A 144,179-nucleotide genomic window follows, 5' to 3' on the forward strand; every position below is an offset into this window, starting at 1 on the left:
TTAAGGGGAAGTACACCCAAGACGGAACTAAGTACAAGGCTAAAGACATACAGAGGGACATGTTTGACAACTACGGTATCGGTATGAGTTATGTGAAGGCGTGGAGGTGCGGGGAGATGGGACTTACGTATGCTAGGGGTACGCCCGAGTTTTCATACATGAAGCTTCCCGGGTACTTGTACATGCCGGAACGAAGAATCCGGAGTACCATTACTGACTTTTACTTAGAGGATGAGCGGTTCAAGTACTGTTTTATATCACTCGGTGCATGTAGAAGAGGCTTTTCTTTTTGTCGTCCTGTTTTGAGTATCGATGGCACCTTCTTGAAGACGAAGTACGGCGGTATAATGTTAGTTGCTGTGGCATACGATGCGAACAACCAATTGTTGCCGGTTGCTTATGGTATCGTTGACAGTGAGAATAACGACTCCTGGACGTATTTCTTACAGAAGTTGAGGGTAGCAATTGGCGTGGTTGAGAACTTAGTGTTTGTGTCAGATAGGCATCAAAGCATTGATCATGCTGTTGAACTCGTTTTTCCCGGCGATCCACTGTGCATGCTATCACCACATTGTTATGAACGTTAACGCCAAATTCAAGACTGATGCTTTTCACAACCAAATATATAATGTTGCTTACGCATGGTCGAAGACTGAATGCGATAGAGAGTTCGAGAAGCTTAGAAAGATGAATCCGGCCATCGCTGCATATGTGGAGAGTATAGGGTTTGAGAAGTGGGCTCACCCTTATTGTTTGGGCGATAGATACAACATCATGACGAGCAACGCCGCCGAAAGCTTCAATAGTGTCACGGAAGAGTTCGTGAAATATCCAATAACTACTTTGGTTGAATTTATCAGGTTCACACTCCAATCGTGGTTCGCTGATCGCCTCGAAAATGCTGACAAATGTGCTACCCCTTTGGCCACGCTCTTCGAAAAAAACTTGGCAAAAATTCATGAAAATGCAAGGTATAGGCGCGTCCAACGAAATGGAGCCAATTTGTATAACGTTGGTAGGGGACCTAACGGTGAAAGAGGTGGTGATGTGAATCTAGTTGAAAAAACATGCACCTGCGGCGTGTTCACGTTATTGAAACTCCCTTGCCTTCATGCATGTGCCGCGGCATTGAAAACGAACACAAGTGTGTACACGCTTTGCTCACCTTATTATTCAAAAGAAACGTGGAGGAAGATTTACGATGATACCATCAATCTCGCTGGTGACGAGGATGATTGGGTTCTCCCTAACACATCAAGAATATGAAAGTTGGGGTACCTGTGGAAAAGAAGCACGTAGGTCGTCCAAGAAAAAGCAACGGCCGGAAGAAGACGGAGAACCGTTTCCCGTCCGAGTGATAAAAAGGTTCTCGTACCACGAAACCGCTCGCCGTGGTGCTTCGAGCCACAACAGAGCAACATGCAAAGCCCGCATCTGAGGCGTCTTGTACGTATTCGTTGGGAAATTTGATATATTGTAATGATGCATATTTTGTCATAGTTATTTTTGTTGAGGTTGAATATTTTTCAAATATTTTAATTATTTTTAGGTTTAATAGTTATTTTTGTTGAATAATGTTGATATTTTATATTTGAAACCACGTATAATTATCAAAATTTGAACGAAAAGAAAATCTATATATACATAACTGTAATGTTAATTACACAAAATATACAATGTCCCAATAATTACACATATAATCGGCGACATTTTGGTAAAATAAATCGACACACCACCGTTGACGAAACATGGCTATCCTGCAGCGTCACATCGGTCAATCCACGCTGCATCATGAGATGCTCCACATACTCAATGCTATACACGCCACAATCACCACTAAATGCAAAATAAAATGTAAAGTCAGTCTAACGTAAAACATATTTTAATACTATAGTACTTTTTTATCGCTATGTACACAGTTGCCGACTTCGGAACTAAGTCGTGAGTGGCTCGAGTCGCGTGCATTTTTGGAAGCACCGTGATGTCACCGTTAGCTAACGCCATGATCCGGTTGTTATGTGGAAATTCCCCGGTTGCAAGGATTAGCGAGGGCGGCGGTTCGACCAAACCTTCAAGATGGGTTCCATGGCGGTCCAATGACGTACGCCGGAATCACGGTCGTAGACATTAATTTTCCACGGCTCTATGTCGACTTCAATCGTGACCCGGTGTCTTGCCGTGGGAAGGTGCGTAACGAAGTAAATAAACTCGTTACCCCTCCATCTCTCAAAGACTTGGGACTGTAATTACAGAGAACAACGAAACAATTAACAAACCATAATAATCTTCCCAAACAATTAACATTTAAAATCTTACTAAAACAATACCTTATGAAACCCTGTGCAGTAGTCCAGGATATATTCCTCCCATTTAAAGTTTTTCCTCGGACCCTTGTGGCTCGTCCATGCACTGCTGATCATGGCGGTCACGAATGTGGAGAGAATGATACCCTTCTGAGGAAATGTCAGTGGATAGTCGGTGCGTCGCCTCCTCAGCATATGCATTGCTGCATCTATATGCTGCATATAAACGGAAATGTCAGTTACACAAAAAAATATATTAATTGCACATAAAGTTGTAAAGTGAAGTAATATTATAAAATACTTTACTTACGTCATCTGTAAGCCATTCCTTTGGTGTGAGCATTATCCAAAAGAATCCTGGACCGTAATCACCACTTCTCAAATCCCGAAGTCGGTGGTTCGGAATGAGTCCAACACACCACTTTCGGAAAGTGGTTAACAATTTCTCATCCGGTGGCTCCAGGGGATCAAAAGTCGAAGATGGCCTATGTCTCCTCTTCATCTCCGTATAGTCACCGAACCATACAGGAGGCTTTCTCTTCCTCTTCCGACTCTTAACCACTACAGGTTGTGCCTCTATGGACAGAATCTCACCCTGCGACTCGGTGTCATGTACATGGATAAGAGGTTGTGCCTCGATCGGAGTCGCTGGAGCTCCCTCATAAGGATCGTAATCGTCGGGGAAGACCTCATCCTCTTCTACCGGGGGTGAAGCACGGTGGTGGTGGGGTAGATGGATCCGCTGGGGCCTCCGTCTTGAAGGCCGTCGTTGGCGGACGATTCAACATGGCCAATATGTGTCTGAGCTGCTCCATAATTACGTTCTGACCACCCTTCAGCTCTACATGGCTGGTCTCGTATGCCTTCTTCAGCTCGACATGAGCAGCATACAGACCCTGAGTGTCACCCTCGATCCTATCCAACCGAGCCACTAAATCAGTGTACTCGGCACCCCGAACGCCTGATGAAGATGGTGCACTGGGCTGAGGTTCTGAACCAGTGGCCTGAAAATATATATATCAAAAAAATACGGTAAGCATACGATATCTAAGTATGTGAGGCGTGATCAGCGCGTTGGCCTTCTGAAAATATATACATCCGAACTCAGCTTCTTCTCGTAGTTGGCCTTCTGTTTCACCATGTCTTTCTGAAGCGAGTGCATGAGTCTGGCGAATGAGTGCTTCCCCCAAGGAATCCGGAAGAAGAACTCGAGGTCTTCCACATATCTAAGTATGTGAGGCGTGATCAGCGCGTTGGCCTCGCGGCCCAGAAGCACTGACTCCACAAACAAGCACAAGCCGAGCTTGTACAAGTCTTCCGGGTTCTGGCAGTTTGTGAACTGAAGTTGGAGTGCTTCTGTCTTCACACTATCAGACCGGTTGAAATATTTGTTGATCAATCGGTCTGACCCCGAGCGCGCGACCTGCGCAGCCTTCTCCTCTTCTGTTGGCCCCGAGGAGAAGTCCAAACCCGTAATGAGTGCAAACTCCAGCACCCCGAATCGGACCTCCTTTCGACCAACATAAAACCTCATCCTCAACTCCTCCTGAGCATCCACTTTCATTTTGTGGAGCATCAGCTGGTGAAATAACACCGAGGAGAATGTCAGTGGTACGGCATTCCAGAAGCTCCCGAAACGGCTTTCCTTCGCCGTGTTGTTAAGGTTGAACTCCTCAAACCGAGCTTTAATTTTTGCAAAAATTCCAGTGCCCCTATATGTGACGCGACCAGTGAAATGCTCGGGTGCTGGAATAATGAGTCTGGGAGCCATCTGAAAAAACAAAAAACAAATCAATATAACTGCCACAAAAATTAAAAAAATAGTCGACATAACATCGACATCATGTCGATATTCTGTCGACATTATCAAACAGTAAGTATGCAAAATTTGGTCGACAAACAGTCGACATACTGTCGACATGTTGTCGACATTATCACAGAAACAGTATAAAATAACATTGTGGACAACATACATAACAATAGTCGACAAGATATCGACATAAGGTAGATATCCTATCGATATTATAGACCTCCACTATTATTCCAAATAAGGTCGACATCCTATCGACATACCAATGATATCCTATCGACATACACTAACATATATCAACTACGTAACAATAGTCGACAAGATATCGACATAAGGTAGATATCCTATCGATATTATAGACCTCCACTTTTATTCCAAATAAGGTCGACATCTTATCGACATACCAATGATATCCTATCGACATACACTAACATATATCAACTACATAACAATAGTCGACAAGATATCGACATAAGGTAGATATCCTATCGATATTATAGACCTCCACTTTTATTCCAAATAAGGTCGACATCCTATCGACATACCAATGATATCCTATCGACATACACTAACAACACAGACTCAAACACTTTCAATCTTGTCGACATTATATCGATAACCTATTGACAAGTCATCGACAACTTGTTTGAACAATAAAACACTACTGATTAACATGCAGAAAAACAAGCACAAGTTCGTATACACATCCTAAAACAATCTAATCAGAATAACATACACAAATTCCCATCCAATTCTATGAAAATTTTATTTTTTAATAAGAAAAAAACTTACCTTTGACTGTTCGTGGTTTTGGGGACGACCTCTGTTCTGGTTCGTGGCTACGACCTCTGAAAATTGGTTGGGTTCCAATGTCGGCCGTGGGTGTGGGTGGGTTGGGTTCCAATGTCGAGAGCAATAGGCAGAGAAAGAGAGAAAGAGAGAACGAGAATAGTGTGAACTGCGTGAGGGTTGGGTCAGGGTCAGGGTCGTGGGTGGCCGGACTGGGGTCGTGGTCGTGGACTGCGTTGTTGGGTCGTTGGGTCGTTGGGTCGTCGTCGTGGAGTAACGTTCGAAAGATGTAAACGACAGAGAGGGAAAGAGAGGGAATAGCAAACGACAGAGAGAGAAAGAGAGAGTGAGAGGGAAAGACGGAAAGAGAGAGAAAGAATAGGAAAATTAAATTTGAGGGGTATTTTGGGTACAAATGAGTAATAGTGGAATTAATTTGTATAAATTAGTGGAGGGTATATATTTTGAAATGGGGTATTTTATTAGGGTCAATTAATGAAATTTCCCTTTTAAAAAGATAAAATAAAGCATAGGTGAGGATAAGAATAATATTTTGGAAAAGAAAAACGGACTAACCAAGGTTCTTAGAAAAAAAAATTATTAAAAATAAATATATATTTTTAGGTGATTTTATAATGCAATCTTTAAAAGTATTAATGCACTATCTACTTGTTTCAACACTTAGAAAAAAAATTTAGTCTAATATCTTTTTCATATTCATATAATGTTGTTTAAGATATTACAAAATTTTGAAAAATTCGGAAAAATTTAAAATATACGAAACAATATTCAAACAGTCTATTTTCACACTGTATAAAATAAAATAATCACGAGTGCAACACACTGCTTGAACGTAATTTTCAGCGTGTTAAATTTTTTCGAATTTCTTAAAATTTTGCAGGATGTCTTAAATAACTATAATTTACATGAAAATGAGGAAAAATTTGACTAAAAAATTATTTCAAATACTAAAAAAGAGTTGTATTAGTGTATCTCTTTTAAAGAGTGCACTATAAAATTCTATAAAATTAAAAATAAATATTAAATTCTTACAGGAAAAAGAATAAAAATAATAAAAAAACAAAAAAGAAGTGGCTGACTTTGTAAAGAAAGGGTAGCAAGGTCGTCTGTGGGTGACCCCACATTAAAGAGAGAGAGACAGAGAGAGAAGACCAAACCCAAAGGCCCAATTCATTTGATCAAATCTATGAAACCTCAAAAACATAAACAGCTGTAAGTAATAATCAAACAAGCAGTGTCAGTAAAACTAATAATTTATATATATTGCTTTTAAAAATAATAATAATAATAATAATAATAATAATAATATATAGTTTTATTTTTAATTATTAATTAATAAAATAATAACATAAAATATAAAAACAAACAAACAAAAAATAAAAAGTAAAAATAGAACTGCAAAGTCAATAAGGGCAAGCTCTGCCTTTTGGCAGCCATTCTAAGACTTCACCCCCAAAAACAAAAACTAGAACGGTTACATCTTCAACCATTCCATATTACACATCTCTACATATTATTTTGTTTTAGAAAAAAAAATATAATAAAGAAATATATTTTATATCTATTTTTTTAACTTTCTTATTTGGTTTTTTTTTTATATATATATATATATAATTAATAAATTGTTATGTGTCTTAGTGGTTGTTGTATATAATTATCTCTATAGTAGTTTTCTCTCAAGAGAAAGAGTCAAAAATCGATAATTCAAGTCTTCTGCAGCTTTGTTTCTGGAAAAAATAGTAGATTGGTGGATCGGTAAGTAAATTTCTTGACTACCCATTTGTTAATTAAATCTTCTTTGATGTTTTTGTTTATTATTTTTTCTAAAATATTACTTTTTGATGATGGGTTTTGTTTCTATTTTATGATCAGATTTTTTTTTTTCGTTGATGTTTGTTATTTGTGGATATGCAGAAGAGTTATCTTTTTTTTTTTTCATTTTTTTTTTTTTTCATATGATTTTATTTTATTAAGTTTTGTTGTTTTTAATTTGCAGAAGTGGTCGATGTTGAATAATACAGGGAGAGCTTGAGGTGGGTTGGATTTTATGGATAATCTATGTTGCTTCAATTCTGTCTATTCTCAGGTGAGACTTTTGTGTTCTTACTTTTACTTTGTATATATTCATAAATCTATATATATATATATATATATAATTCCTTGAATATATGGGGGTGTTAATATATTTAAGGAGATTTTGATTATTGTATCATGCTATTTTGTGTTTCTCTTTATAATATTCAATCCTAATTTTAGGCAAGTTCCAATTTGTGCATTCTATGCATATGTATACCACTTTTGACTTGTCTTGCCTTTTGTGTTATTTTACTACATAGAGGGCTCCTATTTCGGGAATTTTTTTCTTAATGTATTCAAGAGTGAAACTAGCATGATATCTATGGAACATCATCTATAACATGCTCCTATTTTTACAGCAGTTTTGAAAATTCCAAGTGAAATGAATGCTTTATGTAAAATATGTTGGAAATTTTAGAAGGTAATGATGGTCTTTGTCTTGATGGTCCTTGTTCATCATATGTTATGGAATGTTTCAAGTGATTGCTGAAATCTTTTCAATCGATTTGGCAAACAAACCCGCCAGATTTAGGAACATGTCTTCAACTCAATTGTGTTTCTGCCTGTAGAGTTCATGTTATCTTTTTTAGCTTGTTTCTTTTGTTCCAACTTCTCTTTTTGATGTTTACAACTTCTGCAATTTCTTATGCACTTTGTTTTCATTTCCCTAACTTTACTATCCATGCCAGGTTGTTGGGGGACGGTCTTCATGTAGCTCCGGGAAGGGCAGGAGCCATCAGGCCTCGGTCAAGTATGGGTTCAGCCTGGTTAAAGGAAAAGCAAATCATCCCATGGAAGACTATCATGTAGCCAAATTTGTTCAAATGCAAGGACATGAACTTGGACTATTTGCTATATATGATGGGCATTTGGGAGATAGTGTACCTGCTTATCTACAAAAGAACTTATTTTCTAATATCTTAAAGGATGTGAGTCATTGGCTTCATATTGTTGAAGGGTTTTTTTTTTTTTTTTTCTAAGGTTATTTATACGATTTTGGAAGTGTACAAGTCAAATAAGGGATGCTTATACATAGGTTTTCTAATGAATTGCAGGAAGAGTTCTGGACCGATCCCAGCAGGTCCATTTCTAAGGCCTATGAGAGAACAGACCAGGCTATTCTTTCTCACAGCCCAGACTTGGGACGAGGAGGATCCACGGCAGTTACTGCCATTTTGATAGACAACCGAAAGTTATGGATTGCCAACGTCGGAGACTCACGAGCAGTTCTCTCAAAGAAAGGACAGGCAGTTCAGATGACAATTGATCATGAACCTAACACTGAGCGTGGTAGCATTGAGAACCGAGGTGGCTTCGTCTCAAACATGCCAGGTTGTTTGACTAATCCAGAGGTCTATGGCATATGTTCATGTTAGTATGTTCCTTGCATTTCACGGGGAGGAGTAAAGTATTCATTTGCAAAACTATATCAGCCCTTGGCCCATGCATTCATTCAAATTATCAAAATTTTTATAGTGGTGCAGTGGTCTATCTAGCCTTGATCTATATTTTAGATTGAGACTAGCTTAGTTTGGATTGAATTATAACGTCACTTAGGATTACTGAAGGCCTAAAATGAATATGTTTTCCGAGTTTCATTCTATCATTTTGAGGGAATAAGTTTAATCTAGGAAAATCTACTGGGATAGTTCCATGATTAACTTTCAAAAAGTCGGTTTTGTTTATGCAAAACAAAATAATTGAATATTTCAGACTAAGAGAATATAACAAAGGGTGACTGCTATACTCTAGTATGATTAAATTTACACTAGATAAGTCTAACAAAAAGATAATGAAGGTTATTGCTATATGTGATAAAAATTTGCGAGTACATTTTAACGTGCGTACCTTGTTATTATCTGCTGTTGTGGTAAGAAAATTGCAATCCATGAACTGTTTTTTTGATTATTAAATTTATTTGGAAGTATCTTCTCTTACATGCATGTTTGGCAAGTACTGCGTCTATATTGGATATATGTGTTTTTTTTTTGGCAACAAGAGCTTGTTCGGTCTGTTTTCTGTTAACTTTTGCAGTGAAGTTTTCAACTACATCTAAATTTCAGGTTATTTCACTGAATCAACCAAGGGTTTGTTTTCCTATCTGTGGTGGATTATATTGAGATGCATCTGTTTCTTTTATGTTTTAAACAAGTTCTTGTCTGTGTGTGTTTTATACTAAATATTTTAGAAACAACTAAGATCTATACAAATTATATTTTGAGCCACAGTTGTCATTTTTGTTTCCTGTTTTGACATATTTGTTCCATTTATCCAGTTTTGCGTTTTGTTGCATTAACTTCAAGTGAAATTCATTTTGTGTTCTGATTTATTTCAAAATCTTGATTTGTTTTTTTTTACAAAAGAGTTAGTAGTTACCTATTTGTTAAATTGGCTCAGCTGAGGTTTGAATCTCATACCTTAAACTTTCAGCATGTTTTAATTGAGTTATGCTCGAGTATTTCAAACTCTTAGGTGGTGTTTGGTTGGAGGTACTGAAATAGAATGGAATGGAAAGGAAACAATTTTCATCTCATTCCTTTGTTTGGTTGCATTTAAACTTTTCAGCATGTAATTTAAATTTTATTCCATTTCTATTTCTATTCCTATTCCCATTTCCACTCTCATTCATTTTCCTATGTTTTCATTCCTCCCAACCAAACGCCACCTTAGTCTTTATTGACTTTGACTTATTTTCTTTTTTAATTTTTGAGCCACACTCTAGTATTTCAATCTCTTCATTTGACCTAGTAACATTGATATCTCAATGATGTATTTTGGTTAGTATGCCTTAGCAAGAACTATGTTTAATATTTTTTTTTCCAGAGAACTGACACTGTGCCTTTTGCTTAGATATATGGTCAATTAAATACTTTACCAAAATGAAAAGTTTCACATGATGGCATTTTCGGATATTTTATACTCATTTCTGCAAATAAGTTTTTCTTCCAAGTGTTTCACATTTTTGTTATTGATGATATCAACTCCATGGTTCTGTACTTTGATTCATGTCTTTAAATTCCAAGAACATTTTACTAGTTATGTGAAAGTGAAAACGACAGTGCCCGTGTGTGGGATAATATTGGTTAGAGTGAATCCAAAGGAGTACTTGCATGAAATCTTAGTTTGATTTAGCTCATCATCTGTTTTGGTCCTTCATTTTTTTTTTAAAAATTTTGCCTACATTATCAGGAGATGTTGCACGGGTTAATGGGCAGCTGGCAGTTTCTCGAGCATTCGGAGACAAGAATCTTAAGTCACACTTGCGCTCTGATCCCGACATAAAATCTGAAGATATTAACTCAGACGCCGACTTTCTCATCCTTGCAAGTGATGGTTTATGGAAGGTAATTAATCATCCTTTTCCTCCTCAACTTTTCTTTCACAAACAATTACCTTAAAGTTCATGCTCGCCTTCATTTGCCCGAAACTCAGGTTATGTCTAACCAAGAAGCAGTTGATGTTGCAAAAAAGACTAAAGATCCACAGAGGGCAGCGAAACAATTAGCAGCGGAGGCACTAAACAAAGACAGCAAAGATGACATATCAATCGTTGTAGTTCGTTTCAAGGGGTGAAAGACGAAGAAAAATATACTATTTACTAAAGCTTCTGAAATTTGTTTTTCTGGGGTGGTTTTTGCGTCGAACGCAACATTACGTGCCAACCTCAGACTGGAAACTCTCTTAAAGAAAATCAAAGCATAAGTTTGGAATTTGTTTCCAAAGAAGTAGGCTATATATATAATATATATTTGTTTGTAATCTTTTTTCTTTTCTTTTCTTTGCCTTGTAAAATTTAACTTGTTGCTTATAGTTTGTGCGGTTTATATTTACTTTTATTTATTGGTCGTGTAGATACACATACCATCATTTGTCTTCTGTAATTTGCTATGTGACTTCAGTTCAGAGTACTTGGGGAGTTAGTCAGCCCTGCAACTTATATAATTTATGCTTGTAGTGGAGACATGTTTTTTTTTTTTTTATATATAATATACCAAAACAATTCCCTTTATATGAAGGTGACTACAATTGTATATAACTGGTATATGTTTATATATGTATATGAAGCCACTTTTGGAAGAATAACAGTGTTATCTTAGTAACTTCCACGAAAACAACCACAACCAGGGTCATGACTCATGAAAACAGGTGATCACAAGGTCAAGTAAAGGTTGGCTCTCATTAGTTGCTCCAAACATTGATGGGTTATTAGGATCATCATTTGAGGACCCCATATTATGCTTGGGAATTGTGTAACCCGCACAATGACCTTTTGGTGGTAATGGTACAAATCATCAACATGAAGGTCCAAAAAAGTCTTGGTCAACCGAGAAAATGGGTTAGATAACCCATAACCTTGGTGGTAGGAACTAGGAGGATGCTTTTCGAGCCACACTACTAAGATGAATGTATGTCATAGTTGATTGCTTGTTTGTTTACAATGACATCCTCAGCTGACTTGAATCAATTAAGTTCAAGATGATCAAAACATTTTCCTGTCAAATTTCTCACATAAGAGCATCTCGAATAGAGTTATTTAATAGAGTGGTCTTGCTACATATGTAATGTTGTTCAATTTTCAAGATTAATTTTATGTAAAGTGGTGTTTAATATGAACAATGGCTACATGCCATTTTTTTTTTTAATTTTTTCTATTAAAAATACTTCTCTTTTTACTTAAAAAAAAATTATTAATTTAATGTGATGTGGGATCATGGTGGACAACTTTTAGAGTATTTTGTTAAAAAAAGTGACAGATGTTATGTGGCTGAAAAAAAAATAAAAATACAATATCTTAAGATGATGTGTATATTTTGACAACTATAAATATTATCTTCTATTAAAGATGCTCTAAGTGGAAGCCAATTGTGTTTGAGGTGACCAATAGGAAGCTCAGTTCTCTTGATTGGGCCAAGAAACCATGACATGGAGTTCATGGCATCCTTGAGAAGATAACAAATGACTCTATGCTTGGGGTCAAGAGCTCTGAGGAGACTAATCCCAACTTTGGAGAGGAAAGAGCATACCTAGGCCTCATAGAGAAGATTGAAGAGGTTTTTCTTGATGTTTTTGATCCTTCATGAGTTGTTAAGATTATTCTTTCAAGAGTAGTTAAGACTCAAGTAAAAATCAAATTTATAGATCACTTAAAAGAAAACTAAGACGTTTTCCATGGTGCAAACTAGTATGCTAGGACAAACTTAGAAATTTTGTTCAGCGGGACAAAAAAAAAATTAGATGGGAAGTAAATGTAAAAATTAAGACATAATGAAAATTAATTTACAAAAAAAAAGCGTAATGTAGCAAAAAAAGAATATAAAAATACCTAAAAAAAGACTAAATTGTAAATAAAAATTAAAGGAAAGATGGAGAAGAGAAAAGATGGAGAGGAAATTGAAAATTCTTTATGTTGCTTGGTATGTTAGGAAGAGGAAAGATGAATGGGTTAGTTAAAAAAGATGGAGAAGAGGAAAGAGGGAGAGGAAATTGAAAATTCTTTATGTTGCTTGGTATGTTAGGAAGGAGAGAAGATAACTCCACATTCTTTTTGTTTGGTATTGGAGTGATAATAGAAAGGATGGAGAGAGTTTTAATTCTAATATTACTATATTGCCACTTTTTAATATTTTATATTTATATTTAATTTTTAATTTATTATGTTATTGTATTAATATATATTATTTATATTCCATAATCATTATAAAATAGTAATAGTATTAATTAATAATGATTTTTTTATAAATATTATTTCATATCAAGATTATTTATGATAAAATATATAATTTAAAATTAATATGTTTTTTTTTATTATTAAATAATTGTAATGATCTTTTAAAACAATTCCAATAAGAAATGATCAAGAATAAGTAAATGATTCTCAAAATTTAAAAAATATACATATTTTTTTAAAAAAGTAATTGATAAAATATATTTTTTTTCCATATTTTATGAAGGGATAATTATAGAAGGCATATTTTTTATAAAAAAATTACATTTTTTACGTTTAAAGAATTTTTTTTTTACATTTTTACGGTTTCCCATAAAAACAACAAGAAAACTGCATAAAAGTAATATGAAAATAACATCTAAATAATATCAAAACAACAACAAAAAATAACATACAAATAACAAAAATCAACAAGATTACAACATAAAAAAAAATCGTATTTTCTATAAATAAAATAAAAAAATGTAAAAATATTTAAAATTCCGTAAAACTGTATTTTTGTAATTTTTTTTTATTGTTTTTGTGTATTTGTGAAATAATCTCTTTTGTAAAAGGTAAATATGTAATTTTATGAAAAAAGTTGTCTCACCTCCTCCAATGCTTTTTTTTTTTTTTGAGGGGAGGGATGCCCTTAAAGAAAGTAGGGCTGTACAAAAAAATTTGTAAACCGCCCAAATCGAATAATCCGCCCAAACCGAACCGAAAAAACCGATAAAAATTACAAACCGAAATAACCAGAAAAAATTACAAACCGCCCAATCTATTAATTGGGCGGGTTGAAAATAGGTCCAACCCGCCCAATTAAACCGACCAACCCGACCAACCCGATTTTGCACCTTTAATTTTTTTTTTAAACTTTTTAGTTTTTATTATATATAACATAAATAATTAAATATATAATAATATAAAGTTATATACTTAATTATTCGTTTTAAAGTCATATATATGGTGTTGTACTTTGGTGGAATATGATTTTTTTAATTTATCTTTTTAATTTTTATTGATTTTGACTTTAAAACTTTAAAAAAAAAAAAAAAAGTTTGGCCGGTTTGGGCGGGTTAACCCGACCAAACCGCCCAAACCGTTGGTCGGTTTATAAATTTTTTTTTTACATTGGGCGGGTTGTACTTAAATTTTAGCACCCGAACTCTAGATTGGGTTAGAAAATATATAGGATAAACCGCCCAAACCGACCGATGTACAGCCCTAAAAGAAAGAGAAGAGAAACAAAATTACAAGGGTCATCGCCAATCCAAATAGCAACTTCATCTAATCCCAAAGCTAATTTTGACAAATTGTGTGCAAAAATGTTAGCCGTACGTTTGACGTGGGTGATTGAGGCGTTGGGGAGCTAAGATAAAGTTAAACGAATCTTATATATGAGGTCCCCAAAAAGGGAGAGGTCTTCTTTGGTTGTTTTTAGAGCGTCAGTGATTGATTTACAGTCTGTTTCAATTTGATGAATGGGAAAACATTCTTGATAGCACAATCGTAGCGATGTGATTAGAGCTTTTGCTTTAAAAATTGCTGCATCTCCTCCGCCTATATGAGGCGTTGCAAAAGCTGCCACCACTTCACTATCACTGTTTCGAATCACTCCACCGAACCCTGCAAGGTAATTATTTTAGTCACATGTCGCATTTGTGTTGAGCTTGAGGAGGCCCTTTATTGGAAGATTGAAATTTGTGGAATTGGAGGGATTTTCAAACCCCCTCCCCCTTCCACTTCCTTCTACCAAATATTGCCTATCCTTCCGTTACTCTCCTTCCTTCCCTTTCCATCCCTCCCAAATCCAAGCTACCAAACATACACTAAACACCTATTTGAGGTTGGTTAGCAAAATGTTCATCCAAACACATCGACAATAACATAAGTTTTACTCAGGGAATATACTCGTAAAGGTGAGAAGAGTACATACATCTACAAAGATTAATCAGCCAAAGTGGTCAATAACTTTAGAGAAATTTCTCAATACAAGAGAGGCCAAGTAATTCTTTAGGATTATATGTTGGTTAATAACAATGGAGAAAGCATCCAAGGAAGCCTCTTTGGAAGAGTCGCACCTTTGACGCTAAAACACACAAGTCACAAGTCACAACTCAAGTCACCACGCACGCACGCACGCACGCACAACACATTTACTCGCGCGCCTACAACCTTCTTTTCTTCTTCTCTCTCTTCTGTTAACTGACGCCCCCAGCGCAAGATAGCAAATTTCCATTAGTCAAAACACAACTATAAAGTTAATTTTAATTGTATATGGTTTTGGTTGGTCCTAAAACCCTTGCAAAACCCTTTGATTAATTTTTACGTTCATCGACGACCTCGCACGATCGATCATGTTGAAGCCACTCCAGCTGGTGAAGGAGAATGCGTCTGCGCACCCGAAAACCTGGATCGCCGTTGGACTCGGGGTCGCCGGAGTCTTGATTTTGGTTGAGACTAGCCGCCGCCGGAGGAGGAGAATCGCCATGGTTGGTAATAAAGAGGATTTCGGTGCTTTCTTGGAGCGATTTGAACTTCTTCCTTTCCTTCAGCCTCCTCCCCCTGCCGCTAGACTTTCTCTTTCTGAACTCACCTTCGCCATTTCCGACATGTATGTATTCCAATATTTATCCTTTATGATGATATCATGTATGTATGCGTGTATTTTGTGTTTAGATATATTGTTTTTGGATTGTGGATTGTGTAGATTTGAAGTGAAAGACTATTTGACGGGGTTTGGGAATCCGGATTGGCGGAGAACTCATGAGGCAGCTGAGAAGACGGCGTTGGTAGTGACTTCTTTGCTGAAGAATGGGGCTAAATGTGTTGGTAGGACTGTCATGGACGAGCTTGGTTTTGGGTAAGACTCGGAAACCTGTCTTTCTACCTCCTATACACTTAGTTCGGAGGGAATAAGATCACGGTTCTTTCTATATTTGCTTTTGACCTTTATTTTTTTTGGGATGTTTACTTTTAGGATAACTGGGGAGAATGTTCATTATGGTACTCCCGTTAATCCACATGTACCCTCCTGCATTCCTGGAGGTTCATGTAGTGGTTCGGCTGTGGCCGTTGCAGCTAGACTTGTCGACTTTGCTATTGGTAAGCTTGTTTGCCGATTTTTTCTTAATTATTGAATACCGACTCAGCTATGGTGATCAAACATATTGGCCCTGCTTCTTTTTCTCTTGGAGATTTACGTTCAGTTTTATTGCATTTCATTTATTGTCTTCAGGGTAGGCTTTATCTGATTTGTCTAACTGTTGCAATGAAAGTCATGATTTCTAGAAATTTTATACTGATGACACAACATCATGATTGGGATTTGATTTTGTGTTGTATCAGCCATTTCCATTCCCGTGGATCATTTGTGCTCCTAATAGCCACTTTTCTTCTCTCTCTCTTTGTTCTTTCTAATGCGCCAAACAAGACAGGCACACAGTTCTTACAGAGTAAACCAAAACATACAAATATCTGTATCTTCTATACTAATCAGATCCCATATTTCCTTTCGTTTTCCTCACAAAAGCTTTTGGTTAACTTCCATTATTTGTGCGTATACGTACATTTGTTTTCACTAAGCCATTTGATTTACAATTTTATGTACTTTTTAACCTTTACAGGTACTGATACAACTGGATGTGTAAGAATACCGGCATCATTTTGTGGTTTAATAGGGTTCCGCCCCTCTCATGGAGCTGTATCTACAATTGGAGTGTTGCCAAATTCTCAAAGTTTGGATGCTGTTGGTATGCCAGAAGCTGTTTCTCTCTCTCTCTCTCTCTCTCTCTCTCTCTCTCTCTCTCTCTCTCTCTCTCTCTCTCTCTCGTTTTTTTTCTTCATTTGCTTCTGATTTTATTTATTTGATCAATAACTTGTTTCTGACAATATCGTTCTGTATTATATTTAGGAATCTTTTCCAGCGACCCATCTGTTCTACATCGTGTTGGACATGTCTTGCTTCGACTGAATTCAGTGGAACCTAAGAGGCCCAGACGTCTTATTTTTGCTGATGATCTTTTTCAGCTGTCTAAGATTCCTACACAGAGGACAGTACACGTTGTCAGCAAAGCTATTGAAAATCTATCTGGGTGTAAGTTGCAGCGCTTTTCGAACTAAGTTATTTCTCAACTATCAATCGTGGTTTAAATTTGTATTTTTTTATACTGTTTAACTTTGCCATTTAGAAAAGGGTTAGGTGGGGATTCTAGTTTAAAGAAAAATAGTAGCAGTACTTGTAATAAATAGACGGAACTTGTGGTATTGTGGTTGCCAATGATTTATCCATCTTCCTAGTGTGATTGATGTCATATATTGTTGTGATAAAAGTAAAAGTGATGATAACTGTGTGGTGGTTATTTTCTTGTTGGTTTTGCAGACCAGCCACCAAAGCATATGAATTTTGGAAAGCATATTGCTTCAAATGTGCCCAGTCTGAAAGGCTTTTGTGAAGTTTCTTCAAACGTTCAAAGTGGAGCATTTGCTTTGAAAGCTCTGTCATCTGCGATGGTTACATTGCAAAGGTATTCAAGATAGGGTTTTATCTATTTAACTTTTAATTTGTGTTTATTGAACCAAACCAACCAAATAAACTGTTAACTGCTGGAGTATATATCTTCAAGCTAAATGTTTAAAGCCGTGTGGAAAACTCGCTGCTTTTGTGCAATAGTTTAACATTTTTGAAGTACTGGCATTAAATAAATTATTGCCTGAAAGATGAATTAGTATTTGCCAAAATAAACTTGGTTTGGTACTTTGTTCGTAAAAATGGCTACTCGTTCCCATGCATGTTGCAGATTATGGAACAGCCTGGTCTTGTAGATAATTGTAGACTGGTGATGTCTTAAAAAGTTAATAGTAAATGTGCTAATTCTTTAGGACTGATTAGTATTATGGAACTTTCAAATAATGTTTTTCTTCTCAAGACTTAATCCTGGGTTATTTACCCAAATTTTATAGGGTTTTCTAGTATTAGATTTGGTTGTGATCTCTCCCTCTCTCTCTTTGTATTAAGTTGTTGCCATTGCAGCTTCAGTCATTGGAGCCACCTTTGCTGACTTTTGACTGATTAATCTTTATAAATTGAATAGTACTCTTGTTTATTTTTTCGTTGAGGATCTTTAGGATTTGGTGCTCTGTTTTTCTAAGTTCTGTAACCATGCAATTTTCTTCTCAGATATGAATTTAAATCAAACCATGAAGAGTGGGTTAAATCAGTTAAACCGAAGTTAGGACCTGGTGTATCAGATTGTGTATATGCAGCAATTAAGACAACATATGACAATATTAAAACCTTGTATAAAGTTAGGACTGAGATGCGAGCTACCCTTCAAAGTTTACTAAAGGTATTATCCTTTTCTTCTTTGAATTCCTTCTGTAAGTTATTGATATTTGTATCACTGCCCCTTTTTTTTTGAAATATTTGCACCAATAACTATTATTATTAAATTATTTAAGAATTTACCCTTACCTATTTTAATACTCACAATTTAGGCATTTCTTTTTTATAGGTATACCAATGTATATTTATTGCTTCTCTCTCTTAAACTCTGCCTACATGCTAGCTTTTTTTCTTTTTTTTCTTTTTCTAGACAGTAGCTTTTTTTTTTTTTCTAATAAAAATCTTATTTTTTCAAAATAACAGTAAACTAGGTTGATCAAATATTTTTTTTTTACATTCTATTCTTTTTTTTTTATTATTATTTTACATTCTTTTTTGTTTTTTAATCTAATTAGTAGTTTTAGAAAAAAAATAATTATATGTATCAACGTGAATTGTATTTATGAAATTTTCTTAGACCATTTTATTGTTTTCAATACCGCTACACGCCTACTAAAATTAAAAATTAACCATATGTTTTTCTTTTACATTTTATTGACTCTCCTAGTTGATATACAATCAGATTTTTTTAAAAAAAAAAAATTATGTGAATAAACGACACAAATTGTTATTATTCTCACTTTCTTTATTTTTTTTTATTTCAAAAGTTTTTTCAGCCACGCAATTTATTATTTGGACACAAAAATTACACTATTATAATCTATTTTTTAAAGTGATCATTTTGACATGTTAGAAGCATATATTTTTCTGCTACAAAAAAAAAAAGACTAAAATTAAAAGTTAGACTAAGGTTTCTTAAACAACAAAATAACACACTATAATTTAAAATCTAAACAAGAAATTATAAGTCTCCTCCAATATTTATCTTTTTACTTTTTTTTTCCTTTTTGTTTACTTCTTCTTTTTCTGACATTATTATCTTCTTCATTTATTTATTAATTTGTTTTTTTGAAAAAATCTTCTTCATTTATTATTATTTTTTTTATTATTCTTTTTCTCTAAATTTATTATTTCTCTTAGTTTTTTTTATTTTTCCTCTAACATTTAGATATCTCTCTTACATTTTAGTATGTGTTAAAAGAAACTTTTTTGTTCCTTTTTTATATTTTGTAACAAAAAGTAATAAAATTTAAAATTTAATAAACTTTAACATATCAAGTAACATCATAACTTAACTTAAAGTCTTTTGTTATTTTGTATTTAAAAGTTAAAATATAGTATACTAATAATAAATTTATTTAATAAAAAGAATTTAATATGTTAATAAAAAAACTTATAAAGTTACCAAATAGTATCTAAAACATAATAGAATTAGTTACAATATGAAAATTATTATATATATTAATTTTAAAGTTGTCTGATCAAAATAAGCAACCAAATGTGTATGAGAAAAAAATTATCTTGAATTAATTTTTTTCTAATAAAAAGTAACTAATTGATATATTATTTACATCAAAAGCAACCAAAAGGTTGCTTTTTTTAAAATTTGCAAAACACTAAAATTTCTGGAAGCGAGATTTTTTTATTTTTTTCAATTTTCGGTAATTATTTTATATTTCGGTATTTATGCTGACGTGGCAATCGGTATTTGTGCAAATAATTTTCTTAAAGGTATTTTTATAAATAAAATCAATTTTAGGTATAATATTGAAAAGACCCCTTTTTTTTTTTATTAAACTCATACATGAGAGTTTTCTTTTTGGTTTCATTGTTCTAAAATTTAAATTTAATTAATTGATTTGATTACTAATAAAATTAGTTTTCTTTGTAGTTTCTATTGGAATCATCTTAGGTTGTTTGATGTTATCTAGAAGTGTTTTCAATGAGATGTGCATTAACATAGCATCTTTAGAATTTGTAAGCGTTGATTACCTTCTTTCTGGAAAAAATCCTTATAACTTCTCTTCACGGGGGGAATGAGTTCAATCCCTGAAATTATAACCTGAATCGTCTTTAAGTCTAACTATAAATTCTGTTTATATGTATATTTTTTTGAAAAAGAAACAGCTTTGTATTGGTCTTTAAAATAAAAACAGAGTTTAGGGTCATGCTTTGCTCACACCAGAAAAACTGAAGCATGATCACCCAGAAAATTGTATACAGGAAAAGGTGTAAAAGCAACTAGGCAAAAGTGATCACATACGGTTTTTCAGATCCCTGACCAAATCTGAAAACAAGACTCCCTTTAAGCCTTTTACATTATACACTCATATTGCTACTATGAATTATATATTATCCCCAAGGATATCTTCTGTGATTGTGATGCTCTAAAAATTCTGTTGTTCCTGTCCAACCACACAGCCCAAAAATGGCCACCTGCTTTCCAGAGAGTTGAAGCACATCGGTCACCCTTTATCTCATAATCTATCAAGTTCTTACTTTTTAATGTTGGCAGCATACACCAAGACAAACCAATCTTCTTGAGCAACTTGAACCACAACATTAGAGTAAACTGACAGTTTAGGAACAAATGATTCTCTGATTCACCCTTTAAGTTGCATAGAACACAGCAGCCTGGAGACAGATCATGATAATAAGGATGTCTTTTTTTTGTTGATTCTCATGCATATTTATCTTCCCCAGGGAAAGTATCCACCCAAATTCTATTTATCAATGCCTGTTTGAAAAACTATTCATCCTTGGCCTGAAATTTTCCTTAAAGCTTGAAGATTTTATGAGAGTTTCTGATAGTTCACCTTTCCTAATCTTAATTGGTGGGATCTAGCAACTCCATAAAGTTTTTCAGGAAAACCTGGAACAGCACAAGAGCTTTAGTAAGCTTTCATTAGCATAATACCACCTTTCTTGCTCTGACTAAGCTCTCCTACTATGTTTAGAAGATGGCATATGAAAACAACAAAAAGCACCCTCCACAACCTAAAATACAAGCTTTGACCACCACAGCACATTTCTTCTACAAAGATCCAAGTCAGCACTGACAAGGATATCTGGATTTAGTATTAGAACCCAAAGTCAGCTGGTCTTATATACTGTATGGTACTGATGTTTCTACTTCTTGAGGCCTTAGAAAGTATGAAAGCCAAGATGTGTTGCTTAATTGACCCAGTTACCATTTGCTTGTATATCAATTCCATTTTTGATTATTTTTGGGTGTGATTGGTACTCTTTCAGCCATTTTTTAAATTTTATAATTTGCTGCTGTGCTCATGACTAAAATAATATGCTCTATCCTAATGGCTTGCTACTGATTCCTTCATTCTATTCTTGTCCTTAGTGCTTTGTAAACTTTCACATCATAGATGGCTTTTGCGTGCACAACCGAAATATATGTATGTACTTTGTCTAATCTCATTGTTATTGTCTTAGGATGACGGAATATTAGTAGTTCCCACTGTAGCAGATCCTCCATTGAAGCTTCGTACAAGGAAAGGGCCATTCTCTGAGTTCCTTGACCGCACATTGGCACTAACAAGTATTGCAAGCATGTCTGGGTGCTGTCAGGTATAATTTTCTGGCTTTAGCATTCATGCTGGTGCTCTGGTTCTATGCATAACTGATTCAATCTGTACAAATGCCTATGCTTACCAGGTTACGATTCCAGTTGGAAAGCACAACGATTCTCCCATTTCTGTTTCATTTATCTCATTTCATGGTGCTGATAAATTTCTTCTTGATACGGTCTTGGATATGTACTCTTGTCTGCAAGAGCAAGCCAGTGTTGCATCCAATTCACTGCCATTGCCAGATACCAATGGTAGCATAGATGCTTCTGAACTTTTGAAAGAGAAGGTTTGTTCACTCCTACTGTTTTCTTTTTGACGGAAAAAAAAGAAAAGAAAGTGGAAAAGAGACTATTATTTATTGTAAAATGTGCAAACAAAGGAGAATGACTTAGCATACCTAAAGCAGAGTTCACATGACTAACAGTCAACCCAGACCCACAAACATAATGTAAAAACAAAAGAATCCAGTCTCCCAAAAATGAAAAAGAAAAGAAAAAACAACTTACAGCAGAATCTCCCATTCCCATTCATCTATACTATTTCAATGCTGTAGCGATTACTTTATAAAAACCATATTCCAATTCTAATTTTAGTTTATTATTTTTTTTTGAAAGAAAGAGGCCATTGTCATAGACTGGCCCCAATTTTGAAAAGATAAAAATCCTCACTTGTGGCGGAGGAATACCGTGGTTACATAAGTAGAACAGGTTCCCCAGCTTTAAACCATACTAGGGAAACTAAGACAAAATTCGCTCCCCTGTCTAAACAAAGTACACTTAAGGCTCCCTAGGGGCATAAACAAAAACTGACACCATTTATAAAAATACCCTCATTTTTTATTTTTATTTTTCGTTTTGTTGTTTATTTGTTCATCTTCCTTAAGTTTATTTTTTTTTTGGTGCTTTTTCTTTTAATTATTATACATATTTCTTGAATTTTTCCACCTTGTGTCATGATGCCAAATACCAAAAATTTTGTTGAGAAGCTTGGCTTTCAAGCCTTACTAATAGTATAGCTGGCATAAATTACAGTTTACTTACTATATGTGCTGTTTTGTGGATGTTGCCTGTATTTTTGTGTTATAAAAAAAATCATTTTCATAAAGTTATGTGCACATAGCGGATAAATTTTCTCTTCAACCTTCTTAACAATTTATTATAATTTACAAAGGTTTTTTTTATTATTATATTGGGATCTTTGATTACTGTCCAATAACCCACAAATCTTTTTTTTTTTTTCCAAATAGAAATTATTCTTCTAAGGAATATGGACTTATACACCTGACAGAAGCATGGTGGTTCAACTGATTCTAATTCATTGATTCATAAATTGTTTGTAGAGTTTTATAGCAGCTCATTAAGACTGAAACTTGGCCCAAGTTTTTTCAAGTAGTTTTTACTCACACGACACAAATAAAAAATAAGGATGAGGTTGGTCTGCTATTGACCTCAGTATGTGATTCTTTTTAAAAAGAAAAAGAAAAGAGAACAGTATCCATGTGGTCTCAGTAAGAGAACCCGTTACCGCCATAGTCACATCCCATAAACCTAAAACAAGATAGGGAGATAAAAAAAGAAAAGAGAAAGACCATTACTATGCTGAAATTAACTATTTGCTGAAAAGACCGACCCACAATAGACTTTGTTTAGACCTCCATGGCTGAGAAATCTAAGAGAGCTGTCCACAGTCAGCGATGGTCACTGGCCTAGAGGTCCTACCACTGCTGGAGCCGACCTTCTCGATGGCCTTCACAATTCTCATTTCTCACTAACTAGATGGATCTCCACTTAACTGGATCAGCAATCAGTTTTGTCGGCCTGTTAAACTTGATTTCTAAGTTGGAGGATGTAGAATAGATTATGTCAAAATCTTAAATGCTTTTCATGATTTAAAGAAGAAAAACCCTCTCGGTTTGCATTTGACAGACTATTTTCTGTGAAATTCTGGCAATTTTTAAGACGGTTTTTACAACAATGTATCAATGACAATCATCTGTTATACAAGAGAATGGTAAAAACAAATTCTTATTCTGGACTTTCCGTATTTTTGCCCAAATTTTAGTCTTGAAGTCTTGAACTGCCTCTTAGATACACTAGTCACAAGTTCTCTCTGTCACCAGTTTACCTTGCAGAAATAACTTGTCCACATAACTTGTTTGCTTGTTTCTTATCTATCTATATTTTTAGTTATGAAAAAATACTTCCTATTTACGTACAGTTCTCTTCCAGGGCAATGCTGCCTTCAAGGGAAAGCAATGGAATAAGGCTGTGAATTACTATTCTGAAGCTATCAAATTAAATGCTACAAATGCAACTTACTATTGTAATCGGGCAGCTGCATACTTAGAGTTAGGCTGGTACGATATCACGAAGAAACATAGATTATTATTATTATTAATATTTATTTATTTATTAGTTTGCTGAGACTTATTTTTTTATATTAATTATATGCAGCTTCCAGGAAGCAGAGGAAGACTGCAGCAACGCAATGGAAATTGACAAGAAGGCGAGGAATCAAGCTTTGATCTTATTTTCTTTATGCATAATATTCTTTTACCATATATAAAATATTTTTTCTTTTAGTTTTTATCATATACTTTCATTGTGTGAATTGACATCACAAGTCCTATGTTTCTACATATAACTAAATGGATAACTAACATTGAATTAAATGGATAACTAACATTGAAATGAGAACTAGTCCAGCTTTTGAAGTACTAAATGTAAATTGCTTGAAAGAAGTTGGTCTCTTTACAAATGCCAAAGAACAAACTTCTTTAAGAGTTTAGATTTTCCCCTTTACTTTTCCTCATTGCTGTTATAACGGTTATTCTCTGAACTTTTCAGAACGTGAAGGCATATTTGAGACGTGGAACGGCTAGAGAATCACTTATTCGCTATAAAGAAGCTATGCAAGGTGATAATCTCAAAAGTTCACTCTATTCTTTCTTTGTATGAATGAGATAACCATTTTTCATTTATTCTGGTATATTGGTGTCTATTATCTCTTCAGACTTTCCTTAGTACTTAAGCTTGCCTTCTCACCCAATCCTTCTTCTATAGCTATTGCAACTGGATTATCTGATATAAGTTCGGAAGAAACTCATTTATTCATATATTTATTTCTCATGCTTGTATTCACTCTGCCTTTCGTCACTCTTGAACTTAAATATATTTTCAGATTTTAAGCATGCTCGTGTTCTTGAACCGCACAATAAGGCTGCTAAATTTGCTGAGAAAAGACTGATGAAGCTAATGAATTAAGGGTTTGATCCCGTTCCACAAATGGCAACCTCAGTCTCACGCAAGTTAAAATTCTGCCAATGACTTTTTGTTAGCATGAAACATTTAATATTCTCATCTGGTTGGAGCATGAAGTCTGACAAAGAAGAGGTGAGGATTGTTTCGTTATTGCGGCAATTTGATTTTATTCGTTCTGTGTATACTGTTTTATTGTAATTATCCGTACACTCATGGTTACTTGCATGCATTAACCAGTTTTGTCAACATGGTTTCTAGCACAAACTGTTTGTTCCATAGGGAGAGAGAACAACAGAAAGAAAAGGAAATGAGTCATTAAAGTCCATGTCTTTTTATATCAAATTAAAGGGGTCATTGTTATACACAAACTAGCCAATTTTTGGTTGCTTGTTTCATCTGTCTCCAACCTCAAAGAAAATAGTGTAATTTTTTTTTTTTCTGTACTGTGTTATATATTATATGTGGAACCCTTTTACCATTAATTATTAAGGCTTGTTCATTTAAAAAAGAAAAGAAAAGAATTATGCTTGTTGGAATATTTGTAATTAGTTCATGCACTTAAAATTAGGAGATGCTCTTGCTACTTTTCTTTTTCAGGACATCACTTTCTTTCTTTTGGGTGCGTATGACTATATGAGCATCTCCATGGGCAGCCCACTAGAGTGGTCTAATGTGGTCAAGTTCCTACACCAATTTCATCGTAGTGTTGCTCAAATAAGATCACGTCCATGTGGCATTTCTCTCTTTTTTATTTTCTTTAAAAAGAAATTACCATTTGAAAAAAAATGATTAATTTAATGTTTATATATATATATGTATATACTTTTTTGGTAACTATAGATGTGCCCATTGGAGATGGTGTAATACTAATAATAATAATCTGTACCTATAAAATTGCTTGCGTATCTAACTCTTCTCATTTTTAATAGACAATACTTTCTTATTGAAAGTCAATATTTTCTTAAAATTATAATGTTTCCTTATCGAAAGATGTATATGCAAAAGGTCGGTGGGCAAACACTAGTACTTACAACTCTTATTGTGGTTGGCTCATCACCTCTAATACTTGAATTTAAAACCTAATCTTTTGTATTATTACTTAGTTTACCTAACTCTTTTTTGTCTCTTCTTCAAGAAGTGTTAAAAATGTTTATGACGTTCTACAAAGAGAATTTAGCTTCCTTTCAGCTCTTATATTGGTGTATATGAATATGATTAGAGAGAAATACTAAGGGCACTTTTCCTGGGAGTATGGCCACTCACGGAGCCACATTATCTGTAGCCCTCCCAAAACCTTTTTATTGCATGTATTTTATATACATTAATTATGTAAAAATAAAATAAAATTATATAGATATTTTAATTTGTCCCCCTAAATTATTTCCTTTACATCCCCCCTCCCCCCAAACTTCATTTTATCCCTCTGTCAATGAGTATGGTATGACTTACTTCAGTGTCGTAGCGCCTTGGTACTCAAACATTGGCTCGAGATATTTTCTCTTCCCATTCTTACCCTGAAAAAATAGAAACACCTTCCGTCCTTGAACTAGAGAAATGTTAAGGGGCATTTTTCCTGGGAGTATGACATGGGTTACTTCAACGTCGTAGCGTCTTGGTATTTCAAACATTAGCTTGAGACATACAGGAGCACCTTGCGTACTTGAATTGGTAACCATTTTTCCGCTAATCTAGCCTCCTTTGACCCTTAGGACCAACAAGGGGTAGTGTAGGAATATTCATCTATTTTCCATCGGCTACGCCTTTGGCCTTGACTCACCCTCTGTGGACATGCAGAGGAACTCTTAGGTTTTCAAGGCATTTGATTCTTATATGAATTTTATTTATCCAACTTATTTTTATGTCATTTTTTTTGAAAATTTTATTTTGGATTGAAAGTAAAGACAATTTTTTTTTTTTAATTTGTCCACGATAGGCTCCATTTAAATAAGGATCATATATTTTCAGTAATTTTTTTATTTGTATTTTCATTATATAATTTAAGGTGTCAAGCATCACAAGAAGTTACATACTATTATTAGTGTAATTTCATATTAAGTTTCACATATTTTAATTTAATAAATAATATAGAAAACATCTAACCACACACAATGAGCCACAAGTGCCTAAAAGCAATGTTGATATGACTGCATAATGGCTAGTATATCAACTTTAAGGAAAAACATTTTAGGATAAGTCTATTGTGCACCACTCTAAAAGGATATTTCGGTATACTAAATCGTGTATGTTATAGTTATGTAGGACTACTTGTAAATTTTTTAAAATTTTTGAATAATTTAAAATGACAAAAATAAAATTTACATATTTTGTTGCACACGCGACTATTTTTCTTATATGCGTGGTAAGTAACTTTTTACACCTTATTTTCGATACTGTAAACTATTCAAATTTATAAGTGGCCTTAAATAACTATAGCCTATGCAATCATGAAAAAAATAGACTAAAAAATTCTCCTAAATGCCGAAACAGATAAAAGATCTACCAAAACGATCTTTTAAGGGGTTCGACTACATAAATTTCTAACATTTTATTTTGATTATCATTTATCATATTAGTGCCATTTATTTAGGGGATTATTTTATAAATATACAAAACTTGACAAAATTCTTATATTTTTACGAATTTGCTATTTTTTTTTATATATTTTTATGGATTTTATTTTATCTTTTTATAGAATTATAGAGCATTGTTTTTCTGTTGTTTTCGAAAAAAATATTAATTTTGGCATTGTTGCTATGGAAATGGTCATTTTTTTTACAACTATACAGAGTATTGTTTTTCTATTGTTTCAAAACGATAAAAATAACGTAGAAGTAATATTTTTCATTGAAAAAACAAGTAAAAACCTGTAAAATGTAAATTAAAAAAAATGTATAAATATATATATAAAGAGAATTGTTGAAAAACATCATTGGTACCTAGCACACTTCTCAGTGTTATACTGATATTAGTGTAATTAAGTATCAAGTCTAAAATAACATTAAAAAAATATTGTTAACCAATTATAAAATACTACCTATAAAAAATATTTTGTAACTAGTATCCAATTACAATGCTTATATTAAAAAAAAGGACATTATAAAGTGTAATGTGTAAAATTACCCGTTATTTAGCTCTATTGCCTTTTCCATTTGGATTTTGTGATCCCTATTTGGAAATTTAACCAACCAGTCTTTCATTAGTCAACAGCAGCAAGCATAATAATAATAATAATAATAATAGATTAGTTTTCGGTGAAAATATATGTTTTTAAATATAATTGTAAGTTAATAATTTTTTAAAAACTTATTATTATTATTATTATTATTATTATTATTATTGTTTTGCAAAATAATTTTCCATCCATTCCATTCCATTCCATCTTACCATTTTATAAAGAATTATTACATAAAATTTATTCATACAAAAAAAAAAAGAAAGAATTATCTAAAATTACTATGCACACATGGAAAAAGAAAACTATAAATACTTAATAAATATTGAAATTCAAATTCAAACCTTCTCTACATAGGATTAGTCTCTCTCTACGTTGGATCATATAGAGCACAAACCACAAAGGTGTGGCTATGCCTTGAAGCTTCAACCAATAACCCACACACACCTTCAAAACCATACATTTCTTCATATAAATATGAAATGCTTCAATTTCACAGCCTCCAGGGACTGGTTATACCGCCACTCCTTCACCGCCGCCGGAATGCGCTCACTCACCACCGATCTCGGCAACGGCACCGTCATGCATTGCTGGGCCCCAAAACAACCAACAACACGCAATCCCACCGCCCTTTCTTCCCGCCCAGCTCTCGTCCTCCTCCACGGCTTCGGCGCCAACGCCATGTGGCAATACGGCGATCACCTCCGTCATCTCACGGCCCGATTCGACGTTTACGTGCCGGACCTCCTCTTCTTCGGCGGATCTCATACGGAGGCTGCGGATAGGAGCGAGGCTTTCCAGGCTCGGTGCGTGAAGAGATTGTTGGAAGAGGGGCACGGGGTGAGGAGGATGAGGTTGGTTGGGATCAGCTACGGTGGATTCGTGGCGTACAGTATGGCGGCGCAGTTCCCTGAGATGGTTGAGGGATTGGTGTTGTGCTGCACTGGGGTTTGCCTTGAGGAATCGGACATGGCGGATGGGATGTTTAGGGTTCCGGATTTGGAAGAGGCGGCGTCGATTTTGTTGCCCCAAACGCCCAATAAGCTTAGGGAGTTGATGCGGTTGTCCTTTGTTAAGCCTGCTAGGGTTGTTCCCTCTTGTTTTCTCTCCGATTTCATCGACGTAAGTCACATTTTATTTATTTTTATTATGCTCCAAATATTATAAATTGGATTACAATTTGATCATAATAACAGTTGAACAGACCAAAAATTGTATAAAACATCATCCTAATTTTTTAAAAAAGTTACTGTGTTTTTTTAAATAAGTTTAAAGGGAGATTCATATAAAAAAATTGAGAAATGCTACGGCAACAGTGTTCCCTAATACTTTTTTACGTGTTGATATTACTATTGGTCTAATTAAGTAAATATTGAGCCTCATATAATTTAATATAATCGCTATTCAATCACAACGCGCTATCGAGAACGTGCTAGACACCATTAATACCTAATAACAATGCTAAAAAAATAATATATGTTTTATTTGAGTGTCATTATATCTATTATTAATAACTATAATGTTGAGTTAAGAAGTACATGTAGTGTTAGACCAATATAAGTGGCACATCACACATGTAGTGCTACACCAATATAAGTTGTGTAGATGTCACATATTAATTTATATTAATTCATTTATTTTTAAGTAATTTATATAGGTTCTACTCATATCTAGTTTATATTATCCTAACCAACCAATAGTCATACATTGACAGTACTAAGATTGTATATGAGCAGGTGATGTGTACAGAGTTTGTAGAAGAAAAAAGAGAATTAATTCAAGAAATACTCAAAGGAAGAAAACTTTCTAATCTCCCCAAAATCAAACAGGTATTAACACTTTTTTGGTACATATATGGATGATGATGATTATTGTAATATTTGTGTATATACTATTACTAATTAAGAATTGGAAATTTATTGTTTGTAATAACTTGATTGATGCAGCCAACGTTGATAATATGGGGAGACCAAGATCAGATATTCCCTTTAGAACTAGGTTACAGATTGAAAAGGTAAATAATTGATCATGGTTTCTTATGATGTTTATGTCTGAAATTATAATAATTTGGTTTTTATAGGCATTTGGGAGAAAATGCAGAATTGGTGATTATTAAGAACGCGGGACATGCTGTGAATTTAGAAAAGCCCAAAGAGTTCCTTAAACACATGAAATCTTTTCTTGTGAATTCTCTTTCACCTCCTTCAAAAAATTGAATCGTGTAATCATCAATTAAATTAATATATATGAGATGAGAGTATGTCCTTTTGAGTAGTTCACTTTGTTTTCAAATTTTAACAGTAAATATATATATCTTTTTGGAACAAAAAAGTCCATTTCCCATTCCACCAAGAATCGTTATTTTATTCACCTGGGCCACCAAGTAGCATCAAAGGCTTTCACCTTATGACTACTCATACTGCCACCGGGTATATCCATCCATTTGAGGGTCTATTAGATCCCATAATTACTGCAAAATGCAAATGTTCCTTAAAATCTTCAACTTATACATTAAATTTGGCTTTACACTATTACTTGTCAAAACTATTTTCACTCAAACCATAACATTAAAAATTACACTAAAAAATTAGGTAATTACCAGTTTGAACCTTGTATTTTGCAAAAGTTGCCAACTAGACTTTCTGTTTTGTTAAATGACAAAATAGACTATATATTTTCCAAAATGGTAAAAATAAGACCATGAGCTTAATTATTAACAACTTTTTTTTTTTTAATATAACCAACTTAAAAATAATTCATAACACGAACACATTTAGAAAATGTAAACAGTTTTATCATAACATCTTTAGATCAGATTATTATTAAATTTTATTTTGACAAAAAATCAGTCAAGGGTCCTATTTGTACAATTTTAGAAAATATAGAATCTATTTTGTCATTTAACAAAATAGAAAGTCTAATTAGTAAATTTTGCAAAATACGGAGTCTAAAATAGTATTTACCCCTAAAAAAATTCTTTATTATGATATTAATTTTTAATAAATAGAATACATTTTTTTAATATTATATTAATTTACTAAAATTGCCACAATTATTATATATAATTAATGATTTAAGTAAAACTACTTTACAAGACAATAATACTATAATATCAGTAAAACACGATAAATTAAAATCATATTATACGTAATAATATAAATATTACATTACTAGAAAAAAAAAAGTTACATTCTTGACAAAAAAAAAAAATACATTAAATTAAATTAAACCTAAAATACACACTTGAAAAGATTTGTTAAATTATTATAATTCTGCGAGTTACCATGTGTCGAGACAGAAATTTAGCCAACTCGTTCATATTTATAGACGAGATAAAAGTCGTAAAGAGCATACACAAGAATTTATAGTAGTTCACTCCCCATGTCGCGATGGGTAATGGAGCTACGTCTAATTCGAGTTTTTATTTCTCACAAGAATTAAAAAAAAATAATTAAGTCTGCAAAGTCTAATTTCTAGAGAGAGATACTTTGACCTTATGGGTACTTTTTTCAATATGAAAAATGAGTTAGAGGACATCCTCTTTCATAGGACAGGGGTCCTATTAAAATAATAATAAAATATTCTAAAAAATATAAAAAAAAAAATACATTTAGGCTATTTTTGACCGTTGATGATGATTTAATGGTGAAACTGACTACAGAGGTCAGTCGTCAATTTCTGAAACTTGAATCGCATCTACGGGATTCACTTCGGGTAACTTGTGGCTTAAATTCGTAACTTTCTTGAGGGTGAAATTCGGAGTTACCAACTTTAGAATTACGATTGGAGCGTGAGACATGACTTGATAGAGTATTGAAATAACTTTGAAATGCAAGTTGAATCATGTCAATGGAATCAATATTGAGTGAGTTATGACTGTTTTACTGAAGGTTGTTCAGGGACCAGTGTCCAGGTTGACATATGACGTCAACCTGGATGCTGGGTGAGTGGGAAAATGTTTTGGGATTTATTTTTTGATGCCTAAGTAATATTTTGACATCACTTAGCTAGTTTCTATGTTCTGGTAAAGCTGTTCACCAGTTCTCAGAGATGTTGTTTTACGAAATCAAAGGACTTGAAACTCCCTGATTTGCAAGTAAGTCACTTTGCCGAAAAAGTGAAAATATGAAGTTGTCATTTGACTTGTCTGATTTCAAAGCTCTAAGTTACTATGAAAAACTAGACAAATGCTTAGAGACAAAATTAGAATTAGATAAGGAGAACTCAACACACGAGGCCACATGTCAACCTAGGCACTGAGTGCTTTTTCTGGAGCTTTCGAGATGTCATTTTGATACTTCCAAGGTTCTTGAAATTGAGAACGAGGTCTCCTAGCCTGTTTTTGACCATTTCAGAGAGAATGCTCGGAGTAGAATCTGCATTTAAGTGATTGAAACCAGCGCACCAGGCTCAATTTTCATGCCCTTGGAATTCTCATTTTCTCCGTGAGTTTACTTGTATCTTTATTATTTCTAATGATGGGAAAAATACCTAAAACACTTTTTTGAAAATATTATTGGAAATAGCTTCGGTTAACAAAATGTCAACTTGGGCACTGAGCCCAACACCAAGTGTCAACTTGGGCATTGGGTTTAGTTTCAGGCCACTAAATGGTTTTGTTGGATTCCTGGAAACACTTTTTATCTTAATCTTTAACTAAAACAAAGAATATGCCTGGACGAATTATCGAAAAAATTCCTTAAAATTGGCCTAGGTTGGCAAAATGTCAACTTGGGTGCTGGACCAGCACCAATTGTCAACATGGGTGCTAGGCCCTCTTTCTGGCTCCCAAGTCAGTCTGTTTCTTCCCCAAAATTACGTATTTCCTTGTTTTTGATGAAGATGAAGAAAATCACAAGATAGCTCTTCAATTTGATGATTGGAAGTGCCCCAGGTTAACAAAATGTCTACCTAGGTGTTGGGTGCTTAAACACCTGGTGCTCCGGGTGCTCAAAAATGAAAGTGCTCCTAATTTGATTTTGATGCCTTAAATATGTTTGTGACATGTCTAATTCATGGCCCAGTATAAAGTTTGACCCATTTTCACTAAGACGGTCCTTGAAACTTAACCTCTAGTTGGGTTGTCGACCTGGGTGTTGGGTAAAACCCTAGACGCCGGGGTTGATTTTTGTGGTGTTGTTTCGTGTATTTTTAACTCATGGGCCTTGGACTTGGATGCTTTATGTATTTATGGTACAGAATAATGAAACATGGTGAGTTGGGAGCAACTTGGTGGGATCCAAACAACCATTCTAGAGTTCCTAAAGTTAACCTAGGCGCATGGCTTGGGACCCCTCCTAGGTCAACTGCTTTGACTCGGGATTGCTTAACTCTGAGATTGTGACAGTCAGTAGTCTCGTGATCCGTAAGGGGAAATACCGGGTAAGCTGTGCAATCCCACACCGCCTGGGGAAGGTCAAGTGGGATGATTCTGAGACTGTGTAGGTATGGGACTACACAGTTGAAAATGGCTTAAATGGGTTGATTGGTACTACCTATGTCAACAAGGTGCATCTTGTTTTTCGGTAGCCCATCTCGAAAGAACTCCACAGTTAAGCGTGCTTGGCCTGGAGCAATTTCAAGGATGGGTGACCTCCTGGGAAGTTTTCCCAGGATGCGTGTGAGTGAGGACAAAGCACGCTGGAAACACTTGTGTTGGTACGTAGGGTCGATCATCAATCCGGGAAGCGACGGCAGTGGCGTACTCGTGTATAAGAGCCATTAGTCCGTGGGTGTAAGGGCCCAATGGAGGCTTGAAGCGGGGACGTTACAAATGGTATCAGAGCCTTGACCCAGCCGGAAGTGTGGTCGACGAGGACGTCGGACCCCGTAAGGGGGGTGATTGTGACAGTCAGTAGTCCCGTGATCCGTAAGGGGAAATACCGGGTAAGCTGTGCAATCCCACACCGCCTGGGGAAGGTCAAGTGGGATGATTCTGAGACTGTGTAGGTATGGGACTACACAGTTGAAAAGGGCTTAAATGGATTGATTGGTACTACCTATGTCAACAAGGTGCATCTTGTTTTTCGGTAGCCCATCTCGAAAGAACTCCACAGTTAAGTGTGCTTGGCCTGGAGCAATTTCAAGGATGGGTGACCTCCTGGGAAGTTTTCCCAGGATGCGTGTGAGTGAGGACAAAGCACGCTGGAAACACTTGTGTTGGTCTGTAGGGTCAGTCATCAATCCAGGAAGCAGCCAGAGTGGCGTACTCGTGTATAAGAGCCATTAGTCCGTGGGTGTAAGGGCCCAATAGAGGCTTGAAGCGGGGACGTTACAGAGATATTTACTTTCTTGCCACATGTCAAACATTGATGTCCACGTCACTAGGGTAAGTTTTTAGGCTAACATGTGCCTCCAAGTCAACTTCATACTTGTATGAGGTTGACTTGATGACGTGAACTGAGCTGTTTCTCTCAAAACTACCAAGTGGACATCAAATTTGATAATCTCGAGTAATTGTCTATATTTCAAGCATTCTTGATAGGATTAGAATTTCGAATTTCAATCCCTTAAAGAAGAATTCGAAATTTTTTGGGTAGAGGAAAGAGGAAAAACACTTATCATTTTTTACTTATCTTTTATCTTTCTCTTTTAAAACTCAAAAATTCTCATAAATCTTAGTTTCATTAGGATTAAGTGAGTTTCCAAGTTTTGAGATCCTATTCCCTTTAGTAGAGGCATTTCAAAATTTTAAGTAGAAACGAGAAGAGAAAAGATATTTATCTTTTGTTTGTCATTTATCTTTTTCTTTTCTACTTTAAATTTACTTAAATTCTAATTGCATTAGGAGTTGTTGTATATTTTAAATTTTGAATTTCAATTCCTTTTTCAATATGGAATTTGAAATTTAAGTTTAAAAAGGATAAGAGAAAAGATGATTATCTTTTACTTATCATTTATCTTTTTCTTTTAAACTTTAAATTTAAAAGACTCTCAACTACTTTAGAATTAAGATACTTGGATCACTATAGATAAGAAAACTCTTATTTAGTTTTTCTCCACTTTTTTCTTCACTGCTCCACGCCTATAGCTTTCTTGAGAGCTTGAGTGTTTCAACTTCATTAATTTTTTGAGCGTTCTTCAGGTAGAAAAAAATTCAATTCTTCTTCTTCTTTTTCTTCTTCTTTTGAATTTGATATAAGGATTTCAAAACTAATTGGAAATCCTTAAACTCGTTTGACAAGAGCTCTAAAAATCGAGAAATACAATTTTTTGTGAGCTATTTAGGTTGAAATCTCTCTTTCCTGCCTGGTACAGTCACCTTGATCTTGCCTTGACAAGGTTAAAATAGGGTTGTCTTGAGTTGATATGCAGTTTTTCTGAGTTGAAATAAGTTAATCTTTGAAGCCACCATGCCTTTATGAAGAGAAGTCGAAGAATGCCTGATGAATATGATCCACACGTGGCCTAATACATTAGAGCCAAGCTCATAGTGCCTAAATCCAAGAATCTAGACAAAGCGCGTGGTGGAAAAGTTATGGTAATCGAGCTTATTAAGGCTGCCATTATGAGTGATGATTCGAAAGATCGAGCTTTCAAATTGAGACCTCTTCTCTTCAGCACTATCTCTGAACATCAAGTTGAGTTGATCATGGATGATTACTTTGTTCTTGAAACTTTCATCCATAAACCTCAAACTGGATGTTGCAATAGTTCTCATAATCCATATTGTAGTGCTTGGCCTCAGTTCCATATGAACGCATGTTCTAACTTACCTTTACACCCGTGGTTTATCCAAATAGCAGATTATTTTAGAGTCTATCCCTACCAAATAATACCAAATGGCTATAGAACTCTATCAACCTTCTTCATCTTCTATCATCTAAGAACTTTGCATGTTCCCACTCCCCATGAGATAAACTTCTTATGTGATCTAAAAAGAAGTCTTACTCAAAAAGAGAAAGGACTCTATCCCTTCCATCAATTCAGTCCATACATTGAGAATGTGACCAAGAGTAATTGTGGCCTCTACCATCAAGAATACTTTTATACCCCAGTCCTTCCTTCAAGGCAAATCACCTTTAGAAGGTTGGCCCTTCAAGAGACCTGCTTTGTTGATTGACATGAAGAGGAGAGCATATGCCATGCTTATTGACATTGAAGCATGGGAGAGATATGAGAGGACTTTGCGTACCACTAAAAATATCCAAAAGGTTTTTTTGATAATGTCATGTTAGTGAGTCTACTTGGATGCTCGCTTTTCTGATGACTCTTGGACAATGCCTCTCTAGGATGATGAAGAGAACAACTAAAGTGAAACTGTTATTCTGTCTAGAGGAAGTCAGAAGATGTGAATTCCTTTAAGGGAGAGAATTCCATTCGAAATGACCTAGAATGTTTAGGGAGAATATTGGTGTTTCTTGAAAAAAGTTAATTCCAGTAGTAGTGGGCTGGAGAAAGTGGGAGAGTCAACAAGTTGCTGATGATCCATTTGTTGTAGCCATGACATGTTATCTTGTTTTTCATATTTATTCTGTTATACTAACCATTTGTCTTTTCCTTTCTGTAGACAACACGAATTTCCTTGCTGCCATGGCGACCTGTTCGAAGAGAAAGATCATTACAACAAAGGAGACTGAGCCTTCAGTCGGGGAGGTTGTGCAAGTTGTCCCCGTTGCTTCTTTTGCTCCCACAAAGAATAATTCTTGAGAAAGAGGCAAAGCAGTTGAGGCCGCTCCCCTTGTCCAGAATTCTGGCAAAGGGAAGTCGAAAGTTGTTGAGGTTGGAAAAGGATCCCCTCCTTCCCTAATCAAAAGTTACACGGAAGAGATTGATGCTGGTAATTCCAACCCCAATGGCTTGGAGTTGGTGGAGCAATTGCGTGCACAAGGACAATGTCTCCTTTTTGGGTGTGATGCCATGATTGGTTCCAAGGCTGAAAACATCCACCACCTATTTGTGCAATCTACATTTTGTGCCTTTCACTCTAATGAATCAGAAAACAAATTCTTATTTTGTTGGTACAGTTCCTCCCAGCATCTTCAATCTTCATTGAAGCATCATCTCTAACAAATACATTGATCAGATCATGGAGAACATGAGGTGAGTGATCACAATTGAACAAATACACAATACTAATCTAATTGATGCAAAAATAGATCACTCAACTCAGGAAGAAGAATAATCACATGCACCAAATCAACCCTTGCCACCACAAGTGCCAATTCCTCCTTTGGTCACTTGAGCCAAAGATGACATCTTTAAACCAAAGATTTATCTAAGCAAAGAAAAGTGAGACCCAAGTACAAAAGAACCAAGAACTCTAGAAGAAGCTCTCAGCTTAAAAGAATGGAACGATGCTATGTCAACAAAAATAGTTACTTTGAAGGCAAGTAAAACTTAGGTATTAGTACCATACTTAGCTAAGTACAATTTAAATGGGAACAAATGTGTGTACAAAAAAAAAAATACAGTCAAATGGAAAAAGCTAAAAAACTAAAGGCCAGGTTAGTTGCCAAGGGCTTTCACTAGAGACCAGGTATTGATTTCAATAAAACCTTCAATCCAGTTATTAAGGCATCAACTATAAGAATTATTCTGACTATTGTAGTATCAAATAACTGGGCAATAAGGCAACTAGACATAAATAATATCTTCTTAAATGGATACCTAGAAGACGATGTGTAGTATCAAAAACCTGATTATGTCTATAAATTAAACATGTCTTGTATGGCCTAAAGTAGTCTCTCAGAGCCTGGTTTGACAGATTAAAAACACATTGTTGTAGTGGCATTTCAGAAATTTCCAAGTAGATATTTCCCTTTTCTTCTACATAACAGATCAAACTATTATCTTTGGCTTAATTTATGTGGATAACAATATTATTACAAGGAACAATGTAAATGAACTCAATGCTTTCATTGCAAAGTTGAACAAGCATATCTCTCTTAAGGACCCCAATTCTCTACATTATTTCTTGGAAATTGAGGTTCACAGAGATGATTTAGGGTTGTATCTCACTCAAACCAAGTATATTACTAAACTGATAGAGAAGTATGATATGCTGAACATTAAAACTTGTCCTACTTCTATGGTGACTTGAAAAACCATTTTCAAAACATGATGGAATCCCACTGTGTATAGAAGGGCTATTGGAGCACTATAACATCTAAGTCATACATCGCATGATATTCCATTTGTCATCAATAAGTTGAGTCAATTTCTTCTATGTCCAACAACTAGTCACTGGAGTGGAGTTAAAAGGGTGCTGAGGTACTTAAAGGGGACAATTCATAATGGACTTCACATTGGCTACTGTGAAAGACTCTCTCCGGTAAGATACTCAAATGCAGACTGGGCCTATTGCCCAGATCATAGAAGATTCATTATAGGGTACTATATTTATTTTGGTGATTCTCTGGTGTCCTAGTCTTCCAAAAAACAAGATATAGTCTCAAAGTCAAGCACAAAATCTGAGTATAGAGCCTTAGCGCATGTTGCATATGAGATGATCACTTTGATAGAATCACTACTAAGAGAGTTCAAATTTCAACTGCCAGAAAAAACAATAACCTAGTGTGACAACCTCAGTGCCAGTGCACTTGCCTCTAATCCTGTTTATCATGCCAGACAAAATTAGTGTTTATTTTGTTAGAGACAAGGTGCTCAAACAAGAACTAGAAATTAGATATGTCCCAACTTGTAACCAATAAGTTACAGATGGCCTCACAAAGTCTCTCTCTCTCTCACTCAAGGTTTCAAGTTCTTGTGGACAAGTTCAGTGTAAAGGTCTCACCTCTTTATTTGAGGGTGGTTTTAAGAACCTACCTATAGTGTGACTATTTTCTCTGTTGTAATAAAGGATTTCAACTCATCATTGGATTCCAGAATATGCAGAAGTGTGGGAGTGACTGTACGAATTGTATTATAAATTTGTTATGCATTGTTTTCTGTGTAAGCTAGTTGGCATTGTATTAATGGTTGTAATATTTTCTCTTTCTCCTATAAATAAAATACAGCTAGCTCAGAATTAAATGAGCTGAGATTTATCATCAAATATTTAACCTAAAATCAAGCAGGCATCGAGTACATGTTTTCATAGTTTCACCCCACACTAAATCCTACTTCAACAGGTAATACCCTATCTTAATATGGGTAAGTTACTCATAAATAAATAGGTTTCAAAGTAACATTTTTATGGGTAAAATTTTTATCGCTAATTATTATGTGTAGTATTTTAATGCAGATTTTAGGTGAAAATATTGTTACTAAAAAAATAAAAATTATCTGTGAATTACAAATTCCATGATTTGTTAATGCTATTTATTCTATATTCAAGAAGAATATTACTTTAAGGTATCAGTGGTGCCTAACACTATTTATATGTGTCGTCTTACGATTGGTTAACAATATTTTATAGAAATTATTTTATTAAATTACATGAGACTTGTTGGACTGATGAAAACGAAGAACAGTGCAGCCTATGCACTGGCTACCAGGGGGTAACCTAACCAATATTCAGGTGTTGTTCTTCTTTAAAGCATAATATTCAATGTTCATGGCATTATGCCATTTGGGATCTTTAAGGGCAGACTTGACAGTAGCAGGTACAAAGGAGGCAGTGAGAACCTTTGGTTTGTGGATTCCTTCTTTAGCCCTGGTGTGCATTGGATGATGGTTCACAACAAAAGGGGGAATAGGATTTGTGGTAGTATTTAGGAATTGATTAAAGTGATTAGAGGAGTGGAGGAAGTTGAAGAACTATTTGGTGAAGAAATAGATGTTGGAAGTGAACCAGCAGAGTTGATGGATGGAGTGTTAGATTGTGAAGATGAGTTTGAGGAAGATGGTGGGGAAATGATTTGTGGTGGGGATATAGGTGGTGTAGCAAGGGTATGAGAGAAGTGTGGAACAACAGGAGTAGAGACAACATCAGATGTTTGAAAAGGAAATGCAGTTTCATTGAATAAAACATCTCTAGACATGTAAATTCTACCATCTTTGGCAATGCTTTTGTAGCCTTTTTGTGTAAGGGTATAACCTAAAAAGGTACAAGGAGTTGACCTGTAATTCATTTTATTTCTGTTATATGGCCTTAGGTTAGGAAAACAAAGACAACCAAAGGTTTTGAGACCAGAGTAGTCTGGTTTAGTATGAAATAAGGTTTCATGGGGTGTGAAGTTGTTTAAGACTCTGGTTGGCATTCTGTTGATAAGATACACAGATGTTCTATATGCATCATCCCAATACTTAAGAGGCAATGAAGAATGAGCTAAGAGAGTAAAACCAGATTCTACTATGTGCCTTGCTTTCTTTCCACAACTCCATTTTGTTCATGGGAGTGTGGACATGAAACTCTATGAATGATGCCACAAGACTCAACTAGAGAAGTGAAAGCTCTAAATTCTCCTCTCCAATCTGATTGGATGGCTTTAATTTGATGATTGAGTTGTAACTCAATCTGTGTTTTGAATTTAATGAAGGTTGGGACAGCCTCGTCCTTAGTTCTAAGTAAATAGAGTCAAGTGTACCTAGAGTATGCATCAACAAAACTAATGTAACATCTATATCTATTGGAAGAGACCATAGGGGCTGGACCCCATAGGTCTATATGGAGCATCTGCAAAGGAACAATATAGGCAGTTTTTGAATTTGGGTAGGGCAGTTTGTGATGCTTACCAGGACAGCATGCAGTACACAAATCAAAAACATTTTTATTGCTAGGAGAGATATTACATTTAGCCATAATAGATTGTACAATTTGTTTAGATGGATGGCCTAAACGATTATGCCAAAGATTAAAATTTGAAAAAGGTACATTAGAACTGAGTGTTTGACATTGAAGTGCAGACTTTGGTGAGGAAACAACAGCTGTAGTAGAGGAGCTACAATTGGAGTGAAGACTGGATTCGAGAGGCTGGTCAAATTTATAGAGCCCTTTGTCAACCTTCCCAACCAATAAAGTCTTCATAGTAGCCTGATCTTTCACAAAGCAAAAATGAGGGTGAAACTCAAAATAGATAGAATTATCTTTTGCAAATTGTGAGACACTCATCACGTATTTGGTAATGTTAGGCACATGAAGAAGATTATGCGAATTAAGGGACTGAGATGTGAAAGGGGAAATGAAAGAGTTGTGACCATTGTGATGAATGTCCAAACTTGAGCCATTTCCCATGTGAATTCGGTCTGAACCTGGAAACTCTTGTGGAGCCATCAGATTGTGGAGATTTGGAGTAAAGTGATTTGTTGCACCTGAATCTGGATACCAGCTTTGGTCATTGACAATTTTAGGTGTAGCAACCATGACTTGCATCTCAGCTGTAGCAGCAGATCCACTAAAGGATTAAAAGGATTCAGGTCCTGTTAAGGATTTGTCAAATCGATAGAAACATTGTTTTAATGTGTGTCCTTGTTTGTGACACAATTGGTACTGCACTTTAGGATTTGAAGATCCTCTTCTAGAACCTTAGAAACCACCATGAAATCTACCTCAAGAGCCACGAGGAGTGTTAGGAAAAGAAGGATAGGGAGGTGGATAGAAATTACCATAACCAGTAGAGTACTGAGGAAATCTGCCATAGCCAGTGGAGTAGTTTGGATAGTTTCCTCGAAAAGTCCTCGACCACTTGTAAAAGTGTCAAACTGTATTGGAGAGAAGCTTTGATGACCACCACGAGATACAAAAGGTTTAGGTGGATTAGGTAGAGCTGCCAGATTCACTTCTGGTTTGAAAATATCAAGATCGGACTAACTTGTTTCATTTCTAACTTCTTGAGCCATGAGTAGCAATTGAACTTTAACAACTGAGTAGTCATCTTTTTGAGTAGATAGAGATGTAACAAAAATAGAGTACTCACGTGTAAAGCCATTGAAAATGGCTTCGATATGATCTTGAGTTGAAAGAACATGGCTAATGGAAGCTAGAGAATCAACAATGTGTTTGATCTTGAGCAAGTAGTCATTTAGATTTCCAGTGAGCTTTGTGCGACAAAGTTGAGTTCTGAACTGATTGACCTTGGCTCGATTTTGAGCTGAATAGTACTCTTCAAGAGTAAACCAAATCTGAGCAGCACTATTCCATCCAATTATGCGAGTGAGGATCTTCTCTGTCATGGACGAGAGAAGCCATGTGACAAGGAGACTGTCTTAAACGTCCCATTCAAGAAACTCTTCAGTGATTCGATTTTCTGCTGCATCTTTTGTTGTCGTATACTTGGGTGGAGCTTCCATTGAATCAAGAAACTTGAGTAACCGATGGCCTTTGATAGCAGCATAAACCTAGTGTCACCATGGGAGAAAATTATTTTCATCGAGTTTAATGGAAAAAGTGTGATTGAACGAAAGAAATGAAGGTCTTGGTAAAGGATTGGATCCATTGGGATGAAGTGTGGAATCGGACGAAGATGCACACGCCATTAGAACGAAAAAAGCTCTAATATCATGCTGGACTGATGAAAACGAAGAATATTAGAAGAAATAACAGAATTTGTCTTTGTTGATTCAAAGAGAATGAATTCTGTTCAACTATAAATAAGTCAGTATATATACATATATATACAGTTGAGCGACAGTTAGGAATTAATTACAAAATTAGTTACATGTGTAGCTAATCAAACTAACTGAAATTAACTAACTAAACAACATTGAACTAATCCTGATAGAGTTAACTAATCTTATTCTCAACAAGACTCAATTACTTAAGTGTACCAACAATAATATAAGATGCTATACACTATTAATACCTTTAGTATTTCCAATTCAATAACTACTCTACTCTACATATCTAGGAGCAAATGAGATCTGTTGGCCAACAATATAGTCATTTGCCTCTTCTAATTCTAACTTTAGCCCTTTGTCACCTACATACTCTCTCCCATGTGCTACTAAGTACTAACCAAACCAAACTACCAAGTTTTAGTTCTAGTGTTTTTCTTTTTCTTTTTTTCCAAAGGCTACCAAGTTTTAGTCTATGACTACATTTATTAAAAAAATAATAATTATGATATTGATATATAATATACGTACGAGTTTGTGTAACAGCTATATCCGTCGTTGGAAGACTTGTCAACAACTGTTTTTTTTTTTTTTTTTTTTTTTTTTGGGTTAGAAAGTAAAAGGCAACTGCTAACAAAATAAATGCAATTCTCCTATCCTTCTACGGTCCAAAACCAAGGACTATACTCCCACAAAATCTTCCTATAATTATATCAAATATACATACAGTTATTATTTTTTTATGAGATATTTAAAACTATATATTAATTCACATGATAAAACTACATATATACATATATCAAAACTCCAGAAAAATTATTCACCCACTTACTTCATTTTCATCTCTTTTCTCTTATTAACTTACCTCTTTTTATTCACAAACCCTCAATAATAATTTTTATTTATATATTTATATTACATACTAAATTTAGCAACAACGAAAAAAGAAAAGAAATCGAGATAATCGCCATGGAAACAGGCTCTATGCTTCTCCGAAACCTGGTTTACTCCATATTCGTTTACGCCGATAATTCTCTTCTCACCTTTACAGAAAAGCACAGACTCCTCGAACTCATTCGCTCTTTCCTAATCGCTTTTGTCCTCTTTCTCCTTCGTTTAATCCCTTCTCTAACCCCAAACTACTTCCCTTTCCACTCGCTTAAACACACCAAGGACGGCGGCGCGTTCGCTCACTCTCCACCATCCCTCGACGGCGCCGTCGACGGTGGAGAGAACTCCGGAATCGGTCGAGCGCTTTCGCAGTTGCTCTCGATTATGAGCGAGATTCCGGTGAGTTCACGGAAGTACGAAGTGGTTCGGTCTTTGGCTGAGAAGATTATTGAGGATAACCGGAGAGAAGTTTCCCCTGCTTTGCGTGAAGTTAACCGGACGGTTTTATCGGCGGCGTTTTCGAGGACTCTTGGGCAGCTTGAGTTGGATGTGGTGGAGAAAGGTGTTGTTGGGCCTGAAGTTTGGGCCGAGAGTGGGAATGGGCCTGGCCCAGTTGATTATCCGTTGTACAAGGTTTTGCGAGTGGTTCGATCCGTTGGGGACTTGGCTTGGACCAAGGTTGGTGGCGGGAGAGCCAGGGAGGGAGGGAGTCGGAGTGGGAGATCGGCTGAGAAGCTGGCGGCTGAGCTGGTTTGGTTGACGGAAAAGATGGTGGCGTGTGGGTTTCCCGAAGAAGCTGTAAGGAGGTGGGCTTCGGCTTCACGATTGGCTTGGCTTGCTATTTCGGCTGAGCCGCGGCTTCAGTGTTCCCTTGTTAAACTTTCAGGTACGCCGCCACATTGTTTTTTCTTTTGAAGTTCATGGCACAAAGTATTGGAATATGCTCTTTTCTTTTTATTCTTCTAGAGATTAGAAAGTGTTGATTGTGTCCAAAGTAATCAGTTTGTTGATTAGGAAAATCATTATTATTTGAGTAATATATATATATATACTAGTAAAAAGTCCGTATATTAAATTTTATGCTAGTTTTTTTTTACGTTATTAAAAAGTGATACAATTAAAAATTAAAAAAAATATTATTAGTTATTAGGTTCAACATCATTACCCTGTGTTCATTTTTAAGGAAAAAAATATTTATGAAATAATAATTTATTGCAACGCGAGTACAGGCAAAATTCAGAAAATATAGCATTTATTAGTAAAGTATTGACAATTTCAACAATAAATTAACTGATTGTATACTTTTTTGTCTGCTAACATGCGCTTTTGATATTTGAGTGGTGAACTCTTATTTGTCCGCTTTTCAAATTTTTCTAACACTCTCATTTTATTCTTCCAACTTTCTGTAGTTGGAGTGATGTCCTTAATTGCTGTATATAGTGTAGTCATTTACTCACATGTTTTCAAATAAAACAATAGATATACAAAATAAAATTAAATATAACTAAGCTCATATTAAAATTAATCTCACCTTTGAATATAGTAAAAGGTTTTTAAATTGATTCATTCTCACTTAATAATAATTGTGACAGACCTAACGAATAATAATATTATGTTACCTAATAACAAAATAGGAATCCACCAAACAACATTATGAAAATTTATTCCAGGTATAATTATATAAATCTATTACTCATTGAAGTCTATAAGAAACTCTCTAAAAAGCTCACAATACGAAATTTCACATCAAAAATCTAAAAATGATCAACTATGTAGCAGGAATAATAATACAATAACCAAAATTGCCTAGTCATATACAGTCTTAAAACTTAAAAGAGTGGCATTATTCATTCAAGTTTCGACTAAGTGTTTCTGAGTTTGAGTTATAATATTGTGTCATGTGTTTATGTCCAAATATAATTATGTGTCTCTGGCTAATCTAGTGAAGAAGATTGAAGTTTTGATTCTCAATAAATAGAATGAATATAAGTGTATACTTTGTAGTAGGTCATTATTGTGTCATTTTTAAGTTAATGTGTCAACTTGAAAATAATTCATTTAATAAACAGAATAGAGTCAATCTAAAAATATTTTTCTACCTTAATAAGTAGAGCTATAGAAAACAAACTCAGTAACTTTTTGAGTGTTAAAAAATTGTAAATGGTTATAAATTCAGAGTAAGTAAGTTGTGTGTGACAGCTGGTTAAAGAAGCCAAAATTGAGGTTTATGGTTAGAAAGTAGAAGCACCGCTAGAACTTCCTTTGTTTGAAGTAATAGTATAATAACTAATATTTTTTATTACATATTAATAATTAATTCAAGATGAACTTTTCTAAGTATTTTTGAAACATCGTGGGATATATAAATGCAATACTTTTGCATCTTTAGCAATATATATATAATATATAAATAGTAGTAAATTCTTATTTAATTTTTAATTGTATCAAGGCATAAAATTTAATATATAGCTTTTTACTTACCATGTATGGTCGACACCTCAATTGAATAGAGTCCTATTCAATTAGTTTCTGTTTTTCGTGTCTTGATTTCAGATTATAAGAAATTATTATTTTTCTTTGGACCTTGACCACTTAATCTATGATCGTATAGTTTTAGAATAAAATTCTTATATGATCGTAGATGTATATTTATGGTATTGTTTATTAATAATTAAGATATCAAATTAAATATTTTAAATCATTAATTTCTCATAAACCATTTTATTTTTATTAATAAATCATTTTATTTTTAATATAAATATACATCTATGATCATAAACTATATTCGGTTCCCTACTCATCCTTTCAACCTCAATTATCTCTTTGTGATTTACAACCAATTTTGTCATTTTTTTCACCTACAAAATTAAATTTATTTAAAAATCCACCCCATATATATCTATTATCAAACTGTACATATATACAAAGGCTTGATTAGTTTAAAATTCAAAAAAGTTTTATGTTTCTGAAAATTTAAAAGATGAGTCCACACAAAATTTTTTGATTGGTTGGTAGTTTTAAAAAATCTGTTTGGTTTGGTTTTGTTTTTACTTTTTAATTTTTAAAATTGTATTTTTAAAATTAATAAACCATTTTATTTTTATTAATAAATCATTATTTTTTAATATAAATAAAAAGTCACTCATGAATTTTTCATAAATCAAGAATTATGTTATATAGGCACACTTTATATAGAATATAAATAATTATATAATATTCTTCGCTTTTATTTATTTATATATATCACAATTGGTATTCTTTTTTTTTTTCCTCTCTCAATGCGATTCTTTGAGTGTGTTTACTGAGAATATTTAATGCTTAATAATCTCTTCTCATTCTTTCTTAGTTTACTATGATTTTGAACTACATTTGTGTTTTTGCCACTTTTTCTGTTCATTGTGATCTTGAACCACAATGAATTATTCTAAATAATATAAATAAAATGGACGATTATTTTATATATATATTTTTAATTTCTAGAGTTATAGTTTGATTATATATAGAGTTGAAATATACTAAATATCAATTCAAATATTAATAGGATTTATTTTATTATTTATTTATTATATATAAATAATATTTTATTATTTTATTAAATAAAAATAAAAAGTCACCCATAAATTTCTCATAAACCAAGAATTTTAGTTATATAGACACACTTTATATAGAATAGATAATAAGGACATTGCTATTAGCACCAGTGGTGCCTAGCATTTTATCGACATGTCGCGTTGCGATTGCTTAGTGATACTCTTTAAAAGTTATTATATTAAATTATATGGGACCCGATACTTAGTTGGATCAATAACGATACTGACACATAAGAGGGTGTTAGGCACTTGACTTTTAGTATTTCTCACATAATAATTAAAATTTTTGCACCTGAACTTTGACATACGGTCCTTAAAAATGCCTATGAACTATTGAGATGGTTAGATTTGAGAATTTTTTTTTTCTAATTTTAATAAAAAAGTCTAACATGGATAAAAGTTCAGAGACATGATTTAGTACGTACATGTGTTAACAATCATTGAAATAGTAAAATTAATTGAAATTAGATAAAAATTCTTAAATCTAACAATTACAAAAGTTCAAGGGACACTTTTAACGACCTTAAAAGTTTATAAGCATGATTTATTACATGTCAAAGTTCAAAAATAAAAATCCTAATTAGCATATTATTTATATGATGTTTTTTGTCTTTCAAAATAGACCTTGCAATAATTAGCACTTTATTAATTTAGCTTAATATATGCAAATGCTATGAAGGGGCATCTTAGGGGGATGCAATATTTTATAAAAGATATTTCTTAGTTCATATTATTTTTTATATATTTTTTTTCACTAGTAAAAGGACTATTAGAAAATATTGAAACTTCCAATTGATTGGAATGAAATCACTACGTATTTGTCCAATTCAGAAACTTCCTTACTACTTACGTTCTTAGCCAATAGTTATATATATATAAAAAATCTTTTGGCTCAAAACTGCGGTTAATTTTTCTTTTATATATATTACTTATTAAATTAAAATTTAAATTATTTTTAATATTAAAATTTCTAATAGCTATTTAACAAATATAACACTTATTTAATTGATTAAATTTGTTTCTTTTGGAAAGAGTGATTATGATTTATGTAGTTTTAGGTAATAATGAGAGTATAAATAATCAAAATCTTCACTTACAAAAGGACTAGAAAATAGTGAAACTTGCGATGAATTAGACTTATAAAATCAGTAATGATTTGTCGTCCATTGGTTGTGTTTGTTATATTGTCTTTTTAACTCATCACAAAGTCCTTTACTATAATCCTTAGGCTATATATGAAAAACCTTTAACTTTTTTTTTTTTTTTTTCAAATTCTATTTCCATTATTTATTTTAATCTAATTTGTATTATATGAACAATATACTTTCTGGGCAATATTCTAAGAAAACGAGCTAGTTTATGGTAAAGAATAAAGATGGATAAAGCTTCTGTTATCTTATTCTCACAAAAATAAATTAACTTCATAACATGTGCAGCGTTCTTGTTCAATGAGAGCAAAAACATGAGAGAAAAGGACGAGTCAGAGTACGAGAAAGAGCAGCTGAAACTGATGAAGATTCAAATGCTGCAATCATGGCTGCCACTGCTTTGCAGGGCAAGCAATGGCACCGAGGCTCCCGTGTTGAGCGCGAGCGAGAGAGCAGAGGTGGAGAGAGTGTTGGAGGAGATGATAGAGAGGTTGGATGAGGAGCATCAAGAGAAGGTATTGACCCTTTGGCTCCACCACTTCACTAGTTGCCCCTCTTCAGAGTGGCCTAATCTCCATGCCTCTTACATTCGGTGGTGTGACTCTGCTAGAAACCTCTTGCTTCACCAAGATGTACTACTTCTTAATTAAGAATAATAAGTTAGTACACTATGGCATCCAATCTTCTAGCATTAGAATAAAATTCGTATATTATTTGGTTCTATACTATTTTTTTCTTCTTAAAATGTGTTAAAATATATTCTTTATAGAAATATTGGTTTCTAGAATTGTATAAATGTATACACGAGTTTAACTTATTTTTTTTATTAGAATTAAATTATTAAATAATAAGTTAACACTTTCTTTCATAATAATAGTTTAAAGAATTAAATTATTAAAATAAAAATTATTAATAAATTTAAATATACATCTATATATTTATAAAGGAATTCACAAAAATAGTTAAGTGGCACTGTATATAATTTTCATTTTATTTTTCTTTTTTCGTGAGAGTTTAATATTTTGTGTTTAAAAAACAAGTTACATAATTCTTTTATTAAATTTACTTTTGTCCCACATTGTTTAGAAAGCATAGTGGTCTTTTAATATACATTATAAATACATTTGTTAACGTAAATTTTCGTTAACTAAATATATAAACCTTTTACGTAGTAAATATACTACAAAATTTAATAATAATAATAAATGAATACAAGATATTTAATATGGTTTTGTAGTTAAAATCTACATACTCCACAAGTTTGTCATCCATTTTTTCTTGGATTATTCTTTTGCCTTTATCGTTAAACGTTTATGTTGACTATAAAGGTTGTTTCTCGCTAAATGTGAGCTGTCTTTCTTTACCGTCTTTGTAGGAAAAAATATTGAGAATAGACATGTTTCATTTCGTAGTGCTCTCGTATTATAATGATATTAGAGGGCGAGATGGATGAATGTAGTTTTTTTTTTTCATGCTCAATCATATGGATCAATGAGTTGCAAGCTTTTACTCCCAAGTATGTGGGTCAATGAGTTGCAAGCTCCTTGATGTCTCATCTTGTATCCTTCTATTATATACTCTGTTTATCTCGAGATGGACATGTTGTCTCGTCAATTACATCTGTTAATAGTTATTATTCTTATCTCGCATATGCTTTACATAACAGCGAGTTTGAATATTTCTATCAACTATAATTAATTGAAATGAGTTATTCAAGTCGCATTTATTAAATGCGATTTAATATTGTAATTTTTGAGTTGATTCATATTTCTTTTGTTGTATACGTGTCAGTTTCTAGTAAATAGCCACTTTGAACAAGTCTCATCCACCCCTAATGCAAACTTAGCAAGGCCATGTGCCGCTTCATTTGTAGAACGTTTGACATGTGAAACATTTACATTGGGGAAAAAGGATATAAGACTAATAACATCAAGTATTAAATCTGAAAAAGAGGAATTTGAATTGAAAGGAGCTTTCAATGCGTTTTCCACCATAACTACATCCGTCTCGATTTACATAATTGGCAATTGTTGTTGAATAACCCAATTGAGATTGTGAAAAAGTGCTTTGGCCTCCATTTCATGAGATTTAAAGTTACCTACAATTACATTGACAGTGCAGCCACTACATGCCCATTAGCATCTCTAATAACCGCCCCCACACCAGTAGTACTTGTTGAGGAGTTGACTGCCGCATCCACATGGAGTTTAAGAGTGCCTGCAGCTGGTGGAGACCACGATGTTGGTGATGCAGCAGCAGTAGGCTTACGTTGAGCAGCTCGAAAATTCTAAATAAACACAGTGGCGAAAATGGCTAGGTCCTTGGCGGCTCTTGCTTTGCTATCATGTACCACTTTGTTACGTTCAGTCCAAATAGCCCAAAGTGTACAAAAAAGTTGTTCCATCTCCAATTTGGTGTAGATTTTTGAAAGATGTAACATGTAGTCTCCATTACGCATCGATGTACACGCGTGCCAATCGAACCTTAAGTTTTGAGCTCTCCAAACAGCCTTAGCATATTTTTAGCTAAATAGAGCATGCCCCGTTGTTTTCCAAGCTTGTCTACAAATGGAGCATGTGGAATCAGTAATGATCTTCCTTCGAACAAGGGAAGTAGCCACAGGTAGAGCATCATGAATGACACACCAGACAAAGATCTTGACTTTTTGAGGAATTTTTAGGGACCAAAAGAATTTCCACCATGACAAAGATGAGGAGGAGCTGGAGCTAAGGTCTTCTTCTTCTAGGGAGGTTGCTAGATGATAGCCACTTTGAACCGTATATATCCCCGAATTATGATGATGCCATATAAGTTTATCATTGGTGTTGAAGTAGCTCAAAGGTATAGTGAGGATTTTCTCAACATCAAGTGGAAAAAAAACCTATTGCAACATGCATGGAGACATTCCACTGCCGTTCCTCAGTAATGAAATTTGCTACAACACCATTTGAAAAGCCAATGTATCTTGTTGGAAGGAAAGTAGTATAACCAGGAATCCAAGGATCTGAGCCACATCTAACAGAACGACCCTCACCAATTTTCGATCTCAACCCTTTGGTCAAGAGATTACGACCCCACTTAATACCTTGCCAAGTTAACGAAGGAGACTGACCCATACTTGCTTCTAGGAAGGAGTTATGAGGAAAGTATCTGCTTTTGAGTAATTGCCTGAGGAGTGAATCTGGATTTTTAACAAAAGGCCACGCTTGTTTAGCTAGTAAATCTTGATTAAAGTTGATAAAGGACCAAAACGCCATTCCACCTTCTCCCTTTGTTTTGCATAGCAGATTCCATGAGCACCAATGAATTTTGGACCCATTTTCATTCATACCGTACCAAAAATTAGCCATCATACTCTCAAGTTGTTTACAAAAGTAACTATGGTGTCGAAAGTAACTCATAGCATAGGTCGGGATAGACTAAACAACAGCTTTGAGAAGGACTTCTCGACCACCTGCCGAGAATATCTTTTCACTCCAAGAGTGCATTAGTTTCCAAATTTGTTCCTTGATGTTGCTAAAAAGTTCTTTCTTGTCTCTTCCTGAATAAGAGGGCAAGCTAAGATATCTTTCATGACACTCACAGATTGGCATAGAAAGGTGTCGATGAAAGAAAACTTGGGTTGCCAATGTAGTGTTCAGAGAAAAAGACATCACAGATTTATCGGGATTAAGAACTTGACCCAAAAGCACGATGGTATGTGTCCAAAACCCTCTTGATAGCAAGGCATGAGCTTTCATTAGCTTGACAAAATAGAAGACTATCGTCGACAAAGAGTAAATGAGATATGGTTGGTGCACGCCTTGTGATTTTGAAGCCATGTAAATTGCCAATACTTTATTCATGTTCCAGCAGCCTAGATAAGCCTTCAGCACAAATTAAGAAGAGATACGGAGATAAGGGGCATCCTTGTCGTAAGCCTCTAGTTGGAACCAAGTTACTAGTGACTTCACCATTGACAAGAAAAGAAAATCTGTTAGTAGTAAGGCAGCCCATGATAAGCGTAATCAACCATTAGCAAAACCCATTTTCCTCATAACCTCTTCAAGGAATCTCCATTCAACTCTGTCGAAAGCCTTGCTCATGTCCAACTTTAAGGATGCAATGCCATTACGTCCCGTTGTTTTGTTTTTAATTGCATGAACCAATTCAAAAGCTACCAAAATGTTGTTCGTAATCAATTGATTAGGCAAAAAGGCACTTTGCGTATCGGAAATTACCAAAGGAATAATCTCCTTGAATCTTGCCACCAGGATTTTGGTAACCATTTTTTAAATGACATTGCATAGGCTAATTGTTCTGAAGTCCATGCATTGTGGTTTCTTGATTTTCGGAATGAGAGTGATGATAGTATGATTGAATCTTGATGGATCAGGCCCATTGTTTAAGATACTTAGCACGCCATTAGTTACAAGGTCCCCAACAATTGACCAATTTTGTTGATAAAACATGGCTGACATTCCGTCCACTCCTGGGCTCTTATCCGGTCCCATGGTCTTGAGGGCTGTTTCAACTTCCGCAACAGTGAAAGGTGCAAGAAGAGAGGCATTATGTGCATCAGAAACCATATTGGGGATACATTCTAGAGTAGTTGCAAGAGCAGAGTCATCAATGTCACAAGCTTGAAAAATGTCAGCAAAATAATCTTGAATAACCAAAGAAATTTCTGCATTGGGCTTCACCTTTACACCCATATTATCAATAAGAAATTTAATTTGGTTATTAGACTTTCGAGTATTAACTTTTGCGTGAAATAGCTTAGTATTTTTGTCACCACAAGTTAACCAATCCACCCGACAACGCTGCTGCCAATATATTTATTCTTGTTCTAACAATTCATCGAGAATGGTTTCAGCTTGTTAAAGTTCATCAATGTGGCTGCTTGTTTGAACCGAAGAGTTGTTGAATTTTTCCACCTTTTCTTGGCATTCTTTAATGTTTTTTTTCATTCTGCCATACTTGCCATCATGCCAAGCTTGAAGATTTTCAGCACAAGATAACATATTTTTAGTTAGAGCAGCAATTGGGTCTGAAGAGGGAGAATTGACCAATTTGTTACAATAATATCTTTGCATTCGGGATCTGCCGGCTACAATTTTTCAAAGCGAAAACGACTTTTCCTTTTAATGCTCCTGGTCTGGGCAGTGATAACTTGATGGTTCGATTGAAATTAATCGAGATGATGAACTTGAGGTGTATGAATTTTTTTTTCTCAATGCTTGTGGACAAAACACCAATCAAGGTGCTCTTTAATCGTGTTCAAGGAAGCATGACTTTTGACCAAGTAAAAGGATCACCCTCAAAGGGAGTTTCATGGAGATTACATCTATCTAAAGATCTTTTAAAATGCCTACATTTGTGTTTCATTTCGGAGTGCACCACCAGATTTGTGAGAATTGGATAGTATTTCATTGAAGTCTCCAATAACTAACCAAGGTAGGAGAGGAGCAACATAGCAAAACGTTGAAAAAGGGTCCATGAGGCTGATCGGTTGCAAGTTTCAAGAGCACCATAGAAACATGTAAAATGAAAAGTTCGGCTGTCTTCCATCTTCATATAGCAATCGAAAAAATTAGAGCCAAAGTTTAAGAGAGAGATGTCCATATCATCCTTTCAAAGGAGCATTAGGCCACCACTAAGGCTTATACGAGGTGATTCTAATCCATTTATAAAGAGTATAGATTGACATAGACAAGTAATTCAGTTAAGAGGTAGTTTGGTTTCCATAAGAAACAAAGCTTGGGGCGATTATTGTTGAACAAGAAATCGAAGGTGTCTGAATGCACTCGGGTTCCCCAAACCCCGTGCATTCTAGCTTAAGATTTTCATGATGAATTGTGGCCGGGGTTGCCTAGAAACCGCCACACTTGTGTCATTGGAAAAGCTAGAATCCTCAAAGTCAGAAACTAACGTCTCAATATCATCCTCTCTTGACAACGGAGAAGATGACGATCTTTGGACATTACGACATCTTTTTAACATTTTCCTCACGGATAGAGAATCATTTTGCCTCTTGAAGGTGGTACTTGGTGGCTGATTTTCTTTTGCTACAGACATTTTGGCAGTAGTGTAAGTGCAGAAAGGTGTCATGGGTTGAGTATGAGAGAGTGAGGAGAGATTACTGTTAATGGGAATTGATGTTAGTACAGGTGGATATGTAGTAAAAGTGCTGGCAGTGAGATCGGGTATGTAAATGTGTGTAAGGTCTAAGATAGAGTCTTTTTGGGAAGGAGATTGGTCAGAGTTATTATGGGAACTCGATGTGGAATCCATTGGTAGAGCGCCGTTGGAAGCAGAATTTGGAGTGTTGACTGGTTTTCTTTGAAAATGACTGAAGTGAGTGTTAGTTGGTTGAAATGTGGAGTTGCTGGTATGTGTAAGGGTGCTGGTTTTGGAGTTTGCTGGCATGGGAATCAGATGGCAGGGAATCAAAGTTGCTAGTAGGGGTGAAAGTGGTTGGAGGCATGGATAGTTGGTTTAAAGGGCTGCTGGTGTTGGTGTATTGATGTTGGTTTTTGAAGTTGCTGGTGTTAGAAGAAAAAGGGGGGAAGTTGGCATGGCTAGTGTGTTGGTGACTAGTTTGTGCATTAGTTGGTGTAGATGTGTTGTGTAAATCGGGTTGGCCATAATTTTAGGAGTGAAGTTGCTGGTGTCGAGTTGGGTAGTATCTGTACTGGTTTGAGGACTTGTATGGTAGTTGCTGGTGCTAAAGTTGGTGTAACCGAGATTGTTTTCGCCATTAGAGATAATGGTTGTCAAAGCAGTGGATGTAAGCAAGGAGGGCATGATACCGTGGGTGTTAGTTGTGACTATGAGATTGGTTGATGCAAGGTTGCTACTATGGTTATGGGCCTACTGATTAGATGTTTCCCTCGCATAAAGGACCCTTGGTTGAGGCTGATTGCGGTTGTTTAACATTGGAAGTGTGGAAGTAAAAGTTGTGCGAGCTAATCTAGTGAGAAGAGGCCAAGAATTACCCTTTGCAAAGTCAGATAACGATCATAGCCATTAGTTGGAAGTTTAGCACCTTTCATCCATGGCCCATATTGAAAGTCATCCTCATTACCACTATCCATACGCTCCATAAAGGCAACACATCGTTCAAAGGGGTGGCCAGGGCGACCACATTCAAAGCGAAATTTGGGAAGCCTTTCATAGCGGAAGTCAACCCAAAATTCATCTTTGATTCTAGGCAACCGGATCATTTGGCCTCACAACAAAGGTTTGTTTGTACAAAGTTTAACCTGTACACGTAGAAAAGGGCCCCAACCTTCGTTAGTGGAATCATCAAATACTTCTATAAACTCTCCAGTAATATTTCCAAGTGCTTCAGCCAACGCTTTTGATTTGCTTGAGAAAGGAAGTCGATAAATTTGTACGCAAAATGGAGTAAAAATCAAATTTTCCTTTGTGACACTTTGCAGAACATCGGCGCCATAAATATAATGAGATGGTTTTGAAAATGCCATGGTTCTTTGTTAAGAACTCGACGTTTATCTCCTTCACAACCAAACTTGATATGAAACAAACCATCTTCACCTTTATATTCAGTAATCAAAACGGGAAAACAACCTTGCCAATATCCGGACATTTGATCTTTGAAGACTTGTTTGTATACAGTCTCGTGAGTGAGAACTCTAGCCAGAAGGGTGGGTGAGTTGCTTTCGATTGGGGTGGGACAGTACTCAGGGATGGTGAAGATGGAGCATTCTTCATCTGTGAGTGAGAGGGTGTTATTCATATCCTTTAATAATGGATCCATGGGAATGAAAAGGAAAACAGGCGAGGGTTGAAGGGGACGCCGACGGTAGAGATGATGGAGGAGAAGGAATGAGGGAACGGTTATAGCTAACAGATTTGAAAAAAGACAATAGGATTTAGCAGTTAAAATGCAAAAGTAGTTAGTTAGAACATAACTGATACAAATCCCAAATAAGCACTTCTCATATTTATTATGGGCTTATTACGCGAAATAGTTACAATTATTATTATTATTATTATTATTATTATTAAGCTTGAATCTCTCCTTATAATTTCCACGAAGTAGCATTTGAAATACAATTATTTTTAATTATTTACACAGAGTTCTACTATAAATAACTATAAGTCTATTATATAGTTGCATAAAAATTTATTTAATATAGCTTAATTCGTATTGTTTAATTTCCACCAACATCATGAAGAGTACATACAGAGAACTCAGGCAATAATAAATAATATATACTATATCATAAAACGTTTTGAGTAAATATCAAATTCCTCAGACGACGACAATTGTGGCACCTGCATTTAATGGTATCACGAAAACGTTCATGAGAATATAAATATATATATATATATATATATATATATTTTGACATAAAAGAATATATACCCTTTAGAAAATATGTGATTAGGAGTCATATATTTATATAAGGTTAATTAGGATTATGTAACAAATTATGACTTTGAATTTTTAAAGTGGTTAAAAATACATTTGAATTATTGAGATTGTTGAATTTAAAGAATTTTATTTAATTTTAGTAAAAAAATTCTAACATGGATGAAAGTTCAGGTAGCATGATTTAGTACATAAATAATCACGGAAACAGTCAAATTGAATGAAATTAGACAATAATTCTTAAATTTAACAATCTCAATAGTTTCAGGAGGAATTTTTAACGGCCAAAAAAATTCAGAGTGCATGATTACATGTCAAAATTGGAGAAAAAAAATCCAAATTATTAATTACCTGTGATAATTGTGTACGTAGAATTTTGTTAACGAGAGCAGCAATGGGACCGTTGAGGCGTATGCCAGTTTGAGCTTCACGAATGGTGTTACGCATTAAAGTCATGAGGCGGCCATAAGTCAGTCCTGGTTCGCTCTGCACTGCTAGTATGAAGCTGTATGTCATTGCTCCTGCCAATGCATTTCCTCCTGTTAAAGCCTGCATGCACCTTCATTTAATTAATTAATTACTACTCATTCTTACATATAAATATACTAATAATATATATATATATAGTACTACTACTCACATCAGTGTCGGCCGAGGTTTGATGATCATCACAAGCACTAATAGACACAGCAACTCCTCCCTTTGTTCCTTTGTATATTGATTGGTTTCTCTGATCTTCCCAATTGTAGAATCCATCTCTGCTTTATTATTAATCAATTCATTATTATAATTACATAAATTATCACCTAGTTTAGCAAATAACAAATCATATATATATAACGATCCTTTCTATGTACATACTAGTGTTGAATAAAGAATATTAATGAAAATTAAAAGAATAATAATAACATGCCAAAGAGACTTAGCTAGGAGTCAAATTGCATATATGCCAACTTTAGTCTTTATACATAGAGAATTATTATTGGACCTCAATGATGTTTAATTCACTTTAGGATTATTTAACAATTGGAATACACATCCAGACCGAACAAATGTATATATAATAATTATCAAAATCAAAATTTAGAAGCGGTGAATTAGTTAAAATGGTATTACTTTATTAATTAAATTAAAATATATGGTATAATATTAAAATGCACAAAACCAGCCTAATGGACAAGCAAGGATAAAAAATATATCTAAGGCCAGGATATAAATAAAGAGGTCAAAATATGAAAAATATGTTCAATTACATTTTTAACTAAGACATTCATACAAAACAAAAATTATATTTAGTGATATATAGATCATCACACATACTTTTTAATAATTTAAGTAAATTCCATTTTGAATTCATTAAAATATATTTATATAGTAATTTATACCTGTTCATCCTACAAACAAAGGGAAGATCAAGGACTGTTCCACTATAACAAGCATCAATAATGGCATGAAGAGTTGCACCATAAGGGAGTGGTCTAACAATGGTGGCATTAATCTCATCATCCACAATTTTTCCGGCAGTTTCGTAATCAGTGGGGCACAAGGTTTCGTCGACTCCGTCAGCCTCGTCGTGGTCCTTGTCTTGCTGCCTTGAGCCGTGGCCGGAGTAGAAGAACACCAACGAGTCTCCGGCGCGGCTGCCTTCCACCAGCCACCTCAAAGCCAGTAGCATATTTCTTCTTGTTGGGATCCTTAGAGGGTCCTTTTCATGTTCTGAACAAGCATACATAGTTATATATAAAAAAAGTGTGATTAAAACATATGGGATCGTTTGGAGCTAGCGTCGTATTAGGTGGTATTGCATTGTATTGTATTATATTGAATTGGATTATATATCATACTTTTATATAATACTATATTAAATTTTAAATTATACTAAAATATTATTTATTGAATGTCCATAATCACATATAGTTTTACATAAAAATATTACATAAAATATAATTTAATATAATACTATACTATACAATACGGCTGCATACCAAACAAACTCATTATTATATATTTATTGTGTTTTTACTAAAAAGATTTGACACTAAATATGTTTTAGTCCTAACAATAAGTACTACAGTAGAACCTCTATTTAAGAATACTCTATTCAAGAATAACCTCTAATTTGTTATAAAAAAATGAAGTCCCAATTTGGGCCAATTATAAATAAGAATAACCTCTATATTGTAATTAGTTATACATTTTTTTAAGTCCCGTATTAATAAAATATACCTCTATATAAGAATAATTACATCTTAAAAAAATATATACATATATTTTATAAATTTATTTATGTAGAATTAATAATTTTTTTTCAAATTATAGTACATGTATAAATATTATATATACTCGAAAAATAATTTTAATATAATATAGTATTAAGAATTGTTTATTGGTATTTTTGTTACATTGATATGTTTTGATATTTTGATTTTTTTTTTCAAGTGTAACTCTATTTAGTTATAACCTCTCAATTAGAATATTATTTTCTTGTTCCCAAGTGTATTCTTGGATAGAGGTTCTACTGTACTACCATTAAAAACGAAATTTAGGATAACTTGTATCTTATTAATATTTTTCTAGTATAAACTAGTTTTTATTGTGACTAAAAATGATCTAATAACAAAAGTTATGTTCTGATTAAAATAAGAAACATATATATAAATCCATCATAACATGGCTTATTGAAAACGTTAAAAAAGTAACGTATACTGATTAGATTTAGATGATCATATATATAATTATATATATATTGGAATTAGTAGTAGAGTACCTGTGAGAATGAGTAAGCAATCAGAAGGAAATCTCATCTTTTCAACAAGAAAATACTTCATGTAACTAACATCGTTAACACTTCCTTTACAATGTTGCTTCTGACCAATATAACTCACACCACAAAGCACAGCTCTCCTCCTCCCAAATGAAGAACCAGAACCCAAGCCAGGTCTCGGGCTCGGCCTCGGAGGAGCCACCGCCATCGGGGCTGGTGGCATCTGAGGATTATAATAACCGCTATATCCTCCTAAAGCTGTATTCACGTTTATCATGTTGGTTACAACGTTTCTAAACTTAGCTGCGGCGTTGTGGAGATAGTCCTGCCCACCACCACTACTATAGTTGTTGTTGTTGGGTCGAATTTGGGTGATTGATTGGCAGATTGGGCATTTAAAGTTTGGTGCTTCTAGTGGAACTAGAAGTTGTGTCCCACATCGACATCGGACATATCTTTCTCTTCTACCAGCCATATATTTTTGCTAGATTTAGGGTTTCAGAAAACAAAAAAAAATTGATGTTTTAAAATGGGGTTGAACATATATATATAATACTATGTTTGGATAAATAATAATAATAAGTATTGTATTAATTATTAAGACTAAATTTTTTTAATACTGTATGTTGTATTATTTAATACATAATAAATGATTTGTTAATTTTATAAAGGTTTGTTTTGTATATTTTTGAATTTTATGAAATTATTTTGATTTATATTAAAATATTTTATATAAGTCGAGACTAAATATAGTATTATATATGTAAAAATATATAGTATGTAATACAAGTTAAAATAATATTATATAATATATAATATAATGTAATACAATGTACCAAACACACTTATATATAATTCATTATCTGATGCATTTTTATTGGCTGATAATCACTACGAAAAACAACAACTTTTAGTGATAATTTTTTAATCACAACATAATTTTCTTCTGAATTAATGTGACTTTTAATCACAACAAAAAATTATTTGTGACTAAAATATAGCATTTAAATATGAATTGTCACTAATTTAGTTTTAGTCACAACAAGTATTATGACTAAATATACATTTAGTCACAACAAATTGTAATTTTTGTGACTAATACCTTTAGCCACGAACCATTTAGTCACAATATAAGAATAATAATTTATAATTACTCACAACATTTTTGTACTTTTAGTCACAGTGACTAAAAGTAAAATTTTGTGTAATGAATCTATATAAAGTCTAAAAGTATATATATACACACTATAAAATAATGATTTGTGTAGTAAAAACATGCATCTAAATATTATATGTGCGATAACATATTTTTTTTTTCTTTTAATTTAAATAGTGAACCATTTACTAAATTAAATATCATAATTATTTTGAAAAATTGGTTTCATATATAATTTCTTTTATACAGTAATTAAAATCACTAATGAAATTACAAGATGTTCTCTAGCGAGAATAATTAATTGTCTAACTAAAAATATGCTTAATTAAATCAAATATCACAAACAAAAGACTGTACTATCATTTGACAAACTATTCCGAAAAAATTTAGGCAATATAAGTATAGAACAGCAACTAATACACCTGTCGCAATGTTAAGTGTTAAAATTGGTGTCATATTTGAATGTATGCACTTTAAGAAAAATGTGATCTTAAATGTGTTTAATATATCATAAAAGTTGGCAAATTTATTACGGGGTCCTATCAATTTTATTTTATTAAATAATATTTTGAAAAAAAAAAATGCTAAAAGGTACTAGCAGTCTGTTACGTGTTAATATTGTTATTGGTCTAATTAAGTATCGGATTCAATATAATTTAATATAATAGCTTTTAAGGAGTATTACTTGCCAATCGCAAAGCAATACGTCTTAAAGTGTTAAGTACTACTGGTGTCCAATAGCAATCCTTAAAAAAAAAAAAAATTAGGACGCCAACTTTTTGTGATGTTTTCCACTTATCATTATAATTAATCATGAACAAATTATTATTTTTTTTAACAGTTAAGTATATTGGTGGCAATAATTTTATTGATGATATGACTATACACTTTCTATATATAGCTATTAGTTTGTCGGTCAAGTGCTTTCTTTTCACTAGTATAATATACATATCTTTACACATATATTCCAATGCTTGTTGATCCACAATAATCTCTTGCTGGATTTAAAGGAATAAGAGCACCAGATTCGTTTTACTAATGTTGTCATTGCATATATTTTTCTTTTATCTTTTTTGACTATGGGATATGTTTATATAATATGTATATATAAATAGAAGGATATGGTTCTTGAGACCAGCTCATGTGTGCACTGCGAGCAGTGAAGATAAGATGGAGAATTTATACTCTGAAATTAATCAGAAGTTTTGTCGTTTTCTTTTTGATAGAGAAGTCGTTATCATCAAATGTTGATCAGATTTATTATTAGAGACGTTTGATTTAGTTTAGGCATGCAAATTTGATCGTACCTTAATTAGTCAAATAAATTACCCAGGATAATATACAGTACAAAAATCTTTACAATTGAGTTAGATGAAATTTTTATAAATAAACAAATAAGAATCTGTTCTTGATATGTGTTGAAATATTATGTTTTTCATCATAAATTCACACACTATAAAAAAAAAAATTATCAATATGGTACTGTAGCAGTTGTCCAATTGTACTTTAAAATAATTTCTTAATTTGGTTGGTGACCAGTTGTTGTAGGTTTATATGTATTGCTCGGTGTTACGTGCAGTCTATGATGGCACGTTACAAGTTAAGAGATCCCCACAAGTTGGCCAAGTGGTGGCGCATGTTGTGGTGCATGCAGGTGGCATGCTGATGCTTAGTTTGTATGCAGTGGCATTTTCGTAAATATCTTCAATATTGTCCGGAATGGGACGGGACTTGGTATTCGCCATTTATTTGGGTCTACAAATAGAATGGTGCAATCGGTTTGGCGAAACTAGGTGATTTGGTATATGGTGCTTTCCATATGTCTACACAGCAAAAATCATCTATATATGTTCCTGGTAGAAGCCTAAAAGCTCAGAATGCTCTTTAGGGGGTACCCTGGTGTCAGCTCTCCACCACCCCTTGCACCTTGTTGCTAAGTGAGCTACTACTAGTCAGTGGTGACTGGTAGGGCGGGCATATGAAGACCACGAGGGGACTCATATGTCTCCATGAGTTGGAGTACTCATGGACATTATCGGGCCGACCCGGTAGTGCATCGAAGAATGCCGCCAGAGGTTCAATGATACGTTTCCCTTGGCTTCCCGGTATGCCACTTGCACAGGACGTGGCCTAGATCCTCCGAGAGACGTCGTGGCGCGCCTAGGCCACAAGTCTCAACACGAGATGACACGGGTACTCATTCGTGGGCTAGTTAGCATACGCGCATGGGACGGATGCACCATGTTGGAAAGGGACAGAGGTCTAATGTATGCAACTAGTTTGGTGGCTTGTCTTGAGAGCCTGCCAACATGCATGGAGGCATGGCGCCTTGAGGATTGGTCCATGGACGTATGGGAGTCCTTGGGCGACGAGGGAGACTATTCGGACAGTATCGAATGGGGCATGATAGAGGCATTGGCACGTTAGCTTGGTGTTGGCATCTGGCCACACATGCTGCCTTGGTCAGGAGTGACAAGGTGAGCGTCGGTGTTGGGATTTGCCTTCCCATGATGGGAACCTATGGACAGTGCGAGTATCTTGGCTAGAGAGTCTAGATGCATGGATGCACTCATGGATGCTTGCGAGCATGACTCGGCGGGAGTTGTTCGAGAGACAGAAGTGTGCACGAGGCACACGGTCGCGCGAAAAATGAGCCCATTGTTACTCAAATGGTTGGAAGGCTGACCTTGGCTTAGAGAAGTCAAGGTGCCGCACGGGTGTTCCACTGCCTAAAAAGGTGAGCCCGTGACAGTTGGTATCAGAGCCAAGTTCATCTCAGTGGGAGGCGAACCTGGTTGGCCTATCCTAGAGAGGATGTAGGCGTGTGGACGGATCGAGATGGTCCGAATGTTGGAACAAGACGTCGTTGGACCAGTTAGTCTTTTAAAGAGGATCAGTAGGCTGAGATGGAGTTGAGACTGGGTTGCTTTTCTTCATGGGAATACTGGACATCCTAGAAAGGAGACAATGATGGTTGCTTCGAGTTAAGTTCAGATATGCTAGAAAGACAACTACCACGTGCAATTGTAGAGAGGCGCAACAAAATGTTTGAAACTCGTTGGCATAGGACAAGATTGAGGGGATAGTCCATGCTGTATGCTTGGTACACTAGGCCAAGTTTTCCTGAATGACACCGTAAGCCGCAGGAGGCGCTTTTGTTAAAAAGGAAGCTTGTTGGCAGGAGTGTGGAAGTAGTGCAGGGACCGTCAGATTCTCGTTAGTCACGACAGAGGTCGAGAGTTGATGACCGAGATGGTTCAGATTGGGATAGACATGGGATGCTTCACTTGCTACATGCGTGTGTCAAGAGGGACGCACATAATAACCAAAAGGGCAGGTGCCGCAATCGTCAGAGGATGATTGTACTTAGAAGTGTTTGCATGTGAGTTTTATTTGATCCATATGGAAGCGCCGAGGAAGTTGAGTGGAATGTCTTGGCTTGACAAATTGCCAGAGGGCGTAAGTCACACAAAGATATCGATAAAGAGGTGTAGTTGTGGAATGAAGGCATCAAAGAAGCCAGCAGGGCTGAGAAGACTGAGCGGAAGCATTGAGATGGCACTAGAGTTTGTGTGGAGGCCAGAGGGCCGTGCCAGTGAGACTTAGTAGTCATGTTGGCCTGCGAAGGTCCAGAAGGGTGCTAGAGTTTGCATGAAGGCCAGAGGGCTGCGTCATTGGGACTTAGTACACCGTGGGAGCCAGAAGGGCGTGATGCAAGTGTGAATGAGTTGGATGGTTGAGTGGGAAGTTAGTGCATGCATGTGGAAATCGACAGGGGTGCTAATGAGATAGTTGACTCGAGAGTCACATCTTGCGGGATGCACTTTTAGATGACATGGTGTGCATGAAGAGTTGGGCGGTCAGGCATTTGCGTGTGGGCATGTTGTCGAGGACGCCAACAGATGAAGTGGGTGTTGGGTTTTATGCCCTAAATAAAACTCATTACAATCTGATTAGTTATCAATTTAGAAGTGAAGTATGTTTACATGTATGTTACATGTTTATGGTTTAATACATATACTTGATATATGCACAAAATCAGTTAAATCTAGAACATATAGTTATTCACAATTACAGTATCGTCAATACAGTGGAATGTGATTGTGATTATATGATTCAAAAGATTTGGTCCCTGTTCATCAGTGTTTTGGATTTACACTGATGTGATAATCAGCGATGAAGTATACTTACACTTGGAGTAAGTGTTATGTTCTTTCCAGAACATTGGCAAAGTATACTGGTTTCGAATGCATGGAGTATGCATTGGACTGGACCGATATTGAACTTGGTTAAAGATATTGTAAACCGTTGTATCTTTCCAAGTCAATGTCAGAAGTTGATCTTAGATTAAGAGAATCTAAATCCTGATATGCTTAGGCTCAATCTCAGGAGTGCTATTCTTGTTCTTTGATTTATTAGTTAAAGCCTGCTTTGAATCAGGATAATACATATATTTTGGGAACATGATAGCATAACTGAATAGGGAGTGCTAAACATAAATATGGAAATCTATAGCTTCTACTGGTGTATAGAAGTAAAGTGATGATTCCTTTTGAGCTTAGTTAAATAGAAGTAAATGGATGAGCTCTTGTTTCAGTGACTATATATTAGATCACTAAAACATCATTTACAGGTAACTAAGTGTTCAAATGGGCAAAATACATTGAGGGGTGTAAACGGTAAATTGGTCCCGTCTCGATGTAAATCATCTATATAGAGGATCTCTAAATCACATTAAGATTATAACAATGGTTAAATGAGATAGCATATTGATATCGTGAAACATATGATATGCTCTATATAAGTCTGAGAGTGCAATTCCAAGTTCTAAGAGTGGATTCAACGAGGAATTAATAAGTTAGGGATTTACTTGGTAAATCGGTTCAACTTATTGGAAGCTCAGAATATAGATCCATGGTCCCCATTCTAGTTGAGACTATACTGTTTGTAGGACTCTATAATTGATTTATGATTAATCAATTATAATTCTAAAAGTTAGACTATGTCTAATTTGTGAATTCTCACAGTTTAGGGATGAAATTGTAAGTAAGAGGGTTTCTAGGTTTAATTATTAATTATGAGACTTTGCATGTCTGAATTAATAATTAATTTTAAATGGCAATATTATTTAATAATCTATTTTAGTTATTAAATAATTGGTTTTGGCATTTAAATGATTAGAATTGGAAAAATGACATTTTTGGAGAAATAGAAATAAAATTGAGGAAACTGTAAAATCGATGTGAGGCCCATTCACACCATGGCCGGCCACATCATTGCCTTTTTCCAATTATTATTTTTCAATTTAATTTGTCATTTAATTGCTAATCAAAGCCTAGCCTAAATAGGAAAGTGGTGAATCACACTAAATAAGGCAGTTATTCAATTACACAGTAAAAGAGGAAACTGTTTATTTGGAAAGTTGTGATCTTCCCTTTTCCTATATATAGCAGCCCCTCTCCTCTCTTTGAATGCATGAGTTTGCTTGAGAAAATCACACGAAATCAAGAGAGAAAAACAAAGAGAGATTTCGAAATCCCTAGTGAGAGAGAAGTGCCCACTCACATCATTCAGTATCTCATCATAGTTTGGAAGACTGTGAAGGATCACATCCAACTGAAGAACTTTCGGGCTCAGATCTTGATTATACTCTGCTACAGACAGGAATCAAGGGTTAGAGATCTGAGTGGAAGGAGACATTAATTCCGCTGCAATCACTGTAAGTTATTCTTAACTTTTATGTGTTTAGTTCATCGTTTTAGAAGTTCAATATTAGGTTGTTAAATCAACATACTTGCAAATAGATCTAAGATCCTGGATAAATATAATACCAACAACTGGCACCAGAGCCATGGTAATTGATTTGCTTGCAAGAAATTTGGACTTAAAACGATTTGCTTGTGATTTGGATGGTTTCATGTTATGTCATATTGATGTTTGATTGATGTTTGTGAATTCTGGGAAAAATAATTGATTGTCTGTATCTGGAATTATTTTTATTGGATAGTTTGGAAAATTCTAAGCAATTTACTTTTTTACAGAACTCGATTTCGATTTAATTTGAATTAGTTATGAATTTTTGAAAATCGGAAAAAATCTGGGTGGTGATCACCCTACCCACGCGCACGGAAGGGCTGCTGGCAGCCTCCCTGCGCCGAGGAACCTCGGCTGATCTCCTCCCCTGCGCGCGGATGGTATGCAACGCATACCATCCATACAGTGTGCTATTTTCTTCGTTTTCTTCGATTTTTCATGCTATTTCATGGAATTAAATTCCGATTTTTTGTGTAGTTTTGTATGTTGATTTTTATTTTTCAAATTTCAAATCTAATTATCAGAAATAAATTAATTTTTTTTTTAAAATTAATTTTAGATATTAGTGTAATTTGATTTTGAAAATAGGAAAAAATCAAGTTTTGCTTACCTTTTTCTTATTTCCTTTTAAAATTTGATTATTTTATTTTTTTTAAGGTCAGATATTAATTTTTTTTGGTAACTTGACCTTAATTAAAATAAGATCACAATAATCATGATAATTTTAAAAGAGGAAATAAGGTATTTTTGTTAACTTTTAAATTTTGTTATTTTTTTTAATTAAATTAAATTGTAAAACAAGAAAAGGGTATGTATTCACCATTTTCTATTTTATTATTTAATTTATTAAATAACATGAAATTTAAAAGGAAAGTTAACAATTTAATTTTGAAATGCATTTAGGTTACCCAAAACCTAATTTTTCAAAATGGTAGGTTTAATTTTAATATTATTTTTCGAAATATAGATTTAAAATTAAATAAATCCTACATCCAATTATCCAGATCTAACCTTGTTGCACGAGTATGTGTTTTAGATTGTTTGTAAGTTTTTTCTAAAACCTATTATTACTTGATCTAAATTGCCAGGGTTAACTTGTTGACAGATCAAATGATCTAATTTTAACCCATGGTTCAATTGATGATAGATCAAGTAGATAATTTGTAACAGGTAATTTTTACAAACTTCTTTCATCTGTGTATGACCTAGTAACATGATAGGATCCATCCAAATATGTGTGCCTGTGTGAGCCTATATGTTTAATTTCTATTATAGATACATATAGGTTGTTGTTGCTAAATAAAATGTCATAACCTGATAGATTTTATTTAGGCTCATTTAGTTAATGGGCCTATTCAATTAATAACAGTTGTTCATTTTAAGGTTAAATTCCTCTCTTTTGGGCCTTGTGTGAGAGTTGGGAGCCTTAGAAGTGGGTGCGACATACTGGACCCAGCCCCCCCTCACATGAACAACCCCAATTGTGAAGGCCCATTTGCCTGATTTGAATAACTGTGCTAGGTTAATTATATTAGTTTGACCTAATAAAAAATTGAATAGCAACATAATTAATTTCTTCGAAATTAATTTAAGAAAAACATAGTTTAATGAATTTCATTTCTAGATAAACTATTTGTATTTTTCTTGTATTTAATTAAATAAAGAATTTTAACTAACTAGATTCTTTCTGAAACTTACTTTTATTATTTCATTAAATATTCTTATTTAAGTTATGAATTAGTAATTACTAATTTTATAATAACTTAAATTTAAATATATTTTGATAATAATATTAAGCTGAGGAATTCTAGGGATTAGTTATTGAAAATTCTTAGAAGATATTATTTTAAGTTGGTCTTAAACTTAAAAAGGGAATATCTTTAAATTAGGTAGTCACCACCTAATTTTGATATTTAATTAAATGATGTTTGGAAAATTTTAAGTTTGTAAATTATAGATTCTTTCTATAATAACTTAAATCAGATATTTTCCAGATCTTGAAAAGATACTTAGTGGAATTGAGATATTTTCTAGATAGTTATTTCCATACTAATTATTATTTCTAATCTAGGAAAATATCATTGATTGTGAAATTAATTGGTTAATAATTAATTTTGGTACAATTCAATTAAGGATATTTTTCCTTGTATTAAATTGGAAATTAATGATTAAGCCTTCTCTATACTTAATTATTTATTTCCTGAATTTAATACATTTAATTAAATTGAAAATTAAATGTCTAAGCTGATTTTCATAATGATACTTAGATATTATTATTTTCATGATATTTAATTAAATAAGAAAATTATTTTAAGTTGGGTATTTCCATAACAACTTAAATTTGAATAATTTTCATAATATATTCTATTTATTTTATTAATCATTTTTCAAAATAGCATTTAATTATGAAAGATGATTTTGAATTTATCTTGAAAGATAGATTGAAGTTGTAAATTAATTATTTTAATTAATTTTGAATCAACTTAAATCAATGATCTTTTCATTTAATGGTTAATTTAAAATAAAGGAACTGAAATATATTATTAGAAATTGGATTAATTAGTCAAGAAAATCTAGATAGATAATATTTTTTGCTTGAGGTATTTTTTCTAAGTAAAGTTTGATTTATTTTAAATGTATTTCAAAAAATTGTGTATTTTTGGAAATACAATATATATATTTGTAGAAAATTTTAATTTGAGTTGCAAATTAATTTAAATTAATACAACTTAAATTAAGTAATTTTCTTAATATTTGTTGGAAAATTAACACTAAGATGGAAATAATTCATTTTATTTTCTTAACCATCTAAGTTTAATTTTACAAATATTAAATTAAATTTTATTTAGATTCTATTCTAAATTTAAAATTTAATAAATATTTATATAGATTTAAAATAAATAAATAATAGAAGAAAATACAATTTAAACAATGAGCTTTATTATTTTGAGATATTCGATCTCCATTGTTGGTTTTACATAGCTATTGTTTTAGTGAGTAATCCTCCCTAATGGAAGAATGTTCATTAGCAAGTTAGCGCCGTTTAATCTTGAAAGATAAGTATGTTTGTAAGTGTTTTATATTGGTATTAACCACCCTAATGGTGGATACTGTATAAGACTTACAAACATATGAAACAATGGTAGAAGCTCATGAAATAAGAATGACCTTGACTCTCGCCTAAACGGGACAACGTCGGATTCTCTTTTCGATCGAATAAAAGGTTGCTAGAAGGTTTGCTATTCTAGATGAGCTGACAACTCTATTCAATGAATGATAGCTTTGACTCTCGCCTAAACGGGACACTGATATCAGTTTGTTGAAAACCTTGGAAATTATTTAGGTTTGATTTTTTTTGTATCTTCTCTAGTCATTCCTACTTGCTGTATGGTGATAATTTCTAAATGAGATTTTGTGATGAACCATAATTGATATCTATGTATTATCTTGCAGTATCCTGAATTGAAATGTCAAATCCCATGTTGTCACTCTTAACTGAAAATAAGCTAAATGGGTCTAACTTCCCAAAGTGGAGAGAGAACATTCATATTGCTCTCATAGGTGAAAGTGCCTCGTTTGTGTTGACTGAGCCGTCCCCTGAGCAGCCAAGTGACAATGCAACCAAAGCTGTAAAAGAGAAGTTCGAGCGTTGGCATAATGCTAACAATAAAGCTCGTTACTTCATGCTTTCCAGCATGGTTGACACCTTGAAAACAAGGTTTGCAAACACTGTCACGGCTGTAGAAATCATGACGCAGTTAACTGAGCTATTCGGTATGGCATCTATTCAGTCTTGTTTCGACGCGACTAAGAAATTCATCAACGCACGGATGGAACCCCATCAGAATGTGCGTGATCACCTTCTCCAGATGGCTAGTTATTTCCAAGAAGCCCAGAATCATGGTGCAGAAATGGATCAGACTACTCAAGTGAGTCTCATCTTGAATAGCCTGACTCCAGATTTTCTGCCCTACACATCAAATTATGTCATGAATAAGAAGGAACAAGACTTTCATACTTTAGTTAATGACCGTCAGACATATGAAAATTTGATTGGAGGTCCCAAGAAAAGAGGGAATAAACCTCAGAATTCTGGAAATGGTAATAAGACAAGTAATCCTGAAGCACTTGTTGCTTCTACTTCCAAATCCCATCATAAGAAGAAGTGGAAAAATGCCAAGAAGCGAGCTCAAGCTGCGAATGCAGCTAGGAACAAAAATGCTGGAGCTTCTGGCAATACACAAAAAGGAAAATGTTTCTACTGCAATGAGAAAGGCCATTGGAAATCCCAATGTCCTAAGTATCTCGCAAAGAAACAAGGTATTTTCTTTATAAACTGATGTGTTTTTAGTGAATTATTATCCTTTTGGATTAATAATTCTGGACTACTAACCTTGTTTATTATTTTTCTTATAGCTAAAGCTTCTTAAACTCGGGTGCTGTCTTAACGAGTTGGATTAGAAAGCTGGATGGTGGATGGAGATTGTCTACAATAAAGAAGAAGCTCTTTCATTTGAATTAATTGTTTAGTTTTTCAAACAATTTGGATTTCAAGTTTGGGATCTTAATTCCCTGTTTGGTTCTCATAAATATTGCAAACAATTTTTTTTGGTTTATAATAAAATATCTTTTTCAATTATATTGCAATTTATGAGTTGAGCTTCAGTTCTTTATTTTATCTATTACCGATTATTATATTTATTATGTTTGAATGTGTATGTGTTTTTATTATTGATGCAAATTCAAAAAGTATTTAAACTCTTTACAGAGTTATTACTACATAAACACTAGAAGTTATTTTTATGTTTATGAATAATTGTTGGTTTCAAAAACAATTATCTGAGAATTTGTTTAATAAAAAGATCTTTTGATCTGATAGGGGTGGAGAAAAGTTAAGAATAATATGCAGTTCAAACGATTTTTTATATCTAATGAACTCTGGATTATATTCAACTCCACAGACTCTCTATCACACTTAGAGATTTACAACCTTTAGGGGTGGACCATAATCTCTATAAACTTAGGGGTGGATTTTATTCTACAGTACCCTTTGTGACACATAATTTTAAACATGGAAATAATATAATAAATTAGCTATTATCAGAATAAATTCTTGATCTTGATTATATGTTCCAGTTTAGATTTACTGTTGTAATAGTTATTCATACCATTAAAGTTCTTTGATAATATTTCACATTACCTTGGTTGAGTGGGAGAATATTAAAATTCTTTACCCATCTTCGTTTGGTTGATAATTGTGATAGGAACTTAAGAACACCTCTGATAAAAACAAGTCTAACCATTCACATGGATAGAAATAACTTATCAGAATTATGAGAGTAAGATAGAAGAATTCTTGCATAGTCTATTCGAAAGACTGATTCAAGATGTCTATTTCTCATAACATTTTATGGTATCTTGATTTGATTGCTTAAATCTCTAGCAAGTATTTTTCACTTCAAATACTAGATTGCTATGTTGTTGAACTAATCTTAAAGAAACTTACAGTTTCAGCTTAAGATAATAAGTCACAACGAGATGTTCCCAGAAACAATAGTAAATGGTTAAAAGTTTCTAACCAGACATCTGCTATTGAGTGGGAGCCATCTGAGATGTAATCAAATGGGGAACATTAGGGGACAATCAAGAAAGATTTACAAAAGTGACGTATATGTTATTAAGGAACTATGCATTAGTGATCGTGATATGCACATCGACTCATTGTGCGATGGTGGTTACTCTGGGGGTGGAGGAATCATTATAGAAGAGTGTTAAAACCCATCTATAATAATTCAAGCTTCATCAGAAAAGATATAACTTTGTAAATTCAAAATTACCAGAAAGTTATTTTACTGAAGAAAATTCTACACTGCTTTATCTCAATTCCAAATTTTAAAATTTGAGAGATATGTCTTCTGGTAGTTCAGATGTACTTAATAGGCAGTAAGGATTTCAGTATCCCTTGATGAGTAAAGCATAAGTTAGGAAGGTTTCATGTGTCTCATGAACCCGATTCCAGATATATGGGTGGATTCAAAGATACTACACTTGATCAGAGGATCAAGACAAAAGATTGATTGTAATGCACTACTTGTTTTATGTTAGTGCAAGTGGGAGTTTGTTGGGTTTTATGCCCTAAATAAAACTCATTACAATCTGATTAGTTATCAATTTAGAAGTGAAGTATGTTTAAATGTATGTTACATGTTTATGGTTTAATACATATACTTGATATATGCACAAAATCAGTTAAATCCAGAACATATAGTTATTCACAATTACAGTATCGTCAATACAGTGGAATGTGATTGTGATTATATGATTCAAAAGATTTGGTCCCTGTTCATCAGTGTTTTGGATTTACACTGATGTGATAATCCGCGATGAAGTATACTTACACTTGGAGTAAGTGTTATGTTCTTTCCAGAACATTGGCAAAGTATACTGGTTTCGAATGCATGGAGTATGCATTGGACTGGACCGATATTGAACTTGGTTAAAGATATTGTAAACATTTGTATCTTTCCAAGTCAATGTCAGAAGTTGATCTTAGATTAAGAGAATCTAAATCGTGATATGCTTAGGCTCAATCTCAGGAGTGCTATTCTTGTTCTTTGATTTATTAGTTAAAGCTTGCTTTAAATGAGGATAATACATATATTTTGGGAACATGATAGCATAAGTGAATAGGGAGTGCTAAACATAAATATGGAAATCTATAGCTTCTACTGGTGTATAGAAGTAAAGTGATGATTCCTTTTGAGCTTAGTTAAATAGAAGTAAATGGATGAGCTCTTGTTTCAGTGACTATATATTAGATCACTAAAACATCATTTACAGGTAACTAAGTGTTCAAATGGGCAAAATACATTGAGGGGTGTAAACGGTAAATTGGTCCCGTCTCGATGTAAATCATCTATATAGAGGATCTCTAAATCACATTAAGATTATAACAATGGTTAAATGAGATAGCATATTGATATCGTGAAACATATGATATGCTCTATATAAGTCTGAGAGTGCAATTCCAAGTTCTAAGAGTGGATTCAACGAGGAATTAATAAGTTAGGGATTTACTTGGTAAATCGGTTCAACTTATTGGAAGCTCTGAATATAGATCCATGGTCCCCATTCTAGTTGAGACTATACTGTTTGTAGGACTCTATAATTGATTTATGATTAATCAATTATAATTCTAAAAGTTAGACTATGTCTAATTTGTGAATTCTCACAGTTTAGGGATGAAATTGTAAGTAAGAGGGTTTCTAGGTTTAATTATTAATTATGAGACTTTGCATGTCTGAATTAATAATTAATTTTAAATGGCAATATTATTTAATAATCTATTTTAGTTATTAAATAATTGGTTTTGGCATTTAAATGATTAGAATTGGAAAAATGGCATTTTTGGAGAAATAGAAATAAAATTGAGGAAACTGTAAAATCGATGTGAGGCCCATTCACACCATGGCCGGCCACATCATTGCCTTTTCCCAATTATTATTTTTCAATTTAATTTGTCATTTAATTGCTAATCAAAGCCTAGCCTAAATAGGAAAGTGGTGAATCACACTAAATAAGGCAGTTATTCAATTACACAGTAAAAGAGGAAACTGTTTATTTGGAAAGTTGTGATCTTCCCTTTTCCTATATATAGCAGCCCCTCTCCTCTCTTTGAATGCATGAGTTTGCTTGAGAAAACTTTGCTTTGCAAAGTGTATCATACGAAATCAAGAGAGAAAAACAAAGAGAGATTTCGAAATCCCTAGTGAGAGAGAAGTGCCCACTCACATCATTCAGTATCTCATCATAGTTTGGAAGACTGTGAAGGATCACATGCAACTGAAGAACTTTCTGGCTCAGATCTTGATTATACTCTGCTACAGACAGGAATCAAGGGTTAGAGATCTGAGTGGAAGGAGACATTAATTCCGCTGCAATCACTGTAAGTTATTCTTAACTTTTATGTGTTTAGTTCATCGTTTTAGAAGTTCAATATTAGGTTGTTAAATCAACATACTTGCAAATAGATCTAAGATCCTGGATAAATATAATACCAACAGTGGGGGAGAGACCTTCACGGTTCACTCAACAAACTAGTTATTCATTACAAGCATCGAGATGAGTATCATGGAGATTGATTGTTGTTCTAAATGTAAAGTCAAGAAGACTCGGGACACAGGCAGAGCCAGTTATCTAGGGTGAAAGTCTGTGGGACTCAGGTACTAAGATAACACCATGGCAATGTTGGCCTAAGGTGAAAGTCAGTAAGACTAAGGTACTAAGGCAACATTGAAAGGTCGAGGGACGAAGAGTCAGAATGATCGAAGCATTAGTTCAGCATCTTCATCAAAGTGAAATGTGGAATGGAGGATCCGTATGCGAGTATGCGGTTAGCTTGCGAGCTATATCTTGAGAGATATTCCTCTAGGAGAGAAGTTGTTTCCCAAGTTGAAGTGGGGGAGCCCACTAATTCATGTGTTTGAAGAATCAGGGTACTTGTTCAGTTTTGGTGTATGAATCCAGAGAAAAACACTACGACAGATGGGTTGTTCAGTGCGAAGACTTGCCTAATTGCTGCAAGCTGCATATAGACAATATGCAAAGGCGTAGGCTGAGATCAAGACTGAGCTAGTTTGCGACATGTATGTGTTGGATTTTATGCCCTAAATAAAACTCATTTCAATATAATCAGATTTACTTATTAATATAGATCAGAAATAACATTTAATGTTGCATGGTTCACATGATTTATTTCATGATTATATGTACATAATGTATAAATTCATCTGAAACCCTTTTCACATACTTGATCCTGTTTATTGTGCTGTCAACACATTGGAAAGTAAACATGACTATGTGAATAAAGTTTCCTAGATTTATCAGACACAGGGTTTTACTGATATGATAATCTACAACAGAGTTTACTTGCATTTGGAGAAATGCTATGTTCTTTCCAGAGCATTGGTTAAAGTAAAGCTCAGGTTGGATGCATGGAGTATGAATCGGAAGGGACCGATATTGAACTTTGACTTAGATTTATTAAACTTACCGTAATATCTATTCAAGTCAATATCGCCTAGTTGATCCTAGATCAAAAGATCTTGATCCTGTTATGATTAGGCTCAATCTCATTCGTAGATGGTTGTACATTCAGGGGTGGATATGAGTTTTTCGTTGTATTCTTAAAACGATAACTCTAGATTATACCTTATGCAAAGAAATTTGAAATGGTTAAAAAATTTCTAATTTCTAACAATGGTGGAAAACCATTAAAGTAAGTGGTTAAAGATCTTGCGAACTGATAGGGGTGGAGAAATAGTTAGTAGATATGCAGTTCAAAGATCATTAAATTGATTTTTGAATTATATCCAAACTTACCTCCCCAGAAATTTCGATTTACATATTGATGATTAGTTACTAGTCGTTGCCTAAGTCCTTCTATTGTAATACAATTTCAGAATGATGCAATGGTTGTATACTTAAAGTAAATCATTACTAGATTCATGGATGACCTAATCAAAATCTTAAGAAAAGCTAGAACTGTTAACCATGGTTTGTTAGCTATTCTAAGTGATTAGGGGTGGACCATCCCATAGTTAATAGATAAGAAAGTGTTTGTTTAAACAAATACTACTTTTCTAAGATAATGACTAAGTCTGTAAATAAAGGAGATATTTAATTCTTGATTCCAAAAGTGTTCTATCATCTTATTGTTGGAAGTTATTTTACCAGGAACTTAGATCTACTCACAAGTATGTTGATTTAACAACCTAAATATGAACTTCTAAAACGATGGAAAATTAAACACATAAAAGTATCAGAAATCTTACATTGGGTGCAGCGGAATATATGTCTCCTCCCACTCAGATCTCTAACCCTTGATTCCTTTCTGTCGCAGAGTATAATCAAGATCTGAGCCCGATAGTCCTTCTTTGTTGTTTCTGAATTCTACACAGCCTTCCTCACTATGATTGAGGTATTACTTGATGTGTGTGGGCACTACTCTAACACTTATAGATTTCGAAACAGTGAAGGAATAGAGAGAGAGAGGGTGGCGGCTCAGAGAGAATTTTGAGTGAGAAAATTCTGTTAGAATAATGTGTGTTCAAAACTGAAGCCTTTGTCTTCTATTTATAGAAGACCACCCAGGGCTATGGTTGAATTAATTGACATTTAAAATTGAAAAATCAATGAGAAAAGGGAAGCTTAAGTGGCCAGCCTAGGCATTGTGGAAATAAGGCTTGCCACTTTTCCAATTTTCCTTTTTCCTACATTGATAGTTTCCTGTTTTGTCAAAAACTGCCAATTCCATTGTTCAACCACATAAATGTCAAATCTAATTATTTAATAATTAAAATTAATTATCAAATAATTTATTGTCATTTATTTTATTAATAATAAAAATAATTAAAGTTTCCTAATAAATATGCCCTTCAAAATCTCTATTTACTGTTTTTCCCTTAATAAGTGATAAATTCTCAAATAGACACAGTCTATCTTAAGAATTATAATTGATTAATTAAAATCAATTAAATGAGTTTTACAAGTAATATTATCTCAACTAGTGGGGGGACCATGGGTCTATATATCCGAGCTTCCAATAAGCAGATCTAGACTTTACTACTTAAATTCACTGACTTATTAATTCTTCGTTGAATCCACACATAAAACTTAGAATTGCACTCTCAGTATATAGAATGTTCTATATGTTCCACCATATAGACACATCATTAGTTATCCATTGTTATAATCCTAATGTGATCAGTGATTCTCTATATGGATGATTTACACTGTAAAGGGACTTAATTACCGTAACACCCTACAATGTATTTTATCCTTAAAACACTTAACCCTGTATAAATGATATTTCAACTAAGTGAAATGAGTACTCCATCATTTATCTCGTTTGGTTAAGCTCGAAGGAAATCACCCTTTGCTTACTATTCGCCAGATAGAAGCTATAGATTCCATATTTATATTAGCGCTCCCACTCAATCGCATTACCGTGTTCCCAAAATGTACGTATCACCCTGACCCAAAAGTAGGCTTAACTAACAAATCAAAGAACACTAATAACACTCTTGAGATTGAGCCTAACCATATCAGGATTTTGATCATGTGATCTAGGATCAACTTAGTGATATTAAATTGAATAGATATTTACGGTAAGTTTTATAAATCTATTTCAAAGTTCAATATCGGTCCATTCCAATGCATACTCCATGCATCCAACCTGATCTTTACTTTAACCAATGTTCTGGAAAGAACATAGCATTTCTCCAAATGCAAGTAAACTCTGTTGTAGATTATCATATCAGTAAAACCCAGTGTTCTGATAAATCTAGGAATCCTTTATTCACATAGTCATGTTTACTTTCCACTGTATTGACAACACAATAAACATGATCAAGTATGTGAAAGGGGTTTGGATGAATTTATAAATCAAATAGACAAACAATTGATTAAGTGAACCAAAACATACACAAATGAATGAAAAATACTTCTCTTACTATATTGATATTGAATAATCTGGATTACATTGAAATAGAGTTTTATTTAGGGCATAAAACCCAACACTTATTTGACATATGATGATCCCACTACCTTTGTTGTCTTGTCACAACTGAAGAGATCAATACCATTTAGTTTTCTTAGATATAATTCACGGTACCTTGTCGTAGTGGGAGAGTTTCTAGGAACTCACCTTCTTATGACTTGGGAGATACTAGTGATTAAAATCCATTGTGAGTTTAAACAAGTAATGGATTGTCAAGATAAGAAACTGAGAAGAAAGCCAAAAGAACTATAGTTTAATCCATTCACATGGAGTAACCTAAAGTTTTCTATTACAAGGACATAAAAGGAAATTTTCGTTTATAAGTCTATTCAATGGACTTAACAGAACAACCTGTTCTTAGTATTATAGGTTTGAGTTTATCTAAACCGATGGCTTGTGGTATACCTGGTAATTACTTACTCTAATGCAAGCAACTTACTTTAGTAAGATGCTGAAGCATTTTCTTTCTAATGGCAATCTATAGAAGCTTCACAACTTCTTAGGTATAGATTTTATTTATCTAAGGAAAAGTCTCAACTATTCCAGAAAAGATAAAGTCATGAAAGAATTTCTTTAATCAACGGTGAGAGGTCTTAGATATGCTTTTGTATGCCTTAGACCAGACACCTGCTGTTGAGTGGGAGTAATGAGTAGGTATCAAATTAATCCAGGAGAAGAACATTAGAAGACAATCAAGTAAATCTTAAGATTAAGAAGAGGAACTATATGTCAGTCTATAAGGGTGTGTTTAAAACTCTTAGACTACACCACATCAGATTTCGAAATTTGCCTTTGTGCTAGAAAATCTTTCTGATAAGATGGTGATTACTCTGGGGGTGGAATAGTGATTTTGGAGAAGTGTAAAAAACCTATCTGAAGTCTCTAGGTCTACCAGAAAGGGACTGGATGTTAAAGTTGCAGGAAAGGTACTTATTCAGTCTAAGGAATGTTCTATACAACTTTGGCACCATTCCAAATTGCCTTAACTACTAGTGTTAATTTCCTGATTAACCAAAAGTAGTTGCCAAAGGTATAGAATCCAATATCCCAAAAGAGTAGACATATAGAGAGGAATTTCACATTATCAATGATTTTGTGATTAAGGAAGAGTCATAGTGGAAGAAAGGTTGTGTTTAATTCAACCTTTCAGATCCTATTACGAGGAGTTTACTACTACTGCACTTGATTTGTATACCAAGGTGTTGAGATTATTTGAAATGCACTTTTTTGTTTTATATTAGTGCAAGTGGGAGTTTGTTGGGTTTTATGCCCTAAATAAAACTTATTTCAATATAATCAGATTTACTTATTAATATAGATCAGAAATAACATTTAATGTTGCATGGTTCACATGATTTATTTTATGATTATATGTACATAATGTATAAATTCATCTGAAACCCTTTTCACATACTTGATCCTGTTTATTGTGCTGTCAACACATTGGAAAGTAAACATGACTATGTGAATAAAGTTTCCTAGATTTATCAGATACAGGGTTTTACTGATATGATAATCTACAACAAAGTTTACTTGCATTTGGAGAAATGCTATGTTCTTTCCAGAGAATTGGTTAAAGTAAAGGTCAGGTTGGATGCATGGAGTATGCATCGGAAGGGACCGATATTGAACTTTGACTTAGATTTATTAAACTTACCGTAATATCTATTCAAGTCAATATTGCCTAGTTGATCCTAGATCAAATGATCTTAATCCTGTTATGATTAGGCTCAATCTCAAGAGGCTATTCGTGTTCTTTGATTTGTTAGTTAAGCTTACTTTCAGGTCAGGGTGATACGTACATTTTGGGAACACGGTAGTGTAAATGAGTGGGAGCGCTAACATAAACATGGAATCTATAGCTTCTATTTGGCAAATAGTAAGTAAAGGATGATCTCCTTCGAGCTTGACCAAACGAAAATAAATGGTGGAGATCTCATTTCACATAAGCTGAAATATCATTTATACAGGGTTAAGTGTTTTAAGGATTAAATACATTGTAGGGTGTAACGGTAATCTAATCCCTTTACAATGTAGATCATTCATATAGAGGATCATTGATCAAATTAGGATTATAACAATGGATAACTAATGATGTGTCTGTATGGTGGAACATATAGAGCATTCTATATACTGAGAGTGCAATTCTAAGTTCTATGCGTGGATTCAAGGAAGAATTAATAAGTCAGTGAATTTAGGCTATAAATTCTTGATCTGCTTATTGGAAGCTCGGTTATATAGACCCATGGTCCCCCCACTAGTTGAGATAATATTGCTTATAAGACTCATATATTTGGTTTTGATTAATCAATTATAATTCTCAAATTAGACTATGTCTATTTGTGAATTTTTCACTAAGTAAGGGCAAAATTGAAAAGAAAGAGTTTTAGGGAAATATTTGTTAATTATGATACTTTGTATGGTTCAATTCATAAATATGATAAATGATAATATTATTTAGTAATTATTTATAGTTATTAAATAATTAGAATTGACATTTAAATGGTTGAATTAGAAAATTGGCGTTTTTGAGAAAATGAGATGTAGAATTGAGAAAACTGCAAAATCCAAGTAAGGCGCATTACACTACATGGCCGGCCACTTGGAATGTTTTTTTTTAAACTGATATTTTTATTATTTTAATGCCAAATAATTCAAACCTAACTCTAGTGGAATGCTATAAATAGATAGTGAAGGCTTTAGGAAAATTACACTTTTCTTCTGACTTTTCATTCAAAAAAAACTGAGCCTCTCTCTCTCTCTCTCTCTCTCTCTCTCTCTCTCTCTCTCTCTCTCTCTCTCTCTCTATTCTTGGCCGACCCTTCTCTCTCTTTCTTCTTCCTCTTCAATTTCGAAAATTACGTAGTGTTAGAGTAGTGCCCACACACAGCAAGTGATACCTCAATCTTAGTGAGGAAGATCGTGAAGAAAGACTTTCAGCAAGAAGGAGTTTCAACACCAAAGAAGGAGAGAAAGAGATCCAGGTTCAGATATTGATAATGCTCTGCTACAGAAAGGAATCAAAGGCTAGATATCTGAACGGAAGGAGTCATATTATTCTGCTGCACCCAATGTAAGGTTTACTAAACTTTATATGTGTTTATATCATCGTTTTAGAAAGTTCATATTTAGGGTGTTAATCAACATACTTGTGAGTAGATCTAAGATCCTGGTAAAATAATTTCCAACAGTATGGGCATGTTTTGTGTTTATGGGGACACTGGTGTTGTACGGGACACTGTAAGCCGAATGGTTCAGAGAGCATATGCCGATGGGAGATAGCGGATTGGGATGACTTCAAGTCTTAAGAGTAAGACTGGGTGTCAGCTAGTTTGTCGAAAGTTAGCGAGTCATCAGAGGATGCAGGGTTGATTTTGGGAGACAAATTTTTGACACAGTTTTGGGAGCCGACACAAGTAGGAGCTCAGAGGAGCAAGTATGCAGTGGGTTAGTGGGACCTTTGCATGAAGCCGTGGGTGTGCGGTAGGGCCGGAGGGCCAATGTTGTGAACTTCGCGAAGAAATTGGGTGCAAGAGTGCACTTGGTGCTGCATTGGGTGCAGTTGGCTTGCGAGCCTCGTCCAGGTGGGACGCACCAAAACTTTACCCTGCGATGAGAGTGTCTTGCTCGATAGCCATCAGAAGGATGGTGCGCCATAGAGTTGGCGTGTGAAGTTTCCGGAGGGACTTGTCCAGAGGGACTTGGCTTCAGTGGAAGCGTGTTTTGTAGGTGTCGTTGGGAACGGTTGGTTTGCGAACCTAACCCCGAGGGGTGCACCATACTTAGTCCGTGTCAAAAGGAGTATGCATTGGACGATTGGCGAATGAGATGCAATCAGAGGATGTGGTAGCTTTAGGGTCAGTGTTGCAAGGGCTACTTGGTTGACTGGAGGGACGTTGTGATGGACTCAGAGGAGTTCATGTTGGGGGAAGAGATATTCTAGTGCTGAGGCACTACTCCATGGGTGGATCTGAATAGCGACAGTGGCACAGGGTCTTTGATCAAGTCCAAGAGTGGGCATGCTAGATCATCACCAAGAGGGTGCTTCTACGGAGGTAGAGGGACAAGTGCAGACTTAGGATTGCAGAGAAACTTGGGGTAAGCTTAGAAATCGAGATCAGAAGGATTTTCCTGCGGTCCGTCGATGAGGGCATCGACATGTTGAAGTGGAGGAGAATGTTACGTGCAGTCTATGATGGCACCTTACAAGCTAAGAGATGCCCACAAGTTGGCCAAGTGGTGGCGCATGTTGTGGTGCATGCAGGTGGCATGTTGATGCTTAGTTTTTATGCAGTGGCATTGTTGTAAATATCTTAAATATTGTCCGGAATGGGACGAGACTTGGTATTCGCCATTTATTTGGGTCTACAAATAGAATGGTGCAATCAGTTTGGCGAAACCAGGTGATTTGGTATATGGTGCTTCCCATATGTCTACAGGGCAAAAATCATCTATGTTCCTAGTAGAAGGCTAAAAGCTCAGAATGCTCTTTAGGGGGTACCCTGGTGTCAGCTCTCCACCACCCCTTGCACCTTGGTGCTAAGTGAGCTACTACTAGTCCGTGGGGACTGTTAGGGTGGGCATATGAGGACCACGAGGGGACTCATATGTCTCCATGAGTTGGAGTACTCATGGACATTATCGGGCCGACCCGGTAGTGCGTCGAGAATGCTGCCAGAAGTTCAATGGTACGTTTTCCTTGGATTGCCAGTATGCCGCTTGCACGGGACGTGGCCTAGATCCTCCGAGAGACGTCGTTGCGCGCCTAGGCCACGAGTCTCAACACGAGATGACATCGGTACTCATTCGTGGGCTAGTTAGCATACGCGCATGGGACGGATGCACCATGTTGGAAAGGGACAGAGGTCTAATGTATGCAACTAGTTTGGCGGCTTGTCTTGAGGGCCTGCCAACATGCTTGGAGGCATGGCGCCTTGAGGATTGGTCCATGGACGTATGGGAGTCCTTCGGCGATGAGGGAGACTATTCGGAAAGTATCGAATGGGGCATGATAGAGGCGTTGGCACGTTGGCTTGGTGTTGGCATCTGGCCACACATGCTGCCTTGGTCATGAGTGACAAGGTGAGTTTCGGTGTTGGGATTCGCCTTCCCATGATGGGAACCTATGGACAGTGCGAGTATCTTGGCTAGAGAGTCTAGATGCATGGATGCACTCATGGATGTTTGCGAGCATGACTCGGCAGGAGTTGTTCGAGAGACGGAAGTGTGCACGAGGCACACGGTCGCACGAAAAATGAGTCCATTGTTACTCGGATGGTTGGAAGGCTGACCTTGGCTTAGAGAAGTCAAGGTGCCGCATGGGTGTTCCGCTGCTTGAAAAGGTGAGCCCGTGACACTCGGCTATGCAAATGAACAATAGGGCTTTGGTGCCTTGGGCATGAGTGTAACATGTCATGTCATCACAGCTCAACAAAGTGGCTAAAACTTCTAAAAGGATGTCCAAGATGTCATGGAAGAAGAAAGTGCATAGTAAAACTGCCTCCGTTATTTGAGTAGGGAAATTTGATTTTTTATGCTTACATTTGGTTAAATTATTTTTCCTAAACAAATAATAACTAATATTTGTAAGATATGACAACTTTTATGATATCTCTAAAATACCCCCTATTTACACCATCGGACCACCCATCGGGCCACCCATCGGACCCCATCAGACTACCAATTTTTTTCTTATGCACTAAAAAAAAGTATGGGAAATTTGAGAGGAGTAGTTTTGGGTTTTAGATAAAGTGGTCATATATTTTCAATGGTGATATGTATTAGTCTAGGGATAAAATACTAAGTATATGTAAGTATAGAAAATCAAATTTCCCTCTGAGTATTTACAAGTTTATTGACACTACTACAAAATACACACTTTTAAGTATCGGTTCAAGGTCGGGTCAATAAATTAAAAAAACCAACACTATAGAGTAACATATATTTTAAATGTCGATTTTAAACTAACATTTATAAATCATCAATGGTTTCAATTAGTTGACCAACACCAAAACAATAACCTACATTTAAAAAAAAATTATCATCTTTGGGCGGATCTGAAATTTCTGGCAGCAAGAGTAAAGGAACCATGGATTATTTTTGGTGATTTAGTGATATATTGAACCCTGATGAGAGAGTAGGGAGAACGATCAAAATAAGTACCTCCACTGAGTTGAAGACGTTAAATTCTCGGGCTGATCTTTTACACATGGACTAACAAGCAAGGGATTTCTTCTCGAATTCACTCAAAAATAGATAGAGTTTTGGCGAATCAAGTTTGGTTGGGTAAATACGAAAATGCCAAGGTGATTTTTATGACGGAAGGACTTTTTGATCACTGCCCAACCATTTTAACAGTTTATCTTGAGATCAAATTAGGGAGACAACCGTTTAAATACTTCTGAATGTGGCAAAACATGGAAGGTTTTGTGGAGTTAGTTAAAAGAAGCTGGGAGGAATAAAAGGAAGGCACCTCGATATATCAGTTGGTGTGTAAGCTCAAGCATCTAAAGATGGGCCTTAGAGTTTAGAACAAAGAAAGAGTAGGAGACATTGGTGCTGTAAATTTATAGGCGTACAATGCTATGATTAATAGCCAAGTTGCTCTTCAACACACTACAACAATTAGCTTAATCAGCGTCGGACCACTTTGCCACTAATAAACCCTTATTCTGCCGCTATAGGCTATTAGCGGCGGTAATCCTCCGCTAATAGTCCGCCGCTAATAATAGTTATTAGCAGCGGAATATGGCCATTAGCAGCGAGTTCCCGCCGCTAATGAATTTTAAAAATAAAAAAATTAATAAATAAATATATAAACATAATGATAATATATAAATAAAAATAATATATAATAATAATAATAATAATAATATAAATAATAATTTAAATATAATTAAACTAATTGTAAATATTATAATTTAACATCAATAATATTTATTTATAATTTAAAAATGTCTCAAATTAAACTACAATGTTCAACATTAATACTATTAAAATGTCTCAAAATTAAACTAAATTATTAAAAGCAATAAACTAATTATTCCGTAAAATCTTTATTAAGGTCTTGAGTAAAAAAATCTTGATCGGCATTATTATCATTTCGAGGTCCCAATGGCTGTGGCGGAGAAAGAATATATGGTTGATCTGACGATAAGCCAAGTGTTAGGTTCCCTAGCTGAGCTTGGTTGAGAATAGGAGTCGAAAAAAATTGTTGCTCCTGCGATGAACTCCCAAATATTCCAAAATCAGCAAAATTTGAGCCGAGCGGAGGAGACTTCGATCTGGTTCTATATAAGAACTGATTTCCCAATTGCAGACCAGACTGTTTTTGTTGTTGAGAAAAAGACTGGTGTTGTTGCTGCGAAAAATTCTAGAACTGATACTACAAAAAAGGCCAAAATTGTTGCTACAAAGTAGGGGTGTGCAGAAAGTTATCGAATTCAATTACAACCGATTGATCATATAGAATCGGATATCCAATTATAATTGGATCAGATCGGTTGTTGGATGGGACATCCGATCCAATTATCATTCAATGGTCATCCAACTATATTTATATATTTTTAAAATACATTTAAAATTTTATATATTTAGTATATTTTATTTAAAAAAATATATATTAATTAATTTAATATTCATTTAACACGTGAAATTAAAAAAGCCTTAAACTTAAAATATTAATTCTCATCTTCCTAAGCGGTAATAAAATTTCAATGCGTATTGAATAAATTTTATTTTTTAGTAGTTTTATTTTGAAATCGTGAGAATTAGGTTGGACAAAACTAATATTTATTATGTATGTTAGATTATTAAGTTTTAAATTATATTTTTTTATATATATTTTTATTTTTAATGAAATCAAATTAAATAGTAGCTAAAATAGATTGGATGGATCCAATTCAATCTAATAAAAAACCAGTCAATGCATCCAATGGTTGGAACCGATCTAATCAAATACATACATTGGATCGGATCAGATCGGATGACTCAATTCGATTGGATTAGATCGGATGACAAAATTCAATATCCAATAAATAATTAGATTAAATCGGTTGTGTCGAAATTCATTGGATGTGATCTAATGAACACTCCTACTGCAAAGTAAGTTGTTGTTGATGTTGTGGAGGAGAGGCATAACTCTGAGAAGACGAACCACCACACGACTGCGATTGACTGTACATTTGAATGATGTTCTCAAACCGTGGGTTATATAAATTAGCACATTGTTCAAGGTCGGACTACTCCCTAATGTGTCACACAATGTTAAACATTTCATTAGGGGGTAGAGGAAGTGTCGTCAACTAACTTTGACTATATGATTTTTTTCCTTTGCCTTTGACCTTAGAACTCATGTCTCTTTGGTAGTCAGATCTTTTTCCAAGAACATTTCCAAGTATGTCGAACTGATAACCAGTATTAGATTCAGTACCAGATGTATCGCTCTAGGATTGTCTTTCGAGTCGTTTCCTATAAAGCTCATTATGCAGTTGCTCCTATTTAATTAAAAATTATTAGAACATATAATTAATATAAAATTTAAATTTTAATAATAAAATATTTTATTCACTTACATAATTTTTTGTAGCAACTTCGTTAACAAAATTTCCAAACGATTGTTTGGTATGAGCCACCCTCCATGCATCAACTGCATACTCTCCGGGAGGACCCTCTATATGAAAATAAACAAATTAAATAATTTATAATATATTTTAAGATAAATTATATTTTACAATCAAAGGATAAATATTAATACTTACAAATCTGTGACGTATAGAAGCCAACGATCTTATGCCTTGCGTCGTTTCATATTTCATCAGCTACCTATTTGCTTTGTTTTTTCTTAAGCGGTTCAAAACAATTTTGCTGATGAACATTTCGCAAATAGGCTTCTAAGTCTCTATATTCAAGTGGTTAGGGGGCAATTGAAGAACTTTCTTTGGCCAAAGAAACTCCTCATTCTTTCTTGTGGCCGATGACTGTAAGTCTTCACTTCAAGCCTCCATTGGGCCTTCTCCTACGGACTCATGACTTTTATACACGAGTACGCTACTTTGGCTGCTTCATGGATTGAGGACTGACCCTACAGACCAACACAAGTATTTTCAGCGTGCTTTGTCCTCACTCACACACTTTTCGAGAAAACTTCGTAGGAGGTCACCCATCTTGAAATTACCCCATGTCAAGCACGCTTAACCATGGAGTTCTTTTGTGATGGGCTACCGAAAAACAAGCTGCACCTTGTTGTTATAGGTAGTACCAATCAATCCATTAAAGCCCTCTTCAATTGTGTAGTCCCATACTCACACAGTCTTAGAATCATCCCACTTGACCTTCCCCAGGCAGTGTGGGATTGCACAACTTACCTGATATTTTCCCTTACGAATCATGGGACTACTTACAATCACAATCACCCCCTTACGAGGTTCGACGTCCTCATCGACCACACATCCAACTAGGTTAAAGCTATGATACCAATTGTAAGGTCCTCACTTCAAGACTCCATTGGGCCTTCCCCCATGGACTCATGGCTCTTATGCACGGGTACGCTACTGTGGCTGCTTCATGGATTGACGATTGATCCTACAGGCCAACACAAGTACTGTTTCTAGCGTACTTTGTCCTCACTCACACACTTCCTGGGAAAACTTCCTAGGAGGTCACCCATCTTAAAATTACCCCATGTCAAGCACGCTTAACCATGGAGTTCTTTCATGATGGGCTACCAAAAACAAGTTGCATCTTGCTGATATAGGTAGTAATTAATCCATTTAAGCCCTCTTCAACTGTGTAGTCCCATACCTACAAAATCTTAGAATTATCCCACTTGACCTTCCCCAAGCGGTGTGGGATCGTACAGCTTACCCGGTATTTCCCCTTACGGATCACAAGACTACTGACAATCACAATCACCCCCCTTACGAGATCCAACGTCCTCGTCGACCACACTTCTGGCTGGATTAAAGTTCTGATACCATTTGTAACATCCTCACTTCAAGCCTCCATTGGGCCTTCCCCTACAGACTCATGGCTCTTATGCACGGGTACGCTACTCTGGCTGCTTCATGGATTGACGACTGATCTTACAAACCAACACAAGTACTATTTCCAGCGTGCTTTGTCCTCACTCACACACTTCCTAGGAAAACATTCCAGGAGGTCACCCATCTTGAAATTACTCCAGGTCAAGCATGCTTAACCATGGAGTTCTTTCATGATGGGCTACCGAAAACAAGTTACACCTTGTTGATATAGGTAGTACCAATCAATCCATTTAAGCCCTCTTCAACTGTGTAGTCCCATACCTACACAGTCTTAGAATCATCCCACTTAAGCTTCCCCAAACGGTGTGGGATTGCACAACTTACTCGGTATTTCCCCATACAGATCACCAGACTACTAACTGTTGGGTTTTGTGCCCTAAATAAAACCCATTATAATTTGATTAGTTATCAATCTAAGAAGTTTGAAGTGATTTATGTTTGCATGAATTTTTCATGCTTATGGTTTAATACATATTTAATATATGCACAAAATCAGTTAAGTCCAGAACATATATTTATTCACAATTACAGTATTGTCAACACAGTGGAATGTGATTGTGATTATATGATTCAAAAGACTAAGTCCCTGTTTCATCAGTGTTTTGGATTTACACTGATGTGATAATCAGCGATGAAGTATACTTACACTTGGAGTAAGTGTTATGTTCTTTCCAGGACATTTGTAAAGTATACTGATTTCAAATGTATGGAGTATACATTGGACTGGACCGATATTGAACTTAGTTAAGATATTATAAACTTACCGTTTTATTTTTCCAAGTCAATATCACTAGTTGATCTTAGATCAAAAGAATCTAAATCCTGATATGCTTAGGTTCGATCTTAGGAGTGTTATTCATGTTCTTTGATTTATTAGTTAAGCCTACTTTTGGGCCAGGATGATACGTATATTTTGGGGACATGATAGTATGATTGAGTGGGAGTGCTGAACATAAATATGGAATCTATAGGTTCTACTGGTATATAGAAGTCAAGTGATGATTCCCTTCGAGCTTAGCTAAATAGAAGTAAATGGATGAGCTCTTGTTTCAGTGACTATTTCTTAGATCACTAAAACATCATTTACAGGTAGCTAAGTATTTTAAGGGGTCAAATACATTGTGGGGTGAAAACGGTAAATTTATCCCATCTCGATGTAAATCATCTATATAGAGGATCTTAGATCACATTAAGATTATAACGATGGTTAAATGAGATAGCATATCTATATCGTGGAACATATAGAATGCTCTATATAAGTATGAGAGTGCAATTCCAAGTTCTAAGAGTGAATTCAACAAGGAATTAATAAGTTAGGGAATTTACTTTGTAAATTCGGTTCGGCTTATTGGAAGCTCAGTAATATAGATCCATGGTCCCCATTCTAGTTGAGACCATACTGCTTGTAAGACTCAATAGTTGATTTATGATTAATCAATTATAATTCTAAAGATTAGACTATGTCTAATTTGTGAATTTACACTAAGCAGGGGTGAAATTGTAAAGAAAAGAATTTCTAGGTTTGTTTATTAATTAGGAGACTCTATATGTCTAATTAATAATTATGTTAAATGATAATATTATTTAATAATCTATTTTATTTATTAAATAATTCGTTTTGGCATTTAAATGGTTAGAATTGGAAAATTAGCGTTTTTGAGAAAATAGAAATAAAAATTGTGAAAACTGCAAAATCCAAGTGAGGCCCACTAACACCTATGGCCGGCCACTTGAATAGCTTTTTCCAATTAATATTTTCATTATTTTAATGCTAAATAAATACTAACCTATACCTAGTAGTTGCCTATAAATAGAAAGTGATGGCTCACACTAAAATAAGAGTTTTTCAGTAATTCAAGAGATTGCCTTTCAGAAAAATGAGCCTTCCATTTTCTCTCTATAGCCGACTCTCTCTCTCTCTCTTTTCTTCATAATTTCGAAACACCCTAGTGATAAAGTAGTGCCCACACACAGCAAGTGGTACCTCAATCATAGTTCGGAAGATCGTGAAGGATCCAATTCAAAGAGAAGGATATTCGGACTCAGATCTTGATAATACTTTGCGACAGAAAGGATACAAGGGTTAGAGATCTGAGTGGAAGGAGACATATTATTCCGCTACAACCAATGTAAGGTTTCCTTAACTTTATATGTGTTTATTATCGTTTTAGAAAGTTCATATTTAGGATGTTAAACAACATACTTGTGAGTAGATCTAAGATCCTGGTAAAATAAATTCCATCATTAACTGTCACAACCACTACCACTATTCGTGCTAAAAAGATGGCAGTGGTCAGCCAAGCAGTTTTTCATTTAATGATTAATTTAAAATAAATGAACTAAAATATATTATTATTATTAGAAATTGAATTAATTAGTCAAAAGAAAATCTAGATTGATAATATTTTTGCTTGAAGTATTTTTCTAGTAATTATTTTTTTTTAAGTATTTCGAAAATAGTATAGTTTTATACTTTATTTTTTTCGAAATACAATAAATATATTCTTATGAAAATTTAAATTTGAGTTGCAAATTAATTTAAATTAATACAACTTAAATTAAATAATTTTCTTAGTATTTATTGGAAAATTAATAATAAGATGGAAATAATTCAATTTATTTTCATAACCATCTAAGTATAATTTTATAAATATTAAATTAAATTCTATTTAGAGTTTTATTCTAAATTTGATATTTAATGAATATCTATATAAATAATGAAGAAAATACATTTTAAATAATGAGCTTTATTATTATTAAGAAATTCGATCTCCATTGTTGGTTTTACATAGCTATTGTTTTAGTGAGTAATCCTCCCTAATGGATGGACGTTCATTAGCAAGTTAGCACCGTTTAATCTCGAAAGATAAGTATATTTGTAAGTGTTTTATATTAGTATTGATCACCCTAATGGTGACAACTGTATTTGACTTACAAAATATGAAACAATGGTGGAAGCTCATGAAATAGGAATGACCTTGACTCTCGCCTAAAGGGGACAACGTCGGATCCTCTTTTCGATCGAATAAAAGGTTGCTAGAATGGTTATTATTTTAGATGAGCTGACACCTCTATTCAATGGATGGTAGCTTTGACTCTCGCCTAAACGGGACACTGATATCAGTTTGTTGAAAACCTTGGAAATTATTTAGGATTGTATGTTTTAGTATTTTCTCTTGTCATTCCTACTTGCTATGTGCTAATAATTTCTGAATTAGATTTTGTATTAAACCATAATTAATTTCTATTTATTATTTTGTAGTATCCTGTATAGCCATGTCAAATCTCATGTTATCACTCTTGACTGAAAATAAGCTAAATGGATCTAACTTCCCTAAATGGAATGAGAACATTAATATTGCTCTCATAGGTGAAAGTTGTTGGAAATTATTTTACCAGGATCTAGATTTACTCCCAAGTATGTTGGATTAACAACCTAATATGAATTCTAAAACAATGAAAATAAACACATATAAAGTTAGAAAACCTTACAGTGGGTGCAGCGGAATAATATGACTCCTTCTGTTCAGATCTCTAGCCCTTGATTCCTTTCTGTAGCAGAGCATCACCAAGATCTGAACCTGGATCTTCTTTTCTTCTTCTTTGATGCAGAAATTCCATAGTCTTACATACTATGATTGAGATACCACTTGATGTGTGTGGGCACTACTCATCTCACAAGGATTTCGAAATTTTCTCTCTTTTTCTCTCTTGAATTTCGTGGCTTATGGCTTCATTCAAGAGAAGAGAACAAGGTTGCTTTATATAGGAAAAGGGAGATCATAGCTTTCCAAATAAAACAGTTTCCTTAATTACTGTGTAATCAATTAACTGCCTTATTTAGTGTGATCCACCACTTTCCTATTTTTGCTAGGCTTTGATTAGCAATTACATGGCAATTAAAATTGAAAATAATAATTGGGAAACAAGCAAAGAGGTGCCGGCCATAGGGTGAAATGGGCCTCACTTGGATTTTGCAGTTTCCTCAATTTTATTTCAATTTCTCCAAAAATGCCATTTTTCCAATTCCAATCATTTAAATGCCAAAACTAATTATTTAATAACTAAAATAGATTATTAAATAATATTGTCATTTAAAATAATTATTAATTAGACATACAAAGTCTCTTAATTAATAATTAAACCTAGAAACCCTTTTCTTTACGATTTCATCCTTAAACTGTGAGAATTCATAAAGTAGACATAGTCTAACTTTTAGATTTATAATTGATTAATTAAAATCAATTAACTGAGTCTTACAAGCAGTATGGTCTCAACTAGTATGGGGACCATGGGTCTATATAACCGAGCTTCCAATAAGTCGAACCGAATTTACCAAGTAAATTCCCTAACTTATTAATTCCTCATTGAATCCACACTTAGAACTTGGAATTGGACTCTCAATCATATAGAAACGCTCTATATGTTCCACGATATAGTCACGTCATTAGTTATCCGTTGTTATAACCCTAATGTGATTAATGATCCTCTATATAGATGATTTACACTGTACAGGGATTAAATTACCGTAACACCCTACAATGTATTTTATCCTTAAAACACTTAACCCTGTATAAATGATATTTCACCTAAGTGAAATGAGATCTCCACCATTTATCTTCGTTTGGTTAAGCTCGAAGGAAATCATCCTTTACTTCTATTTGCCAAATAGAAGCTATAGATTCCATATTTATGTTAGCGCTCCCACTCAATTGCATTACCGTGTTCCCAAAATGTACGTATCACCCTGATACAAAACTGGGCTTAACTAACAAATCAAAGAACACGAGTAACACTCTTGAAATTGAGCCTAACCATATCAGGATTGAGATCATTTGATCTAGGATCAACAGGTGATATTGAATTGAACAGATATTACGGTAAATTTTAACATATCTAATCAAAGTTCAATATCGGTCCCTTCCGATGTATACTCCATACATCCGATACTGGTAAACTTTGCCAGTGTCCTGGAAAGGACATAACACTTTTCCAAGGTGTAAGAATACCTATCGCTGATTATACAATGTCAGTCTAAATCCAGTGTTCTGACAAATAAGGGAATAAACTTTTGAACATATAATAAAGATTATATTCCACTGTGCTGACAACACTATAATCTTTAACCAACTCATATGTTCTGGACTTAAAAAGAATTCATACATTATATACATATAATCATGAAATAAATCATGTGAACCATGCAACATAAAATGTTATTTCTGATCTTTATTAATAAGTAAATCTGATTATATGAAATGAGTTTTATTTAGGGCATAAAACCCAACAAACTCCCACTTGCACTAATATAAAACAAAAAGTGCATTTCAAATAATCATTAACACCTTGATATACCAATCAAGTGTAATAGTAGTAAACTCCTCGTAATGGGATCTGACAGGTTGAATTAAACACAACCTATTCTCCACCATTACTCTTCCTTAATCACAAAATCCTTGATAATGTGAAATTCCTCTCTATATGTCTACTCTCTTGGGATACTGGATTCTATACTTTTCGGCAACTACTCTTTGGTTATTCAGGAAGTAACCCTAGTAGTTAAGGCAAATTGGAACAGTGCCACATATGTATAGAACTTTCCTTAGACTGAATAAGTATCTTTCCTGCAACTTTTAACATTCAGTCTCTCTCTGGTAGACCAAGAGATTTCAGATAGGTTTTTAAACTTCTCCAAAATTGCTACTCCACCCCCAAATAATCACCATCTCATCAGGAGACTTTCTAGCACAAAGGCAAGTCTCGAAATCTGATGTGGTGTAGTCTAAGAGTTTCAAAACCACCCTTATTGACTAACATATAGTTCCTCTTCTTAATCTTAAGATTTACTTGATTGTCTTCCAATGTTCCTCTCCTGGATTAATCTGATACTTACTCATTACTCCCACTCAACAGCAGGTGTCTGGTCTAAGACATACTAAAGCATATCTGAGACCTCTCACTGTTGATTTAAGAAATTCTTTCATGGCTTTATCTTCTCTGGAATAGTTGAGACTTTTCCTTAGATAAATAAAATCTATATCTAAGAAGTTGTGAAGCTTCTATAGATTGCCATTGGAAAGAAAATGCTTCAGCATCTTACTAAAGTAAGTTGCTTGCATTATAGTAAGTAATTACCAGGTATACCACAAGCCATAGGTTTAGATAAACTCAAACCTACAATACTAGGAACAGGAAGTTTTGTTAAGTCCATTGAATAGACTTATTAACGAAAATTTCCTTTCATGTCCTTGTAACAGAAAACTTTAGGTTACTCCATGTGAATGGATCAAACCATAGTTCTATTGGCTTTCTTCTTAGTTTCTTATCTTGACAATCCATTACTTGTTTAAACTCACAATGGATTTTAATCACTAGTGTCTTCCAAGTCATGAGAAGGTGAAGTTCCTTGAAACTCTCCCACTACGACAAGGTACCGTGAATTGTGTCTAAGAAAACTAAATGGTATTGACCTCTTCGGTTGTGTTAAGACAACAGAGGCAGTGGAATCATCTTGTAACGAATAAGATGATAGAACACTTATGGAATCAAGAAAAAATATCTCCTTTATTTGCTACTTTATTTTCAGACTTAGTCATTTTCTTAGAAAAGTAGTATTTGTTTAAACAAACACTTTCTTATCTAATGACTATGGAATGCTCCAACCCTAATCACTTAGAATAGCTAACAAACATGCAAACCAGGGTTAGCAGTTCTAGCTTTTCTTAAGATTTCGATTAGGTCATCCATGAATCTAGTAATGATTTACATTAAGTATACAACCATTACATCATTCTGAAATTTCCATATAAGGATTTAGGCAACGACTAGTAACTAATCATCAATATGCAACTCAAATTTCTGGGGAGGTAAGTTTGGATATAATTTAAAATCAAATTAATGATCTTTGAACTGCATATCTACTAACTTTTTCTCCACCCCTATCAGTTCGCAAGATCTTTAACCACTTTCCATTGCCAGAAATTCATGAAATTTTTCAAAACATTTCAAATTTCTTTTGCATAAGGTAAAATCTAAAGTAATCGTTTTAAGAATACAACGAAAACTCATATCCACCCCTGAATGTACATCCATCTGCGAATGAGATGAACTTACTTTCAGTGGATATAGGCATATTAACTCTTTACAGAGATTGATCTTGTCAAAACCACTATGAAAAAGATACAAAAGCCATAGATTTATTTGGTTGTGTCTCTTGATGACTTGATTTAGTTATATCAAAGAGTTCTTTGAATAGTGCAAGTGGATTCTGGTCACAGAATACTCAACTCATACAGTTTGAATCCATTGAAAGAAAATGGTTATTAAACACTTGTGAAAGTGTAACTGTATAATTAGTAACTCTTTCTTGGACCACCACTACTAATCTAACTCTATGATTTGCCTATACAAGTAGGAGATATCTAAGATTGAGGATTTATATCATTTTGGGATAGAATTCCAGGAATATAATCATATGCGTCATCTAATTTCTTAAGAGAAAATAAGACTTTATATGATTTATAGACCATTCATCCAATGATATGTCATTAAGCTGATTCGAAATGAATAAGCTAAGAGGAATTAGGATAATTTCGTTTTAAATAAGAATCCAACGATGCTCCGATTAGCGAGAGTCAAAGTAATCTTATTTATACAATCTTCTTGTTTCATATTGTAAAACACTAGTCTAAGTTGTCATCAATTGATGAACAGCTAGATGTTGCATATACAATATTTATCTTTCGAGATCTAACACTATTATGTTAGTCTAATGGTGAAAATCCATTAGGGATTTATCTCATTAGAAAAACAAGCTAAGTTAGACCAACAATGAAGATTCGAAATTAAACTACAGTTTAATAACAGAAAATAACATGGTTCAATACAAATTCATACACAATTCAGAAATTATGAAGCACATAGCAAGTAGGAATGACAAGTGAAAATACTAAAACATACAATCTTAAATAATTTCCAAGGTTTTCAACAAAATGATATCAGTGTCCCGTTTGGGCGAGAGTCAAAGCTACCATTCATTGAATAGAGTTGTCAGCTCATCTAAAATGTCAAACATTCTAGCAACCTTTTATTCGATCAAGATATGAATCTGCGTTGTCCCGTTTAGGCGAGAGTCAAGGCTATTCTATCTTATGAGCTTCCACCATTGTTTCATATTCTTGCAAGTCTTATACAGTCGCCACCATTAGGGTGAGCATAAACTATATAAAAAACTTACAAGATTACTTATCTTTCGAGATTAAACGGTGCTAACTTGCTAATGAACGTTCCTCCATTAGGGAGGATTACTCACTAAAACAATAGCTATGTAAAACCAACAATGGAGATCGAATATCCTAATAATAATAAAGCTCATTATTTAATGAAGGTCGTATTTTCTTCTAATATTTATTTTAATCCATTTATTTTAAATATATATTTATTTAATTAAAATTTCCAATTTAGAATGAAAAATTCCAAATATAAATTTTAATTTAATATTTATAAATTATACTTAGATGGATATGAAAATAACGTGAATTATTTCCATCTTAGTAATAATTTCCATAAATATTTAGAAAATTATTCAATTTAAGTTGTTTCAAAATTAATTTAAATTAATTTACAACTCAAATTTAACTTTCTATAAATATATATTGCATTTCGAAAATGCTTTTAAATAAAATAAAATAAATCCTGGAAAATTACTCTAATTTTATGTTGGCAACAAAAAATATAATTTTCCTATTTAATTAAATATCTAAAAAAAATTTCAAATATTTAAGTATCATGATTAAAAAATCAACTTAAATATTAATTTTCTATTTAATTAAATACACTAGAAAAATACTTCAAGCAAAACAGATACTATCTATCTAGACTTTCATAGACTAATTAATCCAATTTCTAATTATAATATATTTTAGTTCATTTATTTTAATTAATCATTAAATGAAAAAAATCAATAATTTAAGTTGGTCCAAATTAAATAAATAATTTTCAACTTTAATCTATTTTTCAAATAAAATTCGAAATTTCTGCATCAAGGTGATGCAATTTCGAAATTTTGGGAAATGATTAATAAAATAAAATAAAATATATTTTGAAAATTATTCAAACTTAAATTATTCTGAAATAAGATTCCAAACTTAAAATAATTTTCAACTTTAATTAAATAACATGAAAATAACAATATTTAAGTATCATGATGAAAATCAACTTAGATATGGAAATTTTCAATTTAATTAAATGTATTAAATTCAAGAAATAAATAATTAAGTATAGAGGAAACTTAATTATTAATTCTAGTTTAATACTAGGAAAATATACTAAATTTAGATTGTACCAAAATTAATTAAGAGACAATTAATTTCACAATCAATGATATTTTCCTATTTAATATTAGAAATAATAACTAGTACTAGAAATAACTATCTAGAATATATCATTGACTAAGTGTTTTTCTAAAATTAACTTTAAAATATTACAATGAAAAATAAATTTCATATATTTTAAAAGTTAATTATGTTGCTAATTCAATTTTAATTAGGTTAGACTAATATAATTAACCTAATACAATTATTTAAATAAGGCAAATGGGCCTTCACAATTGGGGTAGTTCATGTGAGGGGGAGCTGGGTTCAGTATGTCGTACCCACTTCTATGGCCCCCAACTCTCACACAATGCCCAAAAGAGAGGAATTTAACCTTAAAATAAATAATTGTTATTCATTGAATAAGCCCAAATCTAATTGGACCTAAATAAATTTCCTTATGTCAAAATTTATTTTAGCAACCTAGTCCATTTACTTAGTAGAAACTTAAATGGGCTTCCTATATGCATCTAAGCCCAAAACATATAGGCTCACACAGGTCAAATGATTTGGATGGGCCCTATCATGTTACTAGGTTTACACAGATGAGAGAAGTACAAAATTTACCTGTTACAAATTATTTATAAGATCTATCGTCAATTGGACTATGATTAAAATCAGATCATTGGATCATGATCTGTCAACAAGTTAATCATAGCAATTTAGATCAGATAAATAATAGGTTTGTTAAAAAGTTTTGAATAAACAATATAAACAAATAAACATTGTCCATGTAACAGATGTGAAAATAAGATATTAATATAATTAAATTATTATTCTTAAACTAACCAAATAAAGGAAACTAATTTTAAAATATCTAGGTTTATTTGAATCAAATTAAATTAAATATCTAATAAGATCAATGATTTGAAAGGAAAGAATCTTCAATATCACTTTCAGATCTTATAATTTAATAAAATAAACCAATTTTAAAATAGATTTGGTTAAATAATTATTATTTTAGGAATAAAATAATAAATGAATAATAATTACCATAATTATATGTCAAAATATCTCAAATTAAGCAATATTCAAATCGCTACAAAAATATCTATGTTATTTAAATATTTAACATATAATTTATAAATTTCTAATACGGAAAAAATGATATATATAGAAAAAAAAATATCATTTTTATACTTATAATTTATAAATAATTAAATATTTAACAAAATAACAAATTTTTGAATTTGAAAAACATTATGGTAAGTATATCTATAAAAATATCTATGTTAATTTCAAATTTATTAATTATTTAATTTGTCATATAAGATAATTTTAATATAATATTTTAAATAAAAAGACAAAGTTATCTTTTAATTTAAAATATCTTAATATCAAAATATCTAATCTTATAATTAAATAATAAATAAATATTAAAATAGTTTAGTGTGATCAATTAACTTTCCAAATAAAACAGTTTCCTTAATTACTGTGTAATCAATTAACTGCCTTATTTAGTGTGATCCACCACTTTCCTATTTTTGCTAGGCTTTGATTATCAATTACATGGCAATTAAAATTGAAAATAATAATTGGGAAACAAGCAAAGAGGTGCCGGCCATAGGGTGAAATGGGCCTCACTTGGATTTTGCAGTTTCCTCAATTTTATTTCGATTTCTCCAAAAATGCCATTTTTCCAATTCTAATCATTTAAATGCCAAAACTAATTATTTAATAACTAAAATAGATTATTAAATAATATTGTCATTTAAAATAATTATTAATTAGACATACAAAGTCTCTTAATTAATAATTAAACCTAGAAACCCTTTTCTTTACGATTTCATCCTTAAACTGTGAGAATTCATAAAGTAGACAAAGTCTAACTTTTAGAATTATAATTGATTAATTAAAATCAATTAACTGAGTCTTACAAGCAGTATGGTCTCAACTAGTATGGGGACCTTGGGTCTATATAACTGAGCTTCCAATAAGTCGAACCGAATTTACCAAGTAAATACCCTAACTTATTAGTTCCTCATTGAATCCACACTTAGAACTTAGAATTGCACTCTCAGTCATATAGAAACGCTCTATATGTTCCACGATATAGACACGTCATTAGTTATCCATTGTTATAACCCTAATGTGATCAATGATCCTCTATATAGATGATTTACACTGTACAGGGATTAAATTACCGTAACACCCTACAATGTATTTTATCCTTAAAACACTTAACCCTGTATAAATGATATTTCACCTAAGTGAAATGAGATCTCCACCATTTATCTTCGTTTGGTTAAGCTCGAAGGAAATCATCCTTTACTTCTATTCGCCAAATAGAAGCTATAGATTCCATATTTATGTTAGCGCTCCCAGTCAATTGCATTACCGTGTTCCCAAAATGTACGTATCACCCTGATACAAAACTAGGCTTAACTAACAAATCAAAGAACACGAGTAACACTCTTGAAATTGAGCCTAACCATATCAGGATTGAGATCATTTAATCTAGGATCAACAGGTGATATTGAATTGAATAGATATTACGGTAAGTTTTAACATATCTAATCAAAGTTCAATATCGGTCTCTTCCGATGTATACTCCATACATCCGATACTGGTAAACTTTGCCAATGTCCTGGAAAGGACATAACACTTTTCCAAGGTGTAAGAATACCTATCGCTGATTATACCATGTCAGTCTAAATCCAGTGTTCTGACAAATCAGGGAATCAACTTTTGAACATATAATTTAAGATTATATTCCACTGTGCTGACAACACTATAATCTTTAACCAACTCATATGTTCTGGACTTAAAAAGAATTCATACATTATATACATATAATCATGAAATAAATCATGTGAACCATGCAACATAAAATGTTATTTCTGATCTTTATTAATTAGTAAATCTGATTATATGAAATGAGTTTTATTTAGGGCATAAAACCCAACAAAAGTGCCCTGTTTGTGTTAACTGAGCCGTCTCCTGAACAGCTGGGTGACAATGCAACTAAAGCTGTTAAAGAGAAGTTCGAGCGTTGGCAAAATGCTAACAATAAAGCTCGATACTTCATGCTTTCCAGCATGGTTGACACCTTGAAAACAAGGTTTACAAAAACTGACACAGCTGCAGAAATAATGACGAAGTTAACTGAGCTATTCGGAATGGCATCTATCCAGTCTCGCTTTGACGCGACTAAGAAATTCATCAATGCACGGATGGAACCCCATCAGAATGTTCGTGATCACCTTCTCCAAATGGCAAGTTATTTTCAGGAAGCCCAGAATCATGGTGCTGAAATGGATCAGACAACTCAAGTAAGTCTTATCTTGAATAGTCTGACTCCAGTTTTTCTGCCCTATACATCAAATTATGTTATGAATAAAAAGGAGCAAGACTTTTACACGTTAGTCAATGACCTTCAGACATATGAAAAATTGATTGGAGGACCCAAGAAGAAAGGGAGTAAACCTCAGAATTCTGGAAATGGTAATGGGACGATTAAACTTGAGGCACATGTAGCCTCTACTTCAAGACCCAAGACAAAGAAGAAGTGGAAAAATACCAAGAAGCGAGCTCAAGCTGTGAAAACAGTTAAGAACAAAAAGGTTGCTGCTCTCGGTGATACACTAAAAGGAAAGTGTTTCTACTGCAATGAGAAAGGCCATTGGAAACCCCAATGTCCTAAACTTCTTGCAAAGAAACAAGGTATTTCTTTCTATAAACTGATGAATTTTAGTGAATTATTATCCAATTGGATTATTAATTCTGGACTACTAACCTTGTTTATTTGTTTTTCTTCTTATTATAGCCCAAGCTGCTTGAACTCAGGTGCTATCTTTGTGAGTTGACTCGGAAAGCTGGACAAAGGGGTGGAGTTCGTCCAAGATAAAGAAGAAGCTCATTTATTTATTTTTAAATTAACTGTTTCAGTTTAAAAACAATTTGGATTTCAATTATTAGTTTGGGATTTTTATAGCCTGTCTTTTCTCATAATGTTGCAAAACAATTTTCTTTAATTTTATAATTTTTTTTACAAATAAATTGTAATTTATGAGTTGAGCTTCATCTACTTTATCTTAAACAATAATTACCAATTATATTTATTTGTTTGTATGTGTAAGTGTTTTTATTATTGGTACAAATTCTACAATATTTTAAACTCTTCATAGAGTTATTACTACATAAACACTAGAAATTATTTCTATGTTTATGAATAATTGTTAATGCTAAAACCATTATTAAGAATTTGTTTAAGAAAAAGATCTTTTGATCTGATAGGGGTGGAGAAAAAGTTAAGAATAATATGCAGTTCAACGATCTTTTATATCTAATGAACTCTGGATTATATTTGAAACTCCACATAATCTTTATAACACTTAGAGAATCATGATCTCTATAACCTTTAAGGGTGGATCATAATCTCTAAATACTTAGGGGTGGAGTTTATTCCACAGTACTCCCTATAACACATAATTTCTTTATACATGGAAGTAATATAGTAAATTAGCTATTATCAGAATAAATCCTTGATCTTGATTATATGTTCCAGTTTAGATTTACTGTTGTAATAAATTATGATACCAATAAAGTTCTTTGATAATGTATCATACTACCTTAATTGAGTGGGAGAATTTTAAAAATCTTTACCCATCTTCATTTGGTTGACACTTGTGATAGAACTTAAGAACACTATTGAGAAAGCAAATCTAACCATTCATGTGGATAGAAATAACTTATCAGAATTATGAGAATAAGATAGAAGAATTCTTGCATAGTCTATTCGAATGACTTGAGCCAAGATTTCTAATCCTCATAACATTTTATGGTATCTTAATAATTTGATTACTTGATCACTAGGAAGTATTTTACACTTCAAATACTAGACTGCTATGTTGATGTTTTAGTCTTAAAAGAAACTTACAGTTTCAGACTAATACAATAAGTCACAACTAGATATCCCTCCAAACAATAGTAAGAGGTTAAAAGTATTATTTAACCAGAAATCTACTATTAAGTGGGAGCCATCTGAGATGTTATCAAATAAGGAACATTAGGAGATATTCAAGAAAGATTTATGAAAGTGATCTATATGTAAGATATTAAGGAACTATATATTACTTATCCTTATATCTACACCAACTCATTCAAGAATTTGAGATGGTGGTTAGTCTGGGGGTGGAGGAGTTATTCTGTAAGAGTGTAAAAACCCTTCTATAATAATTCAAGCTCTACTAGAGAAGATTTATAACTTTGTAAATTCGAAATTACCAGAAAGTTATTTTTGCTGAAGAAAATTCTACACTGTATTATCTCAGTTTCAAATTTTTAAAGTACGAGAGATATGTCTTCTGTTTATTCAGATGTACTTAATAAGCAGTAAGGATTTCAATATCCCTTGATGAGTAAAGCATATAGTAAAGGATGTTTCATGATGTTTTATGAACCTGGTTCCAGAAGTTTGGGTGGATTCAAATATACTACACTTGATATGAAGATCAAGGCAACAGATTGATTGGAATGCACAATTTGTTTTATGTTAGTGCAAGTGGGAGTTTGTTGGGTTTTGTGCCCTAAATAAAACCCATTACAATCTGATTAGTTATCAATCTAAGAAGTTTGAAGTGGTTTATGTTTGCATGAATTTTTCATGCTTATGGTTTAATATATATTTAATATATGCACAAAATCAGTTAAGTCTAGAACATATATTTATTCACAATTCCAGTATTGTCAACACAGTGGAATGTGATTGTGATTATATGATTCAAAAGACTAAGTCCTTGTTTCATCAGTGTTTTGGATTTACACTGATGTGATAATCAGCGATGAAGTATACTTACACTTGGAGTAAGTGTTATGTTCTTTCCAGGACATTGGTAAAGTATATTGGTTTCGAATGTATGGAGTATACATTGGACTGGACCGATATTGAACTTAGTTAAGATATTATAAACTTACCGTTGTATCTTTCCAAGTCAATATCACTAGTTGATCTTAGATCAAAAGAATCTAAATCCTGATATGCTTAGGTTCAATCTCTGGAGTGCTATTCATGTTCTTTGATTTATTAGTTAAGCCTATTTTGGGTCAGGGTGATACGTATATTTTGGGAACATGATAGTATGATTGAGTGGGAGCGCTGAACATAAATATGGAATCTATAGCTTCTACTGGTGTATAGAAGTCAAGTGATGATTTCCTTCGAGCTTAGCTAAATGGATGAGCTCTTGTTTCAGTGACTATTTCTTAGACCACTAAAACATCATTTACAGGTAGCTAAGTGTTTTAAGGGGCCAAATACATTGAGGGGTGAACACGGTAAATTTATCCCATCTCGATGTAAATCATCTATATAGAAGATCTTTGATGTAAAGCCCGCTTAGTTAATTTGGAAATTAGCAGTTGTTTATGATTAATTATGAAATTATTTCTAGCTATTTAAATAATTTATTATACTTTTATTTATGGAATTCAGAAATGCATGGTTATGTCATTCAGTAGTTTTTCATATTTTGCATTTCCGGTGCCCGGTATTTTGGAACTCGGTGTTTGGCTCAGTAGAAATCACAACTTAGCATGTTATTAGTTTGGGGCAGTTTATTAGACATTGGGAATGTCGGGAATGGCCGGGAATCTAGAATTTCCCAAAAATACCCCTTTAGTGTAATTTATGTGGTTTTAGTGTGGAGGGGCAAAATGGTCTTTTTGCCCCATTAATATTTTGTCTTTTAGTGAGTTTAATAATTGAAATTAATTGTTTATTTTATTTATTTGTTGGCTGAAATGAAATGTTTATTAAGTGGCTTTTATTTCATTATTCCATTTTACAAAAAAATTACACTTAGAAAAAAAAATAGAATTTTCAAAGCTTTTCTCTCAAACTCTCTCATTCTCTCTCTATTTTCGGCCAAGCTTGGGAGCTGCTAGGGCTGGGTTTTCTTGGTGAATTCAAGTGATTTTTAGCAAGATCTAAGTAATCCTAGTTAAGGTAAATCTTGCTCTAGCTCCTTTTCATGTTCTTGGAAATTTTGGATGAATTTTAATGTGATGCATGCATGATTATTTGAGTTGTGGCTGCTGTGATGTTGTTGTTGAATTTTGTGATTTAAGTATGTTTAATTGAAGTTAAATGAGCTGTTTATATAGCATGATTCTTAAGTTAAGCAAGTTATGGTTTTTTCTATGCAAAAGTATGATTTTCAAAGAGAAATGCCTTGATTTTGTTGCTGTGATGTTGTTGAGGTTTGTTATTGTTTTCAGAGGCTATTCTAAGCATATTTAAGTAGATTTAATCAGGTTTGAATGCATGTTTGAGGGGTTTGCTCAAGTTTGAGTTTAGAACTCAAAGCTTGAGCTTTAATGGTGTTTTTCATTTCTGTGATTTCTGGGTTGTTTTGTTGCCTTAGAAATGTTATTTGGGAGATATGGAGTAGGTCTGGAAGGTTTGAATCAATTTGGGGTTGAATTGGTTGAGATATGAATTTTTGAAATTCTGTCTGCGAGGAACCGGAATTCCGGTTGTGCATCCGGAATTCCGGATGGGCTTCGAAAATTCCCAGAACCGGAATTCCGGTTGGGCAACCGGTCTGCCGGTTGGGGAAATTTCAGAAACCCGTGTTTTCCTCGTTTTTATGTTTTAGGGGGTATTGTCATGCTTTTTATCGATAGGGAAACTTTTAGTTCCTAGTTTAAGTCCCCGGGAAGTGATTTAGCGTGTCACTTATAGTGTTGTGATTTTTATGGTTTAGGAGCCTGTAATCCGCCGCTCAGCTAAAGTTCCAGTCAGGTTGACCGGCCCACCTGAATTCGGAATCTAGGTAAGATTAGTATAACAGTATGCATATGTAGATTACATGTTTAGCGTGCATGTAGGAAGCCTGTTAGATTACATTAGTTATGTATGTTGGCTTCGAACCATCCAACCCTGTCACGTCGGTACAGGCTGGAGTATGACCGACGGCGGAGTATGACCGGTTCGACCGATCAGTGACACTTGGTTGGTGGTTCCGTACTATTGATGTATCCCGTCGGTACGAGTGGAGTATGACCGACGGCGGAGTATGACCGGTTCGACCGATCAGGAGGATACTTGTCAATAGTACCGTCCCTGTGAACGTTCAGAACTGAGTACCATGTTGGACATGGCAGTAGTGGCTCAGTGCCGTGTTGGACACGGCAGTAGCGGGACTCAGTATCGTGTTGGACGCGGCAGTTAGGGTTATGATCAGGGGTATGGGCGTCTGATCATGACCGGGATTATGTATGAATATTATTATGCTTTTCTTACTGAGTCTGTCGACTCACAGTTCTACGTTTATGTGTAGGTAAAGGCAAGGCTAAAGCTGATGGGCCGTGAGCGAGCTTGTGAAGATTGTACATGTCGGGGCGGTTAGGCCTGGAGCGTACGATCCTCGGGACAGCGAGGCTGATTTTGTAACTGGTCGCTAGGCGACATTTATTTTGTGTATCAGTTAAACAGTTAAATCTTTTTTTGTAAATGATTTTATAATCGGGATCCCGAGTCTTTTGTAATATTATTTTGTAAGTTTAATTAAAAAGAAAAAATTTTAATTAATCACGTTTTTCCATAAACCTCGTTGATTAGCAACGAGCTGCACAGTATGTTTAAAAATCACGTAATACGCCTATGTTAGTTAGGGTGTTACAATTTGGTATCAGAGCCGCTAGGTTGTCTTCCGAAGATCGTCACGACATGTACAATCATCATCAGCAGTTAGCTCGTTTCACGGTTCAGTAAGCCTTTATTGCTTTAGTAGTTTATTTTATTCAGTTATGAAAAAGAAAAGCCTGTTAGGAAGCATGTTAGTAGCCTGATAGTAGAATAGGCGCATGTTTCGTTTTTAATTTCCAAATTAAGCGGCATTATTAAGCTCTCCTTGAATACGACCTGATATGCCAACTCTTGGTTTCGCAGGAGGTTCTAATCAGATGGACGCCAGGCGGACTACCAGGAGTCAGGGCAACTCCGTAGGGTCGAACCAAGGACAGGGAGCTCAGTTTCCCCCACCTGTTAGGGGCCGAGGTAGAGGTCCCCGAGGCAGGGCTCGTGGTCGGGGTGATGAGAACCTGCCACAGGCTGCCCAGGCTCCCCCAGCCGATCAGGGAGCCCAGAATTGGGAGTTGCAGTTTGCGGAAATGCAAGCCCGGATCGAAGAGCAAGACCTCGAGATTCAGAGGTTGAGACAGCAGGGCGCTCCTGCAGTTCCTGTGCCCCTAGTTCCAGTGGCACCTGCCCCTGGTGCCCAGACCGAGATAGTGGTGGCGGCCAATAGATTGGAACCCCTGTACGAACGGTTCCGGAAGCAAGCACCTCCGGTTTTCCTGGGAGGTCCGGACGTGATGAAAGCCGAGCAGTGGCTGACGGTGATTACCAAGATTTTGAACTTCATGGGAGTCACCGGTAACGACAGAGTGGTGTGTGCCACTTTCCAGTTCCAGGAGGACGCTTTGGTCTGGTGGGACATGGTGTCGCAGATCCATGACGTCACCACCATGACCTGGGAAAGGTTCCAGGAACTCTTCAACGCGAAGTACTATAATGAGGCGGTCAGAAGCGCCAAGAGGAAAGAGTTCGCTCACCTGACCCAGCGTGAGAATATGAGCGTCACTGAGTATACTACTCAGTTTGATCGGTTGGCGAGGTTAGCCTCGGGAATTGTGCCGACCCACTTCAGCAAGAAGGAGAAGTATATGGACGGGTTGAATGCCAGGATCAGGCATGATTTGATGATCACCACAGACGACAGCACCACCTATGCTCAGATGGTGGAGAAGGCACTGCGAGCTGAGGGCGCAGCTGGGTGTATGTCGGAGTCAGCTAGTACTCCGGCGAGTGGCTGGGCTCCTACCCCTCCTGCATCAGGCTTTAGCAGGGGGAGTAGCGGTTCGGCCATTGACCAGAGGAAGAGAGCACCCACTGCTTCCGGTGGCTCGAGTCAGAACAAAAGGTTCCGGGGGAACCAGAACAGAGGGAGTCGTCCTGGTGGTAATGAGACCCGATTTTCCTATCCCGAGTGCCCTAGCTGCAAGAGGCACCATCGGGGTAAGTGCAAAGGTCAGGGATGCTTTCACTGTGGCATGCCCGGACACTTCAAGAGGGACTGTCCCCAGCTCCGACTAGAGGCACCGAGAGCTCCAGCGATACCTACTCCAGCCAGGGTGTTCGCTATCACTCAGGCTGATGCAGATGCCAGCCCATCAGTTGTCACAGGTCAGCTTCCTATTAATAACTCGCTATATTCAGTGCTGTTTGATTCTGGGGCTACACATTCTTATGTGGCGGCCAGAGTCTTTAGTAAATTGGGTAGACTGTATGATAGATATGAATCAGGGTTTGGAACCCTATTACCTGGCGGAGAATTGGTTATCTCCAATAGGTGGATTAGGTCTATGCCGATCAGGATAGATGGTAGAGAGTTAAGTGCTGATCTGATAGAGATGAGTTTAGTCGAATTCGATATTATTTTAGGAATGGATTTCCTATCTAAATATTCGGCGAGCATTGATTGTAAAAGGAAGATGGTGATCTTCCAACCAGAAAGTGAGGAACCATTTGTGTTTGTTGGTTCAGTTCAGGGATCTTGGATCCCGGTGATCTCGGCTATGTCAGCTAGAGAATTGTTGCACAGCGGTTGTTTAGGGTTTCTGGCCGTGGTGGTGGACACCACTCGGCCAGATACCATTCGGCCAGAGGACATCAAAGTGGTTCGGGAATTTTTGGACGTTTTTCCCGAAGAACTTCCAGGGTTACCACCTCAGCGGGAGATTGACTTCGTGATAGACTTGGCACCAGGGGTGGAACCGGTTTCCAAAGCCCCGTATAGAATGGCTCCAGCTGAACTTAAGGAATTAAAGATTCAGCTCCAGGGGTTGCTTGACATAGGGTTCATTCGGCCCAGTGTGTCACCCTGGGGAGCCCCGGTTTTATTCGTCAAGAAGAAGGATGGATCTATGAGGATGTGCATTGACTACAGAGAATTGAACAAGCTGACGGTGAAGAATAAATATCCATTACCTAGGATCGATGATTTGTTCGATCAGCTTCAGGGGAAGACGGTCTTTTCTAAGATTGATCTCCGTTCGAGTTATCATCAGTTGAGAATCCGAGAGGAGGACATTCCGAAGACGGCTTTCTGCACTAGGTATGGACATTACGAATTTTTGGTTATGTCATTCGGACTAACCAATGCTCCTGCAGCATTCATGGACTTGATGAATAGAGTATTCAAGGATTTCCTCGATATCTGTGTGATTGTGTTTATCGACGACATCCTCGTGTACTCTCAATCAGAAGAGGAGAATGAGTTACATCTTCAGATGGTACTGCAACGGCTTCGAGAACATAAGCTTTATGCCAAGTTCAAGAAATGTTAGTTCTGGCTATCTCAGGTGTCCTTCCTAGGGCACATTGTGAGCAAAGATGGGATCAAGGTGGATCCCGGGAAGATTGAATCCGTCAGGGATTGGCCGAGACCGAAGACAGTGACAGAGATTAGAAGCTTCTTAGGTTTAGCTGGGTATTACCGTAGGTTCGTCGAAGGGTTCTCTAAAATTTCAATGCCCCTAACCGAACTTACAAAGAAGAATCAGCGATTTATCTGGTCAGACAAGTGCGAAGCTAGTTTTCAGGAGCTAAAGCAGAGGTTGATTACCGCTCCAGTGCTAGCTTTGCCTTCGGACAAGGAGAAGTTCGTAGTTTATTGTGACGCATCCAAACAGGGTTTGGGGTGTGTATTGATGCAAGCCGATCAGGTCATCGCTTATGCCTCCCGTCAGTTAAAGGATTATGAACAGCGATACCCGACTCATGATCTAGAGTTGGCCGCAGTGGTTTTTGCATTGAAGATTTGGCGGCATTACCTGTACGGGGAAAAGTGTGAGATCTATACCGACCATAAAAGTCTCAAATATTTCTTTACTCAAAAGGATTTGAATATGAGACAGAGGTGTTGGTTGGAATTAGTGAAAGATTACGATTGTGAGATCCTCTATCATCCCGGAAAGGCCAATGTAGTGGCCGATGCTCGAGCGAGAAGGGTCCCGGGCAAGTAGCTAGTATGGTTCAGATCTTACCTCAGCTAGCAGAGGATATGGTTAGATCCAGCATTGAGTTTGTGGTAGGTCAGCTTCACAACTTAACGCTGCAATCTGATCTGTTGGACAGAATAAAAGTTGCTCAGATGACAGATCCAGAGTTAGTGAAAATCCGAGATGAGGTGTTGGCTGATCAAGCCAAGGACTTTGCAGTGTCAGACAGTGGGATGCTTTTGTATAAAGCCAGGGTTTGTGTTCCGAATAGTGTGGAACTTAGGAATGAGATCTTTGAGGAGGCTCATTCTACCCCGTATTCTCTGCATCCCGGCACCACTAAGATGTACCAAGATTTGAAACCGTACTTCTGGTGGAGCGGTATGAAGAAGAATTTGGTAGAATTCGTATCGAGATGCCTCACTTGTCAGCAGATTAAGGCTGAACATCAGAGACCAGCAGGGTTGTTGCAGCCTCTAACCCTACCAGAATGGAAATGGGAAGATATTACGATGGATTTTGTGGTCGGGTTACCGAGGACCACGGGTTTATTTGATTCCATCTGGGTAGTGGTGGATCGATTTACGAAATCTGCTCATTTTCTGCCGGTTAGAACAACATTTACAGTGGATCAGTTGGCAGAGTTGTATGTCATAGAGATAGTGAGACTTCACGGGGTACCGAAGTCTATAGTTTCGGACAGGGATCCGAAGTTCACCTCCAAATTTTGGCAAAGTTTGCAACGAGCAATGGGTAAAAAGCTAAAATTCAGTACAACATTCCATCCTCAGACAGATGGTCAGTCTGAAAGGACAATTCAGATATTGGAGGACATGTTAAGAGCCTGCGTTATGGACTTTGAAGGCTCATGGAATAAGTATCTACCGTTGATAGAATTTTCTTACAACAACAGTTATCAGAGTACGATAGGGATGGCTCCCTATGAACTGTTATACGGTAGGAAATGTAGATCTCCCATCCACTGGGATGAGACAGGGGAGAGAAAATACTTAGGTCCAGAGTCAGTGCAACGGACCAATGAGGCGATAGAGAAGATAAAAGCTAGAATGCTTGCCTCACAGAGCAGACAGAAGAGTTACGCAGATCCGAAACGCAGAGATGTTGAGTTCCAAGTAGGGGACCATGTGTTTTTACGGGTATCTCCAATGAAGGGGATTAAACATTTCGGTAAAAGAGGCAAGTTATGCCCTAGATTTACAGGACCTTTCGAGGTTCTCGAGAAGATAGGTCAAGTGGCATATCGGTTAGCATTGCCTCCAGCCTTATCAGCAGTTCACAACGTATTCCATGTCTCAATGTTGAGAAAATACGTTTCAGATCCCTCTCATATACTCAGTTATGAGAGTCTTGAGCTACAGCCAGACATGACTTATGAGGAACAGCCAGTGCAGATCCTGGATAGAAAGGATAAAATCCTTCGGAATAAGACCATAGCATTGGTCAAGGTTCTCTGGAGAAACAGCAAGGTGGAGGAAGCCACCTGGGAGCTAGAGTCAGATATGAGAGCTCAATATCCAGAGTTATTCAGGTTAGATTTCGGGGACGAAATCCTTTTAAGGGGGGGATAGTTGTAAAGCCCGCTTAGTTAATTTGGAAATTAGCAGTTGTTTATGATTAATTATGAAATTATTTCTAGCTATTTAAATAATTTATTATACTGTTATTTATGGAATTCAGAAATGCATGGTTATGTCATTCAGTAGTTTTTCATATTTTGCATTTCCGGTGCCCGGTATTTTGGAACTCGGTGTTTGGCTCAGTAGAAATCACAACTTAGCATGTTATTAGTTTGGGGCAGTTTATTAGACATTGGGAATGTCGGGCATGGCCGGGAATTCAGAATTTCCCAAAAATACCCCTTTAGTGTAATTTATGTGGTTTTAGTGTGGAGGGGCAAAATGGTCTTTTTGCCCCATTAATATTTTGTCTTTTAGTGAGTTTAATAATTGAAATTAATTGTTTATTTTATTTATTTATTGGCTGAAATGAAATGTTTATTAAGTGGCTTTTATTTCATTATTCCATTTTACAAAAAAATTACACTTAGAAAAAAAAATAGAATTTTCAAAGCTTTTCTCTCAAACTCTCTCATTCTCTCTCTATTTTCGGCCAAGCTTGGGAGCTGCTAGGGCTGGGTTTTCTTGGTGAATTCAAGTGATTTTTAGCAAGATCTAAGTAATCCTAGTTAAGGTAAATCTTGCTCTAGCTCCTTTTCATGTTCTTGGAAATTTTGGATGAATTTTAATGTGATGCATGCATGATTATTTGAGTTGTGGCTGCTGTGATGTTGTTGTTGAATTTTGTGATTTAAGTATGTTTAATTGAAGTTAAATGAGCTGTTTATATAGCATGATTCTTAGGTTGAGCAAGTTATGGTTTTTTCTATGCAAAAGTATGATTTTCAAAGAGAAATGCCTTGATTTTGTTGCTGTGATGTTGTTGAGGTTTGTTATTGTTTTCAGAGGCTATTCTAAGCATATTTAAGTAGATTTAATCAGGTTTGAATCCATGTTTGAGGGGTTTGCTCAAGTTTGAGTTTAGAACTCAAAGCTTGAGCTTTAATGGTGTTTTTCATTTCTGTGATTTCTGGGTTGTTTTGTTGCCTTAGAAATGTTATTTGGGAGATATGGAGTAGGTCTGGAAGGTTTGAATCAATTTGGGGTTGAATTGGTTGAGATATGAATTTTTGAAATTCTGTCTGCGAGGAACCGGAATTCCGGTTGTGCATCCGGAATTCCGGATGGGCTTCGAAAATTCCCAGAACTGGAATTCCGGTTGGGCAACCAGTCTGCCGGTTGGGGAAATTTCAGAAACCCGTGTTTTCCTCGTTTTTATGTTTTAGGGGGTATTGCCATGCTTTTTATCGATAGGGAAACTTTTAGTTCCTAGTTTAAGTCCCCGGGAAGTGATTTAGCGTGTCACTTATAGTGTTGTGATGTTTATTATTTAGGAGCACATGTCCGTAACTCGGCTAAAGTTCCAGTCAGGTTGACCGGCACACCTGAATTCGGAATCCAGGTAAGATTAGTATAACAGTATGCATATGTAGATTACATGTTTAGCGTGCATGTAGGAAGCCTGTTAGATTACATTAGTTATCTATGTTGGCTTCGAACCATCCAACCCTGTCACGTCGGTACAGGCTGGAGTATGACCAGCAGCCGGAGTATGACCGGTTCAACCGATCAGGCTGACACTTCGTTGGTGGTTCCGTACTATTGATGTATCCCGTCGGTACAGGCTGGAGTATGATCAGCAGCCGGAGTATGACCGGTTCGACCGATCAGGAGGATACTTGTCAATAGTATCGTCCCTGTGAACGTTCAGAACTCAGTACCATGTTGGACATGGCAGTAGTGGCTCAGTGCCGTGTTGGACACGGCAGTAGCGGGACTCAGTATCGTGTTGGACGCGGCAGTTAGGGTTATGATCAGGGGTATGGGCGCCTGATCATGACCGGGATTATGTATGAATATTATTATGCTTTTCTTACTGAGTCTGTCGACTCACAGTTCTACGTTTATGTGTAGGTAAAGGCAAGGCTAAAGCTGATGGGCCGTGAGCGAGCTTGTGAAGATTGTACATGTCGGGGCGGTTAGGCCTGGAGCGTACGATCCTCGGGACAGCGAGGCTGATTTTGTAACTGGTCGCTAGGCGACATTTATTTTGTGTATCAGTTAAACAGTTAAATCTTTTTTTGTAAATGATTTTATAATCGGGATCCCGAGTCTTTTGTAATATTATTTTGTAAGTTTAATTAAAAAGCAAAATTTTTAATTAATCACGTTTTTCCATAAACCTCGTTGATTAGCAACGAGCTGCACAGTATGTTTAAAAATCACGTAATACGCCTATGTTAGTTAGGGTGTTACATTTGATCACATTAAGATTACAACGACGGTTAAATGAGATAGCATATCTATATCGTGGAACATATAGAATGCTCTATATAAGTCTGAGAGTGCAATTCCAAGTTCTAAGAGTGGATTCAACAAGGAATTAATAAGTTAGGGAATTTACTTTGTAAATTTGGTTCGGCTTATTGGAAGCTCAGTAATATAGATCCATGGTCCCCATTCTAGTTGAGACCATACTGCTTGTAAGACTCAATAATTGATTTATGATTAAACAATTATAATTCTAAAGATTAGACTATGTCTAATTTGTGAATTTTCACTAAGCAGGGGTGAAATTGTAAAGAAAAAAGTTTCTAGGTTTGTTTATTAATTAAGAGACTCTATATGTCTAATTAATAATTATGTTGAATGACAATATTATTTAATAATCTATTTTAGCTATTAAATAATTAGTTTTGGCATTTAAATTGTTAGAATTGGAAAATTAGCATTTTTGAGAAAGTAGAAATAAAAATTGTGAAAACTGCAAAATTCAAGTGAGGCCCACTAACACCTATGGCTGGCCACTTGAATGGCTTTTTCCAATTAATATTTTCATTATTTTAATGTCAAATAATTACTAACCTATGCCTAGTAGTTGCATATAAATAGAAAGTGATGGCTCACACTAAAATAAGAGTTTTTTCAGTAATTCAAGAGATTGCCTTTTGGAAAAACTGAGCCTTCCATTTTCTCTCTATAGCCGACCCTCTCTCTCTCTCTCTCTTTTCTTCTTCAATAATTTTGAAACACCCTAGTGATAAAGTAGTGCCCACACACAGCAAGTGGTACCTCAATCATAGTTCGGAAGATCGTGAAGGATCCAATTCAAAGAGAAGGACATTCGGACTCAGATCTTGATAATACTCTGCGACAGAAAGGATACAAGGGTTAGAGATCTGAGTGGAAGGAGACATATTATTCAGCTGCAACCAATGTAAGGTTTCCTTAACTTTATATGTGTTTATTATCGTTTTAGAAAGTTCATATTTAGGATGTTAAACAACATACTTGTGAGTAGATCTAAGATCCTGGTAAAATAAATTCCATCATTAACTGTCACAACCACTACCACTATTCGTGCTAAAAAGATGGCAGTGGTCAGCCAAGCAGTTTTTATACCACTTAGTGACTTTTCTCACTTAGTTTTGACATGTTGATGAACAAAAAGTACTTTTGGCAAAAAATCTCATCCCCATTTGATGTGGCTAACAACTACCACTCTTTGTGCCACAAAGATGGTAGTGGTCGGCTAGGCTTGTGTTTTGGTGAGAAATAGTTTCTTTCACTCGTGCTGTACTTCTGGATGTTGAGGTAACATATTTTGACAAGTCCCTTTGGTATTTTGTGAGTGGTGAGAGCTGACATCTTCTTGTGGAAATGCTCTCCAAAAAGAAGGAGAGCACTGCCACCTTCATGTGGCACTGGTCGCATACACCTTCATGTGGCACTGGTCGCATAGTCCATGTTGCATTTTTTTTTACTTTATATTCAAGTTTAAGCCCTCTTATGCCAAAATGAGTTAAGTCCTTATTGATCTCCTATCGGATTGAGGTCTCTAGGGTGAAAATGCTCACCCGGGCCCATAAACCTTAGGTGTGTGAGTCTCAACACCAAATGCCTGGTCAATGTTTTCGAGTCTCTTAAAGGTGTCATGAGGCCCTCAAGTAGAATGTCTTAACTTATTTTACATTTGTAAATCTTGGTCGAAATTGCAAAATTGACTTTTTTTTTTTTTTAATTTTTTGAAAGTATATAACAATTTTGGATGATATAATTTTGTAAAAAATGTAGAAGGGCGTACAAGATAATAACTATAAAATTACTCTTACCAAATAAATATATATGGGTATATTTTTAATGGGTATTACCTATGAATGTGTATTCTATTATTAGCCACTAGATCAAACCTAATGGTTGATATTTATAAGTATTAATTTAATTTTTAAATTTAATATTTCTTATTTTAATCTATTATACCTGATGACATAGAAGTCATTTTTTATCCATTCTTTCTATTTTCTCCTCATTCCATATATATATGGAGAGTTATATTTTACACACTATAAAATAATTATGAGTGCTTATATTTACATCCCAATAAATTATAAGTACACCCCTAATTTAAATACATCATATTTTATTTATTTAAATATTATTTTTGATAAGCACACCCCTTTTTATTTAATAAATTAGGTTTCTCTTAAAAAAAAAAAAAGAAATACACTCCATACAATAAATATTCAAGCTACTTCCATTTGGATTTGTTTTTTTTTTTTTGAATCTTTATTATCTCTTCTCCATCATTTCATTCCATTAAATAATCATTACCTTTTAGATATCAAAATATACATACGTACTTACATATACATCTTTTTTTTTATAATTATAATTAACAATCAATCAATTTTTCATATACGTACATAATAATAAATAAAGATTCTATGATCGAAAAAAAATGAAGTAAATGAATGAAATCTTTTATATATTAGTGTATATATATAAGTGAGATTCATACAAAAATAAATACAAAAAATTTAGAGATTATAAATTTAATGAAATAATTAAACATTTTTTATGCTTACATTAATTTTCTTTATTGATAAAACCTCAATTATTTTCCTCTATTAATGATTCTTTTTTAAGATTTGAAGAAGATAATTTTAATTTTATAAGCAAATGAGGTGTAATTGTTAAAATAAAACTTAAAATAGACTCATCATTTAAAATTGTATATTTTAGTAATTTTGTACAAGGATAAAAATTTAATTAAGTTTTTTATTTAAATTGGGGTGTATTTATAATTTATTGGGGTGTATTTTTTTGCTAGTTTGCTTTTTAATTTTCCTAAGGTATCCCTAGTTCATGTTCGTTTCTAATGAATTAGTTGTGCATGCACTTAGGGTGGATGGTGAATTAGCTTACATTAAAGATTATGCTTCTTTTTTTATTGATATGTATTAAACTTTGGTTATTGTTAATAAGAGTTTAATTTCAAAAAAAAAAAAACCAAAATAATTATTTTTACTCCACTACTAAAAAACCACTTTGATTCTTACAATTTTTTTTAAGTAAAAAAATTATTAGTTAAATACTTTTAAACTATAAAATCGTTCATCAATAGATAATTTTGAAATTTCATAGTAATTATCAGATATAAAAAAAATTATTAGTTAAATACTTTACATTATGCTTAAATTTGCAAAAATTTAATGATTCATAATATATAATATGTTGGATATTGTTACTAGATCTTTATCCATTTGTCATTTTTTTCTTTTTAATTTTTTTTTTTTGATAACACAATATATGTAATGCATCATTTTTCATAAAACAATTAAATGCAGAGAAGATTTGTGGAAAGTCTTCTTATTCTTTGAGGTTTTTTTTTTCTTAAAAGAAAATTTAAAGAAGATTTTGAGGTGTACTAAATAATACTTTTTTGTAAATAAAGTGGGGTGTTGTTATAAAAGTTGATATATAATGGGGTAAATTTAGTAATGAAGTGTAGTTATAATTTTAAAGGTTGTAAATATAATCTCCTATATAATATTAAGGGGAGTTCTAATTGTACCCCATAAAATTATAAATACACTCCATTATTAAAAAAATATAAACTTAAATAATTTTTAGAAATTACTTTTAATATTTTTTTTTAAAAAAAAAAATTCCTCACACTATTTTATGTTAATTTCAATTTGATTTCATTTCAATAATTTTTTCTAACTCATGTATATATATTTTTATTTTTATTTGATAGGTATATTTTTTAAGAATATGAATTGAAAAAAAAAGTTTAAAAAAAAACTTAATAGAATTAAAAATATAAATTTTATATAAAATAAAAATTATTTAAATGGAGTGTTTAGAAATTTTTGGGGTGTAAATTAAATTTTCTTATATTAATACTTTCATGTCTTACAATTTAACTATGGTAATTTAAATATTTTCATTCAAAAAAAAAAAATCAATAATCAACCGCCAGTTACATCGTTAAACCTCACTACAACAAATATTTTCATTCTATAACATATATTATTTTTTTTTTAAAAAAAAGACATAACATATATTATAAAATACGTAATAGTTTATCAATATGAAAAAAACATTAATTATAATCATTAGTTTAGCCTAATAATAATTAATATAACTAATCTAAACAACAAAATTATCATAGCATAATTGGTAAGTATACTATTACTTCAAAATATTGTAATGACATATTTTTCTTACAGTTTTTAAGTTTAAATTTTGGAAATTTAAATTTCTATAATAATATTATAATTAATTTTTTTTATAATAGAGTGAAAATAATTTTTTTCTTATTATTATTTTTATCATTGAGTAATTCTTGTATTAAATGAAAATTTGAGGAGTTTGTAATTTTTGTGGTAATTAGTCTTACATCAATATTTGTTAGTCTATATTAATTATTGCATTAATTAGGTCAACTATAAAAAAGAGAATTTATAGAAAAAAAATATAAAAGAGAGGAATAAAAAAAATTCGCAGCGCTATAAAATTCAGATCATTGTATATCAGATATTTGAACACCCCTTATAGCAGCACCTGTCTTTTACTTTTTTATTTAACTTTTCTTGTTTGGTTTCATAAAGTTTGACATTAGTGGCTAACTTTTCTCTCTCTTAAAATATGATGGTACGTTGGTGACTCAGTTTTTAGCCAACAACACGAAGTCACAAATACAATAATAATAATTTTATAATTAATAAATGAACAAAGAATGTAATATAATAAGAATAGAATTTATAGAGGTTCTATATCAATTATAATGGTAATAGTCTAATTGTCTTAACTTTTCTATAAAATTCTTAGTTCATGCCTAGAATAATATGAACAAGATTCATACCTAGAGTAATATGAACAAGATTCAAATGAGCTTTTCAAGTTTAGAAGAGGGGTAGCCCTGGACTAAGACGGGTCAGGCCTATGTCTAGAACCCACTTTGCCTAAGCCCCCCTAAAAAAATCTTTTTAAAATATACATATTTTTTTTTTTACTAATGTTTGAAAATATTATATATTTCTTCAATGAGGGCCCAATGATTTTTTTATTCCTAAGTTCTATAGTTACTTAGGGTCACTCCTGGTGTAAAAAGAATTGTATAGAGATTTTAGTGGTGTTTGTGCTATGTGAATTTTTTTGTGTCCTCACTTTGTGTGATGGACCTATATTTATAAGTTTTTCATATCAATTATAATAAATGACAATAAATTAAGAATAAATCATTAGTTAAAGATCACAACAAATAATGTGGAGGGAATGAATACCGAATCCTTAAGGATTAGGAGCTAATTTACTGGATTTAGACCGTATATGCTCTCGTCAGTCATCGACCAGGGTTCGTTTCATGAGCCTAGTTGAAGCTGTGATTACTTCTCCTAAATTGATGTTTTCATCAGGCAAGGATGTGTCATGCAAGGACAATGTTGATCATTTCCTTTTTGGCGACCACCAGTTGTCTTTAACTCGTATGCTACGCCAGGTAAAAAATCAAGATAAATCGACGTACATTCTCTCTCTAAATCGACGACACATGCGTATCTGTCACTGTCAGCAGCGTGTTTGCGTACGGACAACAGTTACCAACATATTGGGCCTCACCAAAATTCTAGGCAATTCCAAAACAATCAGTCGCTTGATTCTGCCTAGTTTCTGCAACTAAAAAATTTTTGAGTTATAACCCTCTTAAACTTGTTCAAATCAATTATAACTTTCCAGAACATTATGTTCATGCATTCTAAACAAAACTATAAGCTGAGAACACAACATACACTAAAGAATCAACATTCACCATTAAGCTATATAAACCTAATGTTTATTTTTTGCGGCATAAGTACCCAACGTTTGTAAAACTGTAATTTTTCTCCAGTTTCATCACTACAAACTCTGTTTTGAATTTAGATACTACATATTTCTGTCTAGACCCAATGATTAAGAATCTAGGCCTTATATATGCCCTATTTAAGACAATAACTGAATTTGTACAGACAAAATTAGAGAAAAATTATAGTTTTATAAAAAATTAGGTACTTATGCCGCTAAAAATAAAAATTAGGTACTTACGCCATTATTTATCTAAATATTAATGATCAACTACCTTTAAATATTTTTATTGCAAAATAAAAAATTGGGTATTTAATTGTTATATTCTTTAAATATTTGGTATTTTTACCACAATTAATTCTTTTTTTTAAATATAATAATATGTAATTATTTATTACACTATAATTAATGACAAACTAAATCTTCACTTTGTATAATTAGTTTACTTTTTAAAAACTAAATCTTTATACGTAATTTGCTATTGATTAGTAAATTTTAAGTAAATATTAAAAATTATTTATTGTGTATTCTCTAAAAATAAATATTCATATCAATATCAAATGTTCCTTCTTTCCTTCTTTAGTTAGTTATTATTAATAATTAAATAAAATAAAAATCTAAGCTTTCAATTAATTAATTATTCTTTCAAAAATATAAAAAATAAATAATAATATTATCTAGAAGAAATCTTCAAAATAGTTGTCATACTAGAATATAACAATTACTTATTTTAGTTATTGTCAATTTCTCAATTTTTTCAAAATGATCATATTTTATACACACTGTTCTATTTTCCTGGTCCATATACAGTTTGAAAGCATGAACTAATGGAGCAAAGAAATAATACACATCTTGATCTTCTTCTCTCTCAACAAGCAAACAAGTAATCATAGTACAAAATTTATGTAAAATTTGTAGAAATAAATGTTGAAGAGAACATTTTCCAGTTTAATTTTTTTTACCAATCACCTGTTTACTTACCAGCACCAAACAAAAAATTCAAGCACTAAATGTAACAGAATAATTCTTAAAACAAGAACAAAGAGTAGAAAAAACAAAGCTACTTATTTTTTTTTCTTTTTCCAACCATAAAATCAAACAACTTAATGCATGCTTGGCATCATAACTAAAAAACTGTTTTTTGTTTTTAAAAACAGAAAATTGTTTTTAAAAACAATTTGGCTTGTTTGACCTTGTTTTTTAAAAACAGTTTTCAGAAAACAAAATTACAAAAAATAAGAATTTAGAAAACAACAAAATGTTGTTTTCTGTTTTAAAAACCAATTCACTTTAGGTCAATATTGTTTTTAAAAATCACTAACCAAAGGTGACTTGTGTTTTAAAAACTTCAAAAACTATTTTTTGTTCTCATTTCTAAAAACAATTTTTTAAAACAAAAAACAGAAAACAATACCAAACATGCTCTTAATTTTTTTTTCTTTAACTCTGAAAAGAAAAAACTCATCAAAGAGTGGTAGAGTGAAATATCACCAATGACCCTCATAATATAATAAATTTATATTGGTGTAAAAATAAAGTAGTAATTTAAATAAAATAAGTAAGTTTCTAAATATAATTTTTAATTCTTTAATAGTATTGGTTAGAATTATTACTAAATAATAAAATATTTTTTTTTAAAAAAAAATACTTATTGGTAACCTGCTATAGGAAGTCAACATATTACCACATCATCCATTTTTTAATACCAATCGATGGTTATTACCCGTTAAGAAGTGTTTTATATACATATATTTACTTAAATAAATAAAAAAAAAAACCAATAATTTTTTTTACATCAACTGTAAAAAACATTAAATCTTCTTTTACTATATTAAGGGTTTTCTTCTATAAAAAAAAAAGTTAATTTGCATGTAGAATTTTTAATACAGTCGATTGTTGCCAAAATAATAAGATTTTTAACTTAAAATTTCAGACATACAAATTTTAAACTAATTATTAATACACGTGTACAATAAATAATGGAGAGAGCAGTAATATTAATGAGGAGAGAGGATTGAGAACCTTGTTAAAAACTCTAAACCAATTAATTTGATCATCTTTAATGTACAATATGATTCAACAATAAATGCTGAGTTTTGCTCAAAATAGATCATATTATTTTGTTTTTGTTATAAATATTAATAATTATGTGGATGCCCAAATCTTTGATTTATTACCATTAATTGTAATCAATATTCCTCTTTTTCTTAGTTTCCCTTTTTCTTAGTTTCTTAATATTTCACTCTTGTATTTGTATAAATAGGGGTTCACCCCATTGGAATAAACAACTCAGAAATTCTCATTCACTTTCTCTTTCTCTCTTCATCTTCTTCTTCTTTCTTCTCATCTACTTTATATTATTTTATATTATTTTATAACACGTTATCAGCACGAGTCTCTGCCCAAGCTTCAAGCATGAGTCTCTGCCCAAGTCCCAATGTAAGTATCTTGTTAAAGTTCTTGAATTGTTTCAAAGTCAAAATACACTAAATATATATTTATATATATACTCCTCTGACTGAAACAATTTCAAGAATCATTTGGTTTCTTTTTTTATTTTTATCTATATATCTATATATTATATATGTATGTATATATTTTTATATATTTATTATTGATTTCATATATATATATATATATTGTGTTCTTATCATTCATAATATTTACAACATATGTGTGTCTATGATATGATAGAGAAAATCTATATAAATTATACATATATCCAGAAGATTATGTATCATCGATAAAATATTGCATATATCCTAAAGATTATGCATCATCGATAAAAATATTGCATATATCCTGAAGATTATGCATCATCGAAAAAAAAAATTTTGCATATATCCTGAAGATTATGCATCCTCGATAAAATATTGCATATATCCTGATGATTATGCGTCCTCAATAAAATCTTGCATATATCCTGAAGATTATGCAAACGTAATATTCATTATATAGTTGATGGATATATAATGAAAGAGATGAATACATATTTATATATATATGTTCTTGTATTCTTTGAGGACAATGAAAAGTAATCTAATATCAATATAGATTTTGACAAACATTTCCTGAAGTAAATGTTTTATATTTGTCAAAAAAAAAATGATTGTATTTATGTGAATACAACTAAAGAATCATTAAAAATGATTATTATTAATGCAATTTTATAGATGGTTTTGAATACCTAAAAAGAATGTTAAGAAAATTGCATTGAAACATCAAAGTATAAGAATAACAGTGAGCATGACTAATGTTATTTAAATACATGAGACATGTATTTATTGTTCATCATTCCCTGCAGAGAATGATACGAATTGAATTCAACTACTTTTAAAGATTGTTTGTATTAGTCATGTAACTATACATTGTTATGACTTGCAATGTTGGAAATTATTGCATGTGACATATATTAAAGATCAAATTTTGCATACATCTTGGAGATTATGCAAAAAATTGTATTCATATATTTGAAATATTGTTAAAGAAATTGCTGAGTAATTTCTTTTTATATATGAACAAGTAATAAATTTTTAAGAAATTTATAATAATGTTCTACTTGTTCAACATCATTCCCCGAAGTGAATGTAATGATTTTAAACAATCGATGGCATTATTTACTCAAATTTTTCCAGAAGAAAGTGGAAACAACCAAAAGATGAGATACCACACACAATTAAAGTGTATAAAATCTATATATCATGTGTGGAATTGAATAATAGTAGTCGCGTACCTGTAGTACGGACACACTTATAATCAAGATAAAAGTATATTTGATTATTGAATAGAATGTGAATTGTACAAACTTATTGTACATTTGAAATATTTAAATATCATTCCCTAAAGAGAATAAATAGACATGAAATTCTATTTCAAAGAATATAGATTTCACATATATTGGCAATGCCAAAAGTAAATTAATATATACATATTTTATTATTTCTTGAAATCAATAGTTTCAAACTATTGTTGGTACATGATATGTATATATATAGTTACTATATAATTCAGTTTGCATATTCCCAGAAGTGAATATATAACTTACTAATATTTGTTAGTAATCCAATATAATCAAAGTGATAAAGAATCACAAAATGATTATTTGAAAAGCTTCCTGAAGAAGTCTTACATACAATTGCTACTTGGAGTAGTAAAATATATTTGTATGTACCTAGATGTATAACTTTTATCTAGTTATAAAAGTGATAAGAAATAACTTATTATATGTACTGGTTGTACATTTAAATATGTAATATATCAAGTCATGATAATTAGACTGATGAATAGTCTATTAATAAATTAGACGACTTGTTAAAAAGATACCAGGAAAAATGAATGATATATTATGGTTATATCTATTTGACCATTACAATAACATGATGAAGTTGTCATGTATCTTTTAAATTATACACATCATTGAATTGATGATAGTGATTCCTGAAGAAATATAAAGTTTGATAAACATAGTAGTGACTCCTGAAGAGTGTATATGTTTTAAAGAATAATATGATTATATTATTCGTGTATATAAAAAAAAACTTGTAATGATTATGTTGTAATGAATTTACATTACCTTTTGAAAGTTTCATTGAAATACAAATTATAGTGAACCTGAAGTTCATGAATTGAATTTTTTGACATGATCAATCATATGCAATAAATTGTCAAAGAATTTGACTAAATTTTGTTGAAGAACCAGAAGATTCTTCTTATTGTTAATTTATAAGGCTCAAAAGAAGAATGTGCATATATTTGCACATAGAAAATATTTAAATTATATTTCTTTAACAATCTTGAGCCATTGTTAGATTTTTATTGCATAGTTTCTTATCGATGTGATAAGATTATATGATCATACATTTACAAAATGTGTAAATTTATGTATTTCTAATTATACACGTATGACTCATTCTTAGAAATGAATTAAGTTCATAAGGATTGAACTTGAAACTGAAGTTTATTGAACCTGAAGTTCAATGTCATATAGTATATATGAGTTTAAATAAATATTGATTCATTGTGATATATTGAAATCCCTACAGGTATATTAATATTATTAGATATCACAATTTTTAAAAATTCTCTCGATCAGGGGGAGAGAAGCAGTTGGGATCGATGATAATTTTTGAAAAATGATCCTTGCACAAAGTATATAAGAACAATATAGTTCAAAATGATATATACCAACTGCAAATCAATATTATTCAAAGTTGAGTTAGAATGAGTTGAAAACGCCTGAAGCGTAAATGAACAATATAGAAATTATTAGTAAATGTTCATTTGATTTGCCCTGAAATTGTTAAATCTAGAGGTACTCATGGAGATACCTTAATGTTATAAAGTATTAAAATGATAACCGTGATGAAAACGGTACTTGAAGAGACTCCCAAAAGAAGTTAGACATAACACTTCTAATCATAATTGAATCCCTGAAGTGATTCTATATAGGTACCTATAAATGATAAACATATTTGAAAAATATGTAATTTAAAGAGATCTCTAAAAGTTATGTCAATATGGGAGGAAATTATCATTTATTGAAATTTTTGTCGACAATAAATATTGAATGTGTGCATATGCAATAAACTAACATGAGATAGCAAGGATCATTGTATTAGATTTGTCGAGAATCATCGACATACATTTTGTTTTTGGCCAAAATATTATGACGCAGTCCAGGCAAATTTACTCACATAAAGTGAAGTAAGACCTGTAGGGTGTGCGAATAAATATTTCTAATGAGAACTTTGCATATATGTATTTGTACATAATGAATTGTTGTACAAAGTTTGCATAGACATGAGATTGATTGAAGTAAGGCTTAAATATTGAGAAAATATAATCATGATTTGATTATAGCTTGGAAAATATTTTATGAGGATTTATAAGCGTCACATAAATGTTGCAACAAAAGATTATTCATTTGGAGCTCCTAATATAGTGAGAATTTGAAATAAGCCTTATCTAAAAATTCTAAAAGAATTTAATACATGTCTTAAGTGATATAAATTCTAAGTCGCGCGCACTATATGACAAAGATCTTTGTATGAAATAAAGACATGTAAGCAAATTATCGTTTGAAAAATATGTATGGTTGTCTATGCAGTATAAATACACGTTGTGATAGACTCTTGAAGAGTTTTTGATTAATTGAAGAACAAACTTTTATTTCTTTTGTATTTCGAGAAATATTAATGTATAAAGTTTGTTCATTGGTATTGAAGTCCTGAAGTACTTCATATGTATCAAGAATTATAGATATATGATCATTTATTAAGATCATACAACAAGATGGAACAAATATATGGTCTTGGAGTACCATCATTGTCACAAATGAAAATTTATAGTACCATTAATGTGTTATGTTCATATCTACTTGAAATTTTAAATTTTAGTATGAACAAAGTTGTGTACACACATGAATGATACAATTAGTTGGATAAAGATTAATGTTCCACGAACCCCTCATTTATAAGAAGTCCATACATACTCTGGAAGAGTTATAGAAAATATATGATCAAAGATTATATATGGTAATATTTTAAAAGTGATAACAATAATCTTATGAGATCTATTATCACCAAAAGAATTATGGATCATATGTGCATGAGGGGGAGACATATTCATGTTGCACTCTTTTTTCCCTTAGCTCAGGTTTTGTCCCACTGGGTTTTCTTGGCAAGGTTTTTAACGAGGCAACTTGCAAATAGTTATGAATATGAAATATATATTGTACTTTTTTTCCTTAGCTCAGATTTTGTCCCACTGGGTTTTTCTGGCAAGGTTTTTAACGAGGCAACTGTAAATCATGTTAACATACTTGCATTTTATGAAGCAAGTAGAAAATGTGTGTGAGTGAGATCATTGACATAGCATATTCGGGAAACATATAGATTGCACTCAATAAAGAAGTATCAACCCAAGCAATTCTCTATGGATAATATTGCTTGCATCGCTCAACTAAAAGGAGGTACATTGAAGGAGATAGAGTTAGAACACATTTCACGAAATTCTTCTTTATACGCTTCAAGAAAATGCATATTGGTGTTCAATATATTCAATCAAGTGTCAATCTTGCAAACTTATTCACAAAGTTATTACCAACATCAACATTTGAGAAGACGGCAGACAAGATCGAAATTTGTCGATTAGAAGATCTCCACAAATGCCTAAATGAGGGGGAGTTAGTTTACACTATACTCTTTTTCTTTGATCAAGTTTTCAGCAAGATTTTTAATAAGGCAGTTATTATGGACATCCAAGGGGGAGTGTTATAAATATTAATAATTATGTGGATGCCCAAATCTTTGATTTATTACCATTAATTGTAATCAATATTCCTCTTTTTCTTAGTTTCCCTTTTTCTTAGTTTCTTAATATTTCACTCTTGTATTTGTATAAATAGGGGTTCACCCCATTGGAATAAACAACTCAGAAATTCTCATTCACTTTCTCTTTCTCTCTTCATCTTCTTCTTCTTTCTTCTCATCTACTTTATATTATTTTATATTATTTTATAACAGTTTTTCGTTTTTCTTGGTTTTTTCAGAAAAAAAGAAGTTATTTTTACTAAAAAACTTTATTAATAATTTAATATTTAAAATATGATATATGTGAGATTATAGTGGGTAGCTTTTAAAATTGTCAATCATTAGAGTACTTTTTGTAAAATATTATACCAAATTTGAGAAAAAATAATAAAAAAATATTTTAGGATGATGTATTATTTTTGACGACTATAAATCTTGTCTTTTATTAGAAATTAGAAAACAAACCGCGCTTCGCGTGCGGTTGTTTTTTGTGTAGTGATAATTAAGTTATATAACGATTTTAGAATGTTTTGAATATTGTATTTTGATCAATATATCAAGATTGTATTTAATCAAAATATTAAAATTATTTATAAGAAAAATTTATATTTATTGAAAAATTTATGTTTTAAGTAAAAATTTATATTTGAGAATGAACATTGATAGTAAAAAATTAGAATGAAATTTGTGTACATGTAACATATAAAATGTAAAAATAATTCTATTTTTATTGTTTGAGTCTGCTATTAGGAAACCATCCTTGCACCAATTAATTTTTAAATTCATATTAGTATTATACAATATCATAATAATATAAAATATATGATAGTAGATAATAAAAAAAAAAATTAAGATTTAAAAAACAGGAAAGATATGGCATTAATAAATCAAAATGCACCAAACTCTTTTAATTTAAAACTTGTAGAAAAAACTAATGTATCTTACTTTGATACAAATATAAAAGAATTAATAATATTTAATTGAAAAATAATTTCAAAAAAGACTTAAACGTAAATGATGAGTTTAAAAAGTTAATAAATAAAATATTACTTTTTTAGAGTTATCATTTTTTTGAAAAATAAAATAAAAAAAAATAAGTGAATTCAAGAGTGAACAAATATATTTTATATTAATTAATATTATGAAACTAATAAAAAATTAAAGAAAAGAGAGAATTAAGGAGAGAGCATATAACACTCATTAGAGAGATTATAGAGTGTCACATCACTGCCTCATATACTTCTCCTTTATCTATTCAATATAAAGTGTGCCTATATAACAGAATTATTGGTTTACGAGAAATTTATGGGTGACTTTTTATTTATATTAAAAATAAAATGATTTATGAGAAATTCATGGGTCACTTTTTATTTATATATAATAAAATAAAAATAAAATAAATCCCATTAAATCCAAAAAAATAGGGTTATAGATTTTCTTTAATTACCGTATTTCTAACCCTATTTGATTATTTATGCCTCTTTTATAAATCCTATTTGATTAAAGTTAAGATTATAAAATTAATTCAAATTATTGTTTATATATTGATTAATGGGATTAACATGATGTATACATTATCGTTATTTAATAAGTAATTAGTATGTTGAAATTGTCAAGCTGATATTTAGAATTATTTATAATTGAATTGTTTCTTTGACAAAATTAATATTAAGTATATTTATATGTTTATAGGTTTATCTATTTTCTCTTATATCAATCATGCTCATATACCAAAAAAATCATACTCATATATAGACATGTTATTTTCATTTTGTAATTTAGATCTTCTTAGTCATTATTTAATTCACTTAAACCTTTTCCGATTATGGTAATTGAAGTTTTGTTTCTTTTAGGTACTCTATTACAAAGATCTGTATTACATGTATTATTTATTTTTGAGAGGTGGATTTCTTTATTGGAAAACATATAGCATGACAAATTATTGTTCATATATTGAATAATTATTTTTGATTAATGAGATTCATACATATAACTGTGTATATATTGAATTCTTTATTCAAATAATTATTTTTTATTTTTACGTGATTACTTATTGTTCATATATCTAGAATCCTATTTGATTAAAGTTAAGATTATAAGATTTCTTGCTATACACATAATAATAATAATTTCACCTAATAAGTAATAATATTTTTTCTTTAATTTTTATTTGTATCAGTTTCAAATAATATAGAAAAAAACTAGCATAAAATTTAGTATACATGCGTCGCACGTATCTTTTTACTAGTATATATATAGATATAGATATATATAGATGTATATGTTAAATAATGTGTCCTAAAATAATTAGTGCCAGATGAGGAAGGGCACCAATTCAAGGAGAGAAAATTTTCTTTCCACAAAAACCGAAAACAAATTTTATTTCATTTATATAAGTACACATCAGAGTTACATGAAACCCAACTATATTACACATATATTATTTCCTTATTTCAATTATATATAGAGGATAGAAGTAAATAAAGTACATAACTATTTGTACTGTGTATATATACTATATGTAGTTTATCTATAAATTACCTTAATTATTGGCAATGGCATCTTTCCAATTAAGTATACCACGACAAGGTTTCGTACAAAAACTAGTAACGAAAAAAAGTGTTATTGTTATGCATATCCATGGCCTTTAGCAGAAATCCACCATTATAGGGAAAATTTTGTTTGGTAAATGTCAAACCTTTTTGAAGATGATAGCAAAGGCTTCTGCAATATATAACCATAAGACTTAATATTCTTTCAAAAAAAAAAATCATAAATTAATACAGAACATATTTGAATGAATTATATCCATACAGTTATTAACATCAATATAGTAGTTTTGTTTCTAATTGTTCTCGTAATTGAAATTAGAGCTAAACCATATTTACTTTTCTTACAGTCATGTAAATTACTGAGAAAAATATAGATATTGCGTGTAATGAAACATATATATATACATATAATTAATGATAATAAAAATTTAATAAGAAATTAACTACCTGATTAATTTTATTGCCGAAAAGTCTTGCTAATCTTCTGGAATTAAAGCATTTGACTTGGTCAGCTAAACTTCGTTCGAAGATGTCAGACAAGGTATCCAATAGATCTCCATATGTTATGTCAGTATCACGATTTCTCTTAAGTATATCTATTAACACGTATGTTGTGGCACCATTCATTGTCTTCCCAGTGAAAGCCTGCAAATTATATAATAATTAAATCTAAATTTTCTTAATTATTAATTATTACCACGTACTAGTACAAAACAGCTACACAAACTATGAATTAATTAATCTTTGTTTTTTTCTCAATGAGATAGAAGTTGGATATAATAACTTCCCTAACCATAACATGGAAATATATATATAATGATATTTTGGAGGTGTGAAATAATTACGTGTGTGTTTTTTCCTCATAATGCCGAGGGCACCTAATGGTACTGCTAAGTACCACAAAAATTAAAGGCTAATTAGCAATTTTTTTTTCGAAATTTGACATGTACTAAATCATGCCTCTTGAACTTTTTTGGCTGTTAAAAATTCTGAACTATTAAGATTGTTAAATTTAAGAACTTTTATCTAATTTTAGTAAAAAGTTCTAACATGGATAAAAGTTCAGGAGACATGATTTAGTACATATTAAAGTTTGAAAGACATGATTTGGTAGATATCAAAGTCTGGGGAGCATGATTTAGTACATAAACAATCACTGAAACAATAAAATTGAATGAAATTAGACAAAAGTTCTTAAATTTAACAATCTCAATAATTCAGGGGAATTTTTAACGGCCCAAAAAATTTAGGGGGCATGATTTGATATATATCAAAGTTTGGGAAAAAAAATACTAATTAGCCAAAATTAAAATATCATTATTAATGTAAATTAATATCAGGTAATATAAAATAGGGGAATTCCTTATATATTATTTTTTATTTTTATTTTCAAATTTACAGTTTCGGTTTTTTCCGGTAGTTGTCATACGAATTTTAGTTGCGATTTAGGTTGCTCCGTTAGTTGCTATTAGAATTTCTGTGTGAAATTCCGTAAAATAAAAATAAACTGTTTTAAAGCATAAAAATAAAAAAAAATTAATAAAAAAAAGCTAATGACACCATAAAATGACTAATAGTAATGCTTATAACTCTTTTAGACTGAAAGACGCATTAATTTGATAGTACTAATTCAAGGAAAATTTAAAAAACCATAAAAAATATTCGAAGAGCATCATCTATTTAATTATTCTAAAACCTATTATATTCATATACTAAAAACTTTATGAGGAACCCGATACTCTCCTTCTCTTTAGTTAAAATCTTAATTAATTAAACAGCTGATATTAAATGAATATAATTATTAATTAGATAGAATCCCTTACAGTAGTATCAGCAGCCAATTGATGATCTTCACAAGCACTAAGGCAAAGAGCCCATCCACCATTTGTACATTTCAATGCTTTTGATGGAGGAGTATGATCTTCCCAATTCTTCCTATATAATATTACAAATTAAAAAATAATTAGTCTACAAATTATAATAATATATAAAAGATATATATCATAATAAATTAAGTCTACAATAAGACTTACTTTTTGATATCATAGACATATTGTAGATCAAGAATAGTTCCACTATGACAAGCATCAACAATGGCATGAAGCTTGACACCAGTGGGGAGAGGCCTTACAATCATGGTGTTGATATCATTGTCGAAGATCATTCCATTCTCCACAAAATCAACAGGACAAATGGTCTCATCGAAGCCATCGAGTTCGTCGCCTTTGAAATCGGGCTGTCGTAAACCATGTCCTGAGAAGTAGAACACTAAAGAGTCTCCTGCCTTGCAGTCCTTAACCAACCATTTTAACCAGTATTCAATGTTACTCTTAGTTGGCTTAAATTCTTTATTATTTTCATATTCTGCATCCATGTAATTAATCCCATCATTTAATTAATTAATAATCAATGTATAAATACACATAGTATAATTAATTAACTAACAATTTTTATAATTCGTTACCTTTTATAACTTTAATTGGAATCTTAATTTGCCAAGAGAAATTCAAAATTGTTCTTTATTTATTTTTTTTTTTTAAAAAAAAAACCAAAAAGTGATATACATATCTTGTAATTTCGATAGTGCTCCCGGTGAGGTACCACCTTAATGAAAGTAATTCTGATATTCTTTTTCTCAATTTATTTTTATAACAATATCTATTATTATTATTTATTAATGTTCTTTTTAAAAAGATAACAATATGTTTATTAATCATAGTAAATTATTTTCTATAAAATTTAAAGAAATCTACTTTTCAAATTTAAGTTCAAAATAATAATTGCTTGCCACATATTAAAAAATATTGTTCCACACGATTAAATGAAAAAATATTTAGCTATATATAACAACATAAACAGCTTTACTCATTATTAATTTTAGGGGGTTTTTCAATAATATACCTAAATTATAAAAAAATTACACAATTAGATATTTTAATCAGTCTCATACGGTACCGTACAAAATAATATCACCTCTTTCCTTTTCATTTTCTTAAGTCCGCACTTAGCACTTTTTTTCCTTTCTCTATCTTTATTGCATTTGCATGGCAGCTTTTTGTTTTTTTTATTATTTATTATTTTTGTCTACATCTGTGTCTTTCTCTTTGATAATTGTGTAAAAGAAGAACTTAGCTTCATCATTAACTGTTTTAACTCAAGATTGGTACCAACTCAACCTACTTTTTAAGGTGATTATTTAAATACATGTGATAAATATATATTTTTTCACCCTTACAATAAAATACTTAGAATTAAAAGTAATTTTTAAGTTTCTTTTACATATTTTATTTTATTTTATTCAAAAAAAAAATAACAATTAACTCAATCTTAAACTCAAACAACATTCAATATTTCATAATAATCTTTTATTTATTTTATATTTAAAAGTTACTATGTGTAGTTAAAAAGTAAGACACTAAGATATTAATTAGTTTTTCTAAGTGTAACTTTATGATAATATTATCTCATATATAGTTCATTACCTAAAGAAACTAAATAGTATCCTAAATATCACAAAATTAATTACATTATTAAAACTTTATTTTAAGTAACAATATTTTGTTATTTAAGATAATTCTATGTTATTTTTTATATTTGTATCAACATTTTCATTACTTTCGAAACATATTTGAGAATTTAATGAGATACAATAAAGTATAAATATTTACTACATAACTTATGAGTGCAACTATAAGTATAATAATTTTCATAATATAACTAATGGTATAATGTTTAAAATACTATTTAGTTACTTTATCGTTTTTTAAAAAATATCTTAAAACAATTCTACTTTTTTTTACCTGAATAACTCTATTAAATAGACTTATTCTATATATATATATATGATTTAGTAACTCATCCATTACTTATTTAACAGTATCTAGATTACTTTTTTTAAGTAAATTTTCACGTTAATTGTAAGTATATTTAAGAAATTAATAATTATAATTACATAAAAAAGTTACTATTAAGTAATAATCACATATATATTTATATGTAAGTGTTACCTTTTAACTTTATCAACAAAATTAGTATAATAATAATTAAATACTATTTGGTATCCTTTATAAATTACTTTAAAAATTTATTGAAATTTTTCTATAACACAAACTTAGAAAAAATACAATATGTTAACTTTTAGTAGCTCGTGAAATTGGTTAGTTTATTAAATTTAAGTAAAATTTAAACTTTGACCATTTCTTTAATTATTCTCATATAACATATGTGGTTAATCAAATATAAAAAAAAATTAAAAAGTTACATATATTTTTTATCATCTTTATTGGTGAAGGTAAAAAAATATTTGCTTCTTACTATATTAAAATGATCATTTTGAAGAGTAAATCACAATAGTATAATTTTTAAACCTAAATAATTATTAATATGGCCGGAAAAAAATTTAAAACTTAAAAAAAAAAGTTTTTTATAATATTATAAAATAAAAAGACAAAAAAGAAAAAAAAAAATAGCTGTCAAATAATTGGATCCGTACCTCTGCTATTTAAGAAAAACAAAGCAAAATAATAAAAGGACAAAAAAAAATTGTTTGTCAGAGGAAGAAGGACCAGCGGTATTTTAATATGAAAATGGGCGGTATTACTATTAAAACCAACGGTATTTTGCATAATTAAATATCCGAGCAGAATTTTATAATTAAAATGAAATTTACGTCACTTGATGTAAATTTCTCTTAATTTTACTCATTACATTTTTAAAATAGAACCCCATAAATTTTGTCATTCAACATACAAAACTAGACATGTGAGTGTGGAACAAATTATTAAAACTTTTTCAAAATTATATGATCACAATATAATTTGTTATATATACAAAAAAAAAAAATATATACTTTAAGTGTCTCAATAGAGTTCTGCATTTTAATTATTCTCTTATTTATTTATTTATTTTGCAACTACTTAAGTTTCTCAATCACCATTAACCAAAAGAATAAAAAGTAGACAGCATGTGATCACAAAGAGTAGAGAATAAATAAAAAGGTAAATTGGAATCGGAAAAGTTTGCACATTTAATTTAGCTTAATACTTTTATCAATTACACAACAACAAGAATCTTTATATCCATATATAAATCTTTTGTTTATGAAATTGTTATGTATATAGTATTTTTTTTTTACAGTTTTTTTTTTATATTTTTTCATTTTTTATTCAAGCTATTTTTATTTTAAAGTTATGCTGTTTTTATTTCGAGATTATATTATTTTCATTTTATAAAAATTATTTTCATTTCGATGTTATATTGTTTTTATTTTGAAGTTATACTGTTTTTATTTTTAAAAATAAATAAAAAATTAATTATAAAAGTATAAATAATTTTTTTTTTGTAAGAGATTGATCATATATTATTATTATTATTATTATTATTATTATTATTATTATTATATAGGGTATATATTACACAGTATATGTTATCCTAATATCCAGTTCATATTTAGTTTATAATCTACAATTTTTTCAAACTAATTTTGTTTGTATATAACTAATTATTAACCACCAAAAAAAATCAGAAAGGGTTGCATTTAAGTAACAAATATAAGAGATACTTTTTAAATCTTTGTTAATTAAAGCGAGACACTCTTTTTATAGTATTATGAATATTAGAGCTCGATTTAAGTTGCCTAACATTACAAAAATTGATAACTTAGAGATAGGTATAGTGATTTTTATATTATTTATTGATTTTAATTATGTAACACTTATATTAAATTACACTAATAAACATGCTTGTGATACTAATATTAAGAGCTCTTGTTTGATAAATCTTATAAGAATCGTATTATATGAAATAACAAATAATATTATATTTAGATAAAATAATTTATTATATTAATTATTATGATAAAAAAATTTAATACAATTAAAGTTATATTATTTAATACATAACAAATAGTATGTATTAGTTTGTATTATAATATTTACAAAGAATCTACGGTCAACCCTAATCTCTGACCTCGACTTGGGACTCGGATCCTGACCCGGACCCGAGACGTGTACCCGAGCCCCGACCCAGACCCAAACCCGAGACCCGGACTCGGACCCTGTACCCCAAACCCGCGACTCGTATTCAGACCCAGACCCGGGACCTGTACCCGGACCCAATTCTGAATCGAATCTCGAACCCCAAACCCCAAACCCAGACATGAACCGTGACCTAGATTGTGGACCTGGACCCGACCTGGAGTTTGCGTTGGGATCGAGTTTATTAAAAATATAATAACTTTGCACAACTTTTTAATACAAGTTAATACAAATTATAGTATTGTATTAAATAATACTAATACTAATACAATACAATCTAGCATAACTTAATACAATAAGGTGTATCAAACTAGCCCTAAATATTTTAAATTCCTTTAATGACATGTTAAGGGAAAAGCTAGATTAAACACATCGACATTTTCAAATTTAACTAATCTATGGACATGTAAAGATATGTACTTAATATATGATATATAGATAATAGATATCTATCGAATTTAAACTGATGAAATGATAAATTTGAAATTTTTATAATAGTTACTAATTTGAAACAAAAATAAATAGGATTAGTTATCTTTGAACTATCACCCCTTAAAAAAAAAAAAAATCAAAAATCTACTCGAATTATATCAAAACTATTGTAATTTTGCAAATATTTGTGTGCTCCATATGTCAATCTTTAACTTAAATTAGTTAAATAATAAAACTTTAACAAAACAATACATAATTCAATAAATAAATAAGCAAATTACGATTAAAGGATTAGTTACCTGTGAGGACTCGAATATTTTGAGGAAGATATTGGTACTGATTGATCAACAAGTATCTCATGTCCTTCACATCATTCACAGTTCCTTTGAGCATGAATTTACGCTTATGACTATACGTAACGCCGCACAGAACAGCCCTCTTAGTATTATTATTATTATTATTATTCCCTCTAACATGATGATTTGATGATGATGATGATGAATATTGCTTAGTAGTATAATTGAGAGACTCATACGACGACCCGTAACCCATTTTTTCCTGTTGATCCCTTCTAAACAGCCAACACAATTCACTCAATAATTCTCTGAAAAAACTTTGCTGTTGATTTTCTTCACACGCACTATGAGGTTCTTTTGTTGTTGTTGTTGTTGTTGTTGTTGTCTTGTTGATATTCATATCGATGGCTTGAGTGCTTTTTATATGCCAAAGGGAAAGGTATTATTAGTGAATTCGTATAATCTAGCTAGCTATAGCTGGTTGAGAGGGTGACCCAATTAAAAGATTATGAGAAAAGGGAGATGATTTTATGATGGTATTTTAATGATATATAATAGATGCATGGAATTGAAACCAACGGCAAGGAGAAGAGCTGACTATATGAGATATATACCTATAATTATAGCTTTAATTAGCAGCCTTTTTTTGAACCTTTAATTCTTTATATATATGCATGTATGATGTATGTACTAGCAAGAGTAGTATAGTGCTATATCTTTATTTTAAGAAAGAGTTGGAATAACACAATGAAAAAACTCAAACGCGGCCGTGTTTTGAATAGTGCGGTATATATTTATATATATGGTGAATTTCTTTCTCAGGTTTTTGGGATTTATAATCACTAAAGATGAGGAATAGTTCTGATTTATCATTCAAGGAATATAGTAGCTTCCTTGTGTTGTTAGAGTTCACATAATTATTATATAAGGTATATTGAGAATATATATGTGATTGATTGTCAGTAAGGAATAGGTAGTATTCTATGCAATTTATCTTTTTTTTTTTTTTTTGTATGGATGTAATTTACAAATTTAATGAAATTAATAAATATTTATTAATTCAATTTTACAATTTTTTTTAGTATATACTGCATAGAATAGAATAGATAGAAATCTTGTAATTGATATTTGTCACCGTGTCGGTTACTTTTTGTACTTTTTGTGAGCTTCCTTCCTTTACAGGTCCAAGCTGTAATAAGCATTGAGGATGGCTGGATAAGGCATCTCTTCTAGGGATGGAAATGAGACAGGTAATAATTAAGGAGTGATTTCCCGTTCCCTTCCGTTCATTATTTTAATACGTCTCTCCAACTCTATCCTTACAAACTTTTTAAAATAAAGTGTCAATTTATATTTTTTATGTAATAATTTCTTAGAATAATTAGTAATTTTTCTTCTGAACTTTCGACAATATTGATTTTGCTTTTAAACCCAAATCTCCTTCTTCCCCGACCCATTCTCTTCTCTATTCCCATTTTTTTTCATTTGAAAAACCTCCATTAACAACCCTAATCGCGAGACCAAGAACAAGAAGAAGAGGAAAAGGAGGGAGAAGCCATTAACGACCCCGAGAACAAGGTTTGTTTTTATTTTTAGAATTTTCTTTTTATTTTCATCTTCTTATTTTTTTTTTCTACATTTGTTTCTCTCTAAAAAATACAAAGAAAAAAAAAACACATCTCCCAAACTGGCGTTCACACCATCCAACTCCGACGTTGATGTGTGTCGTATGCTGTATCAAATTTACTATATTTTTTTATTCTAATACTTTCAATTATTTCAGTATAAAAGTAAGTACGGGTCGAACCCACGAAAACTATGTTTATTCAATTATTCAAAAATTAATGACAAGAGTTAGGAAAGAGAGTTTTGAGATTGAAATTAATATAGCAGAAATAAAAATAAAACAAACGGATTAAAAATTTAGATTATGATATGAGAAGCTAGTTAAAGGTTATTCGCCACCCTCAACAATCATTCCTAATTCCTATTAAAGAATGTAATTTTTCAATTTCCAATCAAACTATTAATCCCGCCGCTGAAGCAGTCAATCATCTCAATTTCCCTATTATATGTAATTAAGGTGAAGCACTCAATAATAAACTCTTTTACCTAAGCAGTAAATCCACGAAGCATGCAATTTATTTAACTTAGATAAAACTTTGAGATTTATGGAGATAGACTAATCTAGGCAACAAATTAATGAAGCATATAATTTATTTAACCTAGGTTCTATTCTTCATCACAATTAAAATTACAATTTGTCACAAATACTTAGAATCCTAAACTATTAGGTGAATTGTAATCCTAAGATGATGGTAGATTAAAGTAAAGCGACTATCAAAATAAAGCTTACTGCTCCGAAGATTGAACACTCCAAGTCTAACCGCCTCAATATGTACAGTCTTCATTCGCTCGTCCACGGTACCCTTCTCTTTCGAACTGATGTGGTTATCCCTATCGAAATCTAGAACTATGAGTTGTGAAGCAAAAAATTGCTCACAGCTATTTAGCTTTAGCTTTGCCTTTACCTACACATATAAACAATATATGTGAGTCGAAAAAATCAGTAAGAAAAGTATAATCATAACATAAACATAAACTGATTACAACTAGGCGTCCATACATCAAATTATAATCGTATCTCACATCCCATGTGTACTGAGTCTAGAACGTTCATACGACAGTACTATTGACCATAATATCAGCCTATACTCGGTACTCTAGTCATACCAATATGATAGCGTCAATCTATACTATGCTAAATATATATCCGTCGGTATTCAGTCCAACTCTATGTACACTAATACCGTCATTACTGATATGTTATCTAGTAGGTATTCATAAACATGCACGCTAAATATGTAAGCACATATGCATTTATTATACTAGTCTTACCTTGATTCTAAATTCAAGTGTATCGTTCAACCTGAGAGGAACTGTTGCTAGATGATTTACAGTCTCTTAAGTCACGACATACGTAAAATTGATAAGTGATACGCTAAATCACTTTTTCAGTGACTTAAACTTAAAACTAAAGATTTCTCTATCGATAAATAATATGAAAATACCCTAAATATTGAGAAAACACAAAAACTAAGGCTCCCAAAATTGCAGAAACTGGCAAACTAGATTTTTAAAACGGTAAACTATTTTTTGGGTCCTGCCTGAGAAACCAATTAACCTGTTCTAGAGAAAACCCAACGAATTTTGAAACATGTTCAAAACTTCCCCAAATCGTACCAAACTCTCCAGAACACATAATTATGGCAAAATAAACATAACAGCAGGAAACTTAAAATGAGAAACTGCGAAGAAAAGAGGAAATTGTTTGTAAGGCCGCGGCCTTAGTATAAAAAAATGGGAAACATCAATTTTTGGCTATATTTAAAGGGGGCTGACGACAAAGCTTTGTCACCATTCTAAAATTGAGAGGAATTCTGAGTGAAGAAGAAGAGCACGGAGCAGAAGGCACCAGTGAAGGACTCCAAACCGTGTTCTTAGATCTTCCATCTCTATCTTTCATATTTTTCATTCAATTTTTTTAGAATGTCTTTTATTGGATAACTTCTTTTAAGGATTATTATGTGAACCACTTGAGATTATTTTATGGATTAATGTGATGATACAATTTTTTCTTATTCACTTTATTCAATTTCCATTCAATCTATTTTAATTTTATAATTATTTACTGGCCATTTATAATTGTTATTTATAAATTCAAGTTAAAACTTTGAAATGTGAGATTTGAATATGCTCTCATTGATACGGATGTAAATTGATTTAGGACGAAAGAACCTAGATTGTTTGTATGATCTTATTAGTTAATGATATTTGTGTGATTAAATTTATCATAAAAATATAGGAAGTTTTTACATAGATTGGGTTTATAAGTCTTAATTAGATTATAAACTTCTTAACTCAACTTATTAATTGAATAGGAAGAAAAAAAATTGAATAATTACATTATGAAGTAAAATAAAGGATAGTTGGGGATCGTAATAATCCTTATTTTTATTAATGTTATTTTTCGAAATTTTAATTATTTTGTTATTTTATTTATTCTTTATCCAAAAATTATTATTCATCAATTAGAACTAAAGAATTAATTAATTGCTACTTGATAATCAATCTTCGTGGAAACGATACTTTACTTATCATTATATTACTTATTTCGATTGCATATACTTGCGTATTAAAATTTATCGAACAAATTTTTGGCACCGTTGTCGGGGATTGAAATTATCAATATCAGTTTGATTAATGTTTATTCTAATTTGATTATCCTTTTGTTTTGCTAATATTTTTATTGTATGAGTTTGTCTTGCAAGGTACATAAAAAATGCTACACAAAGGTTACCTTGTGAATTGTTTTCAACAACACAATAAGTAATTCTACGCTGCTTCAGGAAGGTTTAATGAATTAGCAGTGAGATGTCATCACAACTATTTCAGGGGCTGTCTCACTTTATTCTTTCACAATGAATTGAATGATGAAATAAAAATTTGGGTAAATTATAGAGCAGAGGTAACTGGAGAGCTATTGTTAAGAAGAAGTCATGAAGGCATAATGTATTTATTGAATGATCACTACTACAAAAAGTACAATTCACGTCGGTTTTTAAGTGTCACTTAAAGAATTTACGTCGGTTTATAAAACCGACGTATATACTGTAGTCGCAAATAGTTTTTTATTAGCGTCATTTTCAAAACGACGCAAAAAACAATTTTTGACATTTATTAACCGACGCTAAATACTTACTTTTCTACTTTAGTTTATGCGTCGGTTAAAAAATGACGCTAAATGTTTCATGGCATTTTAAAACTGGCACAAAACGTCGGTTTAAAAATGTCATATCTATTACGAAAATATTTTTTTTTTAACCTATTGCGTCACTTATAAAATGAAACACAAATATAAATAAGGGAAAATTGCAAATTTTTCATGTAACTTTTCATGTAATCACACAATACCAAAATTGTTAATAGAATCGATCCTAAAACTTAAATTTCATGTATATCGTAAACTAAATATAAACTAATTACATATGTAAAATATAACAATAATCATAAAACTTGTTACTCATGTATTATAACAAAAATAGTAACCTTGTACTAAATTCATAATTAAAGTCTTCACAAATTCGACCCACTCATCCCGTACTACATCGGTCCCTTTATTACTAGAGCGTCTGACTTGAACTGTAAAACAAAAGATAAAAAAAAAACATTAATGTTTTCTCTATCCTCCTCAAAATTCGGTATTTTTCATAGTGCTAATTTGTGCTAATGTGTCGGTAATTAAGAGGTTAATTTAAAAATAAAATTGAAAAGGACGAGAACATTAACTGTTCATTATATATATAATGGGTCCGCATGCTACTTCTACTATATACTACCAAAAAGAAAAGGCAGTACCATCATGTCATGTCATCTCTGAAATGAGCTTATGATTATAGGTCTAAACAATTTTAATAATTTTCATGATTATTTCGTTTTATTAAGGAAACTAAACTGGAGTATTATATCCTTAGAAGTGTACAAACAATAATCGAAACTCTGGCATATATATTAATGGCTCATCAGCACAGAGTTATTAATAACGACCAATATAATTTAGTACTAGTACTATAGCTAGTCAAAATGAATTTTCAAGTGTGGATATATATAATACATATATATATAAATATTGAAAAAATAAAATAAAAGCATACGACATTGGGATCCTTCACTTCAAGGTTGGAGTCACAAATACCCTTGTAATGACCGCTCTAGTAATGTGGATTAGTAAAGGCAATTAGCATTAATTTTTATTATTTTATTATTATTTGTGAATTTATTTAATTCTGAATCCCAATATTTAGAAATAAATATTAGAGTTATAATTTCTCAATTCCGGAGATTTTATTAAACTCTAGGGGTATTATTTAGCTTATATGTGTAATATGTTATTTTTGTAATTTTTGCTCGGCGACAACGGAAAATGCGATGGATGGCTAGATTGATCACATGGGTAAGTTTAGAACCTTATTTCATAGTGGGAAATATTTTAGAGAAAATAAATTATCGGGGTTATGGAATTTGACCATTTTACCCCTAGCTTTTGAATTACCCTAGTTTTGGGTCAAAGGGCAATTTTGTCATTTGGTAAAATAATGGGTTAGGTGGCTGCCTTGTATAGTGACACCTAGCAAGATTGATTTCAGCAAGGGAAATAGGTTTTCCCAACCATTTATTTCATTTAGTGAAATTAAGGAAAAATCAAAGAATTGAAGAACAACTCTTGTCTCCCTCTCTCTCTCTTCGAAGGCAGCTAGAACAAGGGGAAGGGGCTGTAATTTTATTGGATTTCAGCCAAAGATTCAAGGGGAAATTCAACTAAGGTAAGCTCTAGCAACTCTTAGCCCTAATTCTTGAATTTAAGCTTAGGTTGAGTATGTGAAATTGAATTTCAGGGGCTGTTAGGTTTTGAAAGGTTTAGGGTTCGAATTCTAAAGTTAGTTTGAGTTAATCTAAGTCCCTAGCAGCTGGTTTTATTGCTTGATGTTAGTTCTAAGCAAGCTTGAGTTTTGAAACTCAAGCTTTGAGCTTTAATGGCAACTTGAGATTTATTGATTTGTTTTGTGAATTATTGGTTGGAAATGGTTGTTTATGCATTGTATAGGTATACTGGAGAGTTTGATAAAGTTTGGTTGAGATTTGAGGTCATGGGGGAAATTTTTGGGTTCCCAGCACAGAACCGGAATTCCGGTTCTGAGGGACCTGTATCAACCGGTCGACCGGATGGTGACCCAGAACCGAATTTCCGGTTGGGAACCGGTTTGCCTGTTGGGGGAATTTTCAGAACCCTAGTTTTGCCCAATTTTGAGATATTTAGGGTATTGCCATGAGGTTTATCGATAGGGAAACTTTTAGTTTCAAGTTTAAAGTCCCGGGAAGTGATTTAGCGAGTCACTCATCTGTGTTACAATTATTGTGATTAGGGCATCCATCTAGCACGTGATTTCCGTTCAGGTCGGCCAGCACACTTGAATTCGGAAAACAGGTAAGAACTGTGTATAATGTATGATGTGATTATCTGAATGTGTGTATATGTGTTTGTATATGCATGCTTGAATTATGTTATGCACTACCAACACTTGTATGAATATGTTATAGAGTGCATTGGTATAGTGATTACTATTGTTGTGAGTACGAAACAGTGATACCAACACGGGCACGGGAAAATGCTAAGGTGTGTGGTACATCACTCAGTGTTACTCAGTGTTCGGGGTAAACCCTACCAACACTCGTATAGTGAGGTACGATGTGTATGTGGTATAGTAGTTGTACCCTAGTGTTGAACGTTCATACTCATCTGTTAAGCTCTGTAAATAGGTGTATGGGCGCCTGTTTACAGGTCGGAAATCATATGGTATGTTATATGGATTTCTTACTGAGTCCGTTGACTCACAGTTTCTGCTTCCATGTGTAGGTAAATGAAAGGCGAAGGCTGAACAAGAATGAACCTGAGTTCGGGTGAGATTGTACATGTCAAGTAGCGCGACCTGGAGTGTTCGGTCTCGGGACATCTGGGAATTGTATTTTGAAAGTCGTTGTGCGACCTGGAAATTATGTATTTTGAAATGTATAGTTTGAAAAGTAAATTTTACAAAGTTTAAAAACAGGATCCCGGAATTTGTAAATATTATATTATATTACAAAGTTTAGTATTTAAAGCAAAAGTTTTAATTTGACACGTTTTTCGAGAAATTTCTTTGATTAGCAAAGATTGCACAATAATTGAAAAAGCACTGTAGCGTGCCTTAGCATTAGGGCGTTACAACCCTCCATCTTGCCCGTACTAATCCCAACCAATTGAAGAGGAAGACCATACATCATCACTTTCAGAAAAAAATAATACAATTAAAGTCTATGGTAAGATCTCTAATTGATAATTTAATGGTTCATAATGTGGAGTGTTTTAAGGAAAATGACTCAAATACCCAAGGTTATGAGTGTTGTTTGAATAAAGTAGAAGCACCATTAGTTGAGTCAAAAGAGGGGCAAATATTATCCTGATTTTTGCCCACCTGATGTGGCATGTCTGCGTGGACAACATCAGTGCCACGTGGGAGTACAGCTCGTCAACAAGAAGGCTAAGTCATCTACACATCACTTCAACCAACGAGGAGTCTGAGTACTCAAGCGGGATGACAAATGATACACCAACCACCTCAAGGGGGCTGATCGGCCACCCGTGGTCGGTCCTGTTAGAAATTATTTTACCAGGATCTTAGATCTACTCACAAGTATGTTGATTAACACCCTAAATATGAACTTCTAAAACGATTATGAAATAAACACATATAAAGTATTAGAAACCTTACATTGGGTGCAGCGGAATAATATGACTCCTTCCGTTCAGATCTCTAACCCTTGTATCCTTTCTGTCGCAGAGTATTATCAAGATCTGAACCTGGATCTCTTTCTCTCATTCTTTAGTGCTGAAACTCCTTCTTGTTGAAAGTCTTTCTTCACGATCTTCCTCATTATGATTGAGGTATCACTTGCTGTGTGTGGGCACTACTCTAATCACTAAGTGGTTCGAAATCTCAAGGAAGAAGAAGAGTAAGAAGTGGCGGCTAGGGTTTAGAGAGAGAAGGCTCAGGTTTTTCTATGAATGAAAGTGTAATTTTCCTGAAG

The 144,179-nt window shown here is 33.1% G+C and overlaps 8 protein-coding genes and 1 long non-coding RNA gene across 15 annotated transcripts; 4 read left to right on the top strand and 5 right to left on the bottom strand.

Moving 5' to 3' along the window:
* Positions 1–494: 494 nt before the first annotated feature.
* Positions 495–2,998, bottom strand: LOC133039347 (uncharacterized). Its single transcript, XM_061118220.1, has 4 exons — positions 2,614–2,998; positions 2,328–2,519; positions 2,070–2,240; positions 495–560 (listed from the first exon to the last, which is right to left on the bottom strand). The coding sequence occupies exons 1-4, from the start codon at positions 2,803–2,805 to the stop codon at positions 495–497; spliced, it is 621 nt and encodes a 206-aa protein (XP_060974203.1). The 5' UTR covers positions 2,806–2,998.
* A 371-nt stretch (positions 2,999–3,369) lies between these two features.
* On the bottom strand, positions 3,370–5,396 carry LOC133039348 (uncharacterized). The gene is made up of 2 exons (XM_061118221.1): positions 4,906–5,396; positions 3,370–4,074 (listed from the first exon to the last, which is right to left on the bottom strand). The coding sequence occupies exon 2, from the start codon at positions 4,072–4,074 to the stop codon at positions 3,370–3,372; it is 705 nt and encodes a 234-aa protein (XP_060974204.1). The 5' UTR covers positions 4,906–5,396.
* Positions 5,397–6,319: 923 nt separating this feature from the next.
* Positions 6,320–11,008, top strand: LOC115724962 (probable protein phosphatase 2C 9). The gene is made up of 6 exons (XM_030654348.2): positions 6,320–6,678; positions 6,920–7,009; positions 7,689–7,928; positions 8,055–8,331; positions 10,189–10,343; positions 10,432–11,008. The coding sequence occupies exons 2-6, from the start codon at positions 6,971–6,973 to the stop codon at positions 10,570–10,572; spliced, it is 852 nt and encodes a 283-aa protein (XP_030510208.1). The 5' UTR covers positions 6,320–6,678; positions 6,920–6,970; the 3' UTR covers positions 10,573–11,008.
* Positions 11,009–14,586: 3,578 nt separating this feature from the next.
* LOC115725191 (outer envelope protein 64, mitochondrial) lies at positions 14,587–25,728 on the top strand. 4 transcript variants are annotated; one of them, XR_004013352.2, is made up of 14 exons: positions 14,633–15,320; positions 15,417–15,569; positions 15,687–15,811; positions 16,333–16,458; positions 16,620–16,802; positions 17,088–17,232; positions 17,886–18,054; positions 21,378–21,512; positions 21,600–21,800; positions 23,743–23,870; positions 23,968–24,019; positions 24,361–24,430; positions 24,695–24,906; positions 25,372–25,728. XR_004013352.2 is itself a non-coding variant. In XM_030654626.2 (13 exons), the coding sequence occupies exons 1-13, from the start codon at positions 15,064–15,066 to the stop codon at positions 24,775–24,777; spliced, it is 1,827 nt and encodes a 608-aa protein (XP_030510486.1). In that variant the 5' UTR covers positions 14,587–15,063; the 3' UTR covers positions 24,778–25,213. The 4 variants fall into 4 exon arrangements, 1 of the variants encoding a protein (XP_030510486.1); XR_009688477.1 differs by lacking the exon at positions 25,372–25,728 and adding an exon at positions 25,012–25,213; XM_030654626.2 differs by lacking the exon at positions 25,372–25,728 and having other exon boundaries at positions 14,587–15,320; positions 24,695–25,213.
* Positions 25,149–28,426, bottom strand: LOC115724488 (uncharacterized). The gene is made up of 2 exons (XR_009688478.1): positions 28,291–28,426; positions 25,149–27,939 (listed from the first exon to the last, which is right to left on the bottom strand). It is a non-coding gene; the product is annotated as an uncharacterized LOC115724488 (long non-coding RNA).
* On the top strand, positions 28,424–30,277 carry LOC115724487 (uncharacterized). Its single transcript, XM_030653778.2, has 4 exons — positions 28,424–29,068; positions 29,683–29,775; positions 29,893–29,960; positions 30,027–30,277. The coding sequence occupies exons 1-4, from the start codon at positions 28,424–28,426 to the stop codon at positions 30,160–30,162; spliced, it is 942 nt and encodes a 313-aa protein (XP_030509638.1). The 3' UTR covers positions 30,163–30,277.
* Positions 30,278–43,002: 12,725 nt separating this feature from the next.
* On the top strand, positions 43,003–48,879 carry LOC115725647 (uncharacterized). Its single transcript, XM_030655227.2, has 2 exons — positions 43,003–44,159; positions 48,300–48,879. Exons 1-2 carry the CDS (start codon positions 43,352–43,354, stop codon positions 48,659–48,661), a joined length of 1,170 nt encoding a protein of 389 aa, XP_030511087.2. The 5' UTR covers positions 43,003–43,351; the 3' UTR covers positions 48,662–48,879.
* Positions 48,880–56,004: 7,125 nt separating this feature from the next.
* LOC115695990 (metacaspase-3) lies at positions 56,005–59,703 on the bottom strand. 4 transcript variants are annotated; one of them, XM_030623107.2, is made up of 5 exons: positions 59,159–59,703; positions 57,777–58,107; positions 57,032–57,149; positions 56,743–56,940; positions 56,005–56,294 (listed from the first exon to the last, which is right to left on the bottom strand). In XM_030623107.2, the coding sequence occupies exons 1-5, from the start codon at positions 59,628–59,630 to the stop codon at positions 56,235–56,237; spliced, it is 1,179 nt and encodes a 392-aa protein (XP_030478967.2). In that variant the 5' UTR covers positions 59,631–59,703; the 3' UTR covers positions 56,005–56,234. The 4 variants fall into 4 exon arrangements, with proteins under 4 accessions (XP_030478967.2, XP_030478966.2, XP_060973416.1 ...); XM_030623106.2 differs by having other exon boundaries at positions 57,032–57,152; positions 59,159–59,676; XM_061117433.1 differs by lacking the exon at positions 56,005–56,294 and having other exon boundaries at positions 56,745–56,950; positions 59,159–59,676.
* A 68,825-nt stretch (positions 59,704–128,528) lies between these two features.
* Positions 128,529–136,383, bottom strand: LOC115724527 (metacaspase-1). Its single transcript, XM_061117434.1, has 5 exons — positions 135,498–136,383; positions 130,765–131,095; positions 130,555–130,666; positions 129,179–129,376; positions 128,529–128,903 (listed from the first exon to the last, which is right to left on the bottom strand). Exons 1-5 carry the CDS (start codon positions 135,892–135,894, stop codon positions 128,844–128,846), a joined length of 1,098 nt encoding a protein of 365 aa, XP_060973417.1. The 5' UTR covers positions 135,895–136,383; the 3' UTR covers positions 128,529–128,843.
* Positions 136,384–144,179: the final 7,796 nt, after the last annotated feature.

The sequence above is a fragment of the Cannabis sativa genome, chromosome 6, assembly GCF_029168945.1.
Source record: "Cannabis sativa cultivar Pink pepper isolate KNU-18-1 chromosome 6, ASM2916894v1, whole genome shotgun sequence".
Classification (NCBI taxonomy): domain Eukaryota; kingdom Viridiplantae; phylum Streptophyta; class Magnoliopsida; order Rosales; family Cannabaceae; genus Cannabis; species Cannabis sativa.

Bases quoted from the DNA above. Each gene is read 5' to 3' on its own strand.
- LOC115695990 (XM_030623106.2), bottom strand. From the start codon at position 59,630: ATGGCTGGTAGAAGAGAAAGATATGTCCGATGTCGATGTGGGACACAA. The intron at 58,108-59,158 runs GTACTCTACTAC...ATGCTTGTTCAG, and splicing joins TTGCTTACTCATTCTCACAG to AACATGAAAAGGACCCTCTA. The intron at 56,295-56,742 runs GTAATTAATAAT...CATTAAATGCAG, and splicing joins TACGTACACAATTATCACAG to GTGCCACAATTGTCGTCGTC.
- LOC133039347 (XM_061118220.1), bottom strand. From the start codon at position 2,805: ATGAAGAGGAGACATAGGCCATCTTCGACTTTTGATCCCCTGGAGCCA. The intron at 2,241-2,327 runs GTATTGTTTTAG...CTGTAATTACAG, and splicing joins ACTGCACAGGGTTTCATAAG to TCCCAAGTCTTTGAGAGATG. The intron at 561-2,069 runs GTTTGGTCGAAC...ATGTGGTGATAG, and splicing joins CCATGGAACCCATCTTGAAG to CATGCACAGTGGATCGCCGG.
- LOC115725647 (XM_030655227.2), top strand. From the start codon at position 43,352: ATGGAAACAGGCTCTATGCTTCTCCGAAACCTGGTTTACTCCATATTC. The intron at 44,160-48,299 runs GTACGCCGCCAC...TAACATGTGCAG, and splicing joins TTCCCTTGTTAAACTTTCAG to CGTTCTTGTTCAATGAGAGC.
- LOC115724962 (XM_030654348.2), top strand. From the start codon at position 6,971: ATGGATAATCTATGTTGCTTCAATTCTGTCTATTCTCAG. The intron at 7,010-7,688 runs GTGAGACTTTTG...TATCCATGCCAG, and splicing joins TCAATTCTGTCTATTCTCAG to GTTGTTGGGGGACGGTCTTC. The intron at 10,344-10,431 runs GTAATTAATCAT...CCCGAAACTCAG, and splicing joins CAAGTGATGGTTTATGGAAG to GTTATGTCTAACCAAGAAGC.
- LOC115724487 (XM_030653778.2), top strand. From the start codon at position 28,424: ATGAAATGCTTCAATTTCACAGCCTCCAGGGACTGGTTATACCGCCAC. The intron at 29,069-29,682 runs GTAAGTCACATT...GTATATGAGCAG, and splicing joins TTCTCTCCGATTTCATCGAC to GTGATGTGTACAGAGTTTGT. The intron at 29,776-29,892 runs GTATTAACACTT...TGATTGATGCAG, and splicing joins ATCTCCCCAAAATCAAACAG to CCAACGTTGATAATATGGGG.
- LOC115724527 (XM_061117434.1), bottom strand. From the start codon at position 135,894: ATGAATATCAACAAGACAACAACAACAACAACAACAACAACAAAAGAA. The intron at 131,096-135,497 runs GTAACTAATCCT...ACATGGATGCAG, and splicing joins AAATATTCGAGTCCTCACAG to AATATGAAAATAATAAAGAA. The intron at 128,904-129,178 runs GTAGTTAATTTC...TATATATTGCAG, and splicing joins TCGGCAATAAAATTAATCAG to AAGCCTTTGCTATCATCTTC.
- LOC133039348 (XM_061118221.1), bottom strand. From the start codon at position 4,074: ATGGCTCCCAGACTCATTATTCCAGCACCCGAGCATTTCACTGGTCGC.
- LOC115725191 (XM_030654626.2), top strand. From the start codon at position 15,064: ATGTTGAAGCCACTCCAGCTGGTGAAGGAGAATGCGTCTGCGCACCCG. The intron at 15,570-15,686 runs GTAAGACTCGGA...GTTTACTTTTAG, and splicing joins ATGGACGAGCTTGGTTTTGG to GATAACTGGGGAGAATGTTC. The intron at 16,803-17,087 runs GTAAGTTGCAGC...TTGGTTTTGCAG, and splicing joins TATTGAAAATCTATCTGGGT to ACCAGCCACCAAAGCATATG.